General features: G+C 38.7%; 1 protein-coding gene across 1 annotated transcript; it reads left to right on the forward strand.

The window, feature by feature from the left end:
- Positions 1-15,269: 15,269 nt before the first annotated feature.
- LOC124722526 (mucin-12-like) lies at positions 15,270-102,596 on the forward strand. The gene is made up of 10 exons (XM_047247676.1): positions 15,270-15,285; positions 15,407-15,478; positions 16,380-16,435; positions 16,567-16,709; positions 44,250-44,464; positions 64,294-64,532; positions 66,545-66,853; positions 87,339-92,246; positions 92,547-96,069; positions 96,728-102,596. The coding sequence occupies exons 1-10, from the start codon at positions 15,270-15,272 to the stop codon at positions 99,046-99,048; spliced, it is 11,802 nt and encodes a 3,933-aa protein (XP_047103632.1). The 3' UTR covers positions 99,049-102,596.
- The last annotated feature ends 41,583 nt before the right edge of the window (positions 102,597-144,179 follow it).

Below are 144,179 nucleotides of genomic sequence, written 5' to 3' on the forward strand. Positions count from 1 at the left end.
CACAACAAAGAGCTCTACAATGAGGGGAGGTGAACATGATTTACAAAATAACTACATGAAACGCTTCCTAAAGTTATTTTTATTTTTGTGTTGTGGTCCCACAAATATAGATTCCCACAATCCTTGAACTTCAACCTTTCTGGAAATAAAGATTCATAGTCCTCACCCATTTATCAAACAAAAAGTAATTTAATTTCTGTTTCTTGCATTTTATTCTGTTATTGCTCCAAATTGATGAGTCCTTAATCGTAATTGAGAAAGACATTTTTGCTTTATTATGACTGTATTTCAGAATATCTTTCAACATTAAATGTAATGTATCTCATTTGAAACTCACTTTTACTTAGTAACTACACATTTCATCTTGATGCAACCAACCAACCAAAAGTAAAGTTTCTTGATCCACCCTGCGTAGCACAAGCTATGAAATATATAAAGCAGGCATTCGGTATCTGACAAAAAATCCAAGGATCACTTTTAATAGTTTTATTGTAAACCAGTTACCAATGTTGAGGACCTACAAGTGTAATATGTAATCTTCAGCTACTGCTAAAAAGATTTTAAATATTTCTCATTTTACAGATATGAAGCTTTCGTGTAACAAACCTATCTGTATGTGTATATTTTAATATAATAGAGGGAAACATACCACGTTGGAAAAATATATCTAAAAACAAAGATGATGTGACTTACCAAACAAAAGCGCTGGCAGGTTGATAAACACACGAACAAACACAAACATACACACAAAATTCAAGCTTTCGCAACAAACGGTTGCTTCATCAGGAAAGAGGGAAGGAGAGGGAAAGACGAAAGGATGTGGGTTTTAAGGGAGAGGGTAAGGAGTCATTCCAATCCCGGGAGTGGAAAGACTTACCTTAGGGGGAAAAAAGGACAGGTATACACTCGCGTGCACGTGCGCGCGCGCGCGCGCACACACACACACACACACACACACACACACACACACACACACACACACACACACAGACATTGAAAATGTCTGCTTGTGTCTGTGCACGTGCGGATGGACACGCGTGTGTGTGCGAGTGCAAACCCCCCCCCAAGGCAAGTCCCCCCACTCCCGAGACTGGAACGACTCCCCACTCTCCCCCCCAAAATCCACACCCCCCCCCCCCCTCGAAGAAGCAACCGCTTGCCGCGAAAGCCTGAATCCCGCGTGCGTGCCTGTGTCTGCCCGCGTGTCCACCGACCCGCCAGCACCCCCGCCCGGCAAGTCACATCATCCCTGCTCCCAGACACATTTTTCCCACGTGGAATGCTTCCCTCTACTAATATATATATATATAACAGAGGGAAACATTCCACGAAAGCGCTGGCAGGTGGACAAACAAACACACACAAAACTCAAGCCCTCGCAACCAACGGCCGCCCCACCAGGAAAGAGGGAAGGAGAAGGAAAGACGAAAGGATGCGGGCTCCAAGGGAGAGGGCAAGGAGCCACCCCAATCCCGGGAGCGGAAAGACCCACTCCAGGGGGGGAAAAAAAGGACAGGCACACACACTCGCGCGCGCCCGCGCCCACACACACACACACACACACACACACACACACACACACCCTCCTTCCCTCTTTCCTGGTGGGGCGGCCGTTTGTTGCCAGGGCTTGAGTTTTGTGTGTGTGTTTGTGTTTGTGTTTGTTTGTGTGTCTGTCGACCTGCCAGCACTTTCGTTTGGTGAGTCACATCATCTTTGTTTTTGGATATATATATATACATCTGTGTGTGTGTGTGTGTGTGTGTGTGTGTGTGTGTGTCTAGAAACAAAGATGATGTGACTTGCCGGGCGGGGGCACTGGCGGGTTGGTGGACGCGCAGACGGGCACAGGCATGCGCATGGGGTTCAGGCTTTCGCGGCCAACGGGTGCTTCGTCCGGGGGGGGGGGGGGGGGGGGGGGGTTGGGGGAGAGGGTGGGGAGTCGTTCCGGTCCCGGGGGCAGGGGGACAGATGTGCACTCGCGCGCACGTCGGTGTCTGTCCGCACGTGCGCAGACACAGGCAGACGTGTGTGTGTGTGTGTGTGTGTGTGTGTGTGTGTGTGTGTGTGTGTGTGTGTGTGTGTGTGTGCGTGCGCGTGCTTGTTTGTGCGTGTGGGTGGGCGCGTGTGCGCGTGTGTGCGTGGGGGTGTCCTTTTTTTCCCCCTAAGGTAAGTCTTTCCGCTCCCAGGATTGGAATGACTCCTTACCCTCTCCCTTAAAACCCACATCCTTTTGTCTTGCCCTCTCCTTCCCTCTTTCCAGATGAAGCAACCGTTCGTTGCGACAGCTTGAATTTTGTGTGTATGTTTGTGTTTGTTTGTGTGTCTATCGATCTGCCAGCACTTTCGTTTGGTGAGTCACATCATCTTTGTTTTTAGATATATGTGTATATTTTAACCTAGACATGTCATTTTCTGATACAAATTTAAAAACAATTGTAGGTTAAACCACCTGTGCATGTTGTTTCCAACATATTATATGAGATAACAATACTTACAACTAGAAACTCTGATGGTTAACTATTGCTTTGCCTCATTGTGGGCTGCCGAAGGATTTATTAAATGTGGGGTTCTTACAGGTACCCCCCCACCCCACCCAAACACACACACTTTCAAATTCCTGTTGCTAGAAATGAAATTATTAATTAATGATGAAATTGAAATACTGATGTTAGCCAGAATAGGGCAGTGAAATAAATTCCATGGCAGCAAAGGAATATTTGTGCTGCTGGACTGGGTCTCGAACTCTAATTACACACTTTATGCTCTCGGTCGTCTTAACTATTCCTGTTATCCAAGAATGCTTCACATCCACCACAGAATCCCAGCTTATTGCACACTACATCTATAGCCTTCCCTTTCCATTACCCTCATTGCTCACAGCCTCGCACTGATTCCTGCAAGAGTTCCAGTGAAGAGTGGATCTGCACTGAATGATCATTAGTTGCTGTCGAGGCTCATATTCAGTTTCATTATGTATACATGTGGTTACAGGATCAGAAATAAATTATGTCTGTTCTTTTGAACATATCCAAAAGAACAGACACCACACACACAAGTATAAGCACCTTGACGGCAATTAAGTCATTCTGTGCAGATGCACTCTTTGTCTGATCTCTTGCGGGAATCTGTATGAAGTTACAGGCAATGAGGGTAATGGACAGGGGATGCTGTGTATGCAGTGTGACAAGTTGGTAATTTGGGCTGGCTATGAAGCATGCTCGGATATCCAAAGCAGTTACAGTGACTGCTGACATGACGCAGGAAATGCGGGTTTGAGTGCCAGTCCGGCACAAATTTCCACTTGTCACCACTGAATTTGTTTCAATACCATATTGTGGCTAATGGTGCAAAACAACTTCAATTTCGGCATGTGCATATATATTGCCGGGGATCAAAAATGAATGGTGTCTGTTCTTTTAGACATGCCCAGAAGAACAGACACCACACACATTGAAATTGTGAATTAAATAAAATATTAAATGAAAGCCAATTTTTTCCTGAAATTGCTGTTCATGCTGTTCAGCAATGATGAAGTCAGTGGTGTGTGTGTGTGTGTGTGTGTGTGTGTGTGTGTGTGTGTGTGTGTGTGTGTGTTAACTATAAAGAACTATGAAAACAATGAAGGCTAGATCATAGACTTCTAGTAAATTTTAGATATGACAGATTTTATAATAAAGTGTGTCCTCATAATAGTCCTTTCTCTTATAGATAATAGATTAGGAAATCCATTGTGGCAGTGCAGGAATTCCAGACGTGTGCAGTTTACATCTCTGATTACCTTGATTAAATTTAAGTGGTGTACACTGCCAATATCAGCACAATATGATATGTAAAGTTTATCTAGAAAGTAAGTGTTCTGGTACTAGACATAGGGAACAGTGTACCATGTGTGTGGGAAGCTGCATGTATTTCCACCTCTCCCAGAAATATAAAAATTCTCTTAGGAAGACAATGAATAATCGGTAAATCAGAGTTACTCTCCTTGCCCCTGCATCCAATCAAAGCATGGGTACTCCTCCAATTCTGGTTTTGTTTTTTGTTTTTTTTTTTTCCCCCCTCTCTAAAACTGAATTGCATACGAAATCATGAGAATCCTTTTCCTAAAAATGTATTGAGGGCATTTCAAAGGAAAGTTTCAAAATTAAAACCTCACCTTAACCCATTACATGCAGATAATTATGTAGAAAATAAGTGCAGTTTGAAATGAGAAAAAATTAATTACTATGAAATTACTTGCAGACAAAACGCTAGTGCTCAAAAACTATAAAACTGCTGTTGGAAAATGATAAGACTTCATTCTCATAATATCCAATAAATGACCTATTTTCCCTGATGTAACTGAAATGAATGTTACTATAATGAGTGTAGTGGCATTTAGCTCCTTATAGACACAGTGGGATTCTTCTGTTTGTGTACTCTTTACCACCTCGCCATAAAAGACTCTCCACAGGATTCCCTACAGACCAAGAGATTTTTTCCTGGTATAACAGGATGTAACTGCTGCCATGCAGCTCACGGGGGTTTGCAGGGTATAAATGTAGATGTAGATTTAGATAGAGCTGATTGCATTTCACAGCTTGGACGATCCACAACTTGATTACTATGCTTGCAACAAGTGACAAGGAATTATTTTCAAGAATTACCTCATTAGTGCAGACATTATTGCGATCTCCCATGAAGGGAAAGCCAGGCATGCCGCTTCTTTGCAGCCAGTTGCATCTGTACCATCACAGACTGTCTTCTCCATCATTACAATGAAAACACTTTTTGTCTTTACATGGCATGTCTTAGTTTATTGGCTAACCATCTGAAACTCCTAAGTTCAATTTTTCAGCACCGACACATTTACTCTTTCTACCATTGGACCACTCTTCTTTATGTGCTTCTGTTTGAGACATGCTTCACTCATTCCATACAAACTAAGTTAATTTAGACCAGATTGGACTTACATTGAAAGAAATCCCCTGAATAGCACTGGAATTTAATGTGAGATGCTTTTAATAGTATCCACAACAAAACTCTGTCTCGAAATCTGGCAGAAAATCCAGAGAGATTCTGGTTTCATGTAAATTATACCAATGCCAAGACACAGTTGATACTTTCATTGTGCAAAAGCAATCCTTGTGCTACCAATGATAGTGCTACTAAAGTAGAGTTATAAACATGGTTTTCTGAAGTTCCTTTGCCAAAAAAGCTGCTGCAAATTTTCCAGAATTAGAATGACTGAACGTCACCCACTTTGTTCCCCGTCTTGCAAATTCATACAACCATCTTTAAAAGCATTGCCCATTCCTAGGTCCTCCACATGAAAAAAAAGTTAAATTTTGGTTACGTGTTAAAACTTAAAAATTTAAAAAGTGCTGATTCAACAAAATACCTAGGAATTTGTTAAGGGAAATTAGTACTCGTGTGGAAAGATTTAGGTGTTCGTTTTTCCATGTGTGCTGTTTGAGAGTGGAACAATTGAGGATTAGTCTGAAAGGGGATCCATCAAACCTCTACCAAGCACTTAAATGTAATATAGCACAATGTGAATTGTAGAGTGTCATTTAGATATATTTAATGTCTTGTACTACTTCTTATGGCTACTTGTCACAGTGTGGACTTTAAAGCCGTGATGTCAGGATAAATCCAACTCGTTTCTCAGTGTTTATTTATTAGTACCTATAATGGATATTGTAATGTGTACTTCTGTGTGACTCAAAGTAATTCTGTTGTTGTTAAAGAACATCATAGTCATGTAGAACTTCCTTTAAAGGACATATTCACACCTTTGAATGGAGAAATGTTTGTTAGCGTACTTCCTTCCTAAGATCGGGAAGAGATTTGCAACACATGGTGTTTATACAGTTAATGAACAGTCTCCCCTGAAGACAGCCACAGGTATTTACTGCCATATCCCAATACTGATTGTCACTTTCTTCCCATTGCCACACAAGCTCATCATTTATGAGCAACAACAATTCTGATTTAACTATATTCCGAGTCAAATCGTGAAACTTTTAAGTGAGGGTCCGTGTAAATATCTACATTTCTGTATATAAATGAGTAGGTAATACATTTCATATTATGTTGAGTGGTTCTCTTTTTCTGACACATCTCATCTAACATGGTTTGAACACACCGTGTAATCAAACTGTTTATTTGTGGATATACAGGTCATTTGTATTAGCTTGGGGTATGATTATGTATTACACAACATTATTACTAACAGAAGAGTAAAATTTTTGCAGAAATTAATACTGCAAATTATTAGAAATATAGTAATGAATGAATGTATACTATCTTTTTGGTGTTGGGACACAAAAGAGGGGCGCACACACACATGCATGGCAAAAATGTTGCTTTGATGTAAAGTTTTTGTGTTCTTTTACTGAATTCAAACAGTAATTATGTAAATATTTACAGTTGTACCCAATTGCTAGATACCTTTTATTGCCATTAAGCTTTTGTGTAGTCAGTATTGTTGAATTTAGTAAAAATTGTAGGTGAGTTTTTCTGTATATCTACTGATATGTGTTTTTGTGGCCATTAGTTTAGAATAGTAGGAGAGACTTTACCCAGTACAGGTTAAAATTTGCAGTTGCATGCCATTATTGACCCTTATAAATGGTGCTCTTTTTTGTGATATTTATTAATGAAATTTGTTTCTATACTGTCAGAAGTGTGATTTTCTTATTCGTGTGGTAAGGAATTGATTTCCTCCACCTCCCCCTCCTCCATTGCTAAGTTTGTAGTAGATGTAACTCAGAATAATATCACAAATTAACACTTTGTAGACCACACCCAGGTATAGGTCAGGCCACAATTTTCTCAACGCGCAAGCCCTTTATCGCTTGAAAATGGACTCATTGCGTATTAGAAGAATGTAGCAGTGTCTCAGTACCTGTCCCATGTCTGGTGCTGCCTTCTGTTTTCGCTTTCTAGAATTGTTTCGAAAGAAACATTAGTAAATCTAACACCTGCTGTTCCAGTCAGCTGAGCCAAAATGATCACATTGATATAATTTCTTGCGTGTACTTGTTAGGTTTCACAGTTTATTTTAATTCTGCCACATGCACCACAAGTTTTTTGAGTGAGCAAGAAATTTTGAAAGCTCAAGAGGAAGAAACTGCTCACTAATTCATCTTGCATTTTTTCCAGTAACATAAGTGCCAGTAATGCTTTAAATAAGAGCATAAATGGACAGTTTCCTATGCCCAATATTCTTCTGAGTAACCAGTCTACAAAGTGATAACAAAAAGTGACAGTGTACTATGGTCTTTACTTTCATAGCAGCTGAGAGACAAAAGTCAAAGCATTAAATATCCACTGAGTGAGGTGGTGTGGTGGTTAGCACACTGGAATCGCATTCAGGGGTTCCAACCCGCATCTGGCAGTCTTGATTCAGGTTTTCCGTGATTTCCCTAAATTGTTTCAAGCAAATGCTGGGATGGTTCCTTTGAAAGGGCACAGCCAACTTCCTTCCCCATCCTTCCCTAACCCATTGGGACCAATGACCTCGCAGGTTGGTCCCCTCCCCCAAATCAACCAATTAAATACCCTGACGTTTAGTACTGGCATACCCCAGTTACTGAATTTGGTTAAGTTATGATTCTACATTAGGGGACATACCATAATTTAAAGTTTTGTTGAGCATACCTTATGGAAATACTGTTGGATTGTTACTGTAGTATCTCGGAGCACAAATAACAGTATCGTTCATAGTGTTATCAGTTAAAAGTGGCTGTGAAATTCAGAAAGACTCTTTCATGCAATAATTGGCAGCTCTCTTAATATCAACTAATGAGACCTAATGTTCTTAATTAAGTGCCATAATCCAATATCATTAGAATGTAGATGTGGTGATAAAACTGCTAGATGAAGTCGCAAGAGTCAGGTATTTTGACAGAGCAAAAAAAAAAAAGTGATATGAGGTGGCACAAATGTTTCAGACTGGTAGTGGTAAAAGTTAACATCAGAGATTCATTTACCAGAGAAGAACTCGTACAGATTTAAAGCCAACTCAGATTTAGGTATAGTTCATTTCTACGTTGTATAGACCAAATAAAATGTACTGTGTGTGTGTGTCACTAAACATTACACTGCGTTACACGTATACTCACTCCAAAAGTCACCATGTGGTGCATGGTGAGTGGTACTTCTTACCATTGCTAGTCATTCCCTTTCCTGTTCCACCTTTAAAGGGAGCGAGGTAAAAACAACTGTCTTATCAGACTGTTCCAATGCTGTTGCATAGGTACAGACAGGAAAATATTGTTAAATTTTATGACCAATTTCAATGTTATTTTTTGCTAATTTTGATGTTGTTTTCTCCAGTTTTGGTATTACGAGGGTTGAATGAAAATTAATGCCTCTACCTTTGTCAATTGGGTTTGGATAGGAATATTTTAATAAATCAAATGCAAAAATAATCCTTAGAATGTGATCGTTAATTACCAATATTCCATTTCCACATAATCACAAGCCAAGTGGATACATTTCTGCCAATAATGAAAAAGTTTTCTGAAGCTGTCACGGAAGAAGTTGACACTCTTGTTTCTGCAACCACAGTGTCTCAGTTCTCTCAACATCTTCATCAGAAGCATAATGATGTCCATGCAGATCATCTTTTATTATCGGGAACAGCTGGAAGTCAGACGGTGTTAAAGCTGGACTGTATGGAGGATGCCATACAGTGGTGAGATTCAGTCTCTGAAGTTCTGCTGTGCTAGCATGTGAAGTGCGTGATTTGTTAGCTGTCATTTTCAGAGTTCACAGCATTGTAATCTAACACTCTGAATTTTTTGTTGTTCCACGGTCAAGGAAATCAACATGGATAACACCATCTGCGTCCCAGAACACTGTGTCCATGATTTTTCCAGCTGAGAGCTGTGTCTTGAATTTCTTTTTCTGGGGCGAGTCCTTGTGTCAATATTCCATAGACTGACATTTCATCTCCGGGTCATAGTGGTGTCACCTTCATTCTCGTAACACGAAAGGAGTTCCTGGCAAATTTAAAGTCAATGCGCTTTCATTTCAGGAGTCAGCATCCGGGGTACCCAATATCTCTAACGTCGATCAGTTGTAGAATTTTGGAACATGTATTATGTTCGAGTATAATGACTTTTCTGGAGACTAGAAGTCTACTCTGTTGGACACAGCATGGGTTTCGAAAAAGATGGTCGTGTGAAACCCAGCTCGCGCTATTTGTCCACGAGACTCGGAGGGCCGTAGACACGGGTTCACAGGTAGATGCCGTGCTTCTTGACTTCCGCAAGGCGTTCGATACAGTTCCCCACAGTCGTTTAATGAACAAAGTAAGAGCATATGGACTATCAGACCAATTGTGTGATTGGATTGAAGAGTTCCTAGATAACAGAACGCAGCATGTCATTCTCAATGGAGAGAAGTCTTCCGATGGAGAGAAGTCTTCCGAAGTAAGAGTGATTTCAGGTGTGCCGCAGGGGAGTGTCGTAGGACCGTTGCTATTCACAATATACATAAATGACCTTGTGGATGACATCGGAAGTTCACTGAGGCTTTTTGCGGATGATGCTGTGGTTTATCGAGAGGTTGTAACAATGGAAAATTGTACTGAAATGCAGGAGGATCTGCAGCGAATTGACGCATGGTGCAGGGAATCGCAATTGAATTTCAATGTAGACAAGTGTAATGTTCTGCGAATACATAGAAAGATAGGTCCCTATCATTTAGCTACAAAATAGCAGGTCAGCAACTGGAAGCAGTTAACTCCATAAATTATCTGGGAGTACACATTAGGAGTGATTTAAAATGGAATGATCATATAAAGTTGATCGTAGGTAAAGCAGATGCCAGACTGAGATTCATTGGAAGAATCCTAAGGAAATGCAATCCGAAAACAAAGGAAGTAGGATACAGTACGCTTGTTCACCCACTGCTTTAATACTGCTCAGCAGTGTGGGATCCGTACCAGATAGGGTTGATAGAAGAGATAGAGAAGATCCAACGGAGAGCAGTGCGCTTCATTACAGGATCATTTAGTAATCGCGAAAGCATTACGGAGATGATAGATAAACTCCAGTGGAAGACTCTGCAAGAGAGACGCTCAGTAGCTCGGTACAGGCTTTTGTTGAAGTTTCGAGAACATACCTTCACCGAAGAGTCAAGCAGTATATTGCTCCCTCCTACGTATATCTCGTGAAGAGACCATGAGGATAAAATCAGAGAGATTAGAGCCCACACAGAAGCATACCAACAATCCTTCTTTCCACGAACAATACGAGACTGGAATGGAAGGGAGAACCGATAGAGGTACTCAAGGTACCCTCCGCCACACACCGTCAGGTGGCTTGCGGAGTATGGATGTGGATGTAGATGTAGATGCACAGATCTTCAGATAGCCAAGCAAAGCGATAATGTGACCCACACGTTCTTCTGAAATGCCAATTGTGCTTGCAATTTCTCTTTGAGTGATGTGACGATTGTCCTGAATCGATCTGTCAACGTTTTTCTTGTGAAACTTGGTGGTTGCTGTCACAGGACATCCAACTCTTTGTTTATCATGCAGGTCAGATGTTCCCGCCTCAACATCTTTAAATTTACTTACATCAACACAATCACCATAAGCTGCTTTCGTTCTCTGACGTATTTCCTTTGGGGTGACACCTTCTGCTGTGAAGAATTCAATGACTGCACGTTGCTTAAATCACACTGACCGACCGTTTGTGCAGGGTTCCATACTTTACTCTGTAACAATACAACCATTCAATGCTAAGGCTTCCCACCAACTGGAGCTGTTCAGAAGAGGCTGCAGAACGAGCGAGTACCTGCCGCTTACTGATGCTGCCAACTGTTGAAGAGTTACGAAGGTGGAGGCATTACTTTTCAGTCAACCTTCATAGTTCCTGAAAACTTATTTTTGAAGTACCATATGTTCCTTGTGTTTTTCTTAGTTCATTGTTTTTCAGTCTTTTGTTCAGATGAAGATACACCCATCAACTACATTATACTTATTGACATCAAAGATCACATTTTCTACAGTATTAAAAAGAAGAAATAATGAATATTAAACCCATTAAATGCAGTCAGTTACAGGAAATTATTACTTTGCAACCATACAATGCCAAAAAATTTTTGAAAGCAAGCATTGTCATAATTTCAAAGTCTACTGCTGAGATGTTATGCCATTCATCTGTCAACACTTAACAATAGTGTGAAACCAGCCACTAAGGGTCTCAAATTGAACACGGAAGACATACTGCCTTCAGCACAGCACCAGACATTTGGTAATGTTAACATATTGTACTGGTATGGAAACTTACTTTTCCACCAAATTATGGGAGGTTTAACAGTAAGGGAAAGGCAGTCACATACCTGTAGCAGAATCCATTCATCGAGCACAGAAATACATATCAGATAACAGCATTCACACTAGCTCTTTTTATAGCAAAACTATAAACTTTAATGCACACAACCACACACTCCCATGGCCTCTCAAGATATTCTTTTTGTGTCTCATAACGTTCGCCCTGCAGGACAACATAGTGGATTCTGTTACTGAAAACGTCTTCAAACCACTCACATATCTGAGATCCTATTCTGTATGCTCAGACATTTGTTAAAAGTCTGCAGTGGGGTACTGTGTCAAACACTTTCCGGAAGTCTAGGAATGTGGAATCTGCCTGTTGTTCATCATCAGTGGTTCCCAAGATATGTGAGAAAAGGTCAAACGGAGTTTCACACAAGTGATGCTTTCTAAATCTGTGTCGATTTGTGCATAGAAACTTTGTCCCTCTTGAGCAAATTGTATTATATTCAAACTTGGAATATGCTTAAGAACTCTGCAGCAAATAGACATGTAAGGATATTGCTCAGTAATTTGGGAGTCCATTCTTTTACCCTTTATAGAGATGTCCTCACCATATAGATGCTAAGTTAGATACACATTGAAGGGGTGTGCAAAAGGAAGGTACAGTGGAGCCGAAGGTGAGTATTCCTGGAAGGCCAAGTGAGAGGGAAAGGATTGCTGTTAGAGGGAGATTGGAAACCCTCGCTTCAGGCATGAAGGAAGTTACACTTTGCAAAGTTTAATCCAACAGAACATGTGATTCCTTTGTACCAGTGAGATCGAACTACTAATGTGTTGAACACTAATAAATGCTAACGTTTAAGTATTTGAAATGTTAAATTTTTTTACCAAACAAATTTTGGTCATTGGTATTTTCAAGTTAGGGAAACAAAACTGAAGTAACTGATTAAATTCACACATTTTTATACTCTTTTTCTACCACAAAAGAAACTATCTTTCACATACTCTGATACTAATTATTCACAATTATTCTTAAATAGAAGATGGAGTCATTCCCGTATCTTCATCATTCCCACCCTCCATCATTTCTCCTTCAGGAAACTGCAGTTGTGTGGCTACAAACTGGTCCTGCTGCTCTTAAATCTGATTTTGTAAGTGGCCCAGCTTCATATTGGATCACTCAAAGAAACTCCTCAACAAACCCACACCTTCTATTGCCTTACACTGGAGAATTTTTCCCTACAGTTTGAGAATTAAATAATGTCCCATTTTTTGTGCATGTTTGTCGTTGCATGAACATTAGTACAGATTTAACTCTTGTCATCTTGTGATTGTCATTTATATGCTATAAGTGATCATGTTATTGAGAATGTGCAATTCTTGTTTATCCTTTCTTCCTGAAGGTTTTGAAAGTTAGGGTGAAAGAAAAGATAGTAGAAAATTAAGGTTGATTCTGTTTGTATGAATCTAAAATAGTGTCATAGATAGTGTATGCTGAGTATATCAGGGTATGCTGTAATCTAAGAATTACGTACAATACATATAATTACATTAAATTGTATGTACTATTGATACACACACAAAAATATCAAAAACTATAATAACCTTCAGAACTTTTGATCATATCATCTGTGATCTAATCTCTGGTGTCTCCTATTTCATATTTTCCTCCCTTTGTTCTCACAACAAGTAGATCTCTCTCATCCTTGCGTATGACTGACCCACTCCTCCTCTCTAACTTTCCTCAAACAGATTCGTCTTCCTCCCCTGAGGAAAGAACTACTAGCTCTGAAAAATGTTTTTCTTCTTTTCTTCACTAGTGTATGCCTATTAATAGTGCTTAGGGCTGGTATTTGCCTAAGTGAGACAAAATTGTCTCATTCTAATTTTATTAGCTTTCTCATGCAAATGTGTTTTGATACAATTAACGATGAAAAATTCTCCTTCTGTGCACAGGAATGGAACTAGGGTAAAGACTCACATCCCGAAGAAACTTTGGAGTAGGACGTAGAATGCAATAACATTATGTTCTAAGTTTTTGCAGCTCAGATTGCATTCCAGTTTTAAGTACATAGAATCAGTGGAGAATATTTCCCAGTTAATAATTTGGAAGTACCCACGAGACAAAGAAGATATTTCAAGGGTGAAGGAAAACAAATAAAGTGAGAGGGAAATATAGTGGCATATATTATGAGGTATAGTAGAGGCTGGGTGTGTGTAATTCCAGGTTTCTCGTCCTTCCTGTAAGAGCCTGATAAACTATTGCAAATTATCTAACTTTGTGTGTCACAGGCCTTCCTGCACTCTCACATATTTGTGGATGTTGTATTTATCCAGGCATTGTCCCTGATGAGAGTTATTGAGAATTTATCTCTTTCCTTAGGCTTAAAAGCTTACATGCTCTTATCTAAATGTTCTTCATGTTAAACTGCAGGGTGTCACAATGCATTGAAACATGAGGTGATGTGATACAGTAATGAATACCTCCAAGAGGATTTTGACTGAATTCATTGCTTAGGTCAGCCAGCCTGGTTTCATTTTTTTTCTAATTTCCTGAGATTAGACAAGAAAATAGTTTATGATCCTCCTTGCAAGAGACTGTGACCAGTTTCCTCCTTGTCTTTTGTTTTGAGGAAACATATTACTTCATATAGCAAGTATTAGTCATAAACAAAAGTAAAGTTGGATGTTTCCAGTTCTCTCAACATATACTATCTGCCAGACAAAGTAAACAGCGCTCTTTAGTACTGACTACAATAAAGTACCACTACTGGACACCATTGAGGATATCCAGAATGTCTTGGACAAAATTTTCACTTGGTATAATGGGTGACAGTTCAAATCAGATGTGTCCAATTTATATGTATGATGCACATAAATAACGTAAAAGCAGTCTTCAATATTCTCTTGCAAGGTTTGAGTGACTCCTTGATATATTTTCCACATCTAGTGATAACTTTGTAAAATAATGTGTAATAGAAGCAGCAAATAAAATCATTTGTAAGTCAAGTAAAATCAAAATAAAAATTTATCCAGGAAATTCTCAAAGGAAAAAGTAATGCATCTCTGAAAAGAGAGCTTATAATTAAGTTTTCTAATCAAGTCTGGGGTTTTTAGGAACCTGATGTAAGAGTTTGAAGGAATTTGGTAGTGTTAGTTTCATTATCTGCCTGTTTATTCATACTAAAGGGTAGCAAATATTGGACAGTTATACTGCAATCATTGAAAAGGAAGCGACTTTCTCATGAAGTACGTATAAATTAGGGGAATTAGCATTTCAGGCATACTGATAAACAGTATTGTTGTCTTCCATTTTATACTTTCTGTAAGTACCATAAGGATAAGGGCAGAAGACATACTATCTGTCACTCCACTTTTATATCATACATTTTAGATCAAGAAAGCAAATAACTAATAATATTACAAAGTACTTGTTGCCATGGTCTGTACTGCAGCTTGGATATTGATACACAGAATTTAATGTAACTGGATCTAAGAAATCACACAACCAACAGAAGTACTTTAGTGAGATCCTGAGACCTTCAGAGAATGCGTAATCTTTGTTTATGGTCCTTCTTCCACAGTAAGGAAAAGAAATAAAAAGGTTATACAAAGAAATAGTTCCTCAAAATCCATACACTTACTCCCATATCGCTGCAATGTTTTCACTATTCATTAACTATAAAAAAAGGATGTACTGTCATCCTGGCCTTTTGAAGACTTCTTCCTTCCCAGATGTTCTGAACATTAATTTAAATGTCCGAAATAAAGTTGACCTTCCATCAGAATCACATTATGACCATTTGTTACGTGCAACATTCACAGATGTGCTTACAGTGCATACTACTTTGTCCTTTTGGCTTTTTTCCCTTGCCGCCTAACAAATTTTCTCTCTTGCAATTGAGTGTTTCATTAATTGCATTTAAGTTAGCCATGTATATGAAAATAGTTATATTATCAGAATCTGTACACCGTCCAGCAGTTTCTGTTCATAAACATGGTTGCTTCTCTGCGTCAGACCTTCTCGTACCTCTTCTAGTGGAGCTCTTTCTCTCTCCTGATGAAAACTACATGCGTACCTACTTTTTCATCATGAACATACTTTAAAAATCCTTATTTGGTTTTGTATTCCAGTAGTCCTTTTGCCTTCCCCATTAGATCACACATCTGCTGATACATGTCTGTGGTATAAGGGCATGCTGGAAAGTAATACCTCCGAATTTTTTATGTGGAAACTTTTAAAGCATTTTAAATAAAACAAAGGTTAGTAATATTCTGCATCTGAATTCTTCATGTCTACATATTTATTTCTTGACATAGTCACCCTGGCAACGAACACATTAGTCCCAACGTTAGACTAATTTGTTGATACCATCAATCTAGAATGTTTGACTTTGTTGAAAGAGCAACCACCTCATCTCTGCTTGTACCACTTAACCACCATCCAAGTTAAGTCCTCAAAAGTGTTCTTTAAGTTTTGGAAACAAATGACAATTAAGTGGGGCCAAGTTGGTACTAAATGGAGGATGACTGATGACTCGGTCCAAATTGTTGGATTGTTGCAGAAGTCACAGTGCTTGTGTGTGGTTTGGCGCTGTCATGTTGAAGGAGAGAATGTTCCATGTGTGGATGAACTCTGTGAATTTTAATCTGGATTACAGCACACTGTTTCTCACACACTGACATAGTTACGTTACACACCACCATGTTACATGCTACAGTTCAGAGGCATGTACCGGCAGAGGGCTTCAAATGTGTAGACACTAAGAATAAAGACGTAGAATGCTAGTAATATTTGTTTAATTTAAAAAGCTTTACGAGTTTTTACACAAAAAAACCTTTGAGGCATTGCTTTTCGCACACCCTCGTACATCACCTTTATCGGCCACAGAGAATTAATTATTAAATATAAAGCTTGTCATTTGTTTTGTCATGTAAAATACATTACTCACTGTTTTCTTTCTTTGTTTTAAAATTCGTTTGGCCTCATGGTAACAAATTATAAATGGACTCAATGTAATGTGAATCTGTTTATAAAAAGTGTTTGTGTTATTCTTGTATATTCTTGTGTGTACATGAAGATAAAAGAAAAATTTGGATTTTGAAGGTCTTCATATTAAAATCTTTTGCTCTTTGCTACCACTTAATTGTGTGCAGGTATTCGTTAGTCAGCTTGGAATAGTCAAAATTTTTTTCATTAAGTAAATATTGTACAAAGGAGATTGTTATGTTTCAAGCAAACCAGATGTGCAGAGAGAAAAATGAAACTGAATAAATCCTCTTTTGTTTTCCAGGGCCTTGAACACGCATTAACTGATCCAAACAAGCAATATCGTGACAAAGTAAATGCCCTGTTATCAGCCTGGGAACATGTTTGTGCACTGCTACAAAATTCCACTGCAGAAGTCAAAAATAGTATGATCCAATGGATAGTCAGGTCTGTTTCCAACATATTCATTGAGGCGTAGCAGACTGTATTGTTAACTGCTCTGTTTTTATTTGTGTACTATGTTGCTGGTGGAAGATAATCTTTTCAGGTAATTTTTGACAACTGCCTTGCAGTGTGTGATAAATAAGCATCCTTAAAAATGTAGGGGCAGAGATGAAGAGTCAGATCCCAGACAAAAGTGTGTGTTGTGAAAAGGCAGGCTAGTTATGAGATGATATACCAGCCATCAGTGTTATATTCATACCTTCTCTTTCGTTAATGCCATTATTTCAATCTTTTATATTTGATTTTTACTTTCTATGTGTTTAATATTTGAATTTTGTTAATATTTTTCACTTATTTGTTGCCCTTTATCATGCACTTCCCTGTGTCTCCTGAAATTGCATTGTATGTAAGAGCTAAATGTATGATTTGTTTAATTATCTCATTAATTTGGGCAATTTGCACTTTATTCCAGTTAGAAAAAGTAGATATATCCTGTCCAAGATTGATGAATATGAATAAAGCATATTCAATCTCATTTAATTGCGTGGCATTTATGTTGAATTATCTTTATGCTGATTAAGTAACTCCTTCCTACCATCTTTAATAGATTTAATTTTTCTAATAACAGTAAGTTTTATAATTTATTTTTTGAATAATTGGTTGTATTCATGCGCAGTAATCATTCATTAGTCATAAAAATAGGTAGTGCACATTTCGTGGTGCCATTTTGTACAGGTTTGCAAACACTTTCTTTAGTTTACTAAACTTTAGGTGTGGGTGCAGTTTATTTTGTGATATTGATTCCAGAGGTCTGAAAGTGTTTTTCTCCATCCAGCAGTTATTAAACATATGTCATTTATTTTGGTGGACAATAGAATTCTTTATATTTTTATGTAAATTTAATTCTTTCATTGTTCTGTGGTATTTACAGAATGCTAATTCCACTGGCAAGAGTTGTTTACAGAACAATTGTCATACTTAGATTAAGCATTTTTCACAGGAGTGAAACTCCCATTTATGTCGGCCAGTAGCTATTGCTCCCCCTTATTTGTTCCATGTAATTACATTAATTTTATTGGATTGTTCTGTAATATGATAGCTGTTTGAAAAATTCATAGATAACCTAATGGTGCTAGTAATACGTTTAATACTGTATGCACCTTAGCAAAAGGCAGTGGTTTCCCTACTGGTTGCTCCTTCCTCTAAATAGATTATTATTATTATTATTATTATTATTACTGTTATTATCAGTAGTAGTAGTAGTAGTAGTAGTAGTATTTGTTCTGCCCGTAAGACTAGTTCATTATGGCAAGTTGAGCATTCTCCAGTCCTCCTGGTTTTCCTCGACCCTTTCTGTATCATCAGTTAACTGCTACCTGCTTCTTCCTCTTTGTTTCTTATCCCAGCGACCGTAACTTCTAGTTTCTTCACGCATAGTGTCCTAACCATTTGTCCCCAGTATTTCTTTTCTCATTCATCCTGTGTAACAAAACTTCATTCCCTATTATACATGTCCATTACACTCTTCCTGTTCTTCTCCAGATACACATCTCATAATCCTCTTTATATGTATACACCACAATGTCCTTGTTATGGAGCAATACAGGGTAATGCTCCATACAAAACTCTTCTGTAATGTATTCCTTGTCTGTTTATTTAATAGTCTGTAGAAAATACTACTACTGTAAAACATTTCTTCCACAATAGCCACCCTTGTTTTCATGCCATCTTACTAGTTATTTTACATACTAGATACCTAACTCTTATCAACTTCTTCAGTTAACTGATCTCAAATTTTCATTTTTATTTTCCTTGAGTGCCTAATAAAAATAGTTGGCTTAGCCTTTTGAACATTTTATTGTCATTCTATCTTCCTTGTAGCTGCTGTTCATTTCTTTTAACATATTGTTGATTGACTTTTCATTTGCATGTAGTAATAAAATGTTGTCAGCAAATCTTATACATTTCGCTATCTATTGTCACAACACTCTTTTTTTTAACTGAATTATCTAAATAGATATTAAATCTTTCTAATGTCTCATTTCCTACCTTTACTTTTACTTTTACTTGTTGTGGTGTTGTGCTTATTAGTCGCTTTTCTTTCCAATTAACTCCAATCTGCTCCAGGATAACCAAAAGTTTAGCCCATCAAACTTTGTCAAAGACTTTTCTACAAGTCAACAAAAATGACATGAACTTTTTTCTAGGTATCACTTTACAAATATTTGTAACAGTCCAGTTCCACCTATTGTACCTTTCACACTACTGGAGCTGAACTGTTCTTCATCCCATTCCTTCTCAACTTTTGATTGCAATCTTCTATCCATTATTTGTAGTAGCATTTTTGCCGAATGAGATCTCAGGCTTAATGTCCTATATTCTGTATATTTCATGCCATTAATTTTCATTAGTACTTGCAGCATTATCGTATTTGTGTAGTCATCTGCCCACTACTCATCTCTGTGATAAATGTTACTGCACAGTTACAGTATTTCTACCTTCCCTTGGCTTGAGCCTTTGATTCCATCTGCACAAGTTCCTTCTCCACAGTTCCTTTTCATTGGTGCCAGCTCAACTTCTTCGTAATGATTTGAAATCATTTGTCTTCTTTGAACAGTTCTTTTTCATCCTGTATTTACAAAGCATCTGGAGGACTTTTTGCAGCATAAAATTCTTCTAAGTACCTGTCCCAGTCATTCATTATTTCATTAACATTCTCATCTTTTATCATCCACATAGTATTCCCCTTTCGCTTTCTGAAGTTCAAGTTATTTGTCTCAGTATGTCACATCATTCCTCCCTTGCTTTGTAGTTTTTAAATTTCTTCACAGTTCTGTTGTAGCCATTCTGCTCTAATTTTATCAGCTTCAAATTTGGTTAAGAACTCGTGTGTTGCGGAAGGTGTTTTAATATTTCTTTTTATCCCCCCCCCCCCTCCCCCCTCCCAACCCCCCACTCATCTTATTAATCGTTTCACAGTTACCTATGGTTTCTTAATATAACTCTTCTCCTGAAGACCATTTATTTCTTGTGCTGCTTCGTACATACCCAAGTATAAGATGACCCTGGATAGAAGACTCCCCCCTCCGCCCACATTGAGGTATAGGCTCCTGGGGAAAATTTATTTTTAACCTAATCTGACTGGTCAAAATTACAAACTGTTTTATTGTTACCAAGTATCTCCCTTATCCATTGTAAGCTTACACCATTTATTGATTGTCTACATTTGTCAATAAAAGGGGAAATAAAATGAAATGGTTTTCCTTACTTAGCATTTTCACTATCTTGCACATCACTATCTTCATTTGTAAGCCTACTGGAATTTTTTCCTTCAGTATGTCACCTTCTGGCCCACTTGAGATTCTGCATCAGACAGTTAGGATCCACTGGCCCCACATGGGTACTGAGGGTTTCTTTAACTTCTCATCTGGAGTGGTTGAAGAAGCCACTCAGTATGAAGCTGTCACAGGTGATCTTTAAAAGGTCTGTTCACAACAATGCTGATGACTTGAAGTTGAGGTCAACCACTAGGCATTATAACTAGGTCTGTGTTGTTATTTGCTATCAGATCCTTAACATTCTGGGTGAGGTGTCCTCTGAAAGAATCCAGCATCCAGCACCAACATTTTCCTTCTGTTAAGCAAGCCCTACACTCAGTTTTTGTTTAGGTATTTTTTTCCTGTGAAGAATCTTATAAGGGGCCGAAGGAGCTGCCAGTGCACCCAGTATTACTGTTATTCTGACCTTTTCATTGCCAGAAATCCTTATATGAATGCTTTTCATGCCTGTCACCTTGACAGTAACATTTGACTGCATATCAAAATAAACAGACATTTGATAGATATTGCCTCTATGCCCTAGCAGATAGTTTGGATTATATGATGCTAAGCTGCAAGTAGTTTTTCATCATATACCATGAGAAGCTGCTGAGGTGGCACAGTTTTGCATCATAATGTAAGCCCTGTTGTCTTCTTCATCCTCACACATCAATCTTATCTCAGTGCTTTCATTTAGGTAACCTCTCAAGTGATCGGGAAGCTTTCATTGCATTTCTCTTCCATGTACTGAACAACTTGGTGCTCCAAATTGTATAACCTCCCCTGCTATGGTCCCCTGAAAGTTTGGTGTGTGGAACTGGCATTCTTTAATTTATTCTTCATCTTGATGCCATCTACAAACATTCACTTCAGTGACACAAAATTTTTTTCCTGCTGCACAGTTGTTTGTGACCTGTGCTTCATGAGTCGCCATTAACTTAAAACTAGCATTCTACTGTCTTCATGAACAAGTTGGTAACTGCGAACTTGCAGACCCATGTTTCTCAACTGAGTCACAGCTGTATTTTGCATCCATTGTTAGTTGCTTCAGTTTACATTTCTTACAGCACTGACAATATAAGCATACTGAGTGACAACAATGTTGTGTTCTCGTGGTGCGCTACAGCTGAATTAGCAGAAATTGTACAACGTAGGATTAACATTGTAGCAAACCTTGAAAATTAACCATGTGGTAGAGCGGTGGCAGCTTTAGGGGCTCCAAACACGAGTGATGGAAATAGTGACATATTAGGAAAAAAACAGCCAAATGTTTTTGACAAGCAAGGATATAAATGTCACTGCTGATCATGAGCTTGTGATATTAGGTTCTTGTCTAATCACAGTTTGTGAAGGCTTAGCATTGCTTTTTACAATAGTGTTTACGTTGAGGTGATAAAAGTCGTGGGATACCTCTTAATATTGTGTCAGACCTCCTTTTGCCAAGTTTAGTGCAGCAACTTGATGTGGCATAGACTAAACAAGTGTTGGAAGTCCCCTGGAGAAATATTGAGCCATGCTGGCTCTATAGCTGTCCATAATTGCAAAAGTGTTGCCAGTGCAGGATTTCGTGCACAGACTAACCTCTCAATTATGTCCCATAAATGTTCGATAGGATTCATGTCAGGCAATCTGGGCAGCCAAATCATTTGCTCAAACCGTCCAGAATGTTCTTCAAACTGAAAAATTCCATCATTGTACGGGAACACAAAATCCATTTATGGCTGAAAATGGTCTCCAAGTAACCGAACGTAATCATTTCCATTCAATGATCCGTTCATTTGGGCTGGAGGACCCAATCCATTCCATGTACACACAGCTCTCACCATTATAGAGCCATCAGGTTGCAGAGTGCATTGTTGACAACTTTGGTCGATATCTCTGTGGGGTCTGCACCACACTAGAACCCGACCATCAACCCATATCAACTGAAATTGGGACTCATCTGACCAGGCCATGGTTTTCCAGTCACCTCGTGTCCAACTGATATTGTCACAAGCTCAGGAGAGGCGCTGTAGGTGATGTCATGCTGCCAGCAAAGGCAGTTATGTCAGTTGTCTGCTGCCATAGCCAATTAATGGCAAATTTCACCACACTGCCCTATCAGATACATTCATCATATGTCCCACATTGATTACTGTGCTTATTTCATGTGGTGTTGCTTGTCTGTTAGCTCTGACAACTGCAAGCAAATGCCACTGGCACTCTGCCGTTAAGTGAAGGCCGTTGGCCGCTGCATTGTCCATGGTGAGAGGTAATGAGTGAAATTTTGTATTCTCAGCACACTCTTGATGCTGTTCCTCTCATAATATTGAATTCCATAACAATTTTCGAAATGGACTGTCCCATGTGTCTAGCTCCAACTATCGTTCTGTGTTCAGAGTTAATTCCTGTTGTGCTGCGGCCATAATCATCGTGTTGGAAACCGTTTTAAATGAATAACCTAAGTACAAATGACAACTCTGTCAATGCAATGTCCTTTCATACCCTGTGCAGGTAATGCTACCGCCATCTGTATATGTTCATATTGCTATCCCATGACTTTTGTCACCTCATTGTATATGTTAATTTGAGACATTAATTTCATTTGTGTCATCATATTGTCTGCTAATGCTGTATGAATCTTGAAGGTATTTTAAGTCCATCTTTGCAGCTACAAGATTACGTGCATTTTGTCACCAAACGTGTTTTGTTTGATTGAAACAAAACATCATCCATGGTATGTAGTAAAAGATATTTACAATGTGGCCTGCTTTTTAAATCAAAAAGCATTTCATTACGAAAGATGCTGATTTTACTTATTGTGTTTTATGTTCAATTTTTGTTCATGTCAGGAAACAACAGCTGCTTCCACATTTTTTAGCTATTCCTTCATTTGGTACTGTTGATTCCAGCCTTCCACCACATTGGTTTGTGGTGCTGTGTTTGGGTTGGGTTTTACATCAAGAAATGCTTAGTTCTGTAAAGAATGTGGGATTAGGCCAGTAACAACATGCCAAACAAAGGAATACCTCAAAAATGTGCAAGCAGATGTTTACTGATGTGAGCGAAAATCTGACATAAAATACCATAAGTAAAATCAACATCTTTTGGAGCAAACTGTTTTTCAATTTAGGAAGCAAGCGATATTGTAAATCTTTCATTGCAGATCACTGGTAATGTTTTATTTCAATAAAATAAAACAGATTGGGTGACAAAATATGTGTTTTGTTGTAGTTGCAGAGACTGATTTAAAATACCTTCAATATGAGATGTTAAGGGTCTGTATTATACATGCTGCTTGTGTAATATTCTATGAAACAGTTACCTGAAAAGATGGTGTCTCCTGTTCAGTGATTGGCCAACACAAGCAAATCAAGCTGCTGGCATCTTGATTTCATGGCTTATGAAGCTAACATATGTCATACTGAAAGGTTTTTGTATTTATACTTGCATATTATGAAACTATGCAGTTCCAATGATACACCGCATTAAACATCTCTCCAAAACACATTGTTTTTAGTACAGTGTGTTGTGCTAAACTGACAGGAAGTGCTGCTTTGGTATATAAAACCTTTATCTAATTGATTACTCAACGTAAAAACAGTGGCATCAGCAGCAGTTGTTTAATCTGGGAATGTGGGATGACTGTATTTTTTGAATGACAAAAATGAGAAAAAACCTCATCATGTAATCGAGTAAATACAGTGCAGTTTTTCAATGAAATCCAATTGTTACTGCTGTCTTATACGTAACTCATTTCTCATAGGTTTTTTTTTCCTTTTCCATTTACTTTCCTCACTTACTCCTTTTTTAAGTCGTTTCACATTAATTTTTGTTTCAGCTCAATAATTATTTTTCCTACTAAAGGACACGGTCTGAATTGTTATCGGCTCCTCGTAATGTCTCAGCATTTTTCAAACAATTTCTAAATATTTTCTGTATCAGAACATCTGGCATGTGTTTGCATCAATTGGACCATTGCAAGTGTGTGTTCTCCTGTATTGTCCATACAGAGTTTTTCCAGTAATGAAGCAGTTTCTTTTCCAAAAGTGTACCAAGAGCTCTCCTCTCAGTCTTTTTTCCTAATCCATAGCTTCCCATAATCTTTCATCGTGGCTTTCACATACTACTGCATTCCAGTTACTCAGTACTATTAACCATGCCCACATTTTTTTATTTGTCTTATTATATCCTCTGTGTTCGCATAGTTTTCATTTACTTCATTAGGCTGTCTGCTGTTTGGCAAGTATGTTAGTATTACCACAAGAGTTTTCTTCCTTCTTTTGATTTTCACTGCTATCAACCTTTCATGTACATATCTCACTGATGTCATTTTTTCATTGACGTGTAGGTCTAATGTTTTGCCAACAGCACAAATTCCTTTACATTTTCCTCCTTAGTCAAATACTTTGAATTTATGACTTATCTATTCTCTATTCTGTTCCCATCATATTTCAGAGATTCCCATTATATCCACTCTCATTTCCTCCTCCACATTCTCCAACTTCTCCACTTGCCAGAGGGTCTTAATATCCCCTGTTCTTCTTCTTAATCATGATTTCTTCCCTATTTAGGTGGGTTGTTCCTCAGCGTCTCCCACCCAGACATCTGAATGGCAATATATTTTATGCCCAGAATTAATTTTTACTGTGGAGTTGCAGTTTTCCAGCTGGTACATTTACGGGCGGCTGTGGCACCCAAATGCCTTTTAACACCAAACACTTGTGGTCTTTGAACAGATTGAATGTCATAGAAAACTTGGCAAGGCAGAAAAGAGGTATAGGGAGATTGCAAAGAAAATAGTGTGGGTGTAGATTTTGGTAGATGGTTTAAGCTTGAGTGAACGGGAGAGACGGAAAAGATAAAACTAAAGAAATGGAGACTTGGATAGAGGTGTGCATACATTTGGACAATTAGGGCTGTGTGCAAATGTGGCAGGGAAGATCTGTTTGTTGCGTAAGTTTGGAGGAGAGTACACATCTATGAAGGCGGAGGATATGCTGTGGCAGAGGTAAGGTTCAGTGTTCGCATCGGTTCAGTTTTAGTCACAGAGTTGTGTGGCAGGAAAGTTTTTCTACTGCAGGGAGCAGAAGAAAGAGAATAGATCTTTGACAGTACAGCAAGATTGAATTTGCGTATAGGGCTGAAGGTGAGACTGTGGAAAGGACATTCTGCAGGATTGAGTTTCTTAGTGCATAGACTGACAGCTGTGTTTTGCATATGTTTATATTCTGGGCTTCTACAATGTTGGCAGGGAGTTTTAGGGGGTCGATACATGTTGAAGAGGCAGCAGTAGGAAGTGGTGATGTGATATGTGGTGTACTCTTCCATTTGCTAGAGAGCAGGTACTTCAGTTTAGGAAATACAGTATAAGACGGAAGACACCAGGTGTAATAGTATAAAACTGGACTGCCCCTATAGATGGTGCTAGCTGCCAACTGCTTACTGTAACGGCTGTCAACTGATGTCGGAACATAGTAACCCAAGTTTCATACATTGGTATCTCTTTCAAACCTGTAAACATGTCGAGTTTTGTGCCTACTACGAACTACGATTTGTGGACAGCATTGGTTTTCTGTTATCATGTGAAGAAAACTGCTGAAGAATTGTCAAAGCTTTTGGTGAACACGTACTTGGGAAAATAGTGTGTTTCGGGTGGTTCAAAAAATTCAGAAGTGGTGATTTTGACACGAGAAATGACAAGCACAGGAAACCACTGAAAAACTTGAAAGACAACGGATTGCAGGTCTTATTGGATGAAGATGATACTCAAACTCAATAGGAACTCACAGAACAATTAAATGTGACACAGAAAGCCATTTCCTTTCAGTTGAAAGCAATGGGAAAGATACAGAAGGTGGGAAAATGGGTTCCTCATGAACTGAAAGAAAGATAGCAAACAAATCGAAAGACCACTTGTGAAATGCTGCTTGCCAGATGCAAAAGAAAGTTGTTTCTCCATCGAATAGTGGCAGGTGATGAAAAATGGATATATTTTGAGAACCCTAAGCATTGTAAATCATGGGTGTATCCAGACAAACCATAGACATCCACTGCAAAACCAAATCACTTTGGAAAGATGACAGTGCTCTGTGTTTGGTGGGATCAGAAGGGTTTCATCTATTGTGAGCTGCTAAAACCTGGTGAAAATGTGAACACTGATCTCCACCAACAGCAAATGATTGATTTAAATCAAGCATTATGTGAAAAATGACGGGAATACGGAAAAAGGCAACACAAAGTCATTGAGGCATTCAGTTGTGAAGTACTAAGGCATGTGGTTTATTCTCTTATTCTCCAGACTTGGCTCCATTCAATTATCACTGGGACACACTGTCACTGAAAAACACTTCAATTCATACGAAAATGGTTCGCTGACTGGTTCACTTCATAAGAAGAACTACTGTTGGCTTTTTTTATGTATAAATAGCAATGGTGATTATTGTGAATAAATATTGTTTATCAGTTTCAGACAACAGTCGTGTAATTATTGCAACCAAATTCCAGTTTCATACGTCTACACCTGGTAAACATAAATAGGTATGTGGAAAACTGAAAGGGATGGGAAATGGAAATTGTACTGTGGACTGTAGGATAGCTTGTAATGTGAGAATATTTGACAGTATGTTTGTATTGAACCATCCAGTGTATGAAATATCTTACACCACATATATCCTCAACCCCTTGCCACATAGGTCATATCCCTGTGAAAAGCCCAGTTGCAAGACCAGTCCTGTGCATCCACCCAAAACATAGTGTTTCAGTATCTATGAGGGCATGTCCTACCTCATCAAAGTTGTACCATATGTCTGCTGTCGTGACTTTTGCACATGCTTTTATATGGCCATAACCATCAACCTGCTATCCACCTGAATGAATGGTTACCACCAGATGGTATCAAGATCGAAGTTGGCCACAGCTTCAAAGCATAACCACTGAGCACAACATGCTCAACTTCATTTGCTGTTTCATAGAATATGCTAATTGGGTCGTTCCTCACTCCTCTTTGCTATGATGCTGTCACCCCTCTTTGCTATGATGCTGCAATTCTTTTGACATCAGTCTCTGCTGGGCCTTGTCCGACACCCATCTACAGGGTGATTCAAAAAGAATACCACAACTTTAAAAATGTGTATTTAATGAAAGAAACATAATATAACCTTCTGTTGTACATCATTACAAAGAGTATTTAAAAAGGTTTTTTTCACTCAAAAACAAGTTCAGTGATGTTCAATATGGCCCCATCCAGACACACGAGCAATATCAACCCGATACTCCAACTCGTTCCACCCTCTCTGTAGCATATCAGGCGTAACAGTTTGGATAGCTGCTGTTATTTCTCGTTTCAAATCATCAATGGTGACTGGGAGAGGTGGCCGAAACCCCATATCCTTAACATACCCCCATAAGAAAAAATCTCAGGGGGTAAGATCAGGGCTTCTTGGAGGCCAGTGATGAAGTGCTCTGTCACGGGCTGCCTGGCGGCCGATCCATCGCCTCAGGTAGTTGACGTTCAGGTAGTTACGGACAGATAAGTGCCAATGTGGTGGCGCTCCATCCTGCTGAAATATGAATTGTTGTGCTTCTTGTTTGAGCTGAGGGAACAGCCAATTCTCTAACATCTCCAGATACTGTAGTCCAGTTACAATAGCACCTTCGAAGAAAAAGGGACCAAAAACTTTAGTCAACAGCGCCTCAATCGAACAAATGTACAACTAAATGAAACTCTATAGCTCCCTTAATTCGCCGACAGATAGTGCTTAGCTCTGCCTTTTGTTGTTGCAGAGTTTTAAATTCCTAAAGTTGTGGTATTCTTTTTGAATCACCCTGTATATTCATTAGGATTGGTAGGGTAGATGGAAGGGGAAGGGGGTGGGGTGGCGGGACAAATCACTCAACACCATGACTAGAAGGACTCATTTATTTTGAAGTAGAAGGGAGGCAAAGCAAAAGATGTTGGTGAGAATATTATTAGATGCAAAAGTACATCAGTGACCCATGTTCCAGTTAATCAGATAATTAGAGGCTTGGATAGATTGAACATTTAATATGGGTTATGAGAACAAATGAATTTTTTTTTTAATGGGAAGAATAGTGCAATTAAAGAAAAGTGAATAGAAATAAAGGAGGAATTGTGAAATAAATAAAAATGGGGAAACAAAAAATAGAAGAAATGTGGGAGAGCAGTAAATAAGTAAATGATAAACTGTACATTTTTTAAAAAATTTCACGCATTTACTGTTCTCTTTTTCTTCTTCTTCTTCTTCTTCTACTACTACTACTACTACTACTACTACTCTACTTGTACTTCTCTGTCTATACAGTTCTTGTATAATCTCTGAATGGAAGCTGGCACAGTGCTTACATTGCTTCCTCTACTCTTCCCTGTACCCTATCTGATCAATCTGATCCCAACCAATTCTCTGAATCCTTAGGAAGGAATCTTTATTATGACAGCTAGGAGTACAGTAGTCCATTTATCTCTGTCAGTTTAGCAGTTTTCTGCATTTAATTTCCTTTTTGTAAAAGAAATTTGAGGTTATTCACAACTATCCATTCATATCCCAGCACATGTAGAACAATCTAATAGCCAATACCATGAAGCTGTTGTGTACACATGGTTCCGTGCTGTTGTGTATACTGCCATGCTGAATGCAAAAATACCAAAATTTGTCAAGAAGTGTTAGATATTTCCTCTGACGATGAATTTGGGCATTTCACAGTAAAAGTTTCTATTTAGAAGATAGAAATAGAGCCTCCAACCCTACTTTATCCCTCACCATCATAGTTACGCCTGAGCTACATCTCTAGCAAAAGAACAAGCATCTGCGTACATAAACAGAAGAGGTATATGAAAGGTCTACAGCTCTGTGTTCTTACAAAGAGACAATAGACAGTTAAAATAATAAAATGCATTGCTGCTACAGTGAGGCACTGGAAGTTTTCGGAGTTCCGTTTATGTCATTGTGTTCATTCCATTCCTTCACTTCTACTTTTATTTTCAATTTGACTCATTGTTATTACTAAAAAAAACACTTTTTCTCTTTCATTTCCTGTATTTTCACATGCTCATCACTATTATTCTTCATACTCTAAATTGCATTGCACTCTTAAATCAACATCTGGAATTGCTTTGTTTAACATTGTTTCCTTCTCTGAAACTTGTCAAGCCTGTTGATTGTACCTTGGTCTGTGCTTTTATAGTACTACCTTAGCCTTGGTGTGTCATTTTCACTTCCATACAAAGTAATCCAAACATTAGGTCCAAAATGCACAAAATTTATTCTCCTAATAGAAAACCGCTATGCCATAAATGGTCTTTGTTCTGATATGTTAAAAAAAGGTTGCATGAAGGGGAGTCAGCTCACATGTTATGAGTGATGTTTAACATGTGTGACTCTCTGCACAAATGGCCCATAAGAAAACTGTAAAAGTTCTTCCAAATTTCGCCACTAGCTACATATAAAAATCTGTGACTAACTAATATTCGTGCATTTTTTATATATTGCAGTATAGTAAAAAAAAAAAAACAAAGCAGGACCTCACACGTCTAAAACATTACGAAAAAATGGAATAATACAAAGAAATAAACACTTCGAAAAGAATCATTTCCCAAAATGCATTGTGTAAAAATAAATGAAAAGAAAATCATGACTGGTTGCAGAAAGTTATTTATAAACACACCCATTGTATTCACAGTTTCAGGCTTTCAACAAAACCATTTATATTGGACAAAATCAGAACTTAACTACTGACAAAGGTTAAGTCCTTAACTCATTATCTTGATTTCAATAGTTATGTGTACATCCTGTGTTGTACTTTCCAAGCATTACTTGATTTTGAAGATCAGGTGTTATAACTTGTCACACATTGCCACAGTGCTGATTAGTTTGGCCAAAAAGGCAATTAAAAAATATGTTATGACTGGCAGCCGTACAATTGTGTACAAACACTTGGGAGTTTGATGTGCATTCAGCTAGTCAATGTAGGTGACATGGGCTACACATTTAAAGAAATTGTCAGGGAATGTAATATTTGTTCAAGCAGTAGATTAATAGTACAAAGAAAATGGACAAGAATTAAATTTACAAAACGTGCACAACTAGTAAAAAAGTGTGACATGATGAGAGAAAAATGTGAGAGGTCACAGGTTATGAAACAACATAGTAATTGTAATTGCCACTGTGGTTAGATAAAGGCTTCACAGATTTCTTGTCACGTCATATTTGCGTGTAATCTCAAGATTTTGACTACTTCCTCGATCGTCATTGCCAGGAGTTACATGTAGACAATCAAGTACTTTTATTTGTTTGGCTGTATTATGTTGTGGAGATGCCAGTCACAGAACTTCCACATGCTGCCAGAGATTGTCTCTATATATGACAGAAGAATGTTGGTAGTGATGCTGGTATTGTTAGATGCTGTAGAACACAGCTTATTTCTCTGTAGCCTTTCAGGATCAAGCTTCTGTTTCCATGCACCACTAAGGGCATAGCCATTGTCCTGGTTAAAGTTGTTGCTCATTCTGATTTCTTGGATATACAAATCCCAGTTGGTAGAGGCATGTCACAAGATTTTTGTTTCAACTGACATAATCATACACTATGTGATCAAAATTATCCGGAAAACCCCAAAAAACATAAGTTTTTCATATTAGCTGCATTGTGCTGCCACCTACTGCCAGGTACTCCATATTGGCGACCTCAATAGTCATTAGACATCGTGAGAGAGCAGAATGGGGTGCTCCGCAGAACTTGCGGACTTCGCACATGGTCAGATGGTTGGGTGTCACTTGTCATACATTTGTGTGCAAGATTTCCACATTCCTAAACATCCCTAGGTCCACTGTTTTCGATGTGATACTGAAGTGGAAACACGAAGGGACATGTACAGCACAAAAGCATACAGGCTGACCTTATCTGTTGATTGACAGAGACCACCAATAGTGGAAGAGGGTAGTAACGTGTGATAGGTAGACATCTATCTAGACCATCACACAGGAATTCAAAACTGCATCAGGATCCACTGCAAGAACTATGACAGTTAGGTGGGAGGTGAGAAAACTTGGATTTCATGGTCAAGCGGCTGCTCCTAAGCTACACATCACTCCAGTAAATGCCAAACGACATCTGATGTGGTATAACGAGCATAAACATTGTACGACTGAACAGTGGGAAAATGTTGTGTGGAATGACGAATCACAGTACACAATGTGGCGACCCAATGGCAGGATGTCGGTATGGCGAATGTCCAATGAACGTCATCTGCCAGCGTGTGTAGTACCAACAGTAAAATTCGGAGGTAGTGGTGTTATGGTGTGGTCATGTTTTTCATGGAGAGGGCTTGCTTGGGATGTTTTGGAATGCCGACTTTGTGCCAGGCCTCACCGACTGACATCAATACCTCTCCTCAGTGCAGCACTCCATGAAAAATGGGCTGCCATTCCCCAAGAAACCTTACAGCACCCTATTGAACATATGACTGCGAGAGCGGAAGCTGTCTTCAAGGCTAAGGGTGGGCCAACACCATATTGAAATCCAGCATTACTGATGGAGGGCGCCACGAACTTGTAAGTCATTTTCAGCCAGGTATCCAGATACTTTTGATCACATAGTGTATGTTTGTTCATGAGGCTAGGTTTGGCAGCAACAGATTTGACGAAATCAAGATATTTAATATGGCATTGGTGTTTTGTGCAGTGTTATAGAATTACTTTGTATTGAGTGTAATTCCCACCCCATTCGCAGGGAACTTATAAATTCGAGGAACATTGAGCTGAAGGATGTCTTTTCCTGGGCACCAAATCTCTTCTTTTCTCAGGGTGTCAGAAAACAGTTTGAATACATACTAGGGCTCTTATTATTTGTTGCTGCTCTGAATAAAAGAAGGGATGGTATAGGCTGATAATCTTGTGATGAGTGCATGTTGCCATGTTTTTATTTGTTAGAGATGGCTAACTTAATCTCTCATTCACTATATCAATGGTTGATGGTTCCCCCCCCCCCCCCCCCCCCCCCCCCTCCGCCTCCCCACCCACAGTAGTGGTAGTTCTGATTAGATTAGCTCTTAAACGGGCTACCATGGTCATATCAACACATTCCCACTCAAAAGGAGAAAGGACTGTAGGTGGAAATTATATTTTGGGCATTTACATCAAATTCAAATTGTGTATACCATATTCTTTATTTAAAAATTGTTAGCCTAGTCCTCCATTAAACTTCATTTTCTCCAGCAGATCATGAATGAGGCAGAAAGCTAAATCTGTTTCTGACAATGAGCACCTGGTTTCTGAGTTCAGATATCTGGAAATGATATTCCATAAGAATGCCTGTAATGAATAAGATGACGAGGGTGATCTGACTATAGCTTTCCTTCCTTTCTTGGAAGCTACAGAAAATAAAGCACAGTCCTAGTCAGCCACCATATTGAAGCTATTTTCTGACCACACTACCTAAATTAGAGATGATGTGCTCAGAAAAAGACATCCTTCGTCTCAGTGCTTCTGGGATTTATAAAATGCTTTGTTCATGGGGTAATAGTTACATTGTTCAATCAAGACGAAAAAATTTCAGAACAATGTAGAGAATAATGACGCCTCATCAAATAGTGTTATTTTGCCAAATCTGTTGTTGCGGCACACAGTCTCATGAACACACTCATGGTTATGTTCGTTGAAATGGAAACCATATCCCATACATAAACATATTGGGATCTGAACATCAAATAAGCCATTAATGTCAAAATTTACAATAACTACTCTAACGTAGACAGCGGCTATACTCTTAATGGTGTGGGACGTGAAAACAGACGCTTGATGCTGAAAGACCACAGAGAAATGTAACAAGATGAGCATCACTACCAGTGATCCTCCATAATAAACAGAATCTCAGGTAGCATGTGGAAGTTCTGTAGCTTTGTGACAACCCCGTGACATAATTCACCCAATTAAACAAAGTAGCTTATTTCCTACAGATCTGATATGGCAAGAAATCAGTGTAGCATTTATCAACAATGTCTTCATGAAAAACTGCATTCTCATGCCCCAGCAGGTCATAAGTTACACATAGAGTGCTCCTGCTCTTAGTAACTAGAACAGTTGACAGTAGTTATTAATACGTGTAAAATACTGAAATAGTTTGTCTACTAAACAGTGACAGGCAATGAGTGGAAACTGTTTGCAGGATTAGTTAAGAGATTAGCAAAAAGGATTTGAGGGTTGTTTTCCTAATATGTATGAAACACCACAATCTCCTATCTGACATATATTTCTCACACTAAGTCCCAGATTACTGCAGTTTGTATCTTGGGACAATCTGTCACATCTACAGCATGTGTGGCAAACTTCTCATTAAACAGAAACAGGTGTAATAAATATGGGCAAATTCATTTAGAAATGTACGACATTCTCAGAGCTATTGCTGCAAACCATAAAGAGTACTGTAATAAAATAATATATTGAGCAAAATGACACACTGCTAAGACACTGGACTCTCGTTCAGAAGAATTTTGGTTCAACTAACCCTCCAGCCATGCAGATTCATGTTTTTCGTCGTTTCATTAGCTCGATCAAGGCAAAGGATAGGGTGGTTCCTCTGATACTGATATGGTAGATTCTCATCTCAACTCTAGCTTGTGCTCCGTCTCTAATGACTTCTTTGCCAATGGGACATTAAGCCCTCATCTCCCTTCCACATGTATTAAAATAGTTGTATATACAGATCACATCTCCAATAATACAGAATCAACTATGGAACAACAAAAACATAATGAAAGTATGATCTGTAAGTTAAGTTCTGGACAATCGTTTGTAGGGACCTGAAAAATTCACATTTGTAATAAATGTGAACATAGGTGAAAATTTCGGCCCAAACTGCAAAAAACATGAAATTGCCTTAAAAATGCTTTTTTGTAGCAAGGTGGCACAGTGGTTAGCACACTGAATTCACATTCAGGTCGACAACAACTCAGACCTGCATCCAGCCATCCAGATTTAGTCTTTCCACAATTTCCCTAAATCGTTACAGGCAAATTCTGGGATGGTTCCTTGGAAAAGGAAAATTTAGAAATTTGTGGTAAGTTCTTGGGGACCAAACTGCTGAAGTCATCACCCTAGGCCACACTGCTTAATCTAACTTAAACTGACTTACACTAAGGACAGAACACACACACACACACACACACACACACACACACACACACACACACAAAAGGGAGGACTCGAACCTCTGACAGGGGGAGCCACATAACTCTGCTGGTTTCCTTCCCCATCCATGACACGATCTGAGTCTGTGCTCCATCTCTAATAACCTCAATGACGATGGGACGTTAAACACAGTCTTCCTTCCTACTTTCTTATGTAGCAAAGTATATTCAGATGGAGTGTTCTGCTGGTGATCATTTCACAAAGTTTTATTTCATGCACATGAATATTGACAAAGTAACCAATGTTCAGTTATGCATGCAATTGGCACTCCCAACCCATGTTCTATGAAAAGAAGTGTTTTAATTTTTTTCCAGCTAGTCATTATTTTTATTCACCTTCTGCATAATACAGTTTGAGAAATAATTTCCATTATCAGGCACTCTTTTTACTGTATTGTAGAATTTTAAGTATGATGCTTTCTGTTTTGGGAGGTGCTGGAATGTTGTGGTGATTTGGCTGCAGTGTAAACCCCTGAAAATATTGTTACTGTTGTGTTGTTTATAGATATAGACAAATTTTAATGTAATTATATTAACAGAATTTTTAATGTCATCTTCTGTAGTGTTATGGGGTTGTTGCATCTGTCTAGTGCTGTAGGCGAGATGAGTTCTCCAGTAGAGCAGGGAGTGTAGAGTTCAGAATGCAAGAACAATTAGTTCTTCATGTATTGTTTGATGACTCCATATGTCACTATAGTGGTCGCAGTCATAGTGTGGCCTGTCTCGAATAGGCAGTGTGTGACGTCCATACAGCGGAATGCTGAGGAAATGGCTGGCGGCACTGCATCCTTGCTGACCAAGTAGTGTGTCAGCCCCACAATTAAAGTCAGTGACTGGTTTACATAGCTTGTGGCTAATTATGACCATCAGAAACATACAAGAGTCCCTGAGTTGAACTCAACAGCTATGGAGGCCACGTGCTGTCAGGTCTTGGCTGCTGGATGTGGAATGCTGCCTGAGCCAGGAGTATTTGTACTACTCCTAGCCGAGTTTGTTGTCCCAGGAAGTAGGCTCTTCCCCCATACTTGGCTGTGGAAATGCTGTATTGTGCTGCACAGTGTAGCAATATGGCACACCTCTGCTAGCAAAAAACAGCATAGCTGGTCTTCTGGTGGCCTGACAACAGCATGCAACAGCATTAGTTTAGCATCCAGCTGTACATTTGAGACTGATGTTGACTTGCTTATAACTCTGCTGGCTGCAAAGGCCCACTTCCAGCTTGGCTCTCAACACTCTTGGGAAAATTCAGTCCTCTGAACGTTGTGAGCTGTTGCTGGCCCTGTGAACTGGCTGGGAATGACGTGTTGTGGCGCACTTCATCAAGGAACTATGGCTTTTGAATTTGTTTATTTGATACAGCACATGACAGTGCAACTTACAATAAAGTGGAACTACACCTTGAAGTGATACGAAGTGAGTAGCACAATAATGTGTCCAAATCTCAAGGGCTACACAATAGATGACAGTTAACAGCACAGCGTAGACTGTGGCTCAGGGATGTCAGTGAGTCCTGTTTAACAGTATCCCAGTGTTTCATAATTCTAATTGTTCTGTATGGCTTGGATGTCACTGTTTGTAGCAAGTTGTGACAACAATGACAGAGCCCTACACGGAGTAGGCCTACACCCAGTGGGGTCACAGTTTCAGAAAATGTGGACTGGCGGGAGAGGGGACTGTGATATTCCTTGGACAATGTGTCTGTGTGTGTGTGTGTGTTCTCCCAAGGAATAATTCTGTTATGCATATCCCTGTGACTGTTTTTACCATCATGGAGGAGCATACTGTATCCTGCTCCATCAGACATTGGTGCTGCTCTAGTGCTGCCATTGGCATGAGTCTTCCTATCTGTCATAGTTTAACAGGATCTCATTTGTTTCGAGATGTGCAGACTTCACTAAAGTCGCCAATTTTGCTGGATCTCGTGTATCACAACGTGTATGCAACTGCCTTTAATGTCTGCTAAAGGTAAAGATGATACTTATTTTATGGACTAAAAGACCCTGCTGATTATAAGACGCATCTTAATTTTCAAGCAGTTTTTTTAATAACATTTTTACAATTTTTATTACTAGACTGCAAAGACAGACTAAAAACAAATTCTACGTTTATAAAATCAAACTGTCCTCTAAAATCCCTGAAAATCATCATCTGAACTACTACTACTACTACTACTACTTCATCATCGTCACTGTTGTCCTCTTCATATATAAGATGGTCTTCACTGCCACTGAGAGCATTACTTATGCCACACTTCTTGAAAGATTTAACAATAATGTCTTTTCTCACTCTAGGCCATGACTGTTTTATCCACTGACACACTTGTTTGATTTTAGGTCATTTTAAAACTCCCTTCAGCATGAATTTACGTTGGGTTTCATCCATCATCCATTTGTTCCATACCTCTCTCATATACGCTTTACCTGGAATAACAGCAAGCTCTGTATTTACCTGGCGCAGTTTCTCTGTCACATAATTTTTCAAATGACTGCTAAACTGATCTATCACAAGAAGAGAATTCTTCAACAAAGCACTTTTCCTTCTCTCCCGCACTTTGTTAATACATAATTTCATACCAGCCTTGTCCATCTATCCCTTGTCATGTACATGAACACCACCACCTGACAGACAGTAATTCAGAATGTTTTGGCATTGTTTTGCACTTGAAAATTATCGATGGATTAAGTTTAGTACCATCAGCACAACATGAAAGGACAACAGTCTACTACAGTTTTTCATGTCCACTTGTCTTATAGTTAGTTTTAGCACCTTTCATGGCAACAGTTCTGTTACTTGGCACATAAATTGTCAGGGGAGTTTTGTCCATATTTGCTATCGGGCTCAGTTGCACAATGGTTTTCTTTTGATGTTGAATAATAAAGCTATGGAATAATATTTTCTCTTCATACTCTTGTGGCATTTTCTGAAATATTTTGGTTTTTGTTCTCCTGCTAAGGTCATGACACTTCATAAACCTGTATCACCAACCCATTCCATCCTTAAAGTGTGTTAAGTTTCACTGTAGCACTATGTTACAAGCACATATTCGAATCATTTTGGTATTAATTACAATGCCATTTTGATGGTGTCCATGAATCCAGTTCAATATGTCATCTAGTTTTGACCATTTTGCATTCAGTCTTCTATTGGCACATTTAGTCTTCCTCTTTCTTTTTTATTTTATTTTTTCTTCTTCCAGTTCTTCTGTTCTAGACCACTAGTCGCAATTTTTGAAAAAATGGAAGGCCGATATGCCACTCAGCTGCTCTGTTTCCATGTTGTTCTACATATGCTATCACTTTCAATTTATAGCCCACACTATATAAATACCTTTTATTTATTTCCATTACAAAATTAGTTTCTAACAAAAATATTGTACTGCTTTCAATTCAAGTTAACTGGTGCCTTGGACTGCAATGACATAGCCTAGACAATGTTCTGGGTTTGTGATGGCAGGGTGGGATGGAGACAGTACAGCAAGCTTGTGAATCCTTGCAACTCACGTTCGTCGCATCAGTGCACTGCTGCTGCCAGTTGAATCCAGTGCTACCAGACAGAGAGAGGTTTCCAGCGGCATTGAATATATGGCCATTTTTAAGACAGGAAAATCCAGGATGGTTTGTAACACTATTATGAAAAGGAAAGCTGCAACTCACCATGTAGCATAGATGCTGAGTCACTGATGATGATGATGATGATGATGATGATGATGATGAGTCCCATACTTCTTGACAGAGCGTAGGGGAGCGACGCGGGAGAACCGCGCCGCTATACTAGGCAAGGTCCTAGTGGAGGTGGTTTGCCATTGCCTTCCTCCGACCGTAATGAGGATGAATGATAATGATGAAGACGACACAATAACACCCAGTCATCTCGAGGCAGGAAAAAATGCTGACCCCGCCGGGAATCGAACCCGGGACCCCGTGCTCGGGAAGCAACAACGCTACCACGAGACCACGAGGGGCGGACGAGTCACAGATAGGCACAACTAAAAGACTGTCATGAATAAAGCTTTCGGCCCATATATCTTTTTGTTGTGCCTACGTGCGACTCAGCATCCATGCTATATCGTGAGTGGCAACTTTCCTTCTCATAATATTGTTACATTTTTAAGACTGACAAGAAGTGTAAATCACACACACATTTTCATATTAATTTAGAGTACAAGATGCACCTGAATTTTGTAGGCAACTTTTCAAAGGGAAAAATGTGTCTTACAGTCTGTAAAATACAGTAGTATTTGGAGTTTGACATAATCAGCACCAATCTGCACTTTTGTGAGATATTATCCCAAGGACAGTGCATTCAGTTTAAGGGCAATACATTCTCCTCTGGAGTCACAGTTAATTCCAGCATGCTTGGTAGCCTGGACTGTGCCTGACACATCCCTGACAGAAACTGTCCCGACAGTAGCAGAGTTGGAGTTAGCTGCCATCACAGTGTTTGGTGCAAGGCTTCCTATAATTCCATTACTTCTCTGTTTAAGCATCCAGCATGGGCACACTAAAGCAGTGTGTCATAACGCATCTAGTTGTACTAGTACAATATCTAAGTCCAGACGCAATGTATCAGATGCCCTCTTTGAGGTAGCTAGTTAGCTCCACAGTAAGTGCTATTCAGTAGTCTTTGTTCCATATGACTTAGCTGGGTTTGTGCCACTCACAGGATTCTGATGCCTCTCAATTCGTATGTGTACTAATGTGTCATTACCTGTCTTATACCATCAGCATCAGCTGTCCTGAAGACAATCTTCCGTATCCTCCCATTGCATCTATCCCTTGCTGTTTACTCTTCCTCAAGATTTGTGACTCTAGGTCAAGTCCGTGACCTGCAATACCTGATATTCACCACATACCCCATCATACACCACACCTCAATTTGCTGGGCTTCCTGCTGTATCTCAAGAGGGCCTCATTCATACTCAACCTCCTTTTTCAATGTTCAGGTGTTGAACATCAGTTTTAATGTCCATGTTGACATCTTCCTGCAGGGTGAACAAGAATCTACCGTCAAGCGATCACACCTACAGTGTGTTTACCCATCCATAGCTACAGAGGGGTAGGAGCACCCTCAGTGTGGCAATCCTTCCAGCTGTCTTCGGCAGTGGTGTTACCTAATGAAGGGAAATAACATTCACCCTTCTTCCTTCTCTACACAGACCTATATTTCAGTCTTAAGTGTGTATGGCGAAGCACATGTAGAATGTGCCCAAGCTGCGTGCTCATCTTATAACACGACTTTCCCTTCTTACTCTCCAGTCCTCCCCCTTCAGAATTTGGTGTTTGTATCTCTCTCCCTCCTCCCCTCCCCCATATATATATATCTCCCCCCCCCCTCTCCCCCCCCCCCTCCCTCTCCCCCTCTCCCTCCCTCCCCCTCCCTCCCCCTCACTCTGCCCCACACCCCTCTTCTTCTTCGTCTTTTTCTTTGAGAGCTCATCACCACTGCTCACTGCCCTATATGGTACATCGATAACACTGCATACCATTGTAAAATATGCTCTTGTTGCCCTAGGATGTTCCTGTTGCCCTAGGGTGATCATGTTTGCACTTGGCATCATACTGTTCGTAAGGTTTTCACAAAATTCCGCACTGGTGTTCCATTTTCCTCCACTCTGCCTTTCACTGTCTCAGTTGGTGACAGCATCTTCCAACCCTACACTACCTCTTACGGTGAGAATCCCATACTCTCTTGCACCTTTGAATTGTACATTGGTGCTGTTTAAAGTAACAAGAGTATCCCAGTCATTATGACGACTCAACAGCTCCCCTATTGTTCTGTGCACCTGTTTACGAATTCTTACTGAATGACCAAAGTTGCTTTGTGGATTCTGACATGAAGTGATAACCTCAATCTGTGGTCGGGGTCTCTCTTGTACCAAATTTCAATGACAAATTATTATTCGTTGCTTCTGCCGCCACTGTGAATAGCTGATTGGAAATAGCCACCATCACCACATAAGTGAAAAAGTGAATGATTGCCATCAATATGTACACTGTGTAGCACTATAGCACTCCACTGATGGCAGAACATTATTCATGGTTTTCGGGCGACCTGGCGACACCTTGCACGAACATTATTACAGCATCCAATTGTAGAACTGCAATTGCATCTAACATGTATGTGATTCAGCTGGTTGTGAAGACACACTTGCAACTTTGGCCACAACAGCAGGAACACTCACTCTTACTCACATGTACACAATTCACTTCAGGATTCTGCAAGTAGAATTATTTCACATTTTCAGTGTACAGGGTGTAAATGACGATTGGTTAGAATGTACTGCAGTGGAGTGGAGGAAGTCAAGCTGAACAATGTTATACAGGAGACTTTTGGTCAGGTTGGGAAAGTACTTCAAACTGGCCTACAAAAACTACCTAAGCCACAGCAGATGTGCATTGCATGAGATTTTCGTATTCATTCTCTCTCTACTCACATACTATTAGTAGTAAAGAAAATATGAATATAATAGTTTTTGTGGTAAATTTAATGTAGTTCAATTTTTTACTGGGATATATTTTCACAGGATGCCATAGTTTTCAAATTATTCAAGAAAATCATGCAAAAGTGACCTTCAGGTGCACACCCTCGCACCCGCAGTCCCCTCAGGTCAGGGCTTTTAGTACATTTTTCATAGCATTCTCTCCTACAGCTGTAAGAAATGTGCAACCACACAAATTATTTTCCGTATTAAATCTTTTTTGGTCTTCATTGAATGGGCTATTATGCCACCAGCTTAGTTAACTATTTCATTAACATTATTAAACATGCCTGTGAGGGTAATGAAGGAAAAATGACTTTTGTAAATATTACACAAAAACTAATTTCGTTGACAACTTGATCCATGCCTAACCTTTACAAGCACTGTAGTCTGGAGGCCATACAAGCAACAAGCAAAACCATTTAACTGTTAATTATATGTTGTTAAAATTCACCCAAGTGTTAACTAAAACTTACACAAGCATCAGTTTTATGGTTTGTAAGTGCATGACTAAGCAGTTGGAGTAAACAGCTGAATCAATGAAGACAAAAAAAGTCAAATGAGAAATAATGCATATAGTTGCACATTCTTTTACAGTGGTAAGAGGGAGTACCATGAAGAACATCTAAAAATCCTGAGCAGCAGGGGTGTCTTTGAAGGCCCCTTTTGTGGTCCCCCCCCCCCCCCCACCCCACCCCCACCTCTCTCTCTCTCTCTCTCTCTCTCTCTCTCTCTCTCTCTCTCTCTCTCTCAAATAACTTGAAATCCGTATCCTCTAGGAAAAACGTACACCAGTAAAAACTAAATTCAGTTTCCTACGTGAAAGGTCCTATTCATTTTTTTCTGTAGGACTAATAGTTAGCACATATGGAGTGAAAGAATATGAAAATTCCACATGATGTTCATGCGCGTTAGCTTAGATGGTTTTTGTAGGCCAATTTGAAGTACTTGCTGACTTGATAGACTAAAAGTATCCTGTACAAAATTGTTTGACTCCCTTTCCTCGACTCTACTGTGGTACACTGTAAAAAATATCATTTACACGCTGTTGTACAAGGTACATCAGTAAAGATAAAATTTTCACATGTGTAAGTTACAGTAAGAAAATGAATTTGAAAGTGATACTGTTTGACAATGGATAAAATGAAATTGTAGAAAAGGGCAAACTTAAACCAACTTTACTGTCCTCAGTTATTTCTAGCTGAATTCATACTGTAACACCGAATCTCTGACTAGTGTGCCTTATGTGCCATAGATGCCTTTTTATGTGGAAGTCCAGTATGTTTTAGAAATTTCTCTGACCAAAAGAAATTCACTAGCAAAGCTGTAATTGTAAAGAAGATAAACTTTGTTTGTGATGGAATCACAGTACTGCTGTGAAGTCTTCAGAAGCAGCAGATGTAAAAGAAACTGTTCCCACTTTGTAGATACACCATATCAGCACAAACTGCTATATGGTGCAGTGAATGTATAAATGACTCTGCTCCGTACATGAGACATAGTTACAAAAATTGACAACTTATTGTAAGTGATCATCTGATCCATGTGCAGTGTTCATCACACACAAATTCAGTTTGATTGGCATACGGTGGACAGCAATTATATCTGATTTAAATGAAGTAACAATAGTGAAGTCCTTCTTAAACGCTAGAGACTGGACTATGATTTTAAAGGAAGCTTTCTTTTTCTGTTGTCATTACTTGGGAGTAATATTTGTTCTAAAGCTGTGTTTATTTGGAAAAATATTTTGATGATACTGCAAGCTTATTTAAAATACTGGAAATGAGATACAGTAGTAATTGTGTTGTAAATTTTATGTAAAATTTAACAGACAAATGTGTGACTGGGATTTATGCCCATAAGGTTTTTGTGACAGAAGTTCCAGCTAGTTGGTTTGCCTGATCTAATTTACACAAGGGGCACATGTACCCAATCTTGGATGTTTTCTATTCCAAACGTAAAACTATGGGATTAAATTTCGAATCTTGTGTGAAGTAGGGTAAGCTGAAGCAACAGAAAACATACTGTGTGAACTAACTACATTGCAACAAGCAGAATTCAAGGGTGTGTTTGATAAATTAACAAAAACTACAAAAAGCTTGCTTATCATGAAACACAAAGATCCCAATCAGAAAGGGTTTGAGGCTTCAGCTCAGACATGGTACCCAAGGAATGTGATTTTAAGTAACAGTGAAAAATGTATGCAAATTGAGAAGCTTTTATGTTTATCAAATGGAACATTAAATACAGTGCCTAGTGGCTGTGATTATTTCAAGAAATGTGTTTTATGTGCATCTGAAAGACAACACAAATTTGGAGCACGAATTGTTTTGACTGCCATTCCCAGTGAGCATGAAGTCCTTGCAAAACATTGTTTGAGTTCATTGTGGACATGATTGTACAATGTCGTCAGGTGTAATGCTGAGATATGTATATTATTTCCTTTTCAGTAAAAGTTAATACATATTTTTAGTATAAGTTCATGAATGAGAGTAGCGAAACAGAAGTTATCAAGTACAAACTGTAACATACTTGAGTAACAGGGAAATTTCATGTTCTTTTAAAACTATATCAAATCAGTTTAAAAAAAATTAAATATTTATGCGACAGAAATTAGCCGCAAATATGAAGGAGAGAAAAATTCTGCATTTTCATTTCCCTAGCCATTCGCTGTTCAGTAATAAATAAGAATTTCAATTACTGAATATTACAACATTGAAAAAGAACTTTTAATATGTAGTAATTCAACTGTTTGACAGGTCACACAACAATTTGGATGATGGAGGTAGAATGATAGCACCATGCAAGAGATTAGATATCTAGCAATAATTGTGCCACAGATTTGAGATGGTGGTGCATATTTGTTCCTATAGCAATTTGAGTGCATGCTGTATGGTGCCCAGTACTACATAATTAATTTTCAGCAACCCTTGACTGTACTGGAATGAAAGTTTCACTCTGCAGCAGAGTGTGCGCCGATATGAAACTTCCTGGCAGATTAAAACTGTGTGCCGGACCGAGACTCGAACTCTAGTCTCAGTCCGGCGCACAATTTTAATCTTCTAGGAAGTTGCATTGAGTGTACTGATGTGCATTGATAATGGGTTTAAGTATTTCATTCTTCTTTGCTCAGATTGCTGTATTTAGCTATGTACATGCAATCCCAAGATAATATGGATATTTGCTGTAAATACACTTTTGCTTAACTACTTTTCTTCATACATGTGCCTTTCAATTAGCAATTGTCTGCTGTTTCTTCTGTACAGATTTCATGCAATTTCCAACTACATTATAATTTATATGAAAGAAGTACTTTCATTACATTTAATATTGATGCCAATGTTTTCATGCTGTATTATGTTAACTTTTATGCATGGTTGTCGCAGATGAGCATCACAGATACCTTAGAGAGGAACTGAGGGCAATCCAAGTTTCTTCTGATTTTGACATAGATAATTTGTAAGATTTAATGTATTATACAGTTAATGTTCAGTCTAGGTATGAATGTGAAAAAGACTGGTCATGCTGAAAGCCTGTTCAAATATTTACAACTGTCTATTGAAACAGGCACACCCTGAATGTTGTTCTACGCAAGCAGTGGCCTGGAAGTTCAAGAGCTACAAAAACACATTTGATTGTTAGCTTGAAGAGATGTTCATCGTTACTCACGGGATCTAATGCCCACATGTGCCATATTCTTTCTGAAATGGTGAACAAGCCATGGGCTCATCCTTTACTGCGAAAAGTCATGGAAGAGTCTGAGTGTATCACTGAAGAGGAAGGTGAGCATCCAGAACTGAAATTAACATAAAACATTCATCAGTCACTCAGAATTATGTTATTAGTATGTATGATGACAGCAGGTCATAAACTGAGCTGTTTACCGTGGAGCTTGTTACAATGAATCTGTTAAGACATACAGATGATTAACCATTAAGTTTGTATATTATATTCCAAGGTTTCATTTGAATTAAGACTTAAAAATCCATGCAGTTGTAAAGGATATTTGTATTGTTGGTTCTTAATATCATCCTCATCTATGTAATGGACAAAGCTACTACCTATTATGACACACAATTAAGAAAATGTCAGCTGTTTGAAGCGAAATGTATGTTCTGTTTGTAGGCGGCAATTGCTATTTCTAGTTTCCTCTTTTGTGGTATATCTTATGTACTTTGCAAAGAAATGAGAATTCTTAATAAATAAAGTTTACAGCCAACTGGTGGTGTAAGTTTAATGTGAAGGCCTTTACCAGATTTCGATACCATTAAGGTTACCCTCTTCAAAAGGTCACACAAAGAAGGTATCCTCAGTAGTATCAAAACCTGCTTAAGGTTTTTACATTTAACTTACGCAATCCGTTGGCTGTAAACTTTGTTTGTCAAAAATTTATTTAGTTGCTGCTATCAGCCATGTTTAAAATTGTGAAAGAAGAGTTAGTAAACATGAGAGGTATTATTTACACGGTATTTTTTAAGATACTTTTGAGTGTGAATATAACAGCTTTCATTCCCAAACACAAGATGAGGCACCTAATGTTGCTTGTGTTGTCATAGTGAACATTACAGCTCAAAGTTATTGCTTTCTTTCTCTTGACTTACTTACATATGTGTATAGTAATGTTGACCCTAATACAGAACACTACAGTTCTACATTAAAACAATAACAATGAAGATATTTAATTAGCAGGTATGTTTCTAAAATGTTCTTCCAGTTGCATCTCATGACATTAGTAAGAGATCAATTGTGGTAGCTCCTTCCCATAGTCATAGGGAGACAAATGTCGCAGAATACTGAGTCGGGAACTTTTGCATGCTCTTATTACATGATTTTCTTACTTGTTATTATATGTTGGAAATTAGGGAACAGCATCAACCGAAGTACACTGCTGACCATTAATATTGTTAGGAAGGATACTAAAGAATGAAATTTCAGTAATGGGTGACATAATGTCATGAGAGATTCTGCAAATGTTCAAATTTTTTGAAGTATTTATTGTAACAGCATCAGTTGCGAGTAGTCACACTAGATACCTAGTTCCAGTCACATTTAATGGTCTTTTTCAGACCTAAAAATAAAACATAACATTAATAAATAACTACTTTTGTAGATACCATAGATTGAAAACATTTAAAATTTAATGTTTTTAAAATTGTTCCTGAAAAGCAGATAATGTAGACTGACAGTATATAAAATTTAAAGATGTTTAAAAAGAACAAACAAAATCTTTCACTATTAATGTTTTGTTTTGGTTTGGTTTATTTTTAGGTCTGAAGATGCTGATTGTTAAATGTGATAAAAACTGGTTGTAAAGTGGGACTATTTCCAACAGATATAATAAATATTTTTAAATGAAATTTCACTTATTGTGCATATATAGTACACTAGGAAGATTACACAATTAAATTTGTAAATAATCTGGGGTATATAACCCAGCAGATTGCGTCGAACTGAGCTCTGATGGCAGATTTAGGTACATCATTCCTGTCTACTTCAGCTCTAATGTAGATGGCGTTATGCCCATCTACTTTGTGCAGTTGTATGGAAATGCTAATCATTCGCATATTACAAGCATGTGGTACATTTCACGCCAAGTTGACTCTTTTTGCTTGCCATTTTCTTGGTGTTGCAGTTTTAATGACGTGCAATGTATATATTCTGTAGTGTGATCTCTTGGATCTCGTTTGTGTTGACAAGGATGTGTCTTGGCTACAAGGAAGCAGTATCTCTCGTATTTCTACGTAGTACTGTATGTTGTGTTCAGTCAAAGTACATGAAACTTACTGTACATTTTCGTATGTTGCTACTGTCAGACTAGATATTAAGTTTGCAGCAGAAATTTATTACTTAGAAAAGGAAGTTGTTCAGAATGTTGAAAAGAGCAGCAAGGAGAATTACAGCCTTGTATCACAATTCACACACACACACACACACACACACACACACACCTACACCTACACCTACACCTACACCTACACCTTCTCTCTTGACAGCTAACCATCTCCAATATTTCATTCTCCTGAACCTTCTAATGTTCTTATAAACTTTCCACTCAAATTAAGTTAGTATTACAGGCAATCTGTATTACAGTTTGACACACTAGCATTTTGCAGCCATCTGTTGATAATCTAAATCACTCTTCACTTCCATCACAGTATCATCTGCCTGTGAGTTCCCGGAAGAATATACCATTCTCCCTTCATAGGTCTGTATTGTTTGGTCAAAGATCTTTGCCCCCCTCCCTCCTCTGTATCGGCATCTTTGATCTGAAGAAAGTAAGGAAGATGTGCAGGAAAACAGGAGATGAAGAAGTGTAAGAAGAATGAAAGACAGTGGGAAAAAATGCAAAATATTTTAATGTGTGATGCCTAATGCCTTAGCCTCTACTATTTATGTCAAAGAAAATGCTGATATTCCTACAGTTTTTTCCTCCCTCCACTCCCCCCCCCCCCCCCCCCTCCACCCCATCTTTTGCATTGTTCAAGCCCTTTTATGTTGACTGCAAACAATCATTACTACCTCAAAATTGTTAAAAACAGTGAGATAATTTACTCTAAAAGTTATTACTTGATAATCAGATGAACATTATTTTCAAGAGACACAACAATATGGTTCATGCTCTAATCTTATAGTCAGTAATTATGCTCCTTATGAAAACGTGCAGACATGAAATCACCAAATCTCCTCTGGTATAACAAGAGTGCCTATCATACAGCCAGGAGAGCACCGTGCTGACCCCGTGCCCCTCCATACTGCATCCAAATGAAACCATGTGGCAGAGGATGACACAGTCGTCAGTTAGCATCACGCAGTCCTCTGGGGCTGTTCACAGTGTTTACTTTTATTTATATAATCAATGTAGATTTATGAGATACAGACATTTTCAGGACATAGTTAATTCTCACCTGCCTTTTATGTCAACATATACCTATTGGACCATTAGTGATTTCAGAGAGAATTATAGATAGGCTCCTTTTTTAGAGGAGATCATACTAAGTTATCTTATTTTTAATATTTATGTAACTTGAACATCATAATTGTACAATAATGTAATTTGCACAATCGCTACTTGTCCATTATTAACGTGTGTGTGTGTGTGTGTGTGTGTGTGTGTGTGTGTGTGTGTAGGGGGAGAGGGCATGTATGTGTGCAGTCAAATTTTGAAGGCTTAGGTTCATTTGAGCAACTGCCAGTGGGCTCTTGCTTGGAATGTGGTGTTTATTTATTTGAGTAGCAAGAAGCAGCCAGAATATGCCAGGACAAATTTTTTGTCGCTCTCAAGCTGCAAGTTCATGTGCATAGCTGTCTTGAGTGTAGTAGGGTTGTCTCCATGTGACCCGTGTACACATTTTTGTTATTTTTCTATTTTTACTTCGTGTACAGCTCTCACATCAAATGAAAACAAAATGGATTTCTATAACTGGAAGGTATCAAGTGAATTAATATACATTCACATAATCACGGAAGACTAAATAATACGTTGTAGTTTCAGTTTTCTGATTTTATATTATTAGCAGGTCAAGCATTCACTGCCATGCAGAACATAGAAGTTATTTTTGTTGCTTTGCAAAGTTAGTTTGGCTTTTCTTAATGACCTAGAATAAACTTCTATTTTCCGCTACAATGTCATTTTATTTGAAACAAAGTGCTTCTTTCCACACTGTTGGCTAGTTCCAACTATTTGCTCAATTTCAAATGCACATGTTGATTTTCTTGTATGTATGAGATTAACATATCACTTATTATGCCATAATAAGGAATAAAACGTGAGAGAATACTCCAAGAAAGTTGTCATACTGAAAACCACACTGAAAAGCTTAATACCTGGTACTTCAGCGTGAATCTCGGCACATGAATGTGCACTTTTATCTGAATTATGCTTCTTAGTTTGGTTTACAAAATTCCAATGCTCTTTGAGTATTCTGATGTCTTGTCCTTTTTTATGGCATAATGTGAGATCTGTGAATGCTATACGTACAAACATGTGCAGTAAATGTTCGCTTGAAGGTGACTAAAGAGATGAATTTGGTCAGTAGCGTAGAATTAAATATTTTGTTTCAAATGTATTGACAGCTTCAGCAGAATAAATTGTTTCTTTTAAAAATCTGCATTCCATGAGCACATTGTTTTTTGATCATTAGATATGTTTTGACATCTGTCTGGTATCTTACCTAGGTTTCACATCATTTTCTTGTGTTCTTTACATCTTAAATTTTCAGAATGTCATTCTGAGGTAAATGCAGGGTGTATACGACCCAGGACAACCGGGAGATCTGGGGAAAAAATCGAGAATTTTATCATCCGGGAGAAAACTGGGAAAACCCCAGGAATATTTTAGAATTCCAGGAATTTTTCATTGTTTTAGTTTTCAGTTAAATTTTTGTAACTTTGATTGATAATAACCAATACTCTAACAAAGTATATTACTGTATCTCGCTACTGCAGAATAATACTGAAGCAATAAAACATGAGTGAGAGAGAAGAAAACAAAAATAAGACCTGAGTTGCAAAGGAAATGCGACCATGTACAACATCGAAACACAGTGCTCATACAAGCATCTGCCAACAGAAAGATGTGTCAAACACTTTAGAAAGACTGTGCAGTGCCTCTTGACAACAGATTGCCTCCAATGAGCATGATGTTACAACTGCCTAGATTAGATTAGTTTGAGCAGTTGCGAGCGAGCTCATGCGCAGTTGAGTCGCGTATAACTAGTACCTTCTCCCGCTTCTGGCTACAGAAATGTGGCAGTTAGCTGAATGAGCAATAGCAGCTAGCAGCCAGGTGCTAACTGGAAAAATTTTGCTGACGCGCCTAAGCTGGCAGATTCACGCATGCGTAACAGGCCCGGATCTAGGGGACAGGTGGCAAACCAGGGTATCTGCTCCGGGCGGCAAAATTTCAAAAGGAGGGGGGGGGGGGGGGGGGGTCACCAAATTCATATTCTTAACAAAAAAGACCTTGTTTCACAAAGCGCCTAGCATCTAGCGGATGTTGGTCTATTGATTTTTCATATGATTTTGAAACGTATCCCTGTAGGATTTTAACGTTTTTGAACAAATTCTAAGTCATTTCTGAATGAATCAGAAGTTGATTTTTGAATGCTTGGATAGTGTACATGATATCTCTGCCAGGGGAATCCCCGTTGCATCTAGCAATAAACTTTCCTGCAGACAAAAGTGGACTGGGCTACACGAGCTAAGTGGAACAAAGCTGAACGGGTGAATGCCAGTCGCTGTTTATATGGTTGACTGGGATTGTGTTGTTATAATTACTAGCAAAATCCATAGGTTGAGACTACCAGAAAGGAAATATACAAGTAACGGGAATAAGAGGTAAGAAATATTATGTATTATCTTCTCAGTGTATCCAAGAAAATGAAATTTTGCAGAAAAGTTTTGGCCAGAAGTATTCTTGTTCTTCCGGTTCCAAATAATCCCATCCAATATTAATTGGGAGGTTTTTTTTTTTAAAAAAAGAGGGGCAGGATGTCAAACCGGCTGACTGGGAGCAGGGCATTTTAATTTCCACTGTCTTTGAATATAGTTTGATGGCATCCATTACAAAATATTACACGTTTGAATTCCACAGAGCGAAATACAGTCACATGCAATAGAAAAATGCTGTGTGAAGAGGCGTGGCATTGCACTTTGGCATGCTGAAGACCAACTATCAAGTCTTACATTTCTTCAAACATGTGTGTTTTATGTGTTGGACTGTTCAGAAAGATGTGTGCTGCAATATGAACATTTTTTGAAAAGTCGATTTTTAAAATTTTTGGCATTCTATCTCAAACACTTGGTGCGGGGTACAGAAATATCGTAGATCTGGGGCAAATGTGCAGATCAGTTTGAGTTGTAGTGGGGAGATGGTTAGTCTCCATGTGACCCGTGCTTACGTTTAGTGATTCTGGCGTTTCCTCTTTGTTTACTACTGTCACGTCAAATGAAAACAAAATGTATTTCTGTGACCAGGAACTATCAAGTGAATTAAAATACATTCGCATAATTACAGAGGGCTAAAATTTGTTATTAGTTTCAGACTATTTTATATCCGCCTTTCTGACAGTCAAGCATTAATTGCATTGCATTGCCTGTTTTCTGTCACTCTCTGGCAACTGCTAAAATGAACCTATTTCCAACAGGTTGCGAGAAAATATTGTGAATGATTGTTTGAAAAGCGTTACTTTCAAAGTAAATTTTCTTTTACGCAAGATGATCTATGTGCGGAGAATGTACAATGAATTTCTTAAATCACAGAGCATTTGACTCTCATTTAAAAAACAACTCTTTGAGGACGACTATTTAAAATAATTTTGAGCCCAGAAGATTAGACATTTATGTCGTCGTAAAAAAATTTACTGGCACATTTGTGTAATGTATCTTAAAGTGTAGCACGCGCAAAAAGGATCAACATTATATGTGAAAGCTTAACTTTTCATCCAGCTTATTAATCTTAGAGACTAATATATGAAAGCTTTTCTTTTCTTGTAGCAACACTATGCATATTAATTTAAACCATTAACGTTTCCTATTTGTATGTTCGCGCTACTTAACAGTGATGTTCCTATTGGCTGACTAAATCAAGTGTCCTGTGCTCTGAATATCCGGCTGCGAGATCATGTGACATGAGCTATGACTGGCTTACAAAAGTGCATCGCAATCTCGATTTCAACGCTTCAGAAAGTAACATGTGGTGTTTGGTGGAATTCGAATTTATACTTTCATAACATGAAAATATAGTGTACATGTTGCTGTACATCAGACATCTTTCCAAAACGTTTTTTTTTTTTCCCTGAATTTCATTTCCTAAAGTGCCGGGAAATTCTATGCCAGTGTATAAAACTATAACCACTCAAAGGATTAATAAGTTTTACAGTTTCGAGGAATAGTATACTGTCCCTTAATGCGGAAAATGTGTATTTTCACCCAGGAGAAAGTTTATTTTTTACCGGGAAATCTGGGAAAAATCCGGGTTTCCCCCCCCCCCCCCCCCCCCCCACGTATACACCCTGTAAATGATAAAGTTCTGGCGTACCTTGTTTTATCATTGTTGGTATGTATGGTATGTTTTGTGAACAGTATTTTTATATCCTTATACACCTCATTTTTATCGTGGTTTCATTAATACAACCTAAAACAAGCATGAAAAAAACTGTAGACCACATGGTCTAAGAGCTATTTCAGTAGTGCTGCTGCTCTGCATATTTGACTGACACTAGGCACTATGTATTTCGACTAGAAACTATGTATTTTCCTGAGCTTTAATATCTAAGAACAAGAATTATGAGTGATTCTGTACATAACGCAGCATCGATCAGAGACTATTGACACTGTACTCTGTCTGGACTAATAACATAGTACATGTTGTGGTTGTTCTCTCCATCTAGCTCTGACGTTGTCATTCAGAAAAGAGCAATGAACAATACAAAGCCAACAGAAATGTAAAACAACTCTTTTTCCATTATTCACTTTTTTCATTTCATACTCTACGTATTGAGATCATCTAAGTCTGTTGGAAGTAACAGCAAAAAATTAAATGTCCATGCACAAAGTGCAAGACATAAAATGAATCGCTGTGTTTATACAACAGAAATCCCGACTTCATAAAAATAGCCAGCCCTTTTCACCAGGGAATTCAAACACAAAACTAGCCAACACAAATAAAATACAAAGTATTTTTCTTGTTGTTTAGAGAGAATCTTAAATGTGTATTGCTTTTCATACAGTAAAATTGCTGCATCAGGAATGACGTTTTAACTAATTCTTATTTACTACTAAATCACACATTTTGCCAACAGTATTCCCATCTTCCTGCAAAATTATATTGTATGATACAATGCCGGAGATGTGACATCATATACACTGAGATGCATAAAGCAAATCTCAGGACAAAATTCACTAAGAGATACAGGTGACTAATGAGTACAGATATGTTAAATATATGACACATATGCATAAGCAAGCAAAGCCTCAGGTAAAAAATTTCCTTATAGACCCCTGTATCAATTTCAACCAGACTAAGTACACATACACCAATGAGCCAAAACATTATGACCTCCACGATTACTAGCTTGTTTGTCTGTTTTTGGAATATAATACACCACTGATTCTGAATATCAAGGCTCGAACAGTTTGTTGTTAGGTTTGTGGAGGTATGTTGCATTAGATGTCTATGCACAGGTCATGTAATACGCGTATATAATGGGCTGCTGATTTGCGTATGCGGTGATGGCACCCAATAGCAACCCAGATTGTTTCCATAAGATTTGCATCAGGCAAATTTGGTTGCCGAGACATTAACGTGAGTTCACTATAAAGCTCCTCAAACCACTGTAGCATGGTTCTGGCTCTGAGACTCTGACAATTGAACTACTGAAAGATGACATCGCCGTTGGGGAAAACATCAAGCACAAAGTGATGTAGGTGGTTTGGAACTCTCGGCGTGTATTCGATTACTATCCCAGGCCACATGCTAGCGCAAGAGAATATCTCTCACAACAGAATACTGTTCCCAAAAGCCTGCGTCCGAGTCACACTTCACATTTCAAGCCACCTTCCACCGCAATGACATCGTTTGTGGAGACGACCATTGACCTAGGATAGCTAAAATGTGAATCACCCAAAGAGCCGACACATTTCCATTGGTCGACAGTCGAATCCCAATGGTCTCATGCCCACTGCAATTGTAATTAATGATGTAGTTCGGGCAACATGTGAACACACAGGGATGGTCTATTTTGGAGCTCTATGTTCAACAATATACAGTGAATGTTGTGTTCTGAAACACTTGTGCGTGCACCAGCATTGTGCGCTTTTGGCAAAAATGCCACAGATTACCATCTATCCTACTTTACAGAGCAGACAAGCCTCTGAACCCTACATTCTGTGAAGAATTGTGGATGTCCAATCTTTGAGCACCTAGTGTTAGTTTACTGTCCTATCTCTTTCCGTAGATGCTCACGACAGTAGCATATGAACATTCGACCAGGTTCACTGTTTTCGAGATACTCATTCACAGGCTCTGCATAACAATAATCTGTCTTTGTCAAAGTTGCATATCTCAATGGATTTCCCAATTTGCAGCACATATGCCATTCATATCTGCTCACGGGACAGAGAGAGATGGGGAGAGGAAGAGAGAGGCAGATGGAGAGGGGGAAGGAAGAGATAAACAGGTGGAGAGGGAGAAGGAACAGGTGGACAGAGAAAGGAGGTACGAGGAAATGGCTAGATTGAGTGGTGGAAGGAGGAGATGGACATGGGGAGGGGGAGGCGGATAAGGACGACGGAGGAGGAGGAGATAGACAGGGGGGTCAGGGGGAAGAGGAAATGGATTAATAGAATTGGAATAAATACATACCCAGGCACTGTCAGTATTCAGCTAGTGTAAGAATAACAGAGATAAGCAATTGTGCAAAATCTTTGCACATATGCTTTGTGTGTGTGTGGGGGGGGGGGGGGGGGGTAGGAAAAGGGGATGCGGGAATGTAAAATGGGAACTACATATTTTGTTGCTTGATATCACTGTGTGCAATTGTCAGTTTTTGTTGGCATGATGTATATATGAATTTTCATCACATTATGCACTATGCCATTGTGTCATTTATCGCTGTACCTTTCACATCATACCACACTTAATGTTTACATCATGTGCATAACTTCTCCGAAAACCATTTGGGGAACTAAAAGAGAAATAACAGTACAGGTAACACTGTCCTATTCTGATAAACAGTGTGCTTGTTTCAAGTGATTTCTGGAAGTATTTTATGACTATTATGTAAATGCAGGCACAAAAATCCCAATGGACAAGATTAAAAAAGTTGCTTGATTCAGAATCGTAAACAGAAACAGATTGAAGGTAGCACATTAATACATGGAAATTGCATTTCCTATTTTTAACTACCTCAATTTACACAAAAAAAACCACGTCCTTTTGTAGACCTTTGAGGCATTATTGTATCTAAACTTGGCATTTACTTAGTATGCAAATTGTAATACATTAACTGCCAAATATGGTTGTTCAGTTTTGGAAGTAGCTCTCGGGCAACTGCTCAAATAAATTTAATATTTAGGAACAGTCAAATGAAAATGAGACAGATGGAAAAATGTAATTAAACTGTTTACAATTTCAAAGGTAATCACCATAACTGTTAATATACTCATCCCAGTGTGAGACAAAATGATCAATGCCTTAATGGAAAAATTTTTGTGGTTGCCTTCGGAACCGTCATTGTACTGGATGTGCACCTCTTCATCCTAAGCTAATTGATGGTCACAAATGTCATTCTTCAGGACTCCTAAAATATGGAAATCACATAGGGAGAGATTGGGACTGTATGGAGGATGTGTCCATGTGGACACTTTGCAAAAATTTGAGTGCACCATAGAGTCTAAATACCCAGGAATGTTGATGGATGGCATCATTCTGCTGCCGGATAAGGTCTGCTCACATGTTGCCAGGGTTTCTAGGAAGCTCGTAGACATCCGCCTTACAGTCCACATCTCCCTGTGTGATTTCCATATTCTTGAAGCTCTGAAAAGAGGCATTCGTGGCAATCGATTTGCTTTGGACTGAGGGGTACACATGCCTAGGTACAATCATGGTTCTGTAGGTAACCACAAACATTTTTGCGTGAAGACCCTGACCGTTTTGTCTCACTGTGGTATAAACATCGTGACTGGTTTTCACTTGACTTGACTTGACTGGTTTTCACTTGACTTGACTTGACTGGTTTTCACTTGACTTGACTTGACTGGTTTTCACTTGACTTGACGACTGGTTTTCACTTGACTTGACTTGACTGGTTTTCACTTGACTTGACTTGACTGGTTTTCACTTGACTTGACTTGACTGGTTTTCACTTGACTTGACTTGACTGGTTTTCACTTGACTTGACTTGACTGGTTTTCACTTGACTTGACTTGACTGGTTTTCACTTGACTTGACTTGACTGGTTTTCACTTGACTTGACTTGACTGGTTTTCACTTGACTTGACTTGACTGGTTTTCACTTGACTTGACTTGACTTGACTGGTTTTCACTTGACTTGACTTGACTTGACTGGTTTTCACTTGACTTGACTTGACTGGTTTTCACTTGACTTGACTTGACTGGTTTTCACTTGACTTGACTTGACTGGTTTTCACTTGACTTGACTTGCAGGAAAGATCATGTGTGTCATCCATGTCGTAGAAGTTGGCTGTAGTAATGGTGTAGCTCCATTCTTAATACCTGTAAACTTGTAAATGCACCACTCTAATTATGTGTTGACTGTTAATCCAATTTGTGTTTTACCTATGCAGTGAACTAAGTGTGACAATTTAAATGGCCAGGTAATGTAGTATCGAAGTTCTATTTGAGTTTGTTTGTCGTGCAGTATCCGTCGACAAAATTTAAGGAAAATGGGAAGTTATTTTGTTCACTCTTTGTCAGTTTTTCTTCCACTCACTAAATTTGTAAGTGTTGGCATCCATATCTAAATTACTAAAAGTCTGATTCTAGTGGTTTTAATATTAAGTTAATTGAAAACCCAAAATAATTTCCACCAGTGTGTGATTGTGTGAAGGACCTCATTCAGTGTACAAGAGAAAACACTGGGTTTCCTGACAACTCAGTTTATTGTTGCTAATGAAATTCCCTGTTTGTAAGTGAAGACATCCATACCTGTTGCTGTGAGAGAAGCACTACTAACAGATAGCAGAGTTATACAGTTTTTATCAGTAAGATTTTATTTATTGAGAAGTATTTGATGTACTGCAATTGAGTCTCTCTCTCTCTCTCTCTCTCTCTCTCTCTCTCTCTCTCTCTCTCTCTCTCTCTCTCTCTCTCTCTCACACACACACACACACACACACACACACACACACACACACACACACACACAAAGTTGGTTTGTACAGAGGGACCTGCCAGGATCTACAGACGAAATTTACGTTATCCAAATTTTAATGCTGAAAACTTGCAGAAAGTTCTCATCAGCAACAACTATTTAATTTCTAGAAGTTTGAGTTTTAGAGATAAAGCAATGTTTGAAATTGTTTGCTGTATTCTGGAGGAAGGCTCTGATTTGATATAACTGCTGCAAAAGTGAAAATTTGAAGTATCAGCTAGGAAAATATTAAAGCTTTCAGATGTCATAAGAGTAGCATACATGCATATACTATTTACAGATCACCGTGTTTTGTATATAGTTTCTTGGACTCAACAGTAGAGAATAATTGGAAAGGCAGGGAAATTTAGGAAAAAATTTATCTTTGGAGATTAGCTTTTAAAATAACACTGATCAGTTACATTCCTTCCACTGCATAAAAAATGGTGTCAGTGCCCCATATAATTCCAGTGATTTCTTTGTGAAATGCAGTTTCTGACTTACTGCTTTTGTTCTTTTTTATATCTTTGCTCTGTTGCAATGTTATAATCTGCCCAACAACATTACTTCTCACTTAAACTATTGCAGTTTACACCATATTTAAAACTGTGTCACTAGAATGTTAATTGCCTAATATTTGTACCCATTGTTGTGAAAAACAACAAAATTCATATTCTTGAGGAAAATAAAACCTTGTTTCACAGAGCGCCGACCATCTAGCACACGTTGGTGTATCGATTATTCAGATGATTTTGAAACGCATCCCTATTGGTTTTTGAACATTTTTAAACACATTCTGATTTCCAAACGAATCATAAGTTGGTATTTGAATCCGTGCATAGTGTACGCGATGTGTCTGCCAGGGTAATCCACTTACAAATAAACTTTCCTGCAGACTAAAGGGGACGGGGCTATCTGAGCTGAGCGGAATAAAGCCAAACGGGTGAATGCCAACTGCTGTTTGTTTATGTGATTGATTGCGAATGATCAGCATTGTTATAATTTCTAGCGAAGTCCATAGATTCATACTACCAGTGTGGAAATAAACGACTAACAGGAATAACATTTAAGAAAGATTGCATATTATCTTCCCGATATATCCAAGAGAATGAAATTTTGACAGAAAATTTTTGGCCAGATCGCTACACTAGAAAGGGCAAGTTGTACAGTCCCCGGCTAGCAGCCACTTGAATTCTATTCAGGGAGTAATGTGGAAAACACGTTGTACGAACACGTAATAATGCCTAACCAGAGAATAATTGCTGGATAACTAAATCGGTGATTCTGACAGGGTTAATAGAGTTAACTGGAGAATGAGTTTTGTCAGTGGTAGGAATAGTTACAGAATTAGTGATGGGAAGATTGTTAGAATGAGGAAGGAGAAGGAACGGGGACATCACACAAATTATGGAAGAGTATGATGATTCCAAATTTATACAAAAATTTCACACTACTACTTTTTGATCTCATGCTTGAGAAACTGGACCATATGAATGAAATGTGAAACTGTTTCCGAACATAAAGCTTTTTGCTTGTAGTAGGCCAAATAGGCATTTCATATTGGTACTTCGCGAATTGTATTCTGTCAAATAGGCATTTCATATTGGTACTTCGCGAATTGTATTCTGTCGTATTATAAAAATGACCATTATTACCAAAACAGTCTCACTTACTTGGTGTGTGTGTTACAATTACTGCAATATTAGAAAGGCCTATTTTCTTTTATCTAGTAGACAGTGACAAAATAGTCGCAATCAGATCGAGAAACCACACCAGTCTTGGGTACTATTTGTATTAACAGCTTTTTCAGTATTAGATGACGACATTTCAATTTTTCATGTAGCAAAACGTTTGACAAATTTTGATGAGGTAATAGATTCTTTTGCAGAAAGGAAAGCACGCCATGTAAAGCTGTAGCAAGATTAGACAGAAAAAAATACTAGGAGCTAAGGACTGAATAAATGTGTATTGCTTGTCTCTTGTGTATACTGCTTTTATGTATCCCATATTTAATTTTATGCCACACAGAACAGCAAGTTATGAGCTAATAGGCAATAAAGAGTCCAAAATTTCTGAAGAGTTCTTTTTCTTCCGGTTTCGAATAATTCCGTCCAGTATTATTTGCGAGATGTGTTTTTTTATATATATATATAAAAGAGGGGCCGGATGTCAAACTGCTGGCCGACTGGGAGCACGGGAGGCACCACAGGACGCCCTCTCTTTTTTTTTTTTTTCTTTTTTTTTTTTTTTTTTTTCGAACGCTCTAGGGAAGTGGGCGGAGGGAGGGACACCACCATCTAGTATTGCCCTGGTTCGAAATATCTTAGATCCAGGGCTGTTGCGCAGAGCAGTCTTAGTTATGGTGGGAGGGGAGTCTCTACGTGATCTGTGTTTCCATTTAGTGATTTTGCTGTTTCCTCTTCATTTACTGCTCTCACGTCAAATGAAAAAAAAGTGATTTCTGTGGCTGGGAGCTAAAATATGTTATAGGTTTCAGATTTTATGTTATTTCCACCTTTCTGATAGTTGTGAATTAATCGCCTTGAGAACAACGAAGTTATTTTTGTCGCTTTGCTAAATAAATTCAGCTTTTATTTATCTCTTTCGCTGAGGCAGCCAATTTATTTGAAACGAAGTGTTAATTTTGACACTATTGGCTGCATTTCAAGCACATGTTTTCATCTTCTAGCTCGTACGGCATTGTGCCATAATGCCATAATAAAGAACCAAACATGAGATAATACAGTACTGGTACTCCAAGAAAATTTACATCCTGAAAACCACACTGAAAAACTTAATATCATGTCTAGGTCTACTTCGTTGGGAATCTGGATATACGAATGTGCACTTTAAGGCGACTTATTCATTTCAGTATGGTTAACGAAATTCCGACGCTCTTGGCGTATCCTCTGATGTCTTGTTTCTTGTATGACATAATTTAAGATCTTTTAATGTTTTAAACACACGGGCTTCCTACGTCATCGTATCTGCATAAGCACGGTGATGCCTCTTATCTGGTGCTCTCTGGCAACTGATTGTAGGAAAATGTTGTGAATTGTGGTTTGAAAAGCATTGTTTTCAAAGTAAATTTCCTTTTATGCTAGATGAACTATGTGCGAGAATGTACGATGAATTTCTTAAATCACAGAGCGTTTGACTCTCATTTAAAAATCAACTCTTTGATGACAACCCATTCGGAAGAGTTTCGAGCCCAGAAGAACAGATTTATGTTGGTATTAAACATTTTACTGGCTCATTTGTGTGATGTATCTTAAAGTGTAGAACGCGCAAAAAAGATCAACATTATATGTGAAAGCTTAGCTTCCCTTGTAGCAACACTATCTATATTAATTTGAACCATTAACTTTTCCTGTTCATTTGTTTACACTACTTAACAGTGATATTGCTATTGGCTGACTACATCACCTGTCCTATGCTCTGAATATCCGCTATTACTGGCTGGCGAGATCACGTGACATGAGCTATAACTGGCTTAAAAAGCGCATCACAATCTCGATTTCAATGCTTCGGAAAGTAACATGCGGTGTTCGGTGGAATGCGAATTTATACTTTTGTAATATGAAATTATGCAGCGTACATGTTGCTGCACATCAAATTACATTCCAAAACATGTTTTTTCCTTCTGTGTTTCGTTTTCTAAAGTGCCAGAAAATTCTAAGCCGCTGTATGAAACCATAATCATTCAAATGTTGGACAAATTTTACAGTTCTGAGGGAAAGTATACTGTCACTTAACATGGAAAAAGTGTATCTTCACCCGGGAGAAAGTGCATGTTTAACTGGGAGATCCAGGAAAAATCCAGGAATTGTATTTCCTTGTCCACGTATACACCCTGATTCAGTTTATGTGCTCTCTTTCCCGAGCTTTGTACTAAAATTTGATTTCTATGTAAGTATGATACTATTTGAAATTTCAGTATATTGTATTGGTATGTTTATTCAGGGTATAGCAACATGATTTTATCAACATATCCTTAAAAATCTCTTTCTATTTGCCTTTAATTTGTATTAATAGTAACACCATGTTGGGTAGTGTGATATACAGGGTGTTAAAGAGGAATAGTTAATATTTCAGGTGGTGGTATGCAGGGTGGGGAGAAACAGTCTGAAAAGCTTAAAAGGGTGTTCAGAATAGGTTGTGCTGAGAAATAATTGTTAAGAAGAAATTCAATACATTGAGCTGTTTCCAATTTCATTGTCAAGGAAGTTGTCAGTTCATCATACACACAAATTCAAGAGCCTTCCAAATACAGTCTGTGTCAGTTGTTCTCATAGAATAGATAATAGTGTAAGAGACTACTCAGCTGTTCACTTGGGTACAGTCCTTACTACCACCCCATGTTCAGTTTTTATATCACTCTCTTCTCTGCTTAGGAAACTAAATGAGGAACACATTTGGCAACACTGTATCTGGCAGGCTGCCTGAATTTGCACATGTAACAACCTGTTTGGCTAACTTCAGTGCTAGGTAAATTGGAAGTGGTGTAATGTATAAATTTTTTCTTCTCAGTTCAACCTACCCTGCAACACCCTACAATCTTTCCTGACTGTTTTATAATACTTCAAATAAAATATTATGTACAACATGTCCAATTCTTATTGGTTAGACAGATAAAGCTTGTAGAATGTAATCCAATCAAATACTCACAGAAGATGTTAAGCTAAGGCAAATGAAAATTTCAAAGTTGATTTTCATAAATTCCGCCTCTGGCTTCAGTGCATTTTCAAATTCTCATGAAAACACCACAAGCAACTTTTCTCAGGTTGTCTTGAGTTCTTTTTTAGGGCAGTACTATTCATAATCCAATCAATCAATTTCTCTCTTGTATACACATTTTCTTTGTAGACTTTGCCTTTCAACAATTCCCACAGCCAACAATCTAAAGGTGGTAAGGTCCGGGAATTGTGGTGACTAAGAACCATGACCATTTCTGCAATCCATTTTCTGGGAAATATTAGGTTTAGATAGTGCGTCATTGACAACTAGAATGTGCAGGAGCCCTGTAATGTCGGAAGAACATAACAATCATTGTAGCTAAAGAAACCTCTTCCAATAATGCTGGAAGCTCATTTTCAAAAAAAGTCTAGGTAACTGGGGCTCTATTAGATAATGAGGTAATGCAACAGGCCCAATCAACTAATTGTCAACCATACGACACCACACATTTACACAGAAGTATTCTTGAAAACTTGTCCCTTCGAAGGCACCAACTCGGTATTGAAACCTCTGTGAATGATAGAGATAGTGGCATGCATATGTAATGTTAGCCACAGTCCTGTTGTGGAACACCAATATACATAGAAATTCTGTGTCTTTTTGAAAGATACTTTCTATCACCTGAGTAATGTGTTCTGCTTCAGCTGCACATTGTTCATTTGCATGCTTAGAAGAAATATGACTGCTAGGAACTGAGTCAGTCTTGTGAAACTAGAAATAAACCCTCTTAAGTCTGGTACTTTGTGGTTAGGAAGTCATATATAGTTACTCCAGGTAGCAGTAGCAGGATTTCCATTACAAAACCTGTACACAAATACCATACAGCATACTCACCATTGGTAAATATGTGCAACATGCTTAATCAATATAAATTGGCCAACAAATCACAATAATAATCACATTGAACAAAGCCAGTTATGTAAACCCAAACATGACTTCAAAATAAAAATGAGAGTTGATAAACACAAATCAATTGAAATACTGACATGTAAAATCAAAACTTATCTCTGTAACCAATAAAAATTGGACACACATTATGTAGAATATATTATTTGGATTAGTCTATAATACCATTTCCTAAAATGTACTATTCCTCCTTCAACGCCTAGTATTTCTTGGAAATTCCTGCTGTCCTTCAGGGCTGTGGGTGGTGCAGCCTTATGTTTATCAGCTGGGTAGATGTAGTGTATGAAAAGGAAACAAATTACCGAGTGCATCTCTCACCTTCACTTTTTCACCAGAGCACAGAACAGAGAGTCAACGTAATATGATAACTCTACCTAGAGTACATGAAATTTGCCAAACCATGGCTGGTGGTAAGGAATTCCTGCAGGAAGTCATTTTCCTGCATAGGCCATTTTGATTTGTAATAACTACTTCATTTCACTATTTAAAAATTAGTTAATTTGCTCCTCTTGGGTCTTTTCAACATACATATCAGTAAAAGCATTTTAAATGCATATAGCACACACATCTGTGTGAAGGAAGCAACATGTGATGGCCTCCTTAATAAGCGTTTAGTACAGCCACAGTAGTTACAGGCACAATCACATGAAATCCATTATAAACAGAAAGAAACATGACTCTTATGTGGGTTTTGTCACTGTGCCAGCATACAACAAATGAAAATACATTAGTGTAACTATTTAAAATGGAAATGCAACAACATAATCAGCATCTTAAGATTTTTCTTTCTTTTTACATATGAGTTTCACATCCATGATAGTTGTGCCTGTAACTACTATGGCTTTGTGAAACCATTACTAGGAACATCATCACATAATGCTTAATTTACAAATAAAGTCTCTATTTTATTGAGGCTAATGAAAGAGACAGTCACTTGTTCCTTTCTCTACTTATCATGGATGTCTGTATATAAAAAGAGGGGGAAAACTGAGTGCATAGAAGAGTTGTTTCTTCAGTAATGTATGTTTCTGATATCCTCATAACAAAGCAATAGAAGACTTCACTGTGCCATAACCAAAACATTGTATTTTATGTCATACAGAAACCAAACCATGTGTGGTGTGCAGAGGTAATCAGTGAATTTAAATTTGATATGTAAATGTCAGAACACAAAGTTTCTTTTCATAAAAAAAGGACCTTGAACTATTCTTGGAATTGATACATTAGCATCTTGCAATAAATGTATAAGTCATTTAGTATGTGATATTTGTGTTTGATGGAGATGTTAATCTGATAATAGTTAGAAACTTTCTGACAAAATTAAAACTGTATGGGGGATCAGGATTTGAACGCAGAACTCTGTCTCTTCATAGGCAATGCTCATATTAATTGACTCAGTTGACAGTACCTCAAAGCCCAACTCGTAGCTTCAATCTACCAACATCTCTCCTTAGCCGAGGAAGATATGCAGCAGAACTTCTGTGGAGTTTGGAAGAGTGATAGAGAGGTAAATGGTGACAGATTTAAGTTCAGTGATGTCAAGAGGGTTGCTCAGGTGGCTTGATGGGTTTGAGCACTGCCTGTAAAAAGCAAAAGTCCAAGTTAGAGTCTTTGTGATGAACACAGTTTCATCAGTAGCAAGCTTCATTCAGATAATATTTTGTTCATATTACAATAGTTAGACTTTCCTCCAAACTACAGTACACAAGTACGGTAAATTATCATTTACTTCATACCATATGCTCCTGTGTTTTATGCTTATTTCTGACTTTAATAATTATATTCAAAAACTGTATTAAGTTATAAATTTAATTATAATATGAGAATTTAATTATTGAAATTCTTAATCTGAATGTTAGTGGTTACTTTTCTTTCTCTTTTTGCTTTTATTGATAATTGAGATAAAATTGTTACTTTATTTTACTAACCAACTTTCTTTAGTAAATTTCTGATGTATATTATTGTACAGTCCTGCATTAGTAATATTGCCAGTAACTGTAAATGGGACACCATTCTGACTAACCTGTTGAAAGCATTTATTCTTCGTATTTGCAGTGACAATTCAAAGTAATTGTTGCAATCTGTTTCTGTTGCAGCCCTTAATTTTTGTAAATATGAAACTTCATGCATAGTTATAATGAGACTGCAGATATTGGTTGAAGAAGGATTGTCGGAGTACTCAACTTTCAAATACGCTGAGTTTGTAGCAGCATGTTTATCATTTCATGATCCATCATGGGCAGAAGATGCACCTGAGGAGGACACCATGTTTGTTCATTACACATACCTGGTCCTGCTTTTAAAATTCAGGAAGAGTGATAACTTACTTGATTATGTAAGTTATGTTCTTCAGTATGTATTGATAATAAGAACCAGCATACTAAACAAAATGTTATGAACTGAGCAATTTGCTTTTTCTGTTTTTATTACTTTTGTTGAATTTTTTGGCTGTGTAACATTGGCTGCATTGCCTCTTTAGCTTTTGTGTGAAATGTGTCGCATACTGTTTTACGTCTTTGACTGGTTATTACATCTTGTTGCGGTATCACATGTTTGACACTGTAATTTTCTTTTCCCCCAGAGTTTATTTCAGAATATGCAGACTATATTTTATCCTTCTCAACTAAGTTGCCACCATTGTCTTCATATCCAACAGCCAATCCACCAGCTGTTTTTTTAACAAGTCATTTTTTTCTCAAAAGTTGACACATTCTGATTTTGGATGATCTTCCCCTGAACTAGCAAATAATGTTCTGCCTTGTGTCAGCCAACTTAATGCATATCACTTTCCCCAATATGTGAAATTCTCTATCAGTCAGAAATACTGCCCAAGTTAAAGCAGTATTCCATTGACCTGCATTTGCCCATTTAAAGCATTACTGAAAATGTGTGGCTTGAATGCAAAATGTATGTCACTAGCGATACATAGATTTGGCTTCATTGTAGCACTCATTATGAATTTTACCCCTGGCAAATACATATACCTTCAGTTCCAATCTCCATCAGAACATACAGATTTAGGTCTTCCTCAGATTTAAGTATTCAGCTGTTTCTGTAATTGATTAATGCAAATACTGGAATGGTCCCATTGAAAGGAACCTGGTTCATTTCCTTTCCTGTCCTTAACTAATCCAAGCCTGTGTTCTGTCTGTAATGGACTTCTCATTGGTGGAACATTAAATCCTAATCTTCTTTCCTGGATATTTCACTTTTATTTTCCTGTGTTCCTGTTCAATTAAAAAAAGGGGTGGGGGGGGGGGGGGAGCTTTGCTTATATGCATGAAGGTAGGTAAGTAGCATGTGCCAGCATCATACAGTATTTAGCTCCAGAACAGTAAGAGTATATGCTGTACAAGACTGGGGAATTTCTTGCACCATCGCAGTAATTGGGGTCCCTCTCCAAGAACCATTACATACGAATTTTGGAAAAAGTGTACCCAATGAAAAGGAGACTACAGTGATATGTAAAGAAATTTTAGTAACAATATTATAATTACAATTAATGTGGAACAGTACAAATATACGTAATTGCCATTGACAGCAGTACATCGATCCCAGAACATAAGAATAGACTAGATGGCTTCAGTGTAGAATCTCCTGGGTTGCTAATGGATCCAGTTTTCAATCTACACCTGTATATCATAGGTGAAAGTCTCACCAAGTCTCACCTTTCAGAGATTGTTTTAAGGGGCTAAAGATATGCGAGTCATGGGAATAGTGTTGTTGTGAATAAGCGCCCCCTGCACTTGCTCTTGAAGACCTCAACAATGTGTTGGCATTAACTGTTTCACCTTGTACTAGCCTGTCAACGAATATAGTTCCGTCTTTGTCAAAAAAATGAGTCATGTTAAATTTTGGGATACTCCTTTTGAAAAGGACTTGGTCAGTTCCTTTTCTCACCCTTGTCAAATCAGAAATCCCCCCCCCCCCCCCTCACTCTCTCTCTCTCTCTCTCTCTCTCTCTCTCTCTCTCTCTCTCTCTCTCTCAAAGACCTCACCATCAATGGGCTGTTGAACTTACTCTCCTCCTCCTCTTGACCTCTCCCTCCCTCCATCTAATGATCAACCCCCCTTGATCAATAGATTGATCGATCCCTCCTCCTCCTCCTCCTCCTCCTCCGATTGATAGATCCCCCTCCCTCCTTCAATTGCTCCCTCCCTTCTTCCACCTCTTTGTGGATGCTGAAAAGTTTAGAAGTTTAATAACTATATCAAAATTAGCTAACATGTTTCTTTGGGTAGTGATGTTTGTAGTAACTTGCGTTCTCAAATAATTTCATTAGATCCAGTATTTTATTTACTGCTGTCCATTGACTGTTGTAGTTTACTGTTTTTCTATTGTTGCAGATCAGAATAATGAACCTGAATGAAGGATTGAAGTTTATGAAAAGTCTGACAAGGATAAAGAGTATAGTTCCATGTTCAGAATGGCCGGGACTGTGCAAAAATGTAGCAAAATTTGCTGCTAAGTATTTTTTGAGTTTGGCGTTAAGAACGCCAGAATGTGAAAATATGTTGTTAAAAGATGTTGCAAGTGAGTTTGTGTTGTGTTGTGAAATGGACTTCCAGTTTGTGTGTGATCATATGAGACTTATGCCCCATCTTGCCGCTACTGTGACACACATGTATATATTGTGTGAAGTTCTGGAGGAGAAGGTAATTTATTCCATATGATACATTTAATGTATACCTTAGATAAAAGTAATGATTGTGCAAATTATCATATTTGCCAGCAAAAACATAAAGTAATGATACTGTAGATATTGAAACATTAGTGTATAGCTAAGTAATCCTTCTTGAAGAATCCTGGAGAAGGAACAGGGGAGGAGGAGGAGGTGAGAGTAATTGTGATGATAATAGACAAGGTGTATGGTCAGTGGCCATTTGTTACCACTGAGATGAGATGCAATATAGACTGTGATATGTAATGAGGCAAGGGAGCAGAAGGAGGATGAACAGGACCAAGACCGCAGTGAGAAAGGCACCTATCATTAACCAAATGTATTAAAGTATATACATGTTTCTAGGTGCTCCCATGATATTAATGCTGAAACAGAATCAGATTTTATTCTGTCGTGCCACCGAGCTTCTTGTTGTTGTGTGTGTATACTGTCTGCTACTGTGAGGCAAGTGCAAAGTGCATACTACCCGGGAATTTTTTCATCTGGGAATTTTTTAGAATTCCGGGAATTTTTCGTTGTTTTAGTTTTCAGTTAAATTTTTGTGATTTTGACTGGTAAGAACCAATGCTCTAACAAAGGATATTACTGTACCCCACTTCTGCAGAATAAGCGTCTGCCAACAGAAAAGTGTGTCAAAGGCTTTAGGAAGACTATGCAATGCTTCCTAACAACAAATTGCCTCCGATGAGTGTGACATGACAGCTGTTTATATTAGATTCGTTTGAGCAGTTGCGGGCGGGCTCTTGTGCATGTGTAGTTGAGTCGCATATGACTAGTACCTTCTACCGCTTCTGGCTACAGATGTGTGGCTGGGCTCCACTATCGAGTATTGCTGCGGTTCGGAAATATCGTAGATCCGGGGCTGATGCACAGAGCAGTCCAAGTTGTAGTGGGGAGGCGGGTAGTCTCCACATGACCCGTGTTTACGTTTAGTGATTTTGCTATTTCCTCTTCATTTATTGCTCTCACATTAAATGAAAACAAAACGGATTTCTGTGGCCGGGAGCTATCAAATGAATTAAAATACATTTGCATAATTACAGAAGGCTAAAAAATGTTATTTGTTTCTGGTTTTATTTCCACCTTTCTGACAGTCAAGCATTAAATGCCTTGCAGAACAATGAAGTTATTTTTGTCTGTTTGCTAAAGAGATTTGGCTTTTATTAAACTTTTGCGCTGAGGCATTCAATTTATTTGAAACAAAGTATTTAATTTCACACTGTTGGCTAGTTTCAACCGATCGCTGCATTTCAAGTGCACGTTTTCCATCTTCTAGCTCGTATGGCATTATGCCATAATAAAGAACTAAACATGAGATAATACAGTACTGGTACTCAAGAAAATGTGCATCTGATTCTGGATATACAGATGTGCACTTTAAGCCGAATTATGCATTTTAGTATGGTTCACAAAATTCCAATGCTCTTGAAGTATCCTCTGATGTCTCTTTTCTTTTATGATGTAATGCAAGATTTTTTAATGTTCTACACATACGAAGATGTGGGCTTCCTGCATCATCGTAGCTGCGTAAGCTCAGTGACGCCTGTTACCTGGTGCTCTCTGGCAACTGCTAAAATGAACCTATTTCTAATAGGTCATGGGAAAATATTGCGATTGGTTGTTTGAAAAGTGTTACTTTCAAAGTAAGTTTCCTTTTACGCAAGATGAACTATGTGCGAGAATGTACAATGAATTTCTTGACTCTCATTTAAAAATCAACTCTTTGAAGATGGCCATCTAGAAGAATTTCGAGCCCAGAAGATCAGACATTTACGTTGTTATTAAAAAATTTTACCGGTACATTTGTGAGATGTATCTTAAAGTGTAACACGGGGAAAAAGATCAACATTATATGTGGAAGCTTAGCTTCTCTTGCAGCATATTAATCTTGGAGGCAAATATTATATGTGAAAGCTTTGTTTTTCTTTTAGCAACACTATGTACATTAATTTAAACCATTAACTTTTCTTATATGTGTGTTCGAACTTCTTAAGAGTTATCTTGCTATTGGCTGACTACATCATGTGTCCTATGCTGTCATCAGCTGGCGAGATAATATGACAAGAGCTATGACTGGCTTACAAAAGCATGCCGCAATCTCAATTTCTATGCTTTGCAAAGTAACATGCGGTCTTTAGTGGAATTCAAATTTATATCTTTGTAACATGAAAATAAGCAGCGTACATGCTGCTGCACATCTAAAATCTTTCCAAGATGTGTCCCCCCCACCCCGGAGTTTAGTTTTCTAAAGTGCTCGGAAATTCTATGTCGGTGTATAAAACCATAAACATTCAAAGGATTGATAAGTTTTACAGTGCTGAGGAAAAGTATACTGTCACTTAACATGGAAAAAACAGTATTTTTAGCCAGGAGAAAGTATATTTTCAACCAAGAAATCCGGGAAAAACCTGCGAATTTTCTTTCCTTGCCCATGTATACACCCTGCAAGTGAATTAAGAGTGAGACCAGCATTTTTCATTTGTGCATCACACATATGGTGGTGAACAAATTTTCATGAGGAATTATAATTTGGGCTATCTAGAGGTTCCCCCATGACCATCACGGATTTTGGTGAAATTATGTATGAACAGTCAGATATGTCACCAATAAACATCAGTAAAGCTTCGCGTTCAGTAGTTCAATATTTCCAGAGATACAGACATTTGTTTGACCTCATAGCGTAGCTATGCCCCTTGAGTTTTCAGCATCTTTGAGACCTTATACCTCTGCCAGTATTTTCTTGAAAGGAACAAAACTAAGCCATCGTGTACAACATCTTGCGCTCTCTTTATGGAACTAAAAAAAAAGTAGGTACTCAGCAATTTTTGTATGGTAATTTGAAGCAAAGGCGGCCGAAAAAATAGATGCTTGAAAAAATGTGAAGTTTAGCTTTTAATATCTCTGAAAGTAACTTGGGGATAATCTGAAACTTGGCACATATAAATTTCCCAATACAAGGTCTTAGAATACAAAATTTCATTCTCCTGCATTCCAGTAATTTACAAATTGAGGGCAAAGGTGATGATATTTTCTAGAAATGTGAAAAATGGCTATTTTGGTTCACTTTTACTAAAAATAGTCTGCAATCTCCTTTTAAACAGTTTTCATTAGAGAGAACATGTTCTATGCCACCTGAAAACTAGATTTGGTTTTGCAGTGTGAGGAAATAAGGCCCTAAAAATGCCAAGTTGGTGGTTCAGTGAAAATGAGTCCATATTCTGGTGGTACTCAAGTCTGACATCTTTTATTATGTTACACAATTATTTATTGCTCTCTGAGGAAAGCAATATCGAAAGACTTGATGACTAGGAAATGAGATAAAGAATAACTCAAAAAACTTCAAAAGAGGGGTGTCTTTCGTCACAACTCATCATTACATATTTCAGTCCGTTTTTCTGCTATAACTTCAGAATCAAACTGGTTATAAACTTCACAATTTAACTGTGCATTATCAGGGCAGTGGAGACCGTGGTAATAAAACTGTTGCATAACAGCTGCATCACACATCGTACACCCAACCAGCATTTTCCTCACGTGATACACTGAAAGCTTTGGATCAAGGCAATCAGATAGCTGCAATATGTCTTGATTTCCGAAGAGCATTTGACGCAGTACCCACCTACGCTTATTGTCAAAAGTACGATCATATGGGGTATCAAGTGAAACTTGTGACTGTATTGAAGACCTTTTGGTAGGGACGACACACCATGTTATCTGGGATGAAGAGTCATAATCAGATGTAGAAGTAACTTCGGGTTTGCCCCAGCGAAGTATGTTGGGACCCTTGCTGTTCATGTTGTATATTAACGACATTGCAGGCAATATTAATAGTAAAATCAGGCTTTTTGAAGATAATTTACCTATCTATGATCAAGTCCTATATGAAAGAAGCTACATAAATATTCACTCAGATCTTGATAAGATTTCAAAGTGTTACAAAGAGTGGCAACTTCGTCTAAACGTTCCAGAAATGTAAAATTTTGCTCATCACAAAACGAAAAAATGTACCATCCTATGACTCTATCATCAGTGAGTCACTGTTGAAATTGGCCAACTCGTACAAATACCTAGGTGTAACACTTTGTAGGGATGTAAAATGGAACGATCACATAGGCTCAGTCGTGGTTAAAGTGGGTGGTAGACTTTGCTTTATTGGTAGAATACTGGGGAAGTGCACACAGTCTACAAAGGAGATAGCTTACAAATCAATTCTGTGACCAGTTCTAGAATATTGCTCAATTGTGTGGGACCCATACCAGGTAGGACTAACGGGGGATACCCAACATTCACAGAGGAGGGCAGCATGAATAGTCACAGGTTTGTTTAATCCATGGGAAAGTTTCACGGAGACACTAAAGGAATTGAACTGGCAGACTCTTGAAGACAGAAACATTTCTGAGAAAGTCCATTAGTGAAGTTTCAAGAACCAGCTTTAAATGATCACTCCAGGAATATACTACAGTCTGCTATGTATTGCTGATAGGGATCATGAAGATAAGATTAGAATAATTACAGCACGCGTAGAGGCATTCAACCAATCATACTTCCTGTGCTCTGTGCCATGAATGGAACAGAAAGAAATTCTAATAACTGGTATAGTGGAACATACCCTCTGCTTTACTCCATTGTCACATTGTGTAAGTTTGGAGGAGGTTCATAGCAGTTTTCCTAACATTTTTTGGGATCAATTAGTGTTATAGAGAATTATTAGTTTGTGTTTTCATTGCATAATGCTATTGCTGTGCAAGTTTTAATTCAAGTTTAAGGTACGGCGTACTTTGTGTTAGCATAGTTCGTGGCTAATGTGGAACATTATTGTGCTGATGAAAAATTGTATAAACCTGTTGCTATGGTCCATGGTGGTTTAATCACTGCTGGTTCTTCCTAAAGTGAGAAAAGCAGGATCCCCATCACTACATGGGCCATGCCCAATAGCGTTGCAACAGCAGCCACAGATGGGTTTCTTTACCACAGGTTCACAAACTCGGTATGTGTTCTTTTTACACAAGATCCCAAACCTTATGATACATTTCTATAAGTGTCAGCGACAATAGCTAGAAGACGTTTCTTTTAGGATTGTAAGCTTACATTTACGTCAAGCTACTTGAATTTTTGACAGGTTTAATTAATTTGCCGCAGAATGTCATGAGGAAAACTTTACCACCTGCCAGATGAGATGTCACTGATGGGAAATTTTTACAAGACGGAACCCAAAAAATTCCACTTTTCAAATTGATTACCTCGAATCATTTGAGCAACAAAAAAGAGGAACCTATTCTTTTTATTGGATTCATTATTTGATTTAATTTTTTTTAAAAAGAATTTTGCAGAGCTGAATGCAGTAGACATGTCAAGAAATACTTATTTGCAATTTTCTGACTAAAGCTCATTTGCTAGTCATCAGGATATTTGATCTTATCATTCACAGGCGGTACTAAATGATTGTAGACCATAATAAAAAATGTCAGATTTGATTTCAGTGCTAGTGGAATATGGGCACATTTACAGTGCACCTCCAACTTCTTGTTTTTTGGGATCGCATTGAAAAACCAAATATAGTTTTCATTTAGAACATTGTCTCTCTAATGAAAACAGTTTAAAAGAGTTTACAGAATACTCTTCCCTCTAAAAGTAGGCCAAAAATAGCCATTTTCATGTTCTTTAAAAAATCTGTCATCTTTGCCTTCAGTTTGTAAACTATTGGAAAGAAGCAGGAGAATTAAATTTTATATTCTAAGCCTTTTATTGGTAAGTGCTAAGTTTCAAGTGTGTACCACAGTTATTTTCAGATATATTAAAAGTTAAACGTAAAATTATTATTATTATTATTATTTCTTTCTTGTCTCGGACATTATGCCTGGTTAAAAATGGAAGGTGACGCGGACCTTGATCAAGCGTGACTTCCTTTTAACTGTATGGTATATGTTACATTGCATTTAGGAACTTTCGGGTAATTGAACAAGTGTCAATAATTACAGATTTCTGTAGTTGTATATATAAGTATGGATGTAGCTGTATTGCATTGATGTACTGGTGGATATTGTGTGGTATGACTCCTGTAGTTGATAGTATAATTGGTATGATGTAAACTTTATCCTGATGCCACATGTCTTTGACTTCCTCAGCCAGTTGGATGTATTTTTCAATTTTTTCTCCTGTTTTCTTTTGTATATTTGTTGTATTGGGTATGGATATTTCGATTAGTTGTGTTAATGTCTTCTTTTTATTGGTGAGTATGATGTCAGGTTTGTTATGTGGTGTTGTTTTATCTGTTATAATGGTTCTGTTCCAGTATAATTTGTATTCATCGTTCTCTAGTACATTTTGTGGTGCATACTTGTATGTGGGAACATGTTGTTTTATAAGTTTATGTTGTAAGGCAAGCTGTTGATGTATTATTTTTGCTACATTGTCATGTCTTCTGGGGTATTCTGTATTTGCTAGTATTGTACATCCGCTTGTGATGTGATCTGTTTCTATTTGTTGTTTGCAAAGTCTGCATCTATCGGTTGTGGTATTGGGATCTTTAATAATATGCTTGCTGCAATAACTGGTGTTTATTGTTTGATCCTGTATTGCAATCATGAATCCTTCCGTCTCACTGTATATATTGCCTTTTCTTAGCCATGTGTTGGATGCGTCTTGATCGATGTGTGGCTGTGTTAGATGCTACGGGTGCTTGCCATGTAGTGTTTTCTTTTTCCAATTTACTTTCTTCGTATCTGTTGATGTTATGTGATCTAAAAAGGGTTGTAGAAGTGGTTATGAAATTGCAGTGGTGTAGCCGATGTATTTATATGAGTGATTGCTTTGTGTATTTTGCTAGTTTCTGCTCGTTCTATAAAGAATTTTCTTAAATTGTCTACCTGTCCATAATGTAGGTTTTTTATGTCGATAAATCCCCTTCCTCCTTCCTTTCTGCTTAATGTGAATCTTTCAGTTGCTGAATGTATGTGATGTATTCTATATTTGTGGCATTGTGATCGTGTAAGTGTATTGAGTGCTTCTAGGTCTGTGTTACTCCATTTCACTACTCCAAATGAGTAGGTCAATATTGGTATAGCATAAGTATTTATAGCTTTTGTCTTGTTTCTTGCAGTCAATTCTGTTTTCAGTATTTTTGTTAGTCTTTGTCTATATTTTTCTTTTAGTTCTCCTTTAATATTTGTATTATCTATTCCTATTTTTTGTCTGTATCCTAGATATTTATAGGCATCTGTTTTTTCCATCGCTTCTATGCAGTCGCTGTGGTTATCCAATATGTAATCTTCTTGTTTAGCGTGTTTTCCCTTGGCTATGCTATTTTTCTTACATTTGTCTGTTCCAAAAGCCATATTTATATCATTGCTGAATACTTCTGTTATCTTTAGTAATTGGTTGAGTTGTTGATTTGTTGCTGCCAGTAGTTTTATATCATCCATGTATAGCAGATGTGTGATTTTGTGTGGGTATGTTCCAGTAATATTGTATCCATAATTTGTATTATTTAGCATGGTGGATAGTGGGTTCAGAGCAAGGCAGAACCAGAAAGGATTTAATGAGTCTCCTTGGTATATTCCATGCTTAATCTGTATTGGCTGTGATGTGATATTATTTGAATTTGTTTGGATATTAAGTGTGGTTTTCCAATTTTTCATTACTATGTTTAGGAACTTATTATTATTATTATTATTATTATTATTATTATTATTTTCTCTCTCCCAGCATCTATTTTTTTCAGCTGACTTTTGTTTCACCTTTTCATTGTTTTCTAGGCCCTTATGTGCTCAAACTGCAGGATGAAATATAGCTTTTAGGTGATTTAGAATATGATATTTGTAGTGAAAATTATTTAAAAGAGTTTGGATTAGGCACTTTTTTGTAAAAGTGGGCCAAAAATATCCATTTTTGGCATTTTTTAGGAAAATCACGAACTTTGTCCACAATTTGTAAGCTATAGGGAAGCATTAGGCAAAAGAAGTTTCATATTCTGTGACCTTGTATTGGTAAATTATTATATGAAAAGTTTCAGGTTTATTAGATAATTACTTCCGGATATGTAAAAAAAAAAAAAAAAAAAGAGAGAGAGAGCATCTATTTTTCGGCTAACTTTGCTTCAAATTACCCATACAAAAATTGTTGAGGAAATATTTTTCTTTTTTATTTCGCTTAAAAGAGTGCAAAAAGTTGTACAAGATGGCGTAGTTTTGTTCCTTTTAAGAAAATATTGTCAGAGATACCACATCTCCCAAAGTTGCCAAAACTCAGTGTCCTATTGATAACTACACTATGGGGTCAAACAAATGTCTTTCTCTGGAAATATTGAACTAGTGCATATGAAACATTACCAGTGTTTACTGGAAACATTTGTACGTTCACACAAAGTTTCATCAAAATCTGTTATGGTCATGTGGGAACTGCTTCCAAAATTAAACCACTTCACATGGAATGGCCCATATGTTAATGCTCCAAAGTCTGACAATAGTATAAGAAAGTATGAAAATGGAATTTGCTTACAGTACGTAATTTACAACTGTGATATTTTGCTTCTGTTCAGATAAACTTCCATGTCTGCTTACATACTGTTGCAGCTAACATATAGTAAAAAAGTCTGAAGTACAAGATTGTGGTTGATTGCAAAGCAAATGGTGGAGCACCATACTTAAAGCCACAAGAGTGATAAAGTAGTGTCCAACACATATTTAGAGCCAAAATTTAGACATGTTCTGTACAGATGTCTCGTGTGATAGCTGCGGAACAAAATATTTTATATGTCACTGTGCAAAAACTTAGAGTTGAAAATAAACAGATGTAACTGGGTTTGTGTTGGGAATAGTACACACTTGTAACAGGGCATGTTCAGGTCTACCAAAGTGTCATTATTACACGATCCATTATTAGGACATGGCAAGCAAACAGTAAGGAAGAATTAGGTTCACTGACACCTCATCTAACAAGGGAATGGTCAGACTTGCCCTGTTGAAACCTGTGTTGCTTTTTTTACAACTGTTAGTTAACAGTGCAAGAAGTCTGCATGCAGAATTTTAGCTGCTGACATGACCTGGAAGTCTGTAAACAATTTTATGAAGTAAGACATTATTGTCGCATGGTTTCCGCGCTTATAACTGCCTCTTGTACAACCCTGACCTCTCTCGCTACATTATACCAACGCCATCAAGGGACAAGGTGGCATTAGCTACACGCCGCTCTCTTGCCACAGCAGTGAGAGAGCTGATTACCCCAGTGAAAGCGATCGTACGATTAACATTTGTTGACAAATATGGCTGATATGTTATCTACAACATTCTTTCCAAATAGCTATGAAATAGACACAAATAAATATATGGTTTATAACAAGTCCAAATTTTATTTCTTGTAATTACCGCAAAAATGCGAAATATTGACACAATGTTCAAAACGTAGGTTTTTTGTGCACCAAGAACATACAAGCAAAGACGACATATGACAGCCCTGCGAATCACAGACGTTGTTAGATGTCCGTAGACAAAACTGGGCTGGTGTTAGAAATGAATCAGGCCTAGTATCAGTATAATTCGAGGAGTGCCACGCATATTTAATCAAATTCAGAAACCGTGGGGAGGAAAATTGATAATGTACTACTGATTGCATCTTGAGAATATTGTCACGGTGATAGACAGGAAATTGCAGTGATCTGCACACAATAATTTTCCCTGTTAGTTTTCTGTAAAATGCCTTCCACTGATGGAAAAATTCTCTGTCTAAAGGTTGAATTACGTTCGTCGTGCCAGGTGGAATCTGAAGTATCTCTACTTCTTTGTCACGGTGGGCTCGAAATACAGCTTTTAATGAATCAGACCTTTTATGACCTGACGAGATTTGTTCCTGAAGACACACGTATAGTTTTGGCAGCAGTGAACCATCCAGACTAATTATGGGCATTATAGTGTATGAATGGGTGAGTGCAGTCGTGAACTGCGCAATCGCCTCAATATGTTTTTCCCCTTTGAATGACAGTGTTCTTTTCGCACGCATTTCTTTTTGAAAACCTGACTGATCTGCATTGTGTACATACGATTCACTAAAACTAGCGATCTTATTTTTTGCGTTCGTAATAAAAGCTTCTATCATTTCGATTTGTGTCACTTCATTTTCCGACCTGTTTCTCAATACAAATTTTGTTATTTTTCTTGCCACAATTTCATGTGATCTTTTGAAGTGACTAATCCAACTGTGAGAAGCTATAAATTCTTTAGCGCCTATTGCGTTGGCAATCTTTAACGCCCAATCACGCAAAGTTGCGACGCTGACACTAAATGACTGTTGTCTGGCATCGGTAAATAGCTCAAAAAGTCATGCATTTATCTCCGTCGCAATTTCCAGTCGACTCTTACGTCGTCCAGCGACTTCCTTTTTCCAGCTATACAATTCACGTTCAGAACGGACAAAGCGATGCTTACTTTGAACAGTACTGACAAGTAGGCGTTTCTTACCACTTTCGTTCAACCAATACGTCACCGCTTTTTCTTTGGCTGATAAGGTAATTGTAGTTGCTGGTGTTACTTTCGGAGATAATTGATGATGGTACGTGGCACCATCACTCGAAGAGTCTTCATGAGTTCAACTTTCGTCGGTGTCTTCGCCGTCTGTAGATTCACAGTCTGCAATATCGAGTGTTTCAGTTGTTTCTAGCCACATGTCTGCGCCATGTATATGCTCGTCTAGAAGCTCAACAACAATGTCGCACAACACAGTCTTAACGCATGTTTTCTGTTGATTGCTTCATTTGGCGTCTGTGGTATATCTCCATGGCAAGCAGCAAAATATTTACAGGGTTTGCCATCATCTGTGAGGGGAGATTGAATGTTCACCGTAAAGTGGCTTGCGGAGTATAGGTGAACATGTACAGAACACCTTTCACATCTCTAACCAGTTTCAGGACGGTATGTTTCGAAATACGTACCAGAAATTAAAAGGACGTACGTGCCACAGAAACAAATATTTATTTCCTCTTTCCACCAAAACCATGCAGTGATATTCCTCTTCAGTGAACGTCGCGATAAGACGGCCGCACTTCCCAACCATGAGCACAACACTCGCGACTCGCCATTTCCAGGGGTGGCCAGCCCTCCCTGCAAGCGCCAAGCAGGAAACACAGCCATGTTCGTGATTTTTTTAGGTGACTACCAGTTCATGTCAGCAGCTACAATTTTGCATACGGACCTTTTGCACAGTAAAATAACAGTGCTAAAAAAAGCAATGCATGTTTTGGCATGACAAGTCTGACCATTCCTTTGTAAGATTGTTTGGCCTGAAAGGAAGTTATTGGAGTGGTCTCTTTTTAGTGGGCTCCAGACCATTTATGAATGTGAAATACTGTAGCCAACTACAAATGAGTTTTACGTACTTGGAGATTGTAACTTGCCATATATGATGAAAACACCCAGGGCTACAGATACATATTCGGGCAGAATGTGCTTCACACATCCCATGTGTCTCAGGCTCTACTTGTTATCAGAGATTTGTGGCAAAACAATGTACACAAATAAGAAGTAATTCAGAAGTTGTTATCAGAAGATGGGTTCTAGAACGTACTTCAAGAGTTGCTCTTCCACAATACTGAAGGCATTCAGCTCTTGAAGTGGTCCGTATTTAAAAAGACAATATTTACCTTGTATGTGCGTAAATAATTTGAGAGCAAAAAAATAATTCCACCATTAATTGGCTCATTGTCACAAAAATTGTTGTTGGCAGTGTTGTTATAATTAGTTTTTTATTTGTCTGTATGATTTTAACAAAAACTGGATTTAAAAAAAAAAAAAATAAGTCAGTCTGTTTTGGTAGTGTAAATCATTCCAGAGATGCTCCTGTAGATGGATGTGTTGCTAATATTTTGATGTGTGATAATGAAAAGTCACTGTAGATGACTATAACTCTAGTTCTAAAATTTTCAAAATGACTATTTCAGTGAAAGAGTTACAAAAGTTCCCAGTATTTTCTGAAAATGAGATGTGGTGACTGATGAGGTTAGTGAGATTAGTGGGCTGATGTATACTGTGATGTGTAAGATAATGGGTGAAATTTATGAGAAGTATCAGTTACAGTGATGACTTTTGGTGAAGACCTAGCCTATAGGACAGTGATTATATGGGGCAAGTACAGTGATAATTATCATAGTGGTGGCACTATAAATTTTAGTAACTCTAATGCCAAGTGAGAGATGAGGCTGTAACCAGCTGGCATTACATTCTGAATGATTGATACGAGCATATTGTTCAGTCACCTTATGTAAAATACAGTGATTTCATCGTATGGTTCATAACTAAGGACATTTTAAACTACTTCTTTGCCTGTTTCAAGATTATTGCTTGTTTGTTGCCACTGATATCCTGTATTTCAGTGTAGTGTTCAGAATCTAGCCAACCTGACTTTCCCATTTTAGTGCTGTAGGGCAGTCAGTAACAGCTTATAATTTATGATGAACTTGGCAGCTTTAGTTGCAATTCATTAATTGTCAAATCATGAGCAGTTTTGACCTCATGGAATGCTATTATCAGGTGGGGAGACATGGTCTTGATTTGGTGCAGTGAAATACATTTGTCTGACTGACTTTTTGTGCCAAAATACATTCATCATAATACCAAAGATGTCAGTCAGTCAAATTACCTTGCAACAAGCAACTAGAAACCTTAGTTCCTCATATTAGAGCATTCTGTAGATATTTCAAACAATCTGTGAAAACTGGTCAGCAGAGCTAGTAAAAAGCTAAGAAGAAGAAAATGCAACCATGTGCTAAATTGCCTACAAGTTTAGATTAAGGACACTCAAACAGTGTTGTTGAAAGTCAAGGAAACACAGTGATAAAGACAGTGGATTTTCATTTGGTAGGATGATGATTTTAGTCGCCGCCTTATCATCTAAATAAAAGTTTTGCGTGGTTTCCCTAAACCAGTCCAAGAAATTCTATAGAAACACTGAAAGTAGGTTTTAAGCAATCCTACACATAATGAATCGAATTTCATCTTGTTCTGTGCAACTGTTGAAACTTATATTAAGTCTATACATAGTGCTCCTGTTCTAGAACAATGTAAATACAACTGTGCCCTTGTTAACCAACCAACCAACCAACCACTTAAACTGCCATCGGTTGGTTAGTTACAGATGCAAAAATCATGATGCAATCTCTTCTTTTATCAAGTACCATTGTAAATCATAATAATCATCATTTGTCTGTTGTGACACTTAGCAATGTAGGCTATTAGATTCCACTTAGCACTGTGTTGTCTCAACACATTGCAGCCATCAGTGAACAAATTGAAGTCAGACTGGCCCAGAAACTCTACACTGTGCCACTCAATGTGCCAGCAATGGCATCCATGAGTGTATTGCAGTTTTTTTGAGCTGACAGAGTGACCATGGACTCTCTCCCTCCCTGCCACCTGTAGCAGCTGATGTATTCATGGAAACATTCAGACAGACATTGTTAAATCGGCATGACTGTGCCTATGTTGTTGGCTGAGGTATGTAGATGACATCTTTGTCACATGTATGCATAAGAAAGCAGAACTACACAGATTTCATGAACACCTAATCAGCTTACATAAAAACATACAGTTCATGCTAGAAATAGAAAATAACAGAGCGATTACTTTTCTGGATATCAGAGGGTACAGAAAATCTAGCAGCAAAATAGGACATATAATGTATAGGAAACCAATGCACACCAACATACCACCCAGCACAAAAGGACACTATATTTGATATGCTACAGGCCGAGAACACCACATTAGTGATGCAAACGAGCTCCAAAATGAAGTGGACAAGCTCAGGACAACATTCCATGCAAACGGAAATAGCAGCAAAACTGTTCTATGAGCTTTGAGGCACAGTGAAGATAAAACAGCCAAGGGAACGAAAGGACCTCTTCAAATTGCTCATTTACATCGTGTGAGAAATGTCAGCACCCGTGGAGGAATTAAACCAATACTCCAGAATGGCAGCAAAATCAGAGATCTCTTGAGGCACACAAAAGATTCTGCAGATCTCTCCATACTTCATGCATCTGCAAACTTCAGTGTGATTGTGGTGAAATTTCAAAGACCCTCATGTGCTTGCATGGCAGCTGGTGATGCAGCAGAGAAAAATAAGAGAGGCCATTGAAATAATTTAATGCCATGGGAGGAGGGCTGGGAGTTATCACCCTGGCTGTCAGCAGTTACAGTCAATCAGATACGTGTGTTTGTCAGGCAGCAGCTCCCCAAATATTCCCTGTGAGTACAAGCTGCCAATTCGCTGTTGCCTACTATTCGCCTGCCAGAGTAGCACAGGCAATAGCCTACCATACCAGCACCCTTCCATAGCAATCTTCACTTAAAATTGTCGAGTAGCATATCAGAATGTGATGTCAGCAGCCACGTGACAACCATAATAGAACAGGATGTATACACTCTGGGAAACCTGGGAAAGACCCAGGAATTTTTTCATCCAGGAGGAGACCGACAAAAACCCAGGAATTTTTTACAATTCCAGGTATTTTTCATTGTTTTAGATTTCAGTTAATTCTTTGTAATTTTCACTGGTAATAACTGATAAACAGCAAAATGTGTCAAAGGTTTGAGGACGAAGACTATGGAATACTTCATAACAATAAACTGCTCCCGACAGGCATGACATCACAACTGTTTGCACAAAGTACAGTTGCCTGTGAACACGTGCATGCGCAGTTAAGTCGTGTATGGGCAGTGCCTTCTCCAGCTTCCAGCTACTTGAAGTGTGGCTGTTAGCTGTATCAGCAGTAGCAACAAGCAGCCAGATGCTACCCGCAAAAAAATTTTCTGGTGCATCCAAGCTGCCAGATTGCCACATGCGCATTGCAGTCAGGGTTGTAGTGGGGAGGGGGGTTAGTCTCCACATAAGCCGTGTTTACATTTAGTGATTTTGCTGTTTTCTCTTCATTTGCACTTATCACATCAAATGAAAACAAAACAGATTTCTGAGGTTGGGAGCTAGCAAGTGAATTAAAATACATTCGCATAATTACAGAAGGCTAACATGTTATTAGTTTCAGTTTTCTGATTTTTATTTCCACGTTTTCAGCAGTCAATCACTTTGCAGAACAATAAAGTTATTTTTATTGATTTGCTAAATGAATGTGGCTTTTATTAATATTTTCCCCAGAGGCAGTCAATTTATTAGAAACGAAGTGTTTCATACCACGCTATTTGCTAGTTTCAACAGTTCACTGAAATTCAAGTGCACATTTTCATCTTCTGTCATGTTTGGCATTATGCCATAATAAAGAACCAAACATTGGTAATACAGTACTGGTACTCCAAGAAAATTTGCATCCAGAAAACCACGCTGAAATGTTAGTATCGGATTGGGGCCTACTTCATTGTGAATCTGGACATCATGAATGTGCACTGTAAACCTAATTATGCGTTTTAATATGGTGTACGAAATTCCACTGCTCTTGGAGTATCCTATTTATTTTATGACATCGTGTAAGATCTCTTAATACTATTATGTACGAACATATGGGCTTCCTACATCATTGTAGCTGCCCATGCGCAGTTATGCATGTTTTCTGGCAACTGCTGAAATGAAGCTATTTCTAACAGGTCACTAGAAAATAGTGCGAGTGGTGCTTTGAAAAGCATTAGTTTCAAAGTAAGTTTCCTTTTATACTAGATGAATTATGTTACGTGTGCGAATGTGCAATGAATTTCTTAAATCACAGAGCATTTGACTCTCATTTAAAACTTAACACATTGAAGACTAGTGACTTAGAAGAATTTTGGGCCCAGAACATCGGAGATTAATTTCATTATTTAAAAATTTACTGGCACATTTGTGTGACGTATCTTAAAAGTGTAACACGTGGAAAAAAAGACCAATATTATATGTGAAAGTTTAACTTTTCTTGTAGCTTATTAATCTTAAAGACCAATATTATAAACAAAAGCTGAGTTTTTCTTGTAGCTTCCCCACGTACATTAATTTAAACCATTAACTTTTCCTATTTGTGTGTTCACCCTACTGAACAGCGATGTTGCTATTGGCTGACCACCTCACGTGTCCTATGCTCTGAATATTTGCTGTCATAGGCTGGAGAGATCACGTGACATGAGCTATGACTACAAAAGTGCATTTCAATCTCAATTTCAATGTGTTGTTTCGAACCTATACTTTTGTAATACAAGTACAAAAATATGCAGTGTATTGTAATATGAAAATTGCAGTGTAAATGTTGCTGCACATAACAGATCTTTCCATGTGCATGCACGCCCACACACACACACACACACACACACACACACACACACACACACACACACACACACACACACCACTGTTTCAGCAACTTGCCGTGTGTAAACTGAAATCTCACAGGATGAGAGAGAGAATTTTTGGTGATTCTGTGAGCCTCAGCTGACTCACTGATATTGCACCTTTGATGGGGATGAGGCAAACTAACCATGTACTTTCACACGTCAACATTGTTTCAAGTTTCCTTATGGTAGGCCTTAGCTTATCAATGGCCTCTCTAGTCACACAAGAGTGGTAGCATTTGTGGGTATATACATGTACATTTACTTATGTATTCTGCAAGCCACCATAAGTTGTGTGGTGTAAGGTATCCTGTACCACAACTAGTTGTTTCCTTTCCTGTTCCACTCTCAGATAGAGCAAGGGAAAAACAACTGCCTATGTGCCTACATATGAGTCATAATTTCTTGTATCTTATCTCCGTTGTCCCTGTGTGAAATGTATGTTGGCGGCAGTAGGATCATTCTGCAGTCAGCTTCAAATGCCGGTTCTCTAGACTTTCTCAGTAGTGGTCATTGAAATGAATGTCTCCCCTCCAGGGATTCCCACCTGAGCCCCCAAAGCATATCCGTAACACTTGCATGCTTATCAAACATACCGGTAACAAATCTAGCAGCTTGTCTCTGAATTGCTTCAATGACTTCTTTCGGTCAGACTTGGTGCAGATCCAAAACACTCAAGAGTAGGTTGCACTAACATTCTATATAAACTGCTGTTGACCATTCGCCTTCCCTACCACAATCCTCCCATGCTCGTTCCATTTCATATTGCTTTGCAACATTATGGCCAGATATTTAAGTAAAGTGACTGTGTCAAGCAGGACCATATTAATGCTGCAACCAAACATTATGGGTTCCTAAATATTATGTAATCGTAAAAACTTACTACTTATACACTCTTCTACACGTCTCTCAAATTTTGGTTTCTCTGTGTTAAAACTTTTACACCCATTTCAGTGTACATTACAAGAGTATAGTACTTGTTTAATAGAACAGGTTACGTGTTTTGCTTGAAATATAATCAGTTTCTGGTTTTTAGGAAATTATTTATTTTAGTAGTTTTTTGGAGGAAGAAATTTACTAGATGCACTACATGACAAAAGAAGTGTAATGCCAAAAAGACATTGTCAGTGTAACTTTGTATATGTACAAACCACTGGAAGGTATGTAAATGATTATAGAGTTTCAACGACCTAAGACTGGCAGGTCAGCCACCAGAGTGTGCTGGTGTTCTTTGGGTTTAGTGATTGTACTGGGCCTGGTAATGTATATAAGGGATGTGAACAGTATCAGATGTGAGAGCACTGTGAAGGTCATGAAGATGCTGCGCACTTCTGTGAGACAGCATTATCCACATCTGACTGACTTTGAAAGGGGCCTCATTAAGTGTCTCCTATTGGCCAGCTAGTCAAATGTATCCAGATTTGCGGAACACTCAAATGTGACCGTGGCCTGATGTTAGACTACATGAAATTGTGAGGGCAGACATACTCGTCGTCAAGGTTTCAGTCAACCATGTGTGACCACCACAAGGGAGAATCACCATATTGTGCACTGAGAACATCATAACCTCTTCACGTCTGCATCTGCCATGAACACAAAAGGCTGCATTGAAAGTGGTGCCATGACCAGGTACCATGGACTGCTGATGAATGACATTGGACTGTGTTCAGTTCTGAATCACGGTTCTACCCTGTCCTCAGTGGCCATCATCCATTGGGTATGACATCGGGTCACAGCTGGTAGTGATTGAGGGAACTCTGGTGGCACAGTCGTATGTCAGTGGCATCCTGCATCCTCGTGTGTTCCAATTTCAACAGGATGATACTCATCCACACATGGAATGTGCCTCTCTGAACTGTCTGCATGATGTTAAGTTAATCCTGTAGCAAACAAAATCCTCCGATCTGTCCCTTATAACACATTGTGGGATCTTCTCAGATATCTGCTCCATCCCAGTATCAGTATCCAGGATATCAAGGACCAGAGACAATAGTTGTGTTGCCCAATTTGCCTCAGGAGGGGATAAAATGACTTTATCATACCCTTCCGAACCAAATCAGTGCATACATACAGACCAGAGGGTTTGCAACATCATTCTAATAAATGGGACAAGTTCTTCATAAATTTGACTCAGTTTTGTAATTGTTGAAATAACATTACATACTTGAATGAGATTTTCACTCTGCAGCAGTGTGTGCATTGATACGAAACTTCCTGGCAGATTAAAACTGTGTGCTGGACCGAGACTCAAACTCGGGACTTTCGCCTACCATGAGCAAGTGCTCTACCGACTGTGCTACCCAAACATGACTCACAACACATTCTCACATAAGCTCTCCTGCGAGCAAAATTCCCGAGTTCGAGTCTCGGTCTGGCACACAGTTTTAACATGACATACTATCTCAACGCATAAAATTTCTTGTTTCTTGTCATGTCAAGTCAGCCTCACCTAATGGATGTTTAACTTTTTTTGGCAAGCAGCCCTCTCCCTCACCAAATGGGTGCTTAACTGTTTTTGGCAGGCAATTTATTTATCATGTCTCCTCTCTCTTCCCTCCCCTCCCCTAGCCCTATCCCCCCATGAATCTAGGACATTATATGTGTGTGTGGGGGGGGGGGGGGCGGGGGGGGGGGTGGATCTTGTTTGTATCAACAATACATATAACCATACTACAGGTGCAACTATATCAGAGGGGTATCTGTGGGGAAGCCGCACTAACGTGGGGTCCGTGAAGAGGGGCACTGGTGTTTTTCAGTACTTCCAGAGATAATGTCTTGATGACTGATCTAGCCTTGTAACAGCCAGTGGGACCATGGTATGTTAGTACCGCGGACTGCTGAAAGGAGGGAGAAGCTACAGCCATTACATTTCCCAATGATGTGCAGCTCTATTGTATGGTTTTATGATGATGGAATCCACTTGGAGGTAAAATAGTTCCCCATTCATATCTTCAGGTGGGGACTGCTCAAAAGGATGTTGTCATTAGAAAAAACAAAACTTGCTCTGTACGGGTCGTTGTGTAGAATATTGGAGCATTTATTCGGGATTGTAGGTTTTTTAGAACTTGAAAAGGGAAATACATAGGTTTGCAGTCCGATTTAGTGGCAAATTGTGAGGTGAAAACAGGACATCTGGCTAGTCAAGTAAGGGGATGTACACATATCAAGTGGTAAACTGTAATAAATTATTTACAGAAGTGAGAAACAGAAGCAGATGTAATTCATGTTGTACCTGAGTATTGTCATAAGTTTACCAAGCATAAATGAAACTTTACCAAATAATAATAATTTCTAAAAGAAAATGTGATTTTTGTCAATTTACCTTTAAGATGCAGCAACCTCAGCTTCACGTATATTGTATTATCATAGTTAATACAGCAGTATCAATAACTTAAGTCCAGAGTAATAAAGTTATTGGTTAGTTAATAACATAAATATAGTCATTATTGAGATTAAAAAATTGATGTTATTGTGTGATTATCATTTTTTACAAATTGAGTGCCGAGGGGCTCCCCATATCTTTTTGAGCCAAAATTGCTCACAACTTTTTGTCAATGGAACCAAACTATACAACATGACAATGGAAAAAAATTGACCTTGCAAAATAACAGCCACCCTTCTAGACATAGACACCGAGTGCATCAGATGATCCTTCTTGGCCCTTGCTACCATTTCCCTTAAGGGATACCATTATTTGCCATACATTCAAAATGCTCATGATTGACAGATCTTTATTCTTGTGTGGTTTGCTTCTCCCTGACACTGGTACCAGCAGCCTTCACTTCTGGTGAATTGTCACACTAGCTCAGTTTCAACTTCAGTGGGAGACAGCACCACAAACCTAAGGGTAAGAGAGATGAGTGAAAAGTCTCAAGTTCTCCTGATGACAATATTAAAACATTACTGTACTAAAATTTTCAATGAGCAAAAATTGTGAACTTCCATTGTATGTTTCACATACAAAACCTAGAGTACATTTTGCATGTATTTTGGCCTTTAATTGTTGTTTTTAATCTAGTTTGAGGTGCCTGTTAGCCTTCAGCTTTTTATTGGAGTTATTCCTGTGATATAATTTCTCATCTAGAAATTCTGCGCTATTCATATTAATTTATTGCTTCATATTGGTGTTCATGAAATGATATAATAATTGTTTCTTGTTTCTCATTTCAGTTTGGTGCGATAGCGAAGTCCTTCTGTGTGCAAGGATTCATAAGACGCCTGTTTTCTGAAATAGGCACAATTGAAGAGCTACAAACAACACGTCAAGAGGAAGGGGACTCTCAAGAAAAACGTGACTTGCTTTCCGATTTGCAGTGTATGTTGTCTGATGGATATTTGAAACTGGGTCACTTGCTGCGAGAGAACTTGAATGTCTACAAGGAGTGTGTGCTAACAGCATTCTCATTAAACCCTACAGAGGATTTATACCACCATTTACATAGCCTTGCCTCTTTAAGTGGTAAATGTATTTCTGATGAAAATAAATGTACAGAAATCGTAGAGCAGCCACTGGTTCAAGACTGCACCATTACAAAGCTGCCTATTAATGAACACGTAGAAGAAACAAATGAAAGTAATTATGCTGGCAATACAGACTTTGCATATATGAATATGCCATCAACGTCATCTGCTGTGTTCCCTAAATATCAAATAAGGCCACAGACAAGGCATACAGCCTCACGTGGGGATATACCCATTGCCACTTCATCTTTAGTAACTGTAAGGTGCAGATTGAAAGAGGATGACAAGAGAGACTTGGGAGCATTGTATGCAATGAGTGGAAACCTATTTACTAGTGCAGAAAACTATGATCCCTATAGTGCCCCCAATCATGTGTTAGATGCAGGAGAATTCAAGTTCTCTAGAACTGTACTTCATGATTTAGTATCTGTGTTAAACAATCCACGAAACAAACAGCTTAGTTGGGCAGAGGGTTGGGCTCAGCTAAGCAGGAATTGTCTGGAATACTTAAGGAACAGAGAGACACGAAATTGCATGAAGGAACTGAAATTTCTGGAAATTGATTATGAGAAATACCGTGACTGGCCAAGATTGTGTGACTATGGAGGTATAGAGAAGGGATATGAACAGTGGGCAGATATCAGTAATGATTCAGAACAACTTTGTATTACAAGTAATTACAAACATAGATCTTCAGAGTTAACTGTAGATTCCTGTATAGATTCGGCAACACAGGATAGTGTAGATACTGTATTTACATTAAAACCAGTCCGGAAACGAAAAGTGAAGAAACCTGGAAAATCCCCACAAAAAGGAAAGAGGGGAAGAAAAAGTACAAATGTCACACACAGCAGTGTCAAAAGTATTGTTTCACAAGGTCCCATAACTGGCTTCTCGGATTGCACTCAGGACAGCCAAATTGAGGAGAACAATGAAAGAAAGATTGCAGCAAAGATTTGTAAGGATAAATGTATTAGGAAGTTTACATACAGGAGGAAGAGGTGTAAGACTGTGGAAAAAATATCTACACTAGAAACAGACTGGCCACAGCAAACTGAGGTTAGAGGCAGTCTTAAAAAGACAGTTAATAAAAAGTTTACTAGGAAATCTAGCAAATGTTTGAAGCGTGTGAAAAGCTTAGAACATGCTTCTCCAATAGAAACAGACTGCACAAGTGATGAAGTGACATCTGTTGGACCAGATATCTGGAAAAGAGGTTATAAGAATTTAGACAAAAATATGTATATGAAAAACCCTGAACTTTCCTTGTTAGAAGTAGATGAGGTACCAAATATTCAGGCTAGTACTTCAGTGAAGAGTTATAAGAAGAAATATGTTAAAAAGTCACGCAAATCTAGAAAGCATTGGAAGAATTTGGTTGAAACAGACTGCTCACATTATAGTGACATTGATGAAAATAGTATTTCTAAGGTTGCAACAAAGCGTCCCAAAAGAAAGTGTGTTAGAACATTGAAAAAATCTACCAAACGATTGAAAAATATGGAAGAGGATTCAGTTCTTGAAACTGACTGTACAAGTGATGAGGTGACCCACCTAAATTACCAGCCAGACGTTTATGTGAGTGAAGGTGAAAATGTTTCTGAAAGATCTATACATGTGCAGAATTTTGAAGACATTTCTATTGGATCAAATGGTGCTCAGAATAGTCGATATGAGATTAGAACTGCAGAAGATTCAGCAGGAAATGTTCTTGATAGGGGGCCAACCGAATATTGGAGTGCTTTCAGTAAAATACCTGAGATGGATGCAGGTTGTACGCAAGGCAGTGAAGGTGAGCAAAGACCTGGAGTGGTGACTGCAACACAAACTATACGAACAGAGAAGATTGCTAAATCCACAAAGCAAAGAAAAGATTTAGAAAAAGATTCTGTATTGTATTCAACATGGGGGCATAACACTCAAGCTGAAGAAGACATTGTTAGAAAGACTCAAACAAAGGCACAGAAGAGAAAGGCAGATAAAAGTGATGTCTGTACTAAGACTGTAGAAGAAAAAATTCTAGTGAATTCAGGTTGCAGGGTTGGCAGTTATGTTGATGGCAACTTGGAGGGAGTGCAAGGATCGAAGGTTTGTGAGAGCCACAAAAGTGTAAGAACAAGTGGAAAATCTATTGCCAATATTCAGGATTTCCAAGGAAATTCTTTGTTGTTCTCAAATTACACACAAAAAAGTGTGGCTGAAGCTACTACTGTGGGAGAAATTGCAGCAAATACTTGTAAAAGGAAATATCTTGGGAAAGTAGAGCAACAGACAATGGGTGTAAAGAATTTTGATGTAAAATTATTGTCAGATAATCAAACTGAAGAAAGGAATTTGGTGGGTACCACATCCAAAACTCACCATAGAAAATATGCAAAGAAGACTGAGAAACGTGCAGAACCTGTTATGGACTTTGAAGAAAAAGCTGTGTTAGACTTTGGAGGTGTTGCAGAGCCGTCCCTTGAAGGTTCTGCATTTTTTGCGTATGATTCAGACACACAAGATGAAAAGAGTGCTGCTAATGTATTTAACATGGAATGTGATGTGATGAGGAAGAAAGAAGGTATTGTCAGAGGCCTTAAGAAGAAGAAATTACCTCCAGAGAAGATCACAGAAGTTTCTGCTTTCAGCAGTGCAGTACACAATCGTAACAATGATGACGTGGGACCACCTATTAGTTCTGTCTGTGAAACCGACTTTTCTTCACTTGGGAAGCAGGTAAATCCTCTTTCACCAAGTGTGGGGCAGCTGAATCCGGAACCATCTAGTGGGATACTATTTCATCCTGATTTAAATACACAGTCCTTTATCCCTCCATTTAAGAAGGCCAGTGAGCCAGAAGTTTTGCAGTCATTACGCAAATTCAGACCAAAAAGCACAAACAGATCATTAGAAGAAAGTATCTTTTCTCCAAATATGATTGGTGATGGAACGAGAATGTTGTTTCGTGAGGGTAAAATTTATTATACTGAATTTGCACCAATGTTAAGTACACTGAACCTTAATCCACATGTTGTACTTGAAGATATAGCAACAGTTTTGAATTCAAGAGAATGTGGTGGACCATTTGATACATCTCAGCAGACAAAAAACTCTAGTGCGTTTTCTGAAAAAAACAGTAGCAGTCCTAAGAAGAGTCATAGTACAAAATTTACAACACCACCACAGTCCAAGAAAACATATAGCTCCTGCACTGGACTAAAAAAAAAGCCCAATCGTAAACTGACTGACAGGGAAATACTTGCCAATAGTGTTCCTGGTTTAAATAGTCTTGAAATGATTGTGCCTCCATTCCAGGAGCCAACAGTGCAAGTTGTTCAGTTGCCAAGAAACCATCCTTCAGGTAATGCATCAAATAATGAAACTAGTTCACTTCCTACTAAAGTGAACCAAAAAATTGAGAACAGCTCCAACACCAGTGGAACAAGTCACATAGAAGCAGCCTCAACATCTGTATCTCAAGATCCAGCTTCACAGCAGTCACAAGTTACAATAAACTCTGAAGAAAACAGAACCTCTCAGAATTTGCCATCCAGTTTCTCAGCTCAAAGTAACTCATTAGCATCACATAATGAAAAACAAAGAAGTTCGCAGCTAGAAGTGAAATACTTAACAAAAGCAAGTGACGTTAATGAAATATTACGCAGTACGCTTACAGACTGCTCATCGCAGAGTCCACCGACATCTGCTGTTGCACCATCACTAAATTCATCAGGACCTGTTAAACATAAAGTTAAATCACAAAGTGAAGTGAAGTATCTAACAACAACAAGTGAAGTAAACGAAGTACTTCGTAGTGTAATTGCAGAAAACAGTCAGGGTCCGATGTCCAATTCGACGCATATCATGGGATTGGTGAAGCAGAAGCCTAACACCAGAGCGGAGGCGAGGTTACTTGCTGCATACGAAACAGCAAGAAGTATTACGGCAAAGAAAGCCACAGAAGGTAGTACATCTCTAGGAGGAAGAGGCAGTATACTGAGCACACTGCAGGTTCCACCTTCCAAAGGAGTTGTTGATATTAGTATGCTTTCCAGTCTTATTTCTTCTGGCACTCACCGATACTTGGAAAATTACCCTTCCAAAAAGGAATCTTCTAAACCCCCAACAAAGTTAAATTCACGCTCACAGGGCTCAAGAGTTTGTGTATCTTCTTGTGATAGCTCTCGTGCACATAATCTGCAAAACCATATGCAGAACTCGGCCATCATCAGAAGTGCACACACTGCTCAGTCAGATGAGCAAATCCCTGAACGGATGTCTGTCCTTGAGGAAAGGTTAAAAAAAAGTTCTGTTGCTAGTGTAGCTGTTAAGTGTGATACTACTAACCAAAGTGAAACACCAGTTTGTGCTTCACAGGTTGCAACTTTACCAAAATTTCAACAAGCATTTGGAAAGTCTATATATAACCAGACAGGCAGCAGTGGCAGTGGCAGTGGTGCTGGTGGCGGTGGCAGCAACAGCAACAGCAGTACCAGCAGCAACAGCAACAACAACAACAACAGCAGCAGCAGCAGCAGCAGCAAAAACAACAACAACAACAATAGCAGCAGCGGGGGTGGTGGCAGTGATGGGAATGGTGGAGGTCGTGGTGGGGGTAGCAACAGTGGCGGCGGCAGCGGTGGTGGTGGTGGTGGTGGTGGTGGTGGCGGCGGCGGCGGCGGCGGCGGCGGCGGCGGCGGCAGTGGTAATAGTGGAGGCAGCAGTGGTGGAGGCGGTGGTGGAGGAGGCAGCAGCGGTGGTGGAGGAGGCAGCAGCAGCAGCAGCAGTGGTGGTGGCAGCAGCAGCAGCGGTGGTGGTGGTGGTGGTGGTGGTGGGAGTGGCGGGGGTGGTGGTGGAGGAACTGGCAATGGAAATAGTGGAAGCACTGGTAGCAACAATGGTGGCAGAGGCCACTGCAGCAGCAACATCAACAACAACAACAACAACAACAACAACAACAACAATGGCAGCAGCAGCAGTAGTAACAACTGTAGCAGCAGTGGCAGCACCAACAGCAGTAGTAGTCGCTGTAATGGCAGTGGCACCAACAACAGTGCTGTAGAAAATGGAGCTAGTGAGCCTGCTACCACTGTATCAAACACAGAAGATGTGCATAGTACTCATGGCATTGCTGGAGGCTCGCAGAAAAGTGATTCAGAGCTGCAGTCCATACCCAAATCATCAGTAAGTACACTTCATTCAAAGGCAGTACAGACAACAAGCATTAGTACTTTGGTGTCACTTTCAAATCCAGTTTCATCAGCTTTGCAAGCTGACTCTCTAAATGTCTTGATGACTACAGCTCTACACCTTAATACAGCATCTGTTCCTCATGAAGGTTCTTTGCAAAAGTCACTTGCTACCACATTTAAAAGGGCAACTAGATCATCTGTCCAAGCAGGACAGTGCCCGTCGTATGACATGCACCGTACAAATGCCTCTGCTGTTACAGACAACCCTATATCTGGAACTTTAGATGGGATATCTAGTCATACCTCAGATAGTAACAATGTGACACACAAAAATTCTCTGCCAGTCTCCCGGTCGTCTCAGGTACCGACCACAACTGATAGTACCAGTGCTCCTACACAAAATCCAGTAGTTGCTGTCACCAAAGATAGTATTATTAGAAGTAATAAGAATGCATTACTGGCTGCTGCGCTGCAATCAACCACACCTCTTAGACGATCTTCTGTGAGTAGTGGTACGTCTTCCAGTTTGACCAGTAACATAGAACAAGCTGCCAACATGTGCATTGCTGAAAGCTCTTCTTCAGACGATGAAGCGACAGATGTTGGAACTCAGACTCATATTTCTTCAGTACAGCAGACCCAGAGACTATCTGTTAATGAACTTCGCAAGACTACTTCAAAACCTTTGTTGCAAACATCTCACAATTTAAGACCTGTTCTACATATACCCAACAGTACTCTTGTTGGAGCAGCTAATGTTACTGAATTAACCAATTCAGTTTCATCACCTTTAAGACAGCAGCAGATTGTCCATTCTTTGTTAGGTCCTAGTTCCTCTGCTGTCACAAGGCTTCCACCGCAGAATGTGGCAGCAACTGATGCGTTAATAAGCCACAGTGCAATCGAGCCATCTGTAAGCTCAACAACACTGGAACAGCTGAGAGAATTTGAGTCTGTTTTAGAGCAAGTTACAAACACGTCACAAATGAAGGAGCGGAGCACTGCTGTGACTCAGAATCAGCCGGACCTAATTAATGAAGATCTTCTTTCTCAGTCATCAAGCACGGTTGAAACGTCTTCAGATTTCCCAAGTGCACCAAATGATGGTTCATTCTCACAAGATTCTTATCCATCAACTACAATTACAACCCCACCAAGAGTTGGTATAACTTTTGTTGCTCAGTCTCCACTTCGATCGTCGAGCATTGCTGGAACGAGTGGAAAGATTGCATCTCCTGTAGTTGTAGTTACCAGTTACTGTCAGCCAGTTACATCACCAGCTTTAAGTGTGACTTCACAGAGTTCTTCTAGTCCTTGTGTGACACCTGCACCAAATCCTTCCATATCAAATGGAAAACCACCACCAAAATCCTCAAAATCCAAAACTAAATCTGTTAAGTCAAGCCCGTCAACGACAAATTCTAAATCTTCACCAGTTCCTAAACCACAGCAGAAACCTCAAGAAGATGAAGTTACGGCTCAGCGTATTTATGCAATACTTGATGAATATGCAGAACAGCTTAGAAATTCTCCAGATTTGAATAACAAACCTGCACCTCGCAGAAGATCAAATCCACCTACCAACCCAAGCCAGTCTTCAAAGCGAAAGAAGTCTTCCCAAAACAAATCAAAACTTCTTGGGCAGCAGTCATCTTCATCAGCACCTGACATGAGTCCTGGCACAGATGATCCAAGAACTATGGGAAGTGAAGATAGTTCTAGTGGTATAATGCAGCTTTCTCATATTCAGGATTCACCAGCTTCATCCGCCCAAGCAAGTGATGAACCAGCAAGTTTAAGATCTACTTCCACAGAAGCATCTTCCGAATCCTGCAAGCCAGTTGTGTCAGAATCTGGTGAAAATCAAGACTCTCGCCAACAACCACGTTTAATTTTTGCTGAAGCAACAGGTCGTCAGGGAAGAGCAGTATCTGTTCAGGATGACATTCAGTCTGCTGAGGTTGCTGTCTCTGGTAGTGCAACTGTTGTTGCAGGAAAATCAGTAATGGTGGGAAGCACAGCAGTACCATTGTATGTGCCAGGAAATGTCCGTCAGGTGTTTCTACCTGTGACTCCAGGATTGGCTGCACATGTTCAAGGTCGACCAATGGTTGTATCAAAAGGATCAAAATTTATAAGAGTTCATCAAGTAACAGTCCCAGCTGGACCACTTCACCTCCACCAAGTGCCGGTCGTGGTGCGCCAGATGTGCGTCAATAAGCAGTCATCAACTGTTGGTGCTTCAGTATCTGTACTGACCCAGCCATCTGTCAAACAGGTTAAGCGTCCACCTGCAAATACTTCTCCAGAAGCTTTATCAGGAGGATTGGCACAGGCTTCTGTTCTACACCAGTTAAGCAGTCAGCAGCAAACATCTGTTTCTGATGTATCTTCCAGTGCTACTCAAAGCTTATCTTTTCCAGAGTCGAGTCTGGATAGTGTAGGCACTACTATTGCAGACACTGTTATAAAAACTGAACCTAATGATGATACCTCATCAGTTTCAGAAGGCCATATAATGTGCGAAGGTAGTCAGAACAGCCTACTTGAGACAATAACATCTGCTGCTAATGATGCTACTGCTCTAACGTCTCCAGCAACTACGTCTTCTGGTGTCATAGCTACCACTACTTCTTCAGGACCAGGTGTAAACATTTCCAGTGTTATTTCAGCACCTGAAGATAAACTGTATCAAAGCTCTGAACACAGCACAGTAAATGTGAAAGTAGAACCTCCAGATCTGTCTAATAACAGTAATGAAGAGCAGAATGAAGAAAACCAGCTGTGCAACAATCACGAAGAAAGATCTGTGTTTCGACGAACATATGCAATTGTAATTAATCCACCAATCGATGTGCAGAATTCACGAGTAAATAGGACTATGCAACGTTTGAATATTGGCTTTACCAGACATTCCACAGTAACTTCTAGGAATGGTAACCAACCAGAAGCACTGAACAAAGATTTTGCATCAAGCAGAAAGCCTCTTAAGACGGAAGCTGATAGTATGCTTAATTCTGAATCTGAGAGTTCTGAATATCATTCGGATAATGCTCTTGCAACACAACTTAATCATTTCTCAAAACACAGTGGCAGCTTGACAGAAAATGGTGAATCTGGACATTCTGTGAACAGTGTGTTGAACTGTCCACTACCTTCAGCATTGCCAGATTCAACATACCATTTGAGGAAATTGGGTAAAAGCAGAGAAAGCAGCCAGCCAGCTGGAGGATTCCAGAGCTCTACTCAAAATACAATTTGCACAAGTACGTACAATGTTGACATAAACTGCATGTTACGAAGTTATTGTTGCTAGAGATGGACATTGCAGAGTTCATGGTACTTTTGACTTATGAAGTCATTTTTTGTTTGCACTCTCATTTTCTGGAGATAGTCATTTAGAGATAGTTCTTCACAATAGGTGATGCAAGTGTTAGTATACTATTTAGTTGAGTTTTCACTTCATTCTTATTCACAGAAGTATAAACACCTGAAACTGCTTTAGTTTTGTCCCTGATTTCAAACTGCCTAGTAGATGTTACTTGTTCACAATTTGTAAATCTTAAAAATTCAAAACATGATATTCAGTGCAGTATCATTTGCAGTTTAAAAAAATATAAGGAGAGTTTATTTTGTTTGCCTAGCATTCATTGTGATTTAGCGTATTGAAATTGTAGATATGACAGTTAACCTTTCTCTTTGCCATTTGAATGTTGCATCAATCAGTACCAAATCAGATTTATAGTGCAATTTCTCTATTTCCTGTTTGGCACCTTTTTTCTCTGATACAATTTTTAAAAAATTCTCCTTTGCAGTAAATTGTGAATTATGTATGTAGATACTAAAATATAGTAATGTATTGCTTTCCATTATCTGCATAAGATACACAGGCTTTCTACACTTCGTATATGTTTTGTGTTTCAGGTCCATTAGATGTGTTTCCAACTGAAAGTGCAACTAGCATTCTAGAAGACTGCCCACCAAGAACTATAGAGGAGAATGGTTGTAGTGACAGTTTATCATCTTCTGAACCAAGTTTAACACATACACTACTTTGTCGCAGAAACTCTCAGAGCCCTCAGAAGGTAAGCTTACAATCTGAAGTGGGAAGGAAAATAAGTTCATGTGATAAGAATGGACCAGCTGATATTGAGCTGAATGCAGCAGTTGAACACATTGTGTCTGAAAGTTCCAAAAGTGCAAATGATCAGACACAAGGAAAAGAAGTTGGTGCGTCAAGTGAAGCTCAGCTAGAGTACTGCAGCGGGCCGTATTCATCCATTAAAAGCCAACTGGACTATATTTCTGATGGACCTTATAGCATATCAAAGATTGATGGCTGTGATACCCCATGGCGTTTTGTTCCGCTTATAAGAAAGGTTAAAGTAGCTATACAGCCAGTAACATTAAAAAAGGATACAGAAGAAAGTGAACCACTTGTTAGGAATATCCATCTTTCAACTAATTTGCCAGAAGTGGAAGATACAACAAATGAACAGCGTGACTATCTAACAGATTCCAAGCTGGCTACAGTTAATAGGAAGGCAAATGTGAGTTCAACTGTTCTTACAACTTTCCGGAAAAGTGATATTCCCAGTACACGAGTAGATAAAAGTCAAGGGAGTGACAGGGTACAGCAGAAAATAGCTAGAGTTGAGAGAGAGTTAAAACTTCAGAAAAGTCTGTCTGAAGAATGTGAAGATTTAGGTGTTGATGAGCCAAGTACAAGTGATCTATTTCCTGAAGCAGATCTGTTATTGGATACGAATTCGTCACCACCCTTTGATCAGACACTGCAGGATACAGCTTGTGGTCATTGTGTTGATGGTACAGAAACTTACTCTAATTCAGCTTTTAAACCCCTCGAATACTCTTCCAGTAGTCAGGATGATTCTCAGAACAGTTGTATTTCTTCTGATATTCATGAATCAAACAACAGATTTCGGCAAGGAAAGAAACGTAAACGTAGTGTCAATATTCCTAATTTTGATTGGAAGTATACAGAAAGAAAAACTTTTTGTCACGACATTGTCAGTAAAATATGTCAGAGTTCCCGTGAAACATCCAGCATTTACCATAGTGGAAATACTATAATAAAAGGTACAGGCAGTGGAATCGGATCACGATCGTTGGAGGATACTAGTGGAGGTTTCAGAGACACTCTGTCAGATAGTGCACCAAGTAGCAGATTAAAACACTCTAGTCCAGGAACAGATGCTATCTTGCCTGATGTCAGCACCTGTAATACAAAAGAAGTGTCTGATAATTTAATGAAGGATGCAGTTTGTGGAAAGAAGTTAGAAGGACCATTGCAGCAAACCCATCCATCCAACAGTTGCATGAAAAGTCAAACAGTTACCACTGTGAACAGTAAAGGAGATATGGTCGCAAGTGCCAGTGATAGCACTTTTTGTAGCTCAAGTGAAGACAGTGTCACAATGTTGGATACGTTCTCAACAAGTATGATAGTATCATCTCTAGATGTAACAATTCCCTCTCCTCTCCCCACATTGCCATCTGTCATACAGTCTAATGATAATTCCCAGGAACCACTTCCATCTGCAACTGGAACTCAGAAGTACTCGAATACATACAGTAAGAGGCCCTCGTGTGAACAGGGCAGTAGTAAGCTACTGAAGCGTGCTCGTCTAAACCAGTCTGAACAGTATTATAATGAACATATAGATTCTCAGGAACGATGGGAGTCATCTAGTTCACAAGAGAAAGTTTGCGCTGATGATGAAGATTCAGGATCTCGTAGCAGGTCAGAAGAACAACCAAATTCTGATGTTGATGTTTTAGATATAAGCAATGATGCATTTTCATCACCGAGATTCCCTTCCTTAAATATTACAAATAGCACAGGTTCAAGTTCACAGTGTAATGAATCTATAATCAAGACATTTGAGTTGAATGGGATTGATAGAATTTCACTTTCAAGTGCTAGTATACAAGAGAAGCGGATATCTGCAAGGAAACTTGCTGATCATAGTGATTCGGAATGTCACTCCTTAGACATCAAGAATAGCAGAAATGTGGAACACGATCATTTCTGTCATAAACAAAGTGTAATACATATAAATTCTTCAAAGACGAGAGCTTCGCAGCGTGGTCATCTGAAGAGAGGCTGTCCATGCTGTTCACTTTCATCTCGCTCATCTAAGAAGAAGATGGAAGAGAAACCAGGAAAGAAAGGACCTTTGGGAAAGCAAACAATAAAAGGTTCCTTGCCAAAGAAGAGATAGTTGATTTTAAAAACTCATGTAAATAGTTGTAAATTCTGTGAAGATTTGTATTTGTTTTCTCATTGGGTGCGACAGTCACAGATAGTGAACTGAAAAACTGCCACAGTGTTTGTATAGAATTGCTTTTGCATATCTTATGTAAATAAGTGAGATAGATCCTAATACATGTTCATGAAGCATGAAACACAAAGCCATATTCTTTTTAAACTTTTATTGTTTGCATTCCCAATGTTCTGAGTCAGATATGCAGTAATTATTCATCCTTAACCTCAGTTTAAGCTAGTCAATTTTCCTGTTAATCTGAGGTACTCAGTATCACTTTCTGCACTGTTAGTACAAATTTTTATGGTTAACCATGCTTATTCAGTCTTTCAGCAAAGCAGTTGTGTGTTTTCTTGAAATTGGTATGTGAGAAACTGCTTGGAGATGCAAATATTCAATATGTTATTTTACATTCTTTTATTTTGCATTTGATAAATATGTTGTGAGCTAAATTGATGTTAGCTGTAAGTTGTGTGTGTGTGTGTGTGTGTGTGTGTGTGTGTGTGTGTGTGTGTGTGTGTGTGTGTGTGTGTGTTACTCATGTTATAGAGTTGTGACAATTTGTGGATGTGAGAAGATATTAGTATTTTTTTATTAAATTTGATTTAATGAGTAATGGGGAAAGTCCTTGCATTCCTGTATATTAATCATTATATAATCGCCTGATGTGTTGAAATTTGTGAGGTCACTGTTAGAGAAATGGAAACAGAATTGAAGTATGGTTAAATGATATTTGTACAATTACCTTACAATATTAGGTATGGCTTGTATCAGTATTTTATTTTATTAATTTATTTCATATTTGAAAGAGATTTATGTATTCAGACATTGTATAAATGAAGCTTTATTAAACATCTCAGATTTTCCCACGAAGAGAGAAATCTCTTCACTGTAATACAGTGTGTCACGTCAGTTAAAAGCTACACTTTTAAGATGATTTGTCTCTTTCTGACGGTGTACCTTAAGTTTATGAAAAGAATTCTTAATTGAAATGAAACATTTCAAAAGTAGGATCCAGCTGTAATAATTTTCATACACACATTATGCTGAAAACGCACAGTTAATTTCCAAGAGGAGGTGTGGTTTGATAATTTAAGTGAGGAATTTGTGTTGTGTGTACTATAGAAAATACTTTTTAAAAGTTTCCCAAACATAACATTCATCAAGTGCATTGTTTAGTATAATAACGGGATTGAATTTTGTTAAACATTGTCGCTCCATATAGCTTTACCTGATTTTTTTACTGCGATGCAAAAGGCAAAGTATTTATTAGTTGAGCAACTATTATTTAACATGGAATATTTGTACAAATTTGCCACCTCATTCTTATGTTGTCGTTTTTCTGTGTGCCTGTTATGTACTAAGAGATTATTCTTCCCCTACAGATAAACCTAAAGATAAACAAAAAGTACAACTCTCTCTCTCTCTCTCTCTCTCTCTCTCTCTCTCTCTCTCTCTCTCTCTCTCTCTCTGTCATGTGGTTGCTTTCTTTTTGTTTTTGTTGTGTGATTGTCCATCCCCTCAGCTATCTTCTTACCTCTTTCTCCACTTATTCTTCCCTCTGAAAGAAGAGAATCAGTCCAAAACAGCTCTGTAAATTATTAAATATTACTTACACAGTTACAGTGGCATTATTATTTCTAAAATTATTACTTGTGTTTTCATTTGAGTTAAATATGATTAACAAGTTTACTCGGTAAATCTTGTAGATTACTAATTGGATTTTGTAAACAACCTACTAAATGCACTGGAAGATTCCACAAGAGAACTACCATAACCATAATTTGGAAGTATTATCCATAGTATTAGGCAATCTTCATAATTATAAAACCTGAAGTACAACAAATGATTTCAGTTGCAAGTTACATGTTGTAGATTGATTTTATTTCATATTAAAAATTTATTATTAGTATTGACGTGCATAGTGAAGTTAATTTCCATGCACTTATATATAGTGCCAACGTTGTAGTAAAACATGCTCAGAAGAAAGTACTTCTAGGTCTACTGTTTTATTTTGCCTCGAATCACGTAAAAATATGTCCATACTGACAATGAAAAGAGACCCAGGCCTATGAAGTGCTTACAGTTAACCTGCAGAAAAAGTTAGTAACAACGAGGTGTGTGTAAAATCTGCTCAAGAAGATAGGGTCTCTCTCTCTCTCTCTCTCTCTCTCTCTCTCTCTCTCTCTCTCTCTCTCTCTGTGTGTGTGTGTGTGTGTGTGTGTGTGTGTGTGTGTGTGTGCGTGTGTGTGTGTGTGTGTGTGTGTGTTGGGGGATGCATCAGTGCAATATTGAGACAAGTTGCTCGTCTCGTGAATGTGAATTTTCTATCACCCTAATATAATGTTTTCCAAAATTTCTGAAGTCTCGTGAGGATATCAGAGAAATGTTTTCGTGATGATATTAGAAAATTACTGAAATTATCAGCCTGTTATGATTATGGTTTAAATATGTTTTATTTACTGTGAAAGTGCCAGTTGAGAGGTCCGTGAAACTTTCTGACAGCTTAAAAACTGTGTTCCGGATCAAAACTAGAACCCGGGACCTTTGCCTTTTGCAGGCAAGTGCTCAACCACCTGAGCTCCCCAGGCACGACTCATAACTCATCCCCACAGCTTTACTTCTGCCAGTACCTCATCTCCTACGTTCCAAATTTCACAGTTCTCCTGTGAAACTTGAGGGACTAGTACTCGTGGAAGAAAGAATATTGCAGAGACATTGCTTAGCTACAGCCTGGGGCATGTTTACAGAATGAAATTTTCACTCTGCAGTAGAGTACGTACTGATATGACACTTTCTATCAGATTAAAATTGTGTGGTGGACCAAGACTTGAACTCTGGACAATTGCCTTTCGTGAGCAGGTGCTTTGTAGAGCACTTGCCCGCGAAAGACAAAGGTCCCGAGTTCAAGTCTCAGTCCAGCACACAGTTTTAACCTGCTCCGCAGAGTGAAAATTTCATTGTGGAAATATCCCCCAGGCTTGTGACTAAGCTATGTCTCCACAGTATCCTATCTTCCAGAAGTGCAAGTTTCGCAGGAGAACTCCCGTGAAGTTTGGAAGGTAGGAGATGAGGTACTGGTGGAAGTAAAGCTGTGGGCACGGGTCATGTGTCGTGCTTTGGTTTCTCTGTTGGTTGAGCACTTGCCTGCGAAAGGCAAGGGTTCTGAGTTCGAATCTCGGTCCGGCACAGTTTTAATCTGCCAAGAAGTTTCATGTCAGAAAAAACTCTCACTGCTGTGGAGTGAAAATTTTATTCTGAAAAGGTCATCGTTTAATTCCTTGAAAGACTGTTGTTCAAGCATGTCTTACTCTTCAGCAATTAAATTTCAGAAGAAAATGTAATATTTAGCAGACAGTTAGATCATTCATCACCTAAATGACAAAAGGGAACCACTGTGTTCATATCTTTACACAATGTGTTCCAGAAATTCCATCATGAAGGAGAGTTACAGATTATGGAACCAGTACTCGCCTTAGACCAATGCAAGTCCCCCCCCCCCCCCCCCCCCCCCCCCCCTCCGCGCCTGATTTGTTCATACCACCTCCACTTTGTAGTAATCGTAAAGGAGTGCAACCTTTTCTCAGATTCGTAACCAATGAAGTATTTAAGTGACATATACTCACCATTAATATCCAGTGCTGTGTCTGTATTTATTTTAAAAATTACACATAGGTTGGGCATACAGTTACATGCACAAACAAATTTTAATGTGAGTTAGTGAGTCGTAGAGAAAAAGAGAGAGTGAGAGACAAATAAAATTAAGGTTTCTGAACAAAGTGCAATAAAATGTGGAAAGGAATATTATACACCAGCATGGGAGATATGCACTGATGGTGACCATATCACTGTACCTAATATTGGAGGAGGAATTGGTTGTATATTACTCATTAATTCCACATAGATTTTTAATGTATGATTGCATTGTTTGTAGACACTTGTGAATGTTGATTTAGTGTGACCACTAAAATAAATGGATCACAGTTTTTCTGTAGTTTTAATTAAAATTATTTCCTACATTAAAATGGCGGGCTGTTCAGAATCATGCCTTAAAGATGCCTGACTATCTGGCACAGTTATGGGACAGTATACTCCAGATACAGTGAGAATAAGAAGTCTTATTCCTCAGTAATATAAGTAGGAAGGCAATGTACAATCACAGTTTACAAGAAGTTGGAAGGTGAACTTACAGAGTACACTGTAAAGTTTGTGAAAACTTAACACCATGTCCAGGCCATCTCATTTTGCAGAACACTAATATTATGATTTTACATTTTTTCAGTGCCTAAGATGAAATTTCATCTATAATGCTATGGTATAACAACATGTATGAAGATGTAAACAAAATGAGAGTGGAGAAATTAAAAGAATTTGTGTGTTAACAGTATGTAGATATTAATACAGGTATACGCACCATCTTTTATTGTAAATTAGAAAATTTGTATCATTAGAGCATTGTCAAAAAGTCAAAGATGATTTTCTGTTATTTTTATTGTATGCCTGTGAAAAACGTTGTTACGTTGTCCTTGTATGGTCTCCTAAGATGTCAGCAGAAGGTAGTGTGGCAGCACACACAAAATGGTGATAAAATTTTTCCACAATATACCATAGACATGTGAGGGCATTTTGAAAGTGTTTATGACCTGCCCTCCGCCCGCCCCCACACCACCCCCACCCCCCCCCCCCCCCCCCCCACACCACCCCCACCCCTCTGCCCATCCCTGCTGAAATTGTGATTTGAGTAACCTCATTCACCCCCATGAATAATTTATCGTTATTGTGTCAGAACGAGAATTTCAGACATAATGGTGCCTAAATCTAGTATGCCTTTGTACAGTTTGTGCATTGTGAACAACACAGTATTTTATCCTCATTGAAAGAAAGAAATATGTTCATCTAGCTCTTCATGTGATTTTTGGATGTGAGAAACCAACTGCATAAATTTCAGTCCAGTGTTAAATGTTTCATGTGTGTGTATTTTTATTGGTATCAAGCATCACATATTAATAATTTGTACTGTCTGTTGATAGCAATTGCACATTTGTGGGCAGTGCTGTTTTTGCTCTGCAGAGTACTTAACATATAACTCTAGTTCTCTTGTAAATATTTACAGAAAATTGTTGTTTGTCAGTCTATCTTTTCCAGTTGTGATGAGAGAGGTACTTACTATTATTTTCAGGGAAAATATTCATATGTCCTCTGATGAAGAAGGATAATAGCAGTGGGTTACACACTGTTACGTTTTTCAAATTACACCATGAGGCCAATATTATTTGTTTTGTGTATTATGGAATTTATTGGTTTCCTAACTACAAAAATAGATTTTTGAGTATCTTGGAGGACCATCCTTAATGCACGCAAGACGCTTTGCAAAAAAAATGTGGTCGTTCCCCATTTTGCTTACGAAGGTTGTGATTTAACAAGTATTCAGCGAGAGATTAGTTACTGACAAGGATCTCATTTGAGCAGTAAGAAAGTAGCATTGAGGTAGGTATTAGCCTACATCCGACATATGTTATAGCTGCTTTGTGATGTCGCTCATTATTTTTCTTCTGTCCCTCCCTCCCTCCCTCCCTAAAAAAAAGGCCCCCTCTCTCCCTTTCTCTGCCTTGTTTTATTTAAAACACTGTGAAATAAATGTTTCTCAAAAGCATTTGTAATTTTTATATTTTATTTGGTCTGCTTGCTGTTAGACTGTATCCCAATCTTACACCACATGTTGCTGAGTTGTTCAGACTCTAGTTGCAAAACAAGTCCAGCTCATACTCACTAATATTTGACTGAAGTAAAGTGTTCAGCTATTTCCACATGTTTTACATAGGGTATGTTTATATCCAAAACGCCAAAAATTTGTCTGCAATTGAACTTTCACGTGTGTGTGTGTGTGTGTGTGTGTGTGTGTGGGGGGGGGGGGGGGGGGGGGTTAGGGGGGAGAGAGAGAGTGGAGAGTAGTTGTTTTCAGTGTTTTGTTTTGTTTGTGTTGTTTTGTTTTGATATCGTGCAAATAAACTGTGACATGGGAGTAAGACTTGGTAACCAAGAGCCAGAGGAACATATTGCTTGTATGTTATCCACAGGAAATTTTGAAATTATAATATCATATAAAACAAACTGTGTAAATGTGAATACAAATATTGTTGTAATGTTTTTAAAGAAATATGCAGGTAGAGACTTCATTGCAAGCAGAAGGAAATTTGAGATTAGATTTTTAACTTGCAGTTAAACTTTTATGCAGCAGCTTCCATCAGAATGTTAATGTTTTCTGTGTTTAAGTAAAGGACGTGGGAAACAAGCTGTCAGAGGTGTTTTGTAATTTAGATCCATTTCATACTTGCAGTAATAATGTACACATAATATTCCTATGATTAAAAGACAGATTTATTTGAAATATTTGTCTCATGTATGTTGTATTATTTTCATTTTCTTGCACTTTATGTTGCCAGTTTTTGCTGTGGAGAAGCCAAAGAATTTTTAAATTGCATATTTGATGAGTTTGAAAGTAACAATGAAAGTGAAAACAAACTGTACATGTAAAATGACTATTCGTAACAGTAAATGATAGTAATAAAGATATATGTGCCAGTATTATAATGCAGTAGCTAACTTATTTTTTAAAGTTGTGCCACCGTTGTGGTAATGTTGAATAAAAGTAGTTTCTCTAACAACTGACAAATTATTCTTGTGGAATGTCATGACTGCTTTCAAAAGAGCTTTAGGTCCTTGTTAAATGATCCTTTGGGCAAAGTAGCCTACATAATAGTGAACAATGTAGCTAACTCATAGATTCAGCAGTTTCCCCAGATCTTGGTAGAAACATATTTCTTTGTTATTTTTATTTTTTTTTTTTAATTTATAAGAGTTATTTTACCCACATTGATAGTTCCTTCATGTACTTATTTAAAAAAAATTGTGCTTAATCTTGTGTATACGATGAAAAATAATTGAGTGACTGTATAGTCTTACCTTCTCATATTTGTCTGTAAATGTGTACATTTTTAACCATTTTTTGGTACAGTTTGTTTCTGCAACAATTTTATAGATGGATGTTAAATGTAAATTGAGTCTTCATTATTTTCGTATATGTAAATTTGTAACTTGTATATATCATTAGCAATGGTTTACAGAATTTAAAATGTCTGTTGAGCCATTGCATTTCAATTCCATATTATTTATGTTTTTGTGCAGTAACATAAAGTCGGAGTGTTCACTTAATGTACAGGTGCAGAAAGCACAGAAATTGTTTCTACTCATTGATATTTTGTACATTTTGTATGAAGCTGTGAACCTACTATCCAATTTCTCTTGTAAAATAAGAAAATATGTTGAATCCAGTAAACATTTGATACAGATATTTCCTTGTTTTTTTTTTTTTTTATCAAATCCATTAAATTACTTTAACATGAGGGTCTATCGGTACTTTTTAACAAAGTTACTGTGAAATGAGTAACTTTTATGACACAAGTGAGGTATGCAGATGTAATAAGTATTGGTATTTGTTAAATGATTTAAACTCACTCAGCTGTAGTGAGATTTTGCTGTGAATATTAAATCAATAGTCATTTTTATATAAAAATTGTTAACTGGACATTAATTGCAGATCTCTTCTTGATAGTCCAGCCAGAAAATTCTTATGCTGAGGTACAACATTACAAAGAGCTACATTTTTGTAACATTAGTGATAGCTCTTGTGCATATATTGTGATTGTGTATTAGCTTTGTGTTGTACTCAGTATAGCATGTGGAAAACTTATGGAAAACTTACCCTGAAGTGATATCGTAACTTCCTCAACAGTGACTGAACATCTCAGTCTGGTACACTAGTGTGTATAAGATTCGGTGGCAGGAGAGTAAGTTTTTATTTGAACTCATTACCTGTAAACGGAGAGGTACTGGTAATGGCTTTTCCTGCTGTGTGTCATCACTTCACTCTGTTTTGTGTCGGTTGGCCAAAGTGATCTGTATAGAAGTTTCTGTTAAAATGGTTGTTTACATAAATGCTGTTTGAGGATTCCAGCACTTTCCATTTCACCTCTTGTAATTTTAAAAATATGTCATTTTTATGTCCTTTCTCATTACAGGGAATACAAGAAAGTCACAGGGGCCCAGCTGTGGAAAGTAATGTGAATGTGAAACAATTGCCAAGTTCGTTTTAGGAGAAATCCTTAGATCACCACAGTGCAAGCAATTTTCTTCTCCAAGGATTTACACGTTTGTTTTAATAGGTACATAATAATGTTGATTAATATTGGTAGCTTGGGGAAGAGGTTATTGATGGACTACCCCCTTGATGTCACAGAGACAAATCAATATTGATATGTTGGTTCCCATCCATTTCATTCCTTAAGTCCTGGTGACACAATTATCCACTGGCTTAGCTATAACTTTATTTTTGGGTCATACACTTAACACATCATATCATCATTTGTAATAATTCTGACACAAACTTGATCCCAGGGTATTATTCTCTCATGCCCATAACTGCATTGTAGCTAAACACATGGAACTATTTTCACAAACAAGTTCCCACATGTTATAAAAACTATGCACAGACCCCCCCACCCAAACTCTGTAAGGATGATTCTTTTATCTGTCTGTAGGATATTTGCCACTTTAGTTTTCAGCTTAAAAGCATCAAGCTATTTTTGTGTTTCTCTTGTGAACTGGGACTATTCAGTGGATAAACATTACAGTTTTTCCTCTCTCCTATATTGAGATTTTGTTAACTGCAAACACTATGTACACTATTTTCTCTATGGTGTGAACATTATGGCAGAATGTATACAGCCCTTGCTCTTGTTCAGATTTTTATTCTCATCAGTCATCCAAGACATCTATAACAAATTTCATTACTATCCACTGTGTTCCCATAATTCACATTTTTTCGCTAAGGATTCACTATGAGCAAACATGCAAGACATTCTAGCTTAACTTCTATGGGATATTTCCAACATATGCATTATCGGGAATGCCAGAGTGTCTGAGGAATCATTAACACACAGTTTTCTGATTTACAGTGCTACAGACACCTGAAAAGAAAGTAAATCCTGTTCATAAGATACTTTAGAATGGATTATAAAAATTTAGACCAATAAGCTGGAAAGAGATGTTTTGAAAATGCCTTACCACTTTTGGTTGAAACTTCCACCAGGAAAATGTGAATGGTTGGAGATATTCCCCAGCAGGAAGCATATCAGAAAAAGCTGAGATAATTGAAACATATGAACGATTATGCGTTTTTCAGGCAAACAGATAAAATGGACTGCAAGGAGTTAATTGTACAACTTTATAGAATTAACGGAAACCTCAAAAAGTTTATATGTGAAACCAGATAACATTGAAATCATCTGTTTAATTTGTATTTTTAGTTAAATAAGGTAATTTGTGGTAGTAACACATGATAGTTATTTTGAATTCTGCTTTGTAGAGTTCATGGAACAGAGTTTGTCACAAAGTTGAGAGATGTAATAGATGCAAAGAAATATATCTGGAGGAAGTATGGAATAAATATATACCAGTAGATATAGTGACTATCCACTTGGAAGATTCAGTGCTGAAGTGGTGGTCTGGCCACATTCAGGTTTAGATTTTCCACCATTTTCCGTAAATCAATTAAGGTGAATGATGGGGCAGTTCCTTTGAAAGGAACACTCCTAGTTGCTCATCCCATCCATGTCCATAATGGTATCCAAAACCTCAACAAGTTGATATGTGACACCAGCTAACATTGAAATCGTCTGTTTAGTTTGCTTTTTTAATTAAATATATAAGTTGATGGTAGAAACACACAGTATAATCATTTTGGATGACTATCCAATTCCATGATGCTCAGTTGCAGATTTCCTGTCAACCAATTTATTTGTTTTCTGAGCTTGTTCTCAGGCTCTAATGATTTTTTAGCTGCTGATGGTGCCAGTCAATTATTTAGTTAGTAGTTTCATGCCTCATGGATCATTTTGTACAATAAATCATGATGATGTGGAACAATCCATTTTACATTCACATCACAAATTAATTTGTAAACGTGGCTTCATGCTGAAAGTTAGTAATTCCTACCCACCACTTTTTAAATGTTTCAATAATAGATATTCTCCTGTGGGATAGAAGGAGCTATCATGGAGAAACTTTTTCAGTTTCTATTTTACTTTTACTGTCTGACGACATTTAATGTCGTTAGGTAATAGATCAAAACATTTTGTTGCAGCATTGTGCACCCCTTTTTGTGCTAAAGATGATTGTAATGTGGAATAATTAACATCATTTTTCCTTCTAGTATTATGTACGTAATTGTTCTTTTTGAACTGTAGTGGATAATTTATAAGAAACTTCATGAGGGAGTAAATATATTGTGAAGCAGTAGTCAGAATGTACAACTTAAACAGATGTATACATGATGATCATGGGTAAGCACCACATATCCTTACAGCACATTGCTGGAGAATGAATGAAAGTATGCTAAATATGTGAATTTACTGATTTGTCTCACCCTGAGATCTGCAATGATTCTAAGTTTAAATGAGCCTGAACTAAGTTGTTTTAGGAGTTCCAAAATGTGCTTTTTCCAGTTCAAATTCTCATGAATTTGGGCACCTAAGAATTTTGAAGTGTCCACTCTATTTATTATTTCATCGTGTATCACCCTAATCAGTCAGTTATCTTGATGTGAGGAGGGTATAAAAGATGAAACACTCTCTCCATCTGAGCATGCCTCGGAAGGCAAAATTGTACCGACTGACCGCCACGACATCCTCACTCGATAGACATCACTGGATGTGGATATGGAGGACCATGTCATCAGCACATCACTCTCCAGCCATCGTCAGCTTTCATGATAAGAGTCGCTACTTCCCAGTCAAGTAGCTCCTCGTTTGGCCTCACAAGGGCTGAGTGCACCCTGACTGCCAACAGTCATCCATTCAAGTGCTAGCCAAACGCAACAGTGGTTAACTTCAGTGATCTGATGAAATTGGTGTTACCACTTTGACAAGGCAATTTGCTTAAAAGATGAAACAATTGTGAGAATACTGTAATGAACAGGTGGTAACTGGTTGAATTTTTTAATGGTGCGCATCACTGAGTATTTTTCATCTGACGGGGAAACATAACGTTGCAGAATTATTGGGAACATTGAAGGTCAAAAGAAGAGCTAAACAATCTGTGACAATTTAGTTTGCACATAAACATTACAGAAATGCTCACCTGTCTGTACTTGGGGGACGGCAAATTAAAAGTGGCGTGCTTCTTCTTGGAATAGATAAACAAGGCCATATTAGCCACCCTACATACATATGGGACCAAAATAATATCACTGGAAAACATTTAGGACATATACAGAACTGTACACACAAATACATTTTGCATGTGACAAAACGGGGAGGAAGGAGTGTTCCTAAGTACCCTTAGGTGGACTCATGTATGCAAAGTTACCCTAAGTGACTCGAGCATGTGTTAGTCATATTTGAGAGGTTGTGTGGAAATTGTTTGAGGCAGTGAAACTCAATTTAACATCATTATTGGTGCTGCAGTATGGGGATCTGGCATTGTCGTGCAACAGATGTCACAAAGAATCAAACCTCTTTGAATGATACCTAATCTAATTTTTTACAAGAGATTACATTTTGCATCCATAGTCGCCAAATAGTTTATAAAACTAAGAGAAAAGGGCCCATTGAATCCACAACGGCCTACTGCCACCACCTTGCAGCCTCTTAGAATACTTGATACTCTTTACTAAACACAAAAATGGATAACTTCATACTAGTTCTAATTGATTTGGGTACTTAGTAGTTCTCCCTGTCCATGTCAAAAGTCACTATGCTACTCATGAACATGTCTTCTGCTTCACAGTGACTCTCCACTTTCAGTATGTACATGTGTTAAAACAATAAAAAAACTTGTCACATCTTCTAGAAATTGCAGATAATTATTATGCATAGACTGCAATGTATCAAAGCTAATCTTAAGTTACTGATGAATAACCCCTTCTGTTAACATATTATTACTTTGTGAGTTACACATTTATAATGTGTGACTGGACAGCAAACAGTTGTGTGTGTTTGATTTCTTTTTCGAATGCCCCATCGGCATTAATGGATTTGGCAAGGTTAATTTAAAGGGTGCCCAGATGGCCTTTGTTGCCACCCCATTTAACAACCGGGAAAGAATGTATGTACCCTAACTGTCAGCGTGTAGTGTTATTCGTGTGAAAGTGTGCAAAGGTTATGTAAATGTTTTTCAATTGTGTAACTGAAGTGAAACTTGGGTATCAACCCAGTATCCACTTAGTAGGATGTGGGAAACTGCCTAGGAACCACATCCAAGCTGGTCAGCATACTGATCCATGTCATTAATCCGCCAGGCAGATTCAATCTGGGACCTGCGCGCCTTTGTATCCCAGAAGTGGCACTTTAACACACGGTTATCGAAGTGGGTTTGTGTATGTGTGATTTCTGGCTGTCTATTCCAAGGCTGTCTCTCTTGATCATCATATGAACCATACATGTGCATTGCACGTTACTTTTGGGATACACAAATACTTGAAGGACGAGTTGACATCCATTTTTGCCATTTAAAATGAGCTAAAGCTCAAGAATGGTCGGTGATCTTAAAGTACACATTTTAATTAAATGGACTGGTGGAAATACTGTCATTGTGTGAGGTCTTATTTGTTCTCAGAGGTCACTGAAGTAGATTTGCAGAGCATCTCTTCCTTCAAGATATTGTAAACTTCAGAACACCATTTGCATGTCTGAGAATGTTGATTTCATAAACTGTACCCATTGCCATTCCCAAAATTCAGCAGATTTGAAATTTTCTTTCGTGACAACTTGTGCTATATTGGATCACCATTATCATGTGACAGTCACCTCCACATCTTAAGATTTCAGTTGAAGAAGGAAAGTTGCAGAGGGAGGATCATTTGAAAAGGTGGGAAAGGTCTCCACTTCTCACTTTGTTACCTCTCAACCCTCATTTACTTTCCTTTGCATCACTGGCTACAAAAGTGAGAGCTCAGTTTTAGATTTGATTCCCCTCCCCCAATTCATATTTTTCCACTTAATCTTACCTAGATTCGGTGGTTTTATTGTCAGCATCATCAAGCAGCTTGATTACTCTGCTTCCTGCTTGCTTTGTATTAAAGAATAGTATCATCTTTTGCTTTTCGAATCACAGGAGGACTGCACACTTTGTGGCAGTCCATTACTGGGATTCACCATTGACAGTTCCTTCATTCTCATTGTCACAGCATGGAAGGTTGTATTGAATATTGGTTTTAAACTACCAGTATCTGACTCATTCCTTGTGTGATTTTTATGTTGGTGTGTGACAACATGATTTTATTCCCCCTGAGTCTGACTACAGACATTGCCAGCTATCATAGGTATAAGTACATTTTTAGCAATACTGGTGAGTGAAAAAAAGGGGGGTTGCATAATGTTCTGACATTTTTGTATTATCTACCGGGTGATCAAAAAGTCAGTATAAATGTGAAAATGAATAAATCACCGAATAATGTAGATAGAAAGGTACAAATTGACACACATGCTTGGAATGGTGTGGGGTTTTATTAGAACAAAAAAAATACAAAAGTTCAAAAAATGTCCGAAAGATGGCGCTTCATCTGATCAGAATAGCAATAATTAGCATAACGAAGTAAGACAAAGCAAAGATGATGCTCTTTACAGGAAATGCTCAATATGTCCACCATCATTCCTCTACAGTAGCTGTAGTCGAGGAATAATGTTGTGACCAGCACTGTAAAGCATGTCCGGAGTTATGGTGAGGCATTGGTGTTGGATGTTGTCTTTCAGCATCCCTAGAGATGTTGGTCAATCACGACACACTTGCGACTTCAGTTAACCCCAAAGCCAATAATCGCACGGACTGAGGTCTGGGGACCTGGGATGCCAAGCATGACGAAAGTAGCGGCTGAGCACGTGCTCATCACCAAACGACGCGTGCAAGAGATCTTTGACGCGTCTAGCAGTATGGGGTGGAGTGCCATCCTGCATAAACATTGTATCTTCCAGCAGGCGTTTATCAGCCAGGCTGAGCATGATGCGATTCTGTAACATATCGGTGTACCTCTCACCCGCCACGGTAGCAGTTACAAAACCAGAATCACGCATTTCCTCGAAGAAAAAAGGCCCAATAACCGTAGATGTGGTAAATCCAACCCATACTGTGACTTTCTCGTCTTGCAATGGAGTTTCCACGACAGTTGTAGGATTTTCGGTAGCCCAAATTCTGCAGTTGTGGGCGATGACGGACCCTCAGAGCGTGAAACAAGCTTTGTCGGTCCACAACACGTTACTCAACCAATCGTTGTCTTCTGCCATCTTTTGAAACGTCCACACCGCAAATGCCCTGCGCTTCACTGAATCGCCAGGTAAGAGTTCATGATAACGATGGATTTTGTACGGATAGAATCAGAGGGTACGCCGAAGTGCCAACCAAACAGTACCGTATGGAATGCCGGTGCGATGTGCAACTGCATGAGTGCTAACTACTTCGTGCATAGACGAACCCGCTACAGTCTCCATTTCTTCTTGAACTGTCTCAGCAGCATTACACCTTGTGCTCGGTTGGCCAGTACGGGGTCTATCGTCTAAACAACCCGTGGCTTTGAACTTCGAAATCATTCTCGCCACAGCTGCATTTGTCAACAGACCTTTACCCGTTCGAATCCCCTTCCTAGGGCGATAGGATCGTAACGCTGAACTAGCACATTCCCCATTCTGATAATACAGCTTCACTAAAAGCACCTTTTCAGGTAACGTCAACATGCTGTGATTGCTGGTGCATCTGATTCTCTCTCTCTCATTACAGCTCCTTTTATACACGATTGTCATGTGCAGTCACTGACGTTTTGCTGTCCAGCGCCATCTGTCTGACATTTTGTGAATTTTTTTTTTTTTTTTCTAATAAAACCCCATGTCATTCCAAGCATGTGTGTCAATTTTTACCCCTCTGTCTACATTATTCCGTGGTTTATTAAGTTTTCAAATTTATACTGACTTTTTGATCACCCGGTACATTCCATTCCAACTTAAATTTTCTTACACAAGTAATTAAATTTCATACCTGTCTTCACATATATTGCAAAATATTTTATATAGTTTAATTTTTACTTGTGTATGGGCACTCCTCATAGAGGAAGTCACTTGGATATTACAAACCCTAATAGCTTCATCCATCTCCATTAGCTTCATCCATTTCCCTGAAAAAGTCATCAGTGTGTGCAACTGCCATGCAGAGGACTTAGGTCTGATTGCCAAGTCTTTTTCCTGAGTGAGAAGACTGAGGGGGCTGTATGTCAGATATGTCCAGTTACAGGCTAATTGAACAGAAGTGCCAATTGTGGTTTATGAACACTGGCATTAATGGTTGTATATCAATGTGCTAATCATATGTGCCCCTCTGTAGTAAAATCCACTAGCCTGGCACTTTAAGCCAGAAAACGACAGTAATCCATGAGGCCTGATCATGGAGTTCCAGTTATTTCTGTAAACTTCTATAATTATATTTCCTCTTTGCAAAGAGTTGACCATGCAGGCTCAGTCTGCTGGACAGTGACTGTCATTCAACTGAATCTGTATTGTTATAGAGCATTTTTTGATTTGTGTAACAGAACCATACTGCATGTTCATTTGTAAATATATTCAGTTCATAATAAATAATTAGCACTGGGACAGTATTACTGAATGTTACTCTCAAATGTCATTGTACAGAAACCAATGTTTTAGAATACATCTTACAAAAATATACAAGGTTAACTTAAGATGGTGATAAAGCTGCCTGTGTAAAGTGCCAGCAATGGAATTACAGATTAAGACATTAAAAAAAAAAAAAAAAAAAAAAAAAAACTTAATTCCATTGGAAAATCGTGTTACATTTCATATTACTTATCGATAAGACAACAGAGACTATCCAGGTATAACTAATCCATCTTGTTCACACTGATAATCCTCTTAATAGGAATACTGAGACAAAATATCAGTTACTTGAATATGTGGAAGTTATAGGGACCAAGACAGTGAAAAGAACGAGTCTGGACCCAAAGAACTTTTCTACGTACCAGGTAAGCTGTCATTTCTGTCTGTCTATACTAAAGTCACCACCTAGTGTCCATGTGCAGGCTAATCTCAGGAAGTGCTGTAGGAGTTTTGATCCAGTTCTCGTTAATAGAAACTGATCCACAAGGCAGGTTTCTGTATATAATTTATAAACATTCTGTACGAATTGTCTGAATTACAATGAATTAAAGTTGTTGTAAAACCTCTGCTGCCTTCTGAACAGTGGCCGTAACTCAAAGAGAGCAGTGGTGCCTCAAGTTAGCAGAAGTGTGAACAAATTTATCTGTATACTTATATGGATATGCAGTATGATATTAATATAATTCAAATTTATCTGTGGTTTGATGGTATAGTGGTACAGTGTTTGGCTAGGAACTGTAAAGATGGAGGATCAAAACATTAAAATAGTGAAGAAGAAGAAGGCGGCCATCAGCCCATGGCAGGCCTGTGCAGTGCTTGGTAGGGGGATCTTCAATGCCATACACACATACAGACACATCATAAGCCCACGCTACAATGACCAGAACGTCTGTAGGCATAACTTCTGTTGACTTTCACAGGACTTTCAACAGAATCAGTCAGCAGTACCTACTGAAAGCAGTTACATATTTCGGATTTGGCTTGAAATTTATGCAAATTATTAGAAACATAGTAACCAATGCCACCTCTTAAGTAGCAGTAAACAGATGTACATGCAAACTAGAGAAATCAGTATGGCAAGGCTGCCAATTGTCAGCGGCATTACTTGTATAGCCCTAGATCTGCTGCTATGAAAACAACTGGCATTGGAGGATACAGAACTAGAACCATGAGTGTTATATGAATGGCATACGCTGATGATATGGGTCTATTCGAGATGAAGAGGGTAATAGACAAAATCAAACTGATTATGAAATGTTTCAAAAAAGCATCAGGCGCCAAAACAAATCCGAGGAAAACCAAGTTACTCCCAATAGGAAATGGCAGACAGAATGACCAGACAGTGTTACTGAGTGACAGAAAACCACAGGGCACTTGGAGTAGAGATACGAGAGGGCTAGCAAGAACCCACGCAAGCAGAAACCTGACACTAAGCCAAAGGGTGCAACTAATAAATTTAACAATCCTGTTGAAAGCCTAGTACATGGTGCAGATACTATGAGCACCTGCAGAAATTGTGCTAGTGGTAACAGGTGTGGTCTTTTACATGCTTTGGAAGTGTGAAATATTTTTAGTCTCCCAATCGATATGTTTTTTGTCAAGGAAAGAAAGTGGACTCGGAGTGCCCAATCTGAAGACAAATTGGGCAGTAGTGTTGCTCCACAGAGCGCTGAAAATCTAAAACAGGAATGTAGACTACATCATGACAAGCCTTATCAACGTTTACAGACTGCAATCCAGTCAATACCTGCCACATTCTATTTAAGTTGTGGCACCTCAGCTCACAATAGATGAGAGCTACTCTATCATTATTGTGGCTAACCCAAAAAAAAGAACGAGAAAAAAACCATGGTGCTGAGAGAGGGAAAATGTACAAAACTAAAATTGAGATGAAACATCTAGACCATGACCAGCCACAAGTCTGGAAGAATGTATGTGAATGGACTTTGCCAGCGCCTGCTGGAGGCGCCTAGTACAAAGCAGTGCACCAGACAGTATCAATGAACGTGAGATCGGTGTGCATTGATATGAGGGAATCGCCAGACTACAAACTTTGTAGTCAGACATGATCAAACATAATTTTCAATGCAGAAGGAGCAAGGAAATATGGGTGATATAGAGACAAATCGTTGCCCAGATCAACAGAAGGGATGAAAGAGCAATAGAAACCACATCAGTCACTGTCCCTGAGGCAAAAGCCTTTCCAATCCCAAACACATTATCACGAAGTGGACTCAAGCCATGATGGCACATTCAGTTGTCACCAAATGGCATATGGACAAGGTGTAGTTCCTCACGGACCTGTGGGAGGAACACAAGAGAGCCAAACAACGCTCCAAGTACTGCAAGAAGTTCCAGGGCTTCCTGCAAGCCCCATTCTGTGCCTCTTTCAGACACACAGTCTGACCGCCGCCCTCCTCCCAACACAAACACCAACACCAATGCATAAGTCGCTGTCGATGGCCCCCTCCCGACCGTCAGACTCCCCATAACATCACGACAAGTGATGGGTACCCAAAGTGTCCAAACAATCTCTCTCTCTCTCTCTCTCTCTCTCTCTCTCTGTCTCCTTCTCCCTTCTTCCCCACCCCTCCTTCCATCCCTTCCCACGCCATTTCCTCCTACCAAGAACTAAAAGTTTTCACTGTCACAAAAAAAAAACTGTGGTGCCTCGAGAGGGAATACATACAAAACTAACATTGAGAGAAAATGTCTAGAGTCCAGACCATGGCCAGCCACAAGTCTAGAAGGATGTATGTGAACGGGCTTTGCCAGTGCATGCTAGACACGCGTGGTGCAAAGTTGTGCACCAGACAGTACCAACGAACGAGTGATTGGTGTGCATTAACACAGGGGAATTGCCAGACTACAAACTATGCAGTCAGATGTGACTGAACACCACTTGCAGTGCAGAAGGAGCATGGAAATTTGGGTGATATGAAGGAAAATCGTTACCCAGATCAACAGAAGGGATGTATAAATAAATTTTGTATTTCTCTTCCTATTAATAAATGTACAGGATGAGTCGACGAGAATTTTACAACTTTGGAATGAGATAACTTAGCTACAGAATCGCAAGATGTGTCGTTTTGTAGTAACCAACCTGAAGTTTCACATTCAGGTGTCATTTCGATTCAGTCTGACTACCATTTGTGATGGAGCAAACATGCCACTGGTAATCAATTGCTTTGTACACTCGTTGCAGCAAACCGGGCATAACTTGTGCAATGGCACCATAAATTCGATTTTTCAGGTCGGTTAAATTGTTTGGGAGGGAAGAAGCAAACATACGGTCTTTAATGAAACCCAAGAGAAAGAAATCCAGTGGTGTCAAGTCTGGTAAGTGACGTGGCCATGCGATTGGCCCTTCACGGCAAATCCATTAGTGAATGTAACTATTTCAACTGCGCACGACGTACTGGTGGCAGAATGGAATACTTATGCACTACATGAATCAAATTTGAGGTTATTTGCTACAAAATGACACATCTACCGATTCTGTATCATTCAAAAGTTCTAAAAACCATTTTGACTCACCTTGTATCTTTCCCTTATGTTTATTATTCATATGTATGTTCAACTTTACATATCGTTTACCCCAGTCAACTGATTCCAAAGTTATTTCGTGCACCTAAATATAATATATTTGAATCTTTCTATTATTCACGTACAGTTTTTTTGTATACTGTGTCGTTATCGGGACTTTGGTGTTTATGTTTTCAACCTTTTTAAATGCAATATGTTTGTGCATTTATTTGATTTAGATCATGTAACAAATATCACTATGACAAAAACAATCAAAAGTGACAAAATATGCGTAATTAAAACATTTAAAGTCTTTGATTTCAGCAAATCAAAGTGATTCAACTGTTTTAACGGAAATCATCAACGTAATACACAAAAATCATTTGAAGGACAATTGAAGAATAAGAATTTTCTTACTATACAAAAGACAGTACAAATCCGTAAAATAAAAACGAGAACAATCTACCATTCATTTTTAAAATGTAACAGAAAATTTCATGTCAACATTTGTAATTGTTAAAAATCTGTGAATAAAAGTTTATATACGTTACAAAAAAAAGTCCCTGTCACGTCAGTTTTTTTTTCACTCTGCGTTTTAACGTAGCATTCACCTCTCAATAATGTGGAGATTCGCCAGATACGAAACGTTCAGCTCCCTTTTACCCGGTTTGAGTGGTTCTGGAAATGCAACTCGTCTAAATGACGTCCAACAGATTGCACTCGTTTCACAACAACTGCCTTGCCAAAAAATATATGAGTGTCCAATCAATACCTGTGCTGTTCAGTTATTTATGCATATAGCAAAACGCAGCACTGAATGCCGCTTTACTTCGTTTATATAAAGTTTTGCAGCAGCGCAGGGAACACCTCAATTTAGGCTTCCTGCTTTACAAATATAGATGCGGACACGATTCTCTGCATGGTGAGGCGTAAGATATTATTTGTTTGGACACTTTCAAATTATGTAGAAAAATGGTACGCGAATCTTCAATGGCGAGAAAGAGATTTAGTGTTGGGGTGTTTCAGGGAAGAGATCAAACAGCGAGGTCATCGGTCCCATCGGATTAGGGAAGGATGTCGGCCGTGCCCTGTCAAAGGAGCCATCCCGGCATTTGCCTAGAGCGATTTAGGGAAATCACGGAAAAACTTAAGCAGGATGGTCGGACGCAGGGTTGAACCGTCGTCCTCCCGAATGCGAGTTCAGTGTGCTAACCACTGCGCCACTTCACCCGATAGAGATTTAGGCCTTTTAAAGATCGTAAAGCCATGGGCACGATCTTCTTGACTGGAATTCAGAAATTTCTCGCAGGTGAATACACAATGTTTCGAAATACTTGCCAGTTTCTGCTTCCCTCAGACTAGTCGCAATTCGCACTCATAATTCACTGCTAAAGTCTTCGAACAAGGGGCAATGAGTTACTCAGCTTGAAGTATTGAAATAAAGATGGCCAATAACGAGCTCATCATTCTGTGATGGGAGAGAATTTGAAATAATCAAACACTTTTAACCTGTAGTTTCTCTGCAATCGTTTGAGAACAATTAAATACCGTAGCGAAAAATACGCAAATCCAAAATATATGTGGTGTTTTACTTTCAGTGCTTCATGTAAAACGTTTTCCCAGAAAGAACAACAAGCTTCCTTCGTTTACATTAGTATGTTCTTTCAGTGGCGCAGCAGATGACTCAGCTGTCAGCTTTCTGTGAATCAAACTTACAGCTGGACACGATTCTTTGCGTGGCACAGCGAAGATGTCTGCCATAAAGAGTCCACAACAAAGAATTGTGACAATGAGTCTTAACAAAGGAACGGTGTGTATTCAGCTGACGCTATAGGAGTGCTGTAACACAAGATAAACATGCAGATTACGCATGTTTTTTCTTATTTTTCCTTTTATGTGTGCCACGTCAGCCAGCCTTCTCGATACATGTTTAAACGTTCATACACGCATACACCCATGATTCTCATACAGTATTTACATTGGTTGTAAACTTAGTACTTACACCACGATGTGCTCCCATCATTGCCATGAAATGTCACTCCAAACGCCAATTCAATATGGAAAACACAACATTCATACCTCCAGACAACTTTCCTGGCCTGCGCTGCTTACATAGCGTAAGTTATATGAAAGTGGTGATATTCAGTTAAAAAACGTTGTTCCCTGAATTTTATTTGTGCCTCCAAACAAAATACACTGCACTGGTCAAAGTTGTCTGGCTGCACATGTTTTATAATGTGCATTATAAAATTTTTGTCGAAAATGTTAGTGAATAATCTTGAAATGTGTGTTTCAAAAAGTGGCTCTGCATTGCATTTCAGTTACAATAGTTAATGTTATTTTCTATCAGAATGAAGTTAGAGAATACTTACTGATCACTAACTTATACTTGGCCCCTGAGCAGAGGAGCCTGGGAGCGAAGCTTTGGATCTTCTCGTAGCACATTAGCTGCAAATAACAAGCCCTGCCTCCTTTTTCCCAGAGTAGACAGCTTATGCCGTATAAAAGAAACGAACCTTTAATGGTTTAATGCTGACCACTACGGCTAAACTGAAGATATTGAAGATGGTGGCCCTTCCATCATTACTTTATGGCTGTGAGATCTGGGGAATGGCGGCAGACTGTCACCTCAAAAAAGTTCAGATCCTCTAAAATAAAGCACTCAGAATTACTTAGATGCACCCAGGTTAGTTTCAAACACAACCAACCACAATAACACCAATATACCTACCATCACTACACTCATCCAACGCAGAACTCAATCATTCTATACATCTTCTGAAAACTCTCCACATCATCTCATATCTTCTCTCTATTAAGACCCCCTTCACGTCAATTACAAAGATCCGAAAAACAGGACAACTCTGTGCTTCAGAGTATAACACATTCAACACAAACACAAAAGACAAATAACGTATGTAAATACAATCATCGCTTCAAAACACCCTATCTCATGACAAGACAAACTGGCTAAGTCCACGGCCCTTCAGATGGTACAGGGACAAAAAATGCCCACCATGATGCACTGCTGGTTTAATGCATCACAGAAGTGAGGTGGAAGTTTATGGTGAGTCGCTAGAAGACCCAGTTACAGCCTCTTTGTTCATTTTTGTAAATAATATTAACAATCACTACACACAACACCACATATATAGCAACGCTATATTCACAATGGCTTCTTATTATTACAGAGTACAATTCTATTACTTAGCTAAGTTTGGCAATGAGCATAAATGTTATGGAGTGGCTTAATACTGATCACAGAGAGTAAAAGTGTGTGACCTATGACTTTGAGTCTCAGGTGTGATTTTGTGTGTAGTGTGTTTGCTAAAGAGTTAATTTCCACAAATGCTGCAAATTCATTATCTTAATGCTCTTATTAGTTTGTTTGCCAAAGACCTTGCCGCAGTGGTAACACCATTTCCTGTCAGATCGCCAAAGTTAAGTGTTGTCAGGCTTGGCTAGCACTTGAACGGGTGACTGTCCAGTTTATTGGGCACTGTTAGCAAGGGGTGTACTCAACCCTTGTGAGGCAAACTGAAGAGCTAATTGACTGAGAAGTTGCAATCTCAAGTCTCGTAAATTGACAGTACCTGGGAGAGCAGTGTGCTGACCAATTGCTCCTCTGTATCTGCATCCAGTGATGTCTATTGGCTGACAATGACACAGCAGTCAGTCAGTGTCGTTGGGCCTTCCAAGGCCTGCCTGGATGGAGTTTAGTTTAGGCTTTAGTCTTATGTGCCAGTAATTGCTTTGTTTTCATGACCTCACTTTTTTGCCTTTCAGACAGACATTTCACATTATGTTGTTTATTCTTAAAAGATGTACTAAGCTTTCCACATATTATCATTCTTGGTAACATGATTAAATGTAAGTAATCCTCTCACATTATTGTTCTACATTCCTAAACGAGTCTAACCAGCAGAAATACAATAACTTGAGAATCTATATATCATTTAATCTATTAAATAATCTTCAGATATTGCTTTGTAATATTTTTGCTCGCTAAAAGTCTTTGAAACTCTTTAAATATGTAAGTCTCTATCTTTAAACAACTGACAATTATTCCCATTACTTAATTTGTTTCAAAGTTGGTGCCACCAGAAAATGTATTCAAATTAGAAGATTCTGAAGTGTAGACTGTCATCATTTTCTTGCTCTCCTCCTCCTCTACCTCCCTCTTCGCAGCTGGGTGTAGAAAATTACTGCCATGTAACATGACTACAACTGCAGGTGCACTTTATGCTCGTGAACCATGAAGTAAACCGAAATTCTGCCTATTTTATATTCTATTACTCAACTAATCTTAAAAATTGTGACATGTTACTTAAAGTTTTCTTTTGACATTGAATTCCAGATGCTCTTATCATGTTATAGGACACACTTATGAAATGCAATATGTACCTTTGCGACAAATGAAGGAGAATTTGCTGACTAAGCAGAAACATGAGTAATTATTTATCGTACGCATTTTATACCGTGTACAAAAGTAATCCTTAACCTTACTTTTTCTACAAAAGGTAGACATTTCTGTCAAAGGAGAACCACAGCCACTGTATGTCAAGAACAGTTTTATACAACCATATGAGATTACAACCTTCACACAAGTCCTTTGTTTTGAATTCACATTAAGCCATTTTCAGACCTGCTTAAGAAAAGAAAGAAAAATTGTCTAAAGTGTAGAAGAGTACTGAGTTTCTTTATTGTACTACTTAAAATAAGAAACATGTTCATCCTGGTTGCATAGTAAGTCATCATTTTGAACCAAACAAACTCCATAAATCAAACAAATCTAAGTGTAGAACTTGAGCTGAAAGGTGAGTTACAGTAATGCAATCACACAAAGTCAATCAGTAATCATGCAGGGAGGAGCTGGGTGCCATGCATGTAGTTTTAACATAGCACTGACAAACTTATGCATAACTTACACTTTAAAAATCACACCTGTGTAAATTTTTACAACATACTTATAATTTGATTTTACCAGCTAAATTGAAAATCATCACTAGGCTTATATCAACATTACAGAGGTCACTGAGCCAACTTGCATGGAGCACACTTTGTGCACAGCCTTCATTCAGCTGCTGGAATGAGCCACACCTCCAGTGCACCCCAGTAGATGTCATGTACAAGGTGCATACAAGTTCTAAGGCCTCCAATTTTTTTTTTCTAATTAACTACTCACCCGAAATCGATGAAACTGGCGTTACTTCTCGACGTAATCACCTTGCAGACGTACACATTTTTCACAACGCTGACACCATGATTCCATGGCAGCGGCAAAGTCTTCTTTAGGAGTTTGTTTTGACCACTGGAAAACCGCTGAGGCAATAGCAGCACAGCTGGTGAATGTGCGTCCACGGAGAGTGTCTTTCATTGTTGTAAAAAGCCAAAAGTCACTAGGAGCCAGGTCAGGTGAGTAGGGAGCATGAGGAATCACTTCAAAGTTGTTATCACGAAGAAACTGTTGCGTAACATTAGCTTGATGTGCGGGTGCGTTGTCTTGGTGAAACAGCACATGCGCAGCCCTTCCCGGACGTTTTTGTTGCAGTGCAGGAAGGAATTTGTTCTTCAAAACATTTTCGTAGGATGCACCTGTTACCGTAGTGCCCTTTGGAATGCAATGGGTAAGGATTACGCCCTCGCTGTCCCAGAACATGGACACCATCATTTTTTCAGCACTGACGGTTACCCGAAATTTTTTTGGTGGCGGTGAATCTGTGTGCTTCCATTGAGCCGACTGGCGCTTTGTTTCTGGATTGCGAAATGGCATCCACGTCTCATCCATTGTCTCAACCGACGAAAAGAAAGTCCCATTCATGCTGTCGTTGCGCGTCAACATTGCTTGGCAACATGCCACACGGGCAGCCATGTGGTCGTCCGTCAGCATTCGTGGCACCCACCTGGATGACACTTTTCGCATTTTCAGGTCGTCATGTAGGATTGTGTGCACAGAACCCACAGAAATGCCAACTCTGGAGGCGATCTGTTCAACATCATTCGGCGAGCCCCCAAAACAATTCTCTCCACTTTCTCGATCATGTCGTCAGACCGGTTTGTGCGAGCCCGAGGTGGTTTCGGTTTGATGTCACACGATGTTCTGCCTTCATTAAACTGTCGCACCCACAAACACACTTTCGTCACATCCATAACTCCATCACCACATGTCTCCTTCAACTGTCGATGAATTTCAATTGGTTTCACACCACGCATATTCAGAAAACGAATGATTGCACGCTGTTCAAGTAAGGAAAACGTCGCCATTTTAAGTATTTAAAACAGTTCTCATTCTCGCCGCTGGCAGTAAAATTCCATCTGCCGTATGGTGCTGCCATCTCTGAGATGTATTGACAATGAACGCAGCCTCATTTTAAAACAATGTGCATGTTTCTATCTCTTTCCAGTCCAGAGAAAAAAAAATTGGAGGCCTTAGAACTTGAAAGCACCTCGTACATGTACAGACATCTAATTACAATTCCAGAGCAATTGCATGATTTTTCAAGAGAAAAAGCTTCACAAATTTACCAACTCAATAATGCACTGGTCCACCTCTGGCCCTTATGTAAGAAGTTATCCAACTTCACACTGATTAACAGAGTTGTTGAATGTCCTCCGGAGAGATGGGATACTAAATTCTGTTCAGTTGGCATGTTAGATCATCAAAATCCTGAGGTCATTGGAGGGCCCTACCCATAATGCTCCAAATGTTCTGAGATGGGGAGAGATCAGGTGACCTTTCTGGCCAAGATGGGGTTTGGCAAGCATGAAGACAAGCAGTAGAAACTCTCACTGACTGCAGGCGGGCATTATCTTGCTTAAATGTTAGCCCGGCATGACTTTCCATGAGGAGCAGCAAAATGAGGCATAGGATATTATTGATGTCCACTGTGCTGTAAGGGTGCTATGAATGACAACCAAAGGGGTCCTGTTATGAAAATAAATGACTCCCCAGACCACCAACCTTGATTGTTGGGACATATGGCAGGCAATGGTCAGTATGGTATCCCATCACTGTTTGAAGCATCTCCAGACATGTTCTCGCTGGTCATCAGTGCTCAGTTGAAAGTAGGAGTCATCACTGAAGACAATTCTGCTCCAGAGATTCCAGGCCAAAGACATGTCTAGTAGATGCCCTTGACAACAGTGGTATACCAACCTGATGAGTTGGAATAAATCATCCAATGTTTCTGAAATTGTAGTCATTTGTTTGTCTGTACAAGTACATAAGATCTACCAGTTTCCATCCCGTCAAGATAATTCCTCTGTGGTGCATTGTCTTATTTGTCCTAGAATGTTTGATGGCCACTGTCTCTCTTTGTACAGGGTGCACCAGGAGGAATGGTTGATATTCAGGGATATGACATGAACAATCATTCTAAACAAAAAAAGGTCAAGTAATCATTGGCTGCAAAATGCATACCTTAAGAGCTATGAGAAGTTTTTCACCTTCGCTACTGTGAAACATCTCTTCTACTGAGCAGGTGCTTATGGCTCTTGAGGAATGTATTTTAGAGGCCATGCTTACTAGACTTTTTGCATCGAGTGATTGTTCCAATCATAGACCTTAATATTGGCCATATCTCCATATCTCCTGGGAAACTCTGTATGGTGACTTCCTTAACACAGGTGCTACTATTAATTTCCTTTGGCTTCTGGAGGATGATAGTTCCAAAATGTTGACTTGACGTTACAACATTTTTTTTATTTTTATTTATTTATTTTTTACTACTCAATAAGCTTTTATACTTACAATCATTTTTCTTCCTTTCCTTAAGCATTTGTGGAGCTAAATTATTTATGAAACCAAAACCAATGACTTGTATAATGCTATATAAAACTTATCTGAAATTTGTACATTTTTCCTTGTGTTTGCTAACTATATGTTAATAAGGCATTAGGAGTCATCTTATTCCATTGTATGCATTTCTACTTGATGTAAATGATGATTATCCTGAAATACTGATCAGTTACTGTTTCCTTTATTTATTGAAGTAAATTATAGTGCAAGAGAAAACCATTTGAAGGTAACATCTAGATTGTTAGGCCATGTAATGCTCCTCTTCAAATTTTTCTTCATAGACAACATTTCAGTCTCTCTGCTAGGGTCTTCTTCATAATCTACTGGTGTCCTCAATTAGTTAACACTAAGGCCAGTATGACCTTCAGTTATAAAAGGGAGTTTTTTATCACTTGATCTGAAGATGTTGGGTTAGGTGAAATTTTTCCAGCCACTGTTGGTGGGCCATTGTCATTCAACAGGTAGCAATTACAGGCAGAGAAAGTGAGGGGAGTATTTACCAAAATATTACTCTCATGCCACGGATGTGGTTTTCTGATAGCTGTCTGTATTCCTCACACATCGTTGCTGGGTGTTTGCTTCCTTCATCATGAGAAGTCATGAATCTGGAAGCCTATAGCCACCATCACTAATGAAATTACATTTGGTAGTCTTACAGAGTGAAAAGGCAGTTCCTCATCCTTTTTATTATTAACACCATTTTGTTTGTCTATGGACTGACTAACATAGGACGTGTTACTGCGTATTATATGTACAGCAATCTGGACCATCACCTTTGAAGGCCTCGCTGTATGATGGTACAACATGCAATGTGGTTTTCATGAGCAATAAAAAGGGCGAAATTGATGTTTATGTTGATCTGTATTCCAATTTTCTGTACAGGTTCCGGAACTCTCAGAACAGAGGTGATGCAAAACTTTTTTTGATTTGTGTATTAAGGGAAATTAAACTTTGTCTAAAACTAGTAAAAGTCAGAAAATCACAGGAACAGAGTATTTTAAACGCCTAAGATATTACTATATTAAAATAAAAAAATGTCAGTTTACCTGTGTCAGGCATTCTAGTGTTAAGAACTTGTGATAATGACTTTATCCTCAATTTTGTCAGAATTAGTCCAATGTGCAGACAAAGAAAGCCATGAAGATCTAGCAAAGGGTGAGCGAAGAAGTAGGCCTACTTTGTGAAAGACTCCAACAAATACACAGGGACTTTATTTTAATTGCTTTTCATTTTTTACGGGCGACGATCCTCCGACCTTAAGACTGGGATAAAGTGGACAGAAAAACATTTAATCACACTGCGAAGTTATCAAATTTCAATGCAGTGAAGCAAAAAGAGTTCATTAACCTGGTAAACTGAAGAAACCATTTGGCTTTAAAGGAATTCTGCACTAGGGATACATATAGTTCTTTATGTTACATGCAGACAAATTTCAGGGATAGTAATAGTACTCAAAAAACACCATGTACACAGTTACACACAGACTTTAAAATAGGTGGGGAGAAGCCAGTGGCAGATAGGAGCTCAGAATCTGATGTGTGCTCATGCTCCACACTGCCCATGTAAAGGAAGTATCCAGGTTTGAGTTTATTTGCCGTGCATAATCAACATAGTGTGTACTCCACTAGAAGTATGGAATCCAATCTCAAAAACAGCTAGTATTTACTCGAATCTAAGCCGCACTTTTTTCCGGTTTTTGTAATCCAAAAAACCGCCTGCGGCTTAGAAACGAGAGCAAAGCAAGCGGAAGTTCTTAAAAATGTCGGTGGGTGCCGCCACAACTTAGTTCTGCCGTCGAATATATGTAGCGCTACACAGGTATGCTTTGTAGGGTGCTGTTTGTAGGCACAAAGATAAATACTGGCGCCAAAACCTCTGCGTCAATAAATAAATTAAAAAAAAAAGGTGGAAGACAAGCTTTTTTTCTCCGCACCGAGTTTCAACCACTGCATTTTCATACATTATCCAACGAAGTAAATACTAATTCCATATTGTTCATCTTCGAATGTAGCAGCATTTCAATGTACTACGAAAACCCGACTGGCAAGAATGTTTAGGATGTTTGTCAATATGGCCAACTCTACGTTCTGAATTTTTTCCTATCTGTGAGAAGAGATGGTTGCTAATACGAACTTTTATAAATTGTGAATCACATGCAGTATTCTCGTCACCATAAGAATAATATGAATATAAACATTTTGCCATGTATTGTTTCGTGTTTGCTACTATCTCATTTAAATCCTGTCTGCGTAATAAACCACAAAACTAGAGTGAGACAACAGCAAACGCGGAAGAATATACATATCATGTAATGTGTATATTCGTATTATTCTTATGCTAAACAGTGATACAGTCATAAATGAAGCGAGGCAATTGCCTAGATTTTTAAATCTAAGATGACTCTAATTTCTGTGCAGAATGTAATGTACTAAAGAGGCGCCTGCAAAGATTTTCAAACGGAGAAAAATTTTCGCTAAACTCTCGTTCAGAACATCTTCCATCATACGCAGTCTATTATTTGGTTCTTGTTAATCATTATCAAAGAAAGCAGCAGTGTAAGTAACAACAAGTAGCAGTCTCTTGCCATTGTTTCGCTAATGAGACGATTCCTCTCTCTCTCTCTCTTTCTTTTTTTTTTTTATTTGTAAGCGGCGGTAGCGCGCTCAAAAGCAAGCCATGCCGCGATCGGCGACAGGCCGTAAATACGCAGTATTAGAGTACGACAAACAATGCATGACACAGTACAGTAATGCATTTTCAGCGTAGAGTGACGTAAACACCTATAACAAAGAAACTGCGCTTATCAGATCAAAGAAAAATAAGCAATCAATTCAAACCAGACGAAGCACGTGAAAAAGGAAGGGTACCCGTATAAATACGGACGGAGCGCCTGACGCATAGCAATGGCTACCTGGTAAAGCTTAACTGCTAAGCTTACGACTCGAACCAAACTACTGTAGCTGTATCGTCATTCAGTCGACCTAAATTGTCTCATATTACAGTGGACCAACTTTGTTTCGATTTGGAGATGCTGCCTAAAACTTTTCTCTCCCCTTGAATTTCGAGTCTCAAATTTCAGGTGCGGCTTAGATTCGGGAAATTTTTTTTCCTTGATTTCGAGTCTCATTTTTCAGGTGCGGCTTAGATTCGAGTGCGGCTTAGACTCGAGTAAATACGGTATGTATGCACATAGAGTTCTTATTGCAATTCACACTCATCTTTGGCAGTATGTTGGAGTCATTCGAGAAGAACAGTCACTCTGTATTGTGTGTAATATTAGAGCTACTGCAGGAATAACGACATGATAGTGATTACTGCTAAGCGTCTGTAACTTACATTGGTTAGTGAAGTGTCAAGTCTGAATTTCAGCTATCGTCTACCGCTAATTTACAGTGTTGGTTTTTTTTTATGGTGTCAGTAAACTGAGATGGTGATCAGACCATCATTTTCTCAAAATTGTTAATATTACACATTTTTTCTTTAGACATGAAATAATGAGAGATGACACTAAATGGAAGGCAGTGTCAACTAATAGCATTAGGATCAAGAAATGTAACCAGAGATGATGATGTTTTTGCTTCTCTCTTGGAAAAAATGTTATATTATTGATGCAAGGTTGATATGAACTCATTAACACAGTGATTACAAACTGGATCGGGAAAGTGAGTTCTAATCAGCAGAGGTTCATAGACATTTTAATTAAACAAGCTCCTCACTAGGCTGTGGAGGCCCAAGGGATATGTACTCCTCTGTGTCATCCTCTGCACTGCAGCAACATGTAGATGTGGTATGGAGGGTCATTTGGTCAGCACGTTGCCCTCCTGGCTGTTTTGAAGACTTTCTGGACCATGGAGCCACTACTGCTGAATCAAGTAGCTCCTAACTGGCATCACGAGAGAGAGTGCATCTCATACCAGTCCTCCCAGCAAGGAAAAATCATTGGCAGTACCAGGAATGAAACCCGGGTCCTCCACATGCCAGCTATCTATGCTCACAACTAAGCTTTGGAAGTGGACATAGACATTCTGATTGGTAAGAGAGAATGAAATGTGTAACTGACATGGTGGCTTGTTCTTCAAACCATCGCTTTATGGCATTTTGTGTGTTACATATATCAAATTCAATTCATGTATTTCTTCATTCATTATCCATTACTCATAGTCGATTATTCTGTTATCCTTTCTCAGCAACAGCGTAAAGAAACAAGCAGTCAGTGACATGAAGGTACAAATACCTAGAGTAACAAATTCTTCATTTTGGAAAAAAAAAGATCAGGGTGATTATAATTGAAGTTAAACTTTCAAACTGCTGTGTTGTCAAATTGCAACGGAATATTGTCGGTGAAGGGGGAAAATGTATGGCAGAAGAAAAATAAATAGTTACAAAATGTAGCAATAGATGGCACTGTAAGCATCATAATTTAATAGTGGTCGATTACAAATGACAAATGTATCATGCAACATTGCCTAAGGTGTACGTCTGACATTAAACAAACTGCACTACTCAGTGTGCATGGGTGTACAGGTGTGATACTGTTAGTTATGTATGCCCATCCACCACAGCAAGGTCTATCACGTCGGGTGGGAAAAATCAGTTTTTAATTGTCCTGAGGCCAAAAACCCCATAAAAAGCATCAATCGCATCAATTTTTAACTGTCCCGAGGCCAAAAACAGCATAAAAAGCATCAATCAAATCAAATCAGACTATTAATTTCCATCTGACTGGTGCAAAACATGTTCAGTATGCTGTCCACCGTTTTCTGCAACAAGGTGAAACTGAGAAACAGCATGTTCCACAACTGATTGAAGTGTTCCCAGGGTCACGTTCATAATGTGTTGCACAATGTGTGCCTTCAATGCAGCTAAGGTTGCAATTGGAACACGGAACACATCTTTTAGATAGCTCCACAGCCAGAAGTAACATAGATTAAGATCAGGTAATCAGGATGGTCAGACTGCAGGGCAGTGGTGGCTGATACGAGGGTGAGTCAAATGAAAACCTTAAATATTATTTTTAAATATTATTTATTGTGCAGAAGTGGCACAAAGCTGTATCACTTTTCAACATAATCTCCCCCACGCTCCATGCAAGTCCTCCAGCGCAAACAGTGCATAAATTCCTTTAGAAAAAAATTCTTTTGGTAGTCCGCACAACCACTCATGCACAATGTGGTGTGCTGACCCATGACTAATCTGTAAACATGCTGCAATGCCATTCAGTGTCACTCGGCAGTTTTCCTTCACTATGGCTTCAAATGCTGCAATGTTCTGTGGAGTCACAACTCGTTGTGCCTGACCTGGACAAGGAGCATCTTCCACTGAAGTCACACCATTTGTGAACTTCCTACTCCTACTTGCTGCTGTGTCAAACATGCATCACCATACTGAACCTTCATTTGTCAATGAATTTCAATAGGTTTCATACCTTCACTACGCAAAAACCGAATAACAGAACGCTGTTCTTCCCTGGTGCAAGTCGTAAGTGGGGCAGCCATCTTTATACTGATATTGCGATGGTATGTGTGCATCTGCACTATGCTGCCACCTACAGGCCATTCTGCATGCTGTTTGTAGCATGCTTACCAATTTATAGGATAATGGCATGAAATTTCGATTTGTTATTACAAAGTTAAGGTTTTCATTTGACTCACCCTAATAATTCTAGCTTTTCCGAAATGGTGCTTCAGAAGCTGCTTAACTGGATCTGCAATGTGCGGAGGTGTACCATCTTGCATAACAATGATCCCATCCACACATCCATGCTGTTGGAGAGCTGGAATAACGTGGTTGCACAAAATATACTCATAGCATTTGCTTATCATTGATGGTACAGGTAACAGGACCAGAAACACCTGTCTCTTCGAAAAAATATGGCTCTATTATAAATGATCCCGTAAACCTGCACCACATAGTGACCTTTCCAGGATGAAGTGGTACTGATTGATTTGTGTGTGGATTTTCCATTGCCCATATTCGACAATTCTGTGCATTGACATACCTGTCAGATGGAAGTGGGCTTCGTCTGTCCACAAAATCTTCCATAGCCAATCATTGTCCACTTCCATGCAAGCAAGAAATTCTAAAGCAAAGGTCTCTCTTGCTGGCAGGTCAACAGGAAGGTACTCATGCATATGGGTAATTTTGAATGGATGGTAAATAAGGATGTTTTTTAGGATTTTATGCACCATGCTCATGGGTATGTCCCATATTGGGGCAATTCTCCATGCTCTACACGTTTGCACACCACCACTTGTCTCGTCCTGCATTGCTGTGGCCCCTGCTTCCACTAACAACGAATCAATTTGTTTCCTCCCTCTACCAGGTTGCACACGAAAAGAACCTGTCTTTTCGAATTTCTGAATCATTTTCTCCTGACCCACGACAGTCATCAGATCAATGCCTTTTTTCAAACCCTTCAGTGTCTGGAACTTCCGCAGAGTGACGTGTGCACAGTCATTATTCTTGTAATACACCTTCACAACCAAAGCACAAGCCTGCGTTGAGACAGTCATGGCAGACGCAAAAGGAGGAAAAGCCATGTACCCAGCTTGTTTATACTAACTTCAATGGGTCATGCACATGACAGGTGTTTTCATTTACATATTCTGACACATACAGCACCATCAATCGATCAATTTTCACACTATTTTTTTTTCCTTCTATCATATTTTCCCCCCTTCTCTGATAATATCCCGTTGCAATTTGACGTCATTCTGACCAGTGGTATTATTTCTACACCATTTTGAAAGTTTAACTTTAATTATAATCACCCTGTTTGAATGTCTACATGGAAAGTTACAAATTCATTTGCATTTGAAGGTGATTTGCAGGGTATGCACATAGTTCATTATCTTAAGTAATTGAGTAGTGAAAACAATAGATTGCATTTTCTAAAGACTGGTTTCATTGCTAAAGATCTTCCAGGTTGTGGTTACTAATAATGATGCTTATGCCCTGTTACCAAAGTGGTTCACATGTAAAGGAGACTGCATACAGGATGGTGGTGTGACCTATTCTTGAGTACTGCTCGAGTGTTTGGGATCAGTACCAGGTCAGAGGTGGGCTGCTAGATTTATTACTGGTAAATTCAAACAACACATAAGTGTTATGGAGATGCTTCAGGAACTTAAATGGGAATCCCTGGAGGAAAGGTGACATACTCTTAAAGGAACACTGTTGAGAAAACTTAGAGAACTAGCATTTGAAGCTGACTGCTGAATAATTCTACTGCTGCCAACATTCATTGTGCGTAAGGACTGTGAAGATAAGATGCAAGAAATTAGGGCTCATATGGAGGCAAATAGATAGTCATTTTTCCCTACCCCTATTTGCAAGTGGAACAGGGGAGGGAATGACTAGTAGTGGTAAATGGTACACTCTGCCATGCACCGTATGGTGGCTTGCAAAGCCCATATGTAGATGTAGGTACCAAAGTGCTGAAGATCATGCTAGATTGCTGGTCATATTCATATGTGAACAGACCTGAACTTTCATAGAAGTATGTTATGACTTGTCCACTTTGAGACACTCACTGTGGAACTTTTCTAATACCCTTGTATGTCCTTGGTACTGATGGAGACATCTTTACTTTACCTCACAATAGCGGCCATACCAAAAGTACTGCATTTAAGCTATCCACTTGTGTGTTTAGCTTGGCTTATCTGGTCAAACAAGAATAATGCTTCAAGAGATTTAAAGTTGATCAAACACAAACAATAATCTCTTTCATTACAATGTAAAGATGGAGTTTTCAGTGAATGGTAAGATCATTTAGAACATGTTAGGGTAATATTGTGGAACAATTTAAAGAGTGTGTACTATGGTAAATGACATATTCCATGTGTGGCATATGAATATAATGCACTAGCTTTGAGTTTGAGTGTAGTTCCCAACAAAATAAATCTAAAATAGTTATTATTAGTACTGGGTCTATTTATGTGTATGTTGGTACCCTGTATACACTATTTGTATAAAGACAACATGAAATAAAATACTGTTAAGAGGATACATTCAAATGGCATGTCAACACACATTAAAGGGCCTGGAAATCCTGAACATCGAATATGCACCATGGACAGATTTTTGTATGAATGCAGGAGATTGGTACTTGGGAATTACGTTTGGTCAAGAGTCTTGTCCCAGTGGCTTCTTCTTTTATTTTTTTCAATACAAAAATTCTTTTTGTGTTCATGCTGCTGGAGTTTTATCCACACCTTAATTTCCATACCGTAATTATGGTTCAAAGAGAGCATGTTGCACAGTACACAGAAGCTGCTTGTTGGCTTAATGTGCATGTTGTGTCAGGATAAATGCTGTGGTTCTTAATTTAGAACAGACAATGTTTATATGCAGCCTGCATTGGAGTTTATTGTCTAACAATTTCAAAAATTTTTGCACAGGATACTTGCTGCCTCATTCCACCTATAAATATATCAAAGTGCTTTCTCTTCCCTTTTTTGGTGAATACCAAGACCATTGTCTGTTTCAGATTTACACTGACAACTAATAGAAGGACAGATGTCAATGTAACATCATACACATACCCACCATCGGTGAGTATGTATATTAATAAATACTCTCTGACACATAGAAATGCCAGCAGAGTGCATTAGTATTGTTCATGTTTAGTGTTACCAGGCCTGGTAGGTTATATAAGGGCATAAACAGCTTCAAATGTTGAATGATCACTGAAGGACATGGAGTTGGTACTTCGTGCACTGGCTGATGGTAGTGAACATAAATGGGAAATGCCTTTGCAGTCAGTCTTATCAGATATTGTGCCAAGTGTCAATTTAGTTAGCACAGACTGTAAAGCAACCCATGTTGTAACAACAGGATGAATATCCCGCCCATTCTGCATATTACCAGAACTCTTGGGGTCATTGGATCAGTCACTCAGGAAACTCAAAATGGCCTGTGTCCTCAACAAAATTTTATCTGTAGGGAAAATAAAAACAAGAGGTCTATAACTCCTGATGACAAAGAATGCTTATAACTTGGACCTGTGCTATTCTAAGTCTAGTTGAAATTCTGTCTGGAATTGCCTCACAACCTATATTGGTACTCAAGACCAACTTTTTGAGCACTTGATATGACTGTCATAATAAATAAATGAGCCATACCTGAGCTGTGAGTTTGCTTGGATTTCATACAGTAGGGCACATTTATCTTGCTGTTGTTGTTACTGTTGATGTTCCTTTAGGGCGCAAAACAGCTGAGGTCATAAATGCCCATGTTGAAACTTTAAATGGTCAATTACGAGAAGAAGTTGAAGTTGATAATACTCAGAGCCAAACCAACTGGAGCAGAGGGGTAGCTGAAAACAATCACTCCCCATTTGAGGAGGATGCTGAAATGGTTGAAAATTAGATTTCCTTTGCCACATTACTATGACAAATAAAAAGCAAAACATGATCTACAGCTCATGCTGTATCTGCTAAAATATCTGATAATTCAGATGGAAAACATACATTAAAATGTAATTGGTTATAAAATTGGCATTGTATCAGAAAATGGCACACTGTCAATAATTGGTGGTAGTAAGCACTCAGTGGTGTGGGGTCTCCACTTCACAAATGACAGTGACTGAAATGACAGTGTCCAGTACATAGCTGAGCTAAAAGTATCTTCTTGAAATGAGAGGGATGTGAGGAAGTTGACCAGACCATTTGCAGGTGCTTCATTTCCTGGAGTTTGTTCTAATATAGAGAAGACTAGTGTTTGTGCCAGAGGGGCACTATATTTGTATGTGCAGCAACACAGAGATCATCTGAATGGACACAATAGCTAAAAGGCCCAGTTAGTTGGACTGCAGCCTTGGCAGCAATATCGACAGCTTCATTACCTGACACTCCAAAGTGACCAGGGAACTAAATGAACATCACATTCTCCATTATCAGTGAGCAAGTAGAGACATTCATGGATGTGTTTGGGGTAGCCTTATTTTGATTACCTCATCCTGTATGTAAATAATCATAATTAGTTGCCACTTTGTCAACTTGCAGGTCCCTAACCTAACCCTGTAGAGCTGTGGGGAAAGGGAACTACAACTTTAACTGTGGAATATCAACTACATGATGTTCCTGGTGAATCTGCACATCATTGAAATCTGAATGCTAGGCTAAAGGCAAACTGAAGTGTCCTATGATCCAACTGAGATTTGATGCCACTACCTTTTGGTTTCCAGGGGTGCATTTTACCTCTAGACTCACAGACCCAAATTTGTATAAATGACCTGATGAATAATGTAGGAAGCTTCTTGAGGCTGTTTGCAGATGATAGTGGTGCGTACAGGAAAGTCACAATGACATGAATGTATAGTAAAATGCAGGAAGATACAAAGGAATCCAGCCTGTCATGGCAGTCCACGTTTGCACACCACAGTGTGCAGATGCGAGATGTAGCTGTATGCAGTGTCTACTGTGGAGTGTTGTTTGTGCTCAAGGATGTGGCAACTTAACTGTAAGTAATGTGTCTCTCTCAAGAAGTGAAATTGTGAAAATCAAATTTGAAAGAAATGCTGACAATCCTGCCCCCTTTCTGTTTGAAAATAGCTGATTTAGGATGTAAAGTGGCTTGATGAGAAAATGGTATGTATTTATATTAACAATACTGTGAATTGTATACGTGTGTACATAACGAAGTTTGTGAACTAATAGTGAGGATTACTAATGGCAGCATAAAATGTAAGTGTAATGAAGAATCTGCAAGTACAGTACTGATAAGATACATAGGTCAGTGAGAGTCTAATTTACCATTCAAAGTGCTGTTCAGGAAGATCAAAGAAGTACTTAGTTTATTTTATTTATTTATTTATATACTTGTTCCATAGATCTGTACATGTGAGCAAGTCACTCAGATGTGGAACGTGTCAATATACATAATAAAATATATAGAATAAAGACATTGTTATAGTATTAATAAAAGTGCACAAAAGTCATACTTTTTAGCTTAAAAACTAGTCAACATAAATGTGAAGATAGCAGTTTCATATTTAGGGCATTATTGCATTTATTTTAACCTTGAACAGTAATCAAAACTTCCCACTTTGGGTTTAAAAGTGGCCCAAAAATGGAAGTGAGAAAAACAGGAATTTTTACATTATGGCATTATTACATTAGTTTAACAGTAAACAGTGTAAAAAAATTTAAAAACATCTTTCCAATCTGGGTTTTACTTATTTCTCTGAAAGAATTCCTCTAGTGAATAAAGTGAGGTCTCAAGTAAATAATTTTTGAAGCTACGTTTAAATACTGATGTACTACTCCTTATACTTTTGATGCTGTTGGGTAGGGAATTGAAAATTTTTGTTCCAGCGTACTTTACCCCTTTCTGAATAAGTGTCAAGTTCTTTAACTCACAGTGGAAATCCTCTTTTCTTCTCGTGTTATGTTCATGATGTAGGCAATTCGTTTCATACAGAGTGGGGTTATTTATTATGAAGCACATCAGTGAATATATGTACTGAGATGTTGCTGTCAGTATTTCAAGTCGTTTAAAAAGATTTCGACGTGAGGTTCGTGGGGGTACACCACAAATGATTCTTATTGCTCTTTTTTGTGCTGTGAGTATTTTCTTTGTGGCAGGTGTATTGCCCCAGAAGATGATGCCATAGCACATGACTGAATGAAAATAGCCAAAGTAAGCTGACTTTGAGATGGTAATGTCATTGAAGCGTGACAAAATTCTTAAAGCAAATGTTGCCGTCGTCAGCCGTTTTAGTGTTTGTAGAACGTGATGTTCCCAGTTCAGCCTACTGTCCACGTATACGCCTAGGAATTTTGATAAGTACACTTGCTTTATCATCTGATCATTCTGTGTGATAACTATTTCTTTTGGGTTTTTGTGAGTTGTCTGGAACTGGATAAAATTGGTTTTTTTCAGGTTTATTGAAAGGGAGTTAATACTAAACCAACCCAGAACTTCTTTAAGGATATGGAACAGTTTATGATAACAAAGAAATGTATATTGAAAACTGGCATGTTCTATGCCAATTGAGTGGCTAATGCAGAATTAAAGAAGCACTTATCCTCTTATGTGACTGTATGTGGTCATAGGGCATAAATTGTGTATGAAAACTAACTGCCAAACATGTTCCATATGCAGTTCAACTTAACACCCAAGGAAAAATTCTGACTGTATATGCCCTGTAAAGTTGTGCTTTGAATAAAGTCAGTCAACAGTGGGTAATGACATGACAACTGTTATTTGGGGGGGGGGGGGGGGGGGAGGAAGACCCCACTATGGATCAGGTCCCAGAAACTGTCACCGAAGGGCAGCAGAACAGAATGGAGAATGATAAAGTAGACAATAAAAGTAAATATATCAGTGAGAATGCTGCCAGTGCCACGGATAACATAAAGGATGAGGAACATTAGAATGTGCCTATCGAAGTATAAGAGAATGTGGAGATGGCAGCAAGAGCTAGTGAATGTGAAGGAGAGTTGGAAAACAGTGAAAAAAGTTATTATGAAATTCCAAAAAACAAATGTGAGAGCAAATCTGGGACAAACAACGGCACCATGCTGGAAAATCTGGGTAAACATTACGGAACAACAAAATCTCTTCTACTCTGACAGTTTTGAAAATTATTACAAAATTAAAATACAACAGTATCTTGATCAACATACAGAAGAAAAGCAGGTATGAAGCTGAGGAACGAAATGCGAACGCTTGTCTTTTCTCTTCCCACGGAGCTCACAACTCTTTAGTGAGTATGTGCTTGGCCAAGAGTGGGTCCCAGCCCTTACAGCACTGCTTGCCTTTCTGTGCTGCAAGACCATTCTTCTAGTATCTGTTTTCCCCTCTTTTCAGTTGGATGGTCTTCTTGGTACTCATCACACTTTAATTTATTAATTTAATAATATTGTGAAAAAGCAATGGCCCCCTAACACGTCTGTAGACGTCTCTCCATTGAGAACAACATGCTGTGTTCTGTTTGCCGAAAACTCCTCAATCCAGCCACGCAGCTGGTCTGATATTCCGTAGGCTCTTACTTTGTTTATGAGGCGACAGTGCGGAACTGTATCAAACGCCTTCCAGAAGTCTAGGAAAATGGCATCTACGTGGGAGCCTGTATCTAATATTTTCTGGGTCTCATGAACAAATAAAGCGAGTTGGGTCTCACACGATTGCTGCTTCCGGAATCCATGTTGATTCCTACAGAGCAGATTCTGGGTTTCCAGAAATGACATGATACGCGAGCAAAAAACATGCTCTAAAATTCTACAACAGATCGATGTCAGAGATATAGGCCTATAGTTTTGCGCATCTGCTCGACGACCCTTCTTGAAAACTGTAACTACCTGTGCTCTTTTCCAATCATTTGGAACCTTCCGTTTCTCTAGAGACATGCGGTACACGGCTGTTATTTGGGGGGGCAAGTTCTTTCGCGTGCTCTGTGTAGAATCGAATTGGTATCCCATCAGGTCCAGTGGACTTTCCTCTGTCGAGTGATTTCAGTTACTTTTCTATTCCTTGGACACTAATTTCGATGTCAGCCATTTTTTCGTTCGTGCGAGGATTTAGAGAAGGAACTGCAGTGCGGTCTTCCTCTGTGAAACAGCTTTGGAAAAAGGTGTTTAGTATTTCAGCTTTACGCGTGTCATCTTCTGATTCAATGCCATTATCATCCCAAGGTGTCTGGATATGCTGTTTCAATCCGCTTACTGATTTAACGCAAGACCAGAACTTCCTAGGATTTTCTGTCAAATCGGTACATAGAATTTTACTTTCGAATTCACTGAACGCTTCACGCATAATCCTCCTTACGCTAACTTTGACATCATTTAGCTTCTGTTTGTCTGAGAGGTTTTGGCTGCATTTAAATTTGCAGTGAAGCTCTCTTTGCTTTCGCAGTAGCTTCCTAACTTTGTTGTTGAACCACGGTGGGTTTTTCCCGTCCTTCAGAGTTTTACTCGGCACGTACTTGTCTAAAACGCATTTTACGATTGCCTTGAACTGTTTCCTTAGACACTTAACATTGTCAGTGTCGGAACAGAAATTTTCGTTTTGATCTGTTAGGTAGTCTGAAATCTGCCTCCCATTACTCTTGCTAAACATATAAACCTTCCTCCCTTTTTTATATTCCTATTTACTCCCATATTCAGGGATGCTGCAACGGCCTAATGATCACTGATTCCCTGTTCTGCGCTCACAGAGTCGAAAAGTTCTGGTCTGTTTGTTATCAGTAGGTCCAAGATGTTATCTCCATGAGTCGGTTCTCTGTTTAATTTTCGGATAGTGGACTCAGTAGAATGTCACTCGATGCTCTGTCCCTACCACCCGTCTTAAACATCTGAGTGTCCCAATCTATATCTGGTAAATTGAAATCTCCACCTAAGACTATCACATACTGAGGAGATTGACAGAATGTTTCAAATTTATGTGATGTGAACTGACGACCGTTGTCTCACATTATTACTTCAGGTAAGCCTTCTAGGCAAAAAATTGATGACAACACCTGAATTGAGGAATATGGTGGACTATGGGCCTAAGTCCGAAAAGTGCATTTCCAGTAAAAGTGAGTTGAAGATTTGCATGTTTATATCTTTTTCAAAAACAGTTATATGTCAGTGATGTAATAATTGTGTCTTAGACCATACTTTTAACATACAGAATCATTCCTTACAACTGAAGGTATTTCTTCCATTTGTGATATATTATCCAAAATATGATGAATGGTTTACGCTCTTTTTCCATCAAGCAATGATACCTCTACAAAATATCATGAAAATTGAGTTGAAATCGTGCTTTTATATTTTATTATCCAGTTAAACTGTACACTCGACAGCAAAAAAAGTGGGTCATGCCTGAATTCCAACATGTAGACTGCACCTGAATGCATGCAACCAACATAGCATATCTGTGTTGCACATTGGTGAAACCCTCCACAGTACAGTCGTTGTAAGATACACAATGGGTACTGCTAGAGACTGATAGAGAACACCGGTCTTTATGACAGTCCGTCCAGATGTAAAGTAACACCACGTTAGTACAGAAGAGATCAGACAGTCCTTAACGTTTGTAAACTAAACTTAATTACAATAAATGACATTTCAAACGTTATGGGATAACTAATTTTGTCACATAAATCGTTCAGTAATCCTTAGGCACAATTAAATATTTGAGTCAGTATATGGATTTATAAAGGTGTATGGCAATTGGAAACAAGTTCTCTGCTGTCTAAAAGGCTTACCCAACACATGCTGAACGTCATTCAACGTTCAACCGGGAGTGGTTTCGCATCAACTTTATGTAATACTAAGCAGTTAAAAGAAAACGTGATTAACAGCGGCAAGCACTCTACGGAAATCCCAACATTAACAGCGATTCACAAGTAATATCATTGTTCACATTACTCATCAACAGTTACTTGTACACAAAGTTGTACTTTAAATGGCCGGCCGTTGTGGCCGAGCGATTCTAGGCACTTCAGTCTGGAACCGCGCTGCTGCTACGGTCGCAGGTTCGAATCCTGCCTCGGGCATGGATGTGTGTGCTGTCCTTAGGTTAGTTAGGTTTAAGTAGTTCTTAGTCTAGGGGACTGATGACCTCAGATGTTAAGTCCCATAGTGCTCAGAGCCATTTGAACCATTTTTTGTACTTTAAATGACATGACCAACGTCTTCGTTCTGGATCCGGATGCAAACCCAGAATGTAAAGCCATTTTTAACTAAGCAAAGCTTTGTGCCTTATCGAGACTCGATCACTAGGCAGAAACAGACATCAAATATTGACGTTTGCACCAGTATCAGTTATCAATTCTCAAATTGAACGTAAATGACGATAATGTTTGTACGAAACCAGGAACCCTAACATGATAATTACCTTCTTGGTAATTAACCTCGAAAGACGTTGTATATTGTTGCATTGTCAAGGAACAAAGAATGCAAATGTTTAAACTTGAAATGCCATCATGTAATGCTGGTGACAAGGATGCGAACCCAGCACCTAATCGGATTGTTGAATAAGTACGTAAAATCAGAATGTAGATATCACAGTTTGTCACCAGTAATGAGGTTGGAACCTTAAATGACGACTGAAGTTGTTTTGCCTGACCGGGATTCGAACCCGGCGCCTACCGCCGTCGTTGTCTAACCAGGAACAGACGAGAAATGTCCAACGTTGGTCCACCATTATCGAGATGTGCGCACGTTTAACTAGAAATAAGGTGACGAAAAACGTCTATACTGACTGAGAGTCGAACGCCGCACACATGGTTAATAATCAAATTCTTATTCAGTAGTAGCTAGGAGTAGCATGTTTAGTTGCAAACCTTAAGGCCTTTCTCATCCCTAGTAACGTGTTGCCTAATATCTGCGATATCATGGTGTTAATTTACAAGTGGATTGACTGCCGTAAAGAGCAATGTTGTCTAGTAGTCGTGTATCATTGAGGTGTAAATGAAGTGGCCCAGCGGAAAGTAATTTCCGTTGTGCAGCACGTATTGTTTCAGAGACACTGAGTACATGTTATAAGTGCACAAAACGTGTATTATATACTAAGTATATACTATTATTTGGAGAAGCTGCCGCCATACCTGTTTACTTTTACATTCCGCTTAGTTGTCGTGGTTGAATACATGTTTTCTTAAGGCTACATCTAATGCAGAGCGCTTACAAGAAAGAATAGTTTCCTGTGTCATGCTATTGCTAGTTAGGTGAAATATTTTGTGGTAGCTAAGTTTAAAATGAATGTATTTTTGAACGTATTGTTCGTCAAATATTTGAATGAATCGTCAACTGCATGTGTGCCTGCACATGTTATAGCATAATAGCTGTAGCTGCATTAGTTTATACTACAAACTTGGGTAGTTTAGGTGTAACTTTTGATCCTTCAAGGGGTGACCGTGGCCTTGCGGCCCGGGTCTGTACTAGCCGCGGTTCGCGAGCTACGGGCCAGCCAGGCTGGGCGAGGCGAGACGCAAGTGAGCGAGCTGGCGGTGGCGTTGGTGGGCCAACAGCCCGGGACGAGCCAGCACGGCTGCGCCGCATGCCTCTGCCTCTGCCGCTCCGTTTGATGTAAATATGTTTACCTCTTCTCCTGGCATCAGTATAAGAGCGGCAAGGAGAAATACACATCAGGCTGTCTGCCGTAATGGCTCACTGGTTCAAAAATGGCTCTGAGCACTATGGGACTTAACATCTGAGGTCATCAGTCCCCTAGAACTTAGAACTACTTAAACCTAACTAACCTAAGGACACCACACACATTCACGCCCGAGGCAGGATTCGAACCTGCGGTCTCGCGGTTCCAAACTGAAGCGCCTAGAACCGCTCGGCCACTCCGGCCGGCCGAGGTAGAGTCATCGCTCTCATTGAGGAAGGAGGATGTTCCATCAGAGAAGCTGGCAGACAGTATGACCACATACCACTGCAACGAGATGGTGGAGGATCTGCCTTGAAAGAGGTTCCACCAACAGGGCTCCTGGCTCAGGCAGGAAGAGAGTGATCTCACAGCAAGAAGACAGGGACCTAGTGTCTAGGAGCAGAGAAAATCCCTTTTTGAATGCGAAGCAGTTGCGGCGGGAGAGCAACTTCCCTGGCTCCAGTGACACGATTGGCCGAAGGCTGAAGGACGGTGGACTGCATGCACGACGATCGGCCGTGAAACAAGTGCTCAGCGAAGACAACGTTTTATATCGGCTAGCATTTGCGGAGCTCCATCTGAGGGCGTCGTGGGACAACGTCATTTTCACTGACGAGAAGGTGATTTCCACCAGTAACGACGGTCCACGAATCGTTTACAGGCCGCAAGGGACTCGCCATCGACGCGAAGAAGTGGCCAGCTATCTGTTACCTGCTGGGGTTGGATTTCTGCGAGAGGGGCGGGAATTCTTCACAGGATAGAAGGAACTCTGGACAACCTTGAAGTATGCCCACATATTGGAAAATGTGATGCTTCCGTCAGTGCGAATGCTGTACGCAGAAGGGGACGTTACATTGCAAGAGGATCATTCTCCCACTTACAAGTCTGCATTTGTTCCGCAGCGGCTCTCCACGATTGGCGTCAACGTCATGGACTGTCCGCCACGGGCGGCTGATATGAGCCCC

The sequence above is a fragment of the Schistocerca piceifrons genome, chromosome X, assembly GCF_021461385.2.
Source record: "Schistocerca piceifrons isolate TAMUIC-IGC-003096 chromosome X, iqSchPice1.1, whole genome shotgun sequence".
Taxonomy (NCBI): domain Eukaryota; kingdom Metazoa; phylum Arthropoda; class Insecta; order Orthoptera; family Acrididae; genus Schistocerca; species Schistocerca piceifrons.

Coding starts and splice junctions, on each gene's coding strand:
- LOC124722526 (XM_047247676.1), top strand. Junction 44,465..64,293: donor GTGTATCACTGAAGAGGAAG/GTGAGCATCCAG, acceptor TTTCTGTTGCAG/CCCTTAATTTTTGTAAATAT. Junction 92,247..92,546: donor GTAGCAACAGTGGCGGCGGC/AGCGGTGGTGGT, acceptor AACATCAACAAC/AACAACAACAACAACAACAA.